This window comes from Cibotium barometz, chromosome 58 (genome assembly GCF_041138505.1).
Source record: "Cibotium barometz isolate CiBa-2024 chromosome 58, ASM4113850v1, whole genome shotgun sequence".
In the NCBI taxonomy this organism is placed as follows: Eukaryota; Viridiplantae; Streptophyta; class Polypodiopsida; order Cyatheales; family Cibotiaceae; genus Cibotium; species Cibotium barometz.
The window spans coordinates 8,408,585-8,552,763 of NC_141103.1; the positions used below are offsets into that span (position 1 = coordinate 8,408,585).

Sequence of the window (144,179 nt, forward strand, 5' to 3'; positions counted from 1 at the left end):
AATTGACTTGTATTATGATGATTATCAAAATGTACCCCAAATATGGCATATGTGACATATATACAGGATCTTCACGAATGGATATGTTAGGGGTAGAATTTCCTCTCTCAAAGCTTCCAAGTATCCTATTAGAGATGGGCTTACTGCAAAAAGAATAACTGAGATAATATATGTAAAGTAAAGAATAAAGAATTTGAAGAGAAAATAGGAGCATCCGAGTGGACTTTCCTATCTGAGAAGATGCTATATGTTTGGGATTGCAATCACCATCTTGTAGCCTAGATGGAGGAAATAAATAGAGGTAAGTTCTTGGAATGCTCATACTCTATTGAGATTGACTAATTGATTAAGTTATAATAAATAGAGGTAAGTTCTTGGAATGCTCATACTCTATTGAGATTGACTAATTGATTAAGTTATAATAAATCAAGATTATATCCAATTATATTTAAATAGAAAGCAGAGTACCACCCTTCTGTGGATACGGTTCTTTCCAGGCATAGAGGAAGAGAATGAGGGAGAGGTTCTCGTACTTATAGCTAGATTCAATCGATATACCATTGTTTGTTCATGATCTATATTGTTGCTATTATTATTTATTATTTTATTTTTCCTCCATAACTCAAGTAATGCCACTTTTATAGGATGATCGAGGTGGGTTACATTTTGAAAAGATGCAGGGGAGAAGAGAGCTTGAAAAAGCACACACACACTCACACAAACCCTAGAAGAGAACACAAGGTGAGAGGCTGAAAATTCTTCTTCTTCTTCAAACAACAAAAGAGGTCTACAAAGAAGATAAAGTGACTAACACACATAATAAAGTATATACAAGCGGTCTATAATGTGAACATGCTAAGGGAGTGGATAGATGTGGACTAGTCGGTGTAGTCCAGGTTTAGAATCTCTGGCACGAAGATATGTCGATGCTGCCAAGCTACCAAACCCGCCAGTGATATAAATGAACGGTCATGCAGGCGCCTCGTGAGTGTCAGCTCATGTTGAGCTTGACATCTCGACACTCCCCCTCAAGCTCAACTCTAGCTCTCCAAGCATATCTTGAAATCAGCGGAGCTTCTAAGCTCCCAAGGCCTTCATGAAGATGTCAGCAACTTGATCATGTGTGCTGACATAGGCCAAGTCGATATCGCCTGTACCAAGACTCTCTCCCTAATGAAGTGGTAATGTACCTCAATGTGTTTTGTCTGCGTATGAAAAGTTGGGTTCCTAGCCAATTGTATACTGCTAAGATTGTCACAATATATGATAACCTTTCTCTCCACATGCAACCCCAAATTAACAAAGTAGCTTGCATAACCAAGCTACCTCACACGCTGCCACTGCAGCTCCTCTGTACTCGACAAGGCAACTATGGGCTGCTTCTTACTGCTCACTCCCCAATGAAAACATAAATCCACTAGTAGATCTCCTATCTGAGATGCTACCTGCCCAATCTATATCTGTGTACCCATATAGCTCCAATGGTACACCTGCTACATAAAACAATGCATAATCAACAATGGCCCTTAAATACCGAAGCATGCGTCGCACACTGTCAAGATGTGGTTTGCATGGAACCTACATAGACTAGCTCTCTAAGCCAAAGTGTAGCTCAAATATGGCCTGCTAATTGCGACATAGATCAAACTCCCCAAAATCTTCCTGTACATAGTGGGATCCTCCAATGCATAACCTGCATCCACACTAAGCTTGCGATTTTGATCTAATGGCACACTGAGATTGACTTACAATCAGCCATCCCGTGCTTGGACAACATGTCCAATACATACTGTCTCTATGATAGCCAAATACCCTCAGGTGTGCGAATGACCTCAATTCCCAAAAAGTAGCGTAGATCTCCCAAATCCTTCATCTCAAACTTCCTTTGAGAAGACTTTTCACATGTTCAATCTCATCCAATTTGTTACCCCCAACAATAAGATCATCTACATATATGGTGATGATCACAATACCCTTATCACTCTTGCGTACATACAAGGAGTGATCTGCATCTACCATATGAAAACCAATAGTGACAAGATACTCAACTTTTACATCCATCTGATGTAAAAACCAGCCTTTAGTTGCAACCACCACAATCATAACTCTCACAGTTGCTATCTTAACTGGGGCAAATGTCTCCTCATAATCAATCCCATGTATCTATGCATATCCTTTGGCTACCAATCTAGCCTTGTACCTGCTTATGCTACCATCACTGTTATGTTTCACCTTATACAACCACTTACAACCAATAGCTTTCTTGCCTTCAGAAAATGGCACCGAATCCCAAGTCTCATTTCCATACAATGCATCCATCTCCTCATCCATAGCTTTCTCCCAACACACATTTCCAATAGCCTCATCAAAATATGTGGGTTCTACAACCTGCACAACTTTTCCCATATACGCATAGTGATGTGCTAGATAACCATCATAAGTCAACCTCTGCAACAAGCACATGGTTTTTGACTCTTCCAGATCTTTGTAACTTTGCAGTCATGGCTTCCATAGCCTTCTTCACACCAGGTGTCCTCATTGCTGGAATCCTAAGCTCCTCTCATCAAGGCTCATCTTCGAGCCACTAGAATCTCCATCAACAAGAGAATGCACTGCAGAAATATCAGGCATACCAAGGGGCTCAACCACTTTATCTTTGCTTTTATGTGATGTACCAACTACATTCCCAGGACTGGTATTATGACGCAGCTTGCCACTCCATGGTCTATTAATAGAACCACTGGATGAGGACTCTCCTGGTCCAGTTAATGACTGTGATTGCTGACTTGCATTCTGTGCAACTACATTTTCACTAACATCAGCCCCAACAACATCTTTTTCAGCAACATACCAGCTACTCATCTCATCAAATACAACATCCCTACTTACCCTGTGTAGCAGGATTATAGCATCTATATCCCTTTTGCTCAAGGGAATACCCAATAAACACACATTTTTCTACCTTTGGATCCAACTTGGTACGCAACTCATCTGGCACATGCACATATGCAATACATCTAAAAACTTTCAAGTGAGACAAATCAAGTTTCCAGCCAAATAAACACACATTTTTCTGCCTTTGGATCCAACTTGGTACGCAACTCATCTGGCACATGCACATATGCAATACATCTAAAAACTTTCAAGTGAGACAAATCAGGTTTCCTGCCAATAAACTTCTCCTCTGGTGTTACATCATGTACAGCTGTAGTAGGAGTCATGTTCATGATATAAATTGTTGTAGACACAGCGTCAGCCCAATAACTATGTGGCATATTCTTCTCTGCCATCAATGCTCTTGCTATCTCTATAATGTGCCTATTTTTTCACTCATCTCAGCAACTCCATTTTGCTGTGGAGTGTATCTACCTGTAAATTGTCTCTAAATGCCATTCTTTTACAAAGAATTCAAAGAACTCATTGGAGAAGTATTCTTCCCCTCCATCTGACCTTAGCCACTTCACATGCTTTCCTATCTGTTTTTCAGCCACCATCACTTGAAAATGAGTGAACACTTCACTCTTCTCCTTCATGAAATACACCCACACTTTTCTCGTGTGGTCATCAATGAATGTTATGTAGTACCTGTAGCCACCCATAGACATAGTCTTTGCAGGAGCCCATACATCTGAATGCACAATATCTAGTACATTCCTGCTCACATTTCTGTCATGTGGAAATACATGTTTTGTTTGCTTTCCAAATTGACATGCTTCACAAACTTTCTGCATATCTTCAACTTTAAACTTAGGCAATCCTGGTCACAATTTCTTTAGTCTGCATAGACTTCATCCTTTGCACATTTACATGCCCAATTCTCTTATGCCAAATGTCTGTGCCTACAACAACTCCTGAACCATTTGCAAACATTGCAGCACTCACTTCAAGCATATTTACATTCAATGTAAACATTCTGCCCACTCTGTTGCCTTTTGCAACCAACCTACACTTATCTTTAAAGTCTTCTACATAACATCCTCATTAGATGGACCTACAAACCCTGCTCAATCATCTGGCCAACAGTAATTAGATTCTTTGTCATATTCGGAATATGAAGTACATCTGCAAGGTACACCTTACCATCTTGCATAGACAATAGCACTTCTCCAACATGGGCAATCGGATGAGCAGTGTCATCCCCTGTTTCAACAAAACCTGGTCTTTCAAGACTCTTCATTTCCTTGAACCACTCACCATGACTTGTCATGTGGTTCGAAGCACCTGAATCAACATACCATACATCATCTTTACATGCTGCTACATCATTTGCAGACGCAACATTAACCACATGTTGCATAACAATTAACCTCTCATTATCCTCATTATTTCTGCTAGAGGATGCATAGTTGTTTTGCTGTACTTTTTCATTTTGCATGTCACTCTGCTTCATATAGCAATCTGCCTGCTCATGTTCAGGCTTACCACAGTAAAAACACCCTCATGTATCATTATGCTGCCTTTGCCAATTTCCACGACCTCTTTAACTCCCCCTGCCTCTAAACTGGCCTCTTCCACTTGTGTGTTGTTGTGAATCTTGGGATTGTTGCTATTGCTGACCATAATTTTGATTACATGTTCGGCCACCACCTTGGCCATGTCCACGACCTTTACCTCGTCCTCTACCTGCACTTGTGTAGAAGGCTTGCTGCTCTGAACTATTTTTGGTTTTTTTGTGAAGACTGTTGATCTTCACCCAAGCTCTTCTCTTCAGCATTGACAACAAATCTATGAAGTTGGGAATGTTCTCCCGAGTTTGAATAGACGTCTTGAATGCCTTGTATTGTGGCCCGAGTCCACGTAGACACACTTTCACCTTATCATCATCATCAACAGAAACACCAATTAATGCAAGGAATTCCACAATGCCCTTGATCTTCAAGGCATAATCATTCACATATATATTCTTTTTCTCCATAGTATGAAGCTCATTCTTGAACTAAATCTTTCGTATCTTGGTGTTAGTATCATACAGCTACACCAAGGTGTCCCATGCCTCCTTAGGTGACTTGGCATCCTGTATATGCCTAATCACAATGTCTTGTATACTGATAGAAAGCCAATACATGACTTTCCTTGCTCCTTGATTCCAATCCTTGAATTCTTTTACATCTGCAGCAATAGTTGGATTAATCTTGGGTATCTCTAGCGCCTCCTCATGTTCACCTTCAATGTAGTCCCAGTAACCTTTTCCCATCAGGAAATTGTCAATCTAAACCTCTAAGCATGGAAGTTCTTGTCAAGCTTCTCTGCAACAATCTGGTTTATTCCATCATTTGACATCTTGTCTAGAACACAAATTTACCAAAAATAGCATTCTTGTTTGACCTGTACAAACTGCTATATTCTTTGCAGCAGTACTATACTACACCCAAACAGTGACCTCAATTTGCATACATACACCCAATGGCAACTTTACGACCTCTTGCAGTACACAGTGTGTTTGCACAACCAATTGCCCTTCCTACAGTTCTAAAAATAGAGTTCTGCAGAGAATCAAAACTTACCTGCAATGCCCGTGAACGCTTGCAAACTAAAAAACGAAGGTCGTGGCGTCCCCGAAATGCGTTTTCAGCTCAAAATATATTTTTTCAAACAACGGACACTATAGTTGCCTTGTAGCTCTTCTCCCGCGAAGAAATCTCCTCAATCATAGTTCGTTTGCCAGTGCCTCCCGAAGAGCTCCCAACAAGGGTGTAGAAGCCAATGCAAAGGGGAAGAGTAGATGAAGCTCTTACCCTCGTGCCGCTTCCTGTGCTTCTCTTGCTTATCGCTCAGCCCTTAGCATGAATGAGGCTCTGATACCATGCAAAGATGTAGGGGAGAAGAGAGCTTAAGCTCTTGCAAGCACACACACACTCACACAAACCCTAGAAGAGAACACACAAGGTGAGAGGCTGAAAAATATTCTTCTTCTTCACACAACAAAAGAAGTCTACAAAGAAGATAAAGTGACTAACACACAAAATAGAATATATACAAGCGGTCCATAATGTGAACATGCTAAGAGAAGTGGGTAGATGTGGACTAGTTGGTGTAGTCCAAGTATAGAATCTCTAGCAAAGATATGTCGATGCCAGCACCAAACCCATCAGTGATATAAATCTTGGACGGTCATGCAGGCACCTCGTGAGTGTCAGCTCATGTTGAGCTTGACATCTCAACACATTTTCCCATTGATAAGATCTATCTTACTCGAGCACTAGGGATAGCAAATAAGAAAACCATACTTACACATGCTTAGAGTTCAAATAATCAATGGGTGTAGAGGTTTTTATAGAAGCAAAAAAAAAAAAAAAAAAAAAAAGAGGGCAACCTTCTTGGTATAATTGTCCTCTTCCAATCATGGCACAAATTGTATTCCTAGTAATAGTATGGTAATTTATAATGTATAAAGCTATATAGAAATTTCCTTCTTTGTATAATTGTCCTCTTTAGATCATGGCACAAATTATATTCTAGGTAATAGTATGGTAATTTCTATAGTATGAAGCTATATAAAAATGTAAGATAAACATACTTAATATGTATTACTGCTCAATATGTAGAATGAGTACCTTTTTGTAAAAAGAGAGCTAGAAATATTAAAGGATTCTATTAGCGAAGAATTTGAAGATATGTGGAAGAAAGTATACTAAAAAACTTATCCCACCTTAAAGATGTATACAAGGAATTTGGCTATGGTAGCAAACCCATAAATAGAAAAAGATTGGTCTAGGTAAAGTCTTTCATTTTATGTGATATATGTACATTAATTTTTACTTTCAAACTCGTACATGTGATATATATACATTATTTTAGGTAAAGTCTCTCATTTTATGTGATATATGTACACTAATTTTTACTTTCAAACTCATATTAATGTGATATTTGAATGGTGATATAGTCTAGTAGCTCAAATTAATTGGGATGAGAAGCCAAATTGCATGAATGAGGAGCGACTCTAAAACCTAGCTGCCTGCACATTGCCTAAAGAACACAAAGTTAGTACTTTGTTAGTAATAATGTCTGACAAAAAGAAGAGACTATAATTGTTGCAACTTCTGGAATGTAAGATGTTATGTATGCTATATATTATTTAACTACATTTGCGGTCTATTAGGTTTGATCCAATGCTCTATGATTTTGTTTTTGCTTACAATTAGAATTGTGGCGTGTCTGGCTAAAAACTAAGGTTTTGTGGCATCAAATTATGGGAAGTACATCATGAAGAAATAGAGGATGTTCAACAAGCTGAGGCATAAATAGGTTATGCTAGCTACACGAATAGATAAATATGAATGTATGATACATATTGGTAATTTCTTGTTGTTGAAAACAAAGTTAATGCTTTATTGGAAATAACATTGTGCTTAACCCCACTACATACTTCCAGATGCATACACTTGCACTCTGTATCTACCTTGGATGCCATATTCAACTAGAGCTCTAGTGTGCCAGATATTCAATTAGAGCCTAATTGTTTGGAAGGTCATAGCCTAACTGTCTACATACCATATCCATATTGCCAGGGATAATGAGATCATGCATTAATAATAGAATACTATCATCTCTCCTCCACCAATTTTTGTGGCTTGGAAGGGAATAGAGTGGTGGAGGTTAGCGTGCAATGATGTGAACACTACTGGGATGGGTGACATCCTGGGAAGTGGCCCCCAATTTTAAACATGGTATCAAAGCCAAGGAGGGCATGTTGGGATGTTTTAGTGGAGCTATTCGACTTGCCAATTCCTCTCGGCAGAGTTGAATGAAGGCCACCCTTGAAAAGCCATGGCATTTTTATGAAATCTTTACCAAAACAAGGCTTTTTATTCCTTAAGCTTGGCCAAAACAAGTATTTTGTATGTTACTCTAGGTCATAACAAGAATTTTGCACTTTAACCTTTGCCAAAACACGCTTTTTTACTTTATTGTTTGCTAGTGTGTGATATACTTTGACTAAAGAGCACTTTTGTGGGCTAGAAATGTAGCAACATTGGGTTGCTTTGTCTTTAGTGACCCAACATAGGACCCACCAATCCGGAGGAAACCTAGAATTATACTAAGCCAATTTCCTATATTAACATTTGCAAGTGTTAATTGCCCCTAAAGTCATGAATAGCCTTGTAAATCATCAATGTGGTTAGTAAGCATAGATTATACCCTTAGTAATTTATTTCAAGAACTACCATCACCAATCATTCTAATGAGAAATCCAATGGAGTAACGTCTACGTGTTGTAAATGTATCTTGTTCTCACATGAGTAATCGAGATAAGTAGTTGCTCTTTTTATTTCCTAAAGTCAATGCATATTGATTAAAGCTCCAAAATCTTGAATTCGTGTAAAGTCAAAATGGAATTAGTATAGCTCCAAAGTCTTGAATTGATGAACGATGAGAGAAAAATGTTTAAAAATTGTGTGCATTGATTTGAGTGTATTTTCATAAGTGCAAATAGCAAGGATGCTTGGAGAGTTCTTAGCAAGTACAAACCAGCTACTTTTATAACTAATCTCACAGCTTGGAAAGCCTATTTTTATCAACCATATGAAAACCCTCACTAGACCACCCCACTAGATATGTCACACATCCCATAACCACCCACCCATAACCAATGACACCAAAGCCTTTTATACATAATGGTAAGGTAAAGGACCATTAGGACTTGTGGGTAGAGAGCTTTGATGGTGGATGGAGTGTTTTAGCCCCTATCCTGGTTGACATCTTTAATGTTTCTATATTTATGAAGGCTTTCCATCCTTATGATCCACCAATACCAAAGGAGTGAGAACTACAATACAGTATTATTGACCATACATTGACCGGGGTATTGATCAATTTTGGAGTCTTAGATAGGGAGTCACGGTTGGAGGTAGAGGGCCTAAGGGTAGGTAGTTTTTTTAAAGGACTAACTCAACCAAACCATATCTTCACCATTAAATCCATCATTGGGGAGGTCAAATCCTGCAAACAAAGTTTACTACTATTTTGGTGGATTTGTGTAAGTGCTTTGACTCAATTCCAAAGGTGTAACTCTTCATCTACCTCAACCAAACCATATCTTCACCATTAAACCCATCATTGAGGAGCCAAATCATGCAAACAAAGTTTACAACTATTTTGGTGGATTTGTGTATGTGCTTTGATCAATTCCTAAGGTGTAACTCTTCATCTACCTCCAAGAGCTCCATTTTCTACCATGATGATTTAAGTAGTCATGGGCATTGTATGAGTAAATGAATGGCCAATCCTACATACCAAGGGACTTATCCAAAGAGATCAACATCATAATTAGGGTGAAGCATGGGTGTGCTCTCTCTCAGACTCTTTTTGGGCTCATTGATGAGATTTTAGATTATATTGATAGGATGGGAGTCACATGCTCATGGCTAATGCATTCTCTTTTTGGGCTTTACATTGATGAGATTTTAGATTATATTGATAGGATGAGAGTCACGTGCTTGTGGGCTAATGCATTCTCTTTCGGGCTAATGCATTCTCTTTCATACAGATAACAAAGTCCTCATTTTCGACTCGATAGAAGGGTTGAAAAGACATCTCCACACACTTCAAACCTTTTTGTATGTGAACTTTAGTAAAATCAAGTGATGAACTTTAACATTTCACATGAGGTCGCTAGTGGCAACCAAAATGAGAGTGGCTTCACCTTGGCTACCAAAAGAGATAGGAGGACAGAGGGAATCCCTAGGGAAGAATAATGAAGCAGAGTTTATAGCACAATGGCATCAAAGGGATCATGAATCCATGTAATAGATCACATCGAAAATGGCAATATCCTTAGCATTGAAGACAACCCCCCATTTCACCCAAGAAGTCATCATTTGATCACATCAAATGGTAACATCCTTAGCATTGAATTGTTATCGAGTTTTCTTAGTATTAATCATCATTTTCTTCTCCATGCATTTCATTAGTTTCAGAGCATCAAGACAACCTAGCTGTCAAGACTCCTTATGATTATAATATAAGCTTAATCTTGAGGTATTCTCCAATTTTGTTTCATAATTAATCACCTTGATTATTCATAAAGATGGCTGATAATCTATAGCTTGTAGAGGCTACTAATAATATAGGTGATTGATTCAATGTGCTGCTTTTGTCACTATACTCTATGAATATGTACTGCATATGAACTGATGGTTTGTGCATCATATGTATCGACTTTTTGTACATTAATCAAGTACAATGTGTCACATATGAATGTACAAAAGTTAGCATGATCAAATGACTAGGATACTTGATCTTTTTGTAGGTTGTCGAATATGTCTTTTGTTCAATCAACTTTGTTTGGCATGCGTGGATTCACACGAAAGAATTGAGTTGAGTCTCCAAAGAAAAGGAGAAAAAGTTCAAAGCATGCATCTACAGTGGTTCAAGAATTGATAGTGGAAGTAGAGAATAGAGAAATATGTCGGTGTTAGTGATGAAGAAGTTGCTCATTGTCGCTAAGAGAGCACGAGCATATTGGAACGAATCTTGGACTTCAATTTTTGTTTGGGCTTATTTAAATAGAGATGTAGCCAAAATCTTTTGCATATTTTGTAGACAACATAAAATGTGCAAAAGTGTATTTGGGAAATCTGGCTCCATCAATATCCACCATATTGCACTTATAGATCATGCAAAGAACAAAGCCCATCAAGAAACGTCCCACTTTTTTGGAAAGAAGAAGGTGGTAATCACTGATACTTTGGCTAAGAATGCAAATAAAACTGATATTGCTATTTTAAATATATTTGCAGCCGCATACCATGTGGCCAAAGCAGATCTTGCCTCTATTAAGTTTGCATCGGTCTTGGAGTTGCTACCATTTTGTGAGTGTCTTTCTCTACCTAAAAGCTTGTATCATAATGATAAAGCGTGTTTGATATATTAGTGAGTCACTATTGTGAAGGGGCATATCTACAAGATAAAGAAGTCTCCCTTTTTTAGTGTTCTTATGGATGAGTTGACTGACATTCCAGTTACACAACAATGTGTATGTTTTTTACTTGGATGATTTTGAGCCTGTCATTATTTTCTAGGCCTATTAGAAATTGAGAGTGGAACAACAACATCACTCTATGTTGTAACGAAGCAATTTTTATCTAGATTGGGACTTGACATTACAAAGATGGTTTGCTTTGGTGCTTCTACCATGACAGGTTGTCATCGAGGATTATCATCACTTTTGAAAGATGATAATCCTTTCATGACAAATATTCATTGTATTGCACATAGGACTACTCTTTGTGTTTATAATACAGTACAGCAATCACGTATTGCACAACATATAGATGAAGTCATGAATTCTATAACGGTAGGTGATTGCACAACATATATATATTGTGCAATCACCTATTGCACAATATATAGATGAAGTCATGAATTCTATAGCTTCCTTGTTTTCAAAGAGCGTGAAAAGGACTAATATCTTGCATGAGCTAGAAAATGAGTTGGGTTGTGCATCATTGAGTATAAGCCGAATGCATAAAGTTTGTTGGTTAAGTGATCCACCATAAGGTATGTGAAACTTTGGAGCCTCTATTAGTTATTACCAAAAAGGAGAATGCTACTCTCTATGAAAAGATATCAAGTTTTGAGTTTATTTATAATATACATTTTATGTTTGATGCCTTAGAGAGACTCTCAGTTTTGAGTAAGTGTTTCAAAGCGCTTTTGTAGTCATCTCATCAATCTCACAGGATTCATTGAGTTGGAGATTCGAGCAATTAAACTCTACAAGGTCCCAAGGTTGACATCAATGCATCAACACATGATACCTTAGGATATCAAATAATCCCAGGCGATGGACCTCTTAAAGGTCAGCTAAGCATCTTTACAAGGTAACATGTACAAAAGCATACATATTTCTCAAGACTTTGCTAGTGTTAATTTAGATAGATGATTAGATTTTCAAAGACGTTTTACAAGGTCTATTATTCAAAATTTGATGGAATGATTTTTTGATAATGGGAGTATCTTGAGTAGCTTCAAGGCTTTAGCACCTTATAGCTTTCCATCTAGTGTAGAATAAAAAGATTTTGGTAACATTGAGATTGAAACACTAATAACATTAACGTTTTAGCATGTGGTGAAGAGTTTGCCACAATTATACATAAACATCCAGGAATGAAAGAAAATCAGTATTGCAAATTACAAGCTCCATATGAGATGAAGGGACGAAGTTTACAAGATACTTGGAGTGCCATCGAAAGAAACAACACAATGAGAGATAAATATCCCATGCTTTTAACTCTAGTTGGGATTGCATTGCTACAATGTTGTAGCACTGCGAGCTGCAAAAGGGGATTTAGTACTCAGAATCTTATAAAGAATAAATTGAGAAATTGCTTGTCTACAAAGAATGTTGATTTATTGATGAGAGTATCCATCAAGGGACCGAGACTGGATGTGTTTGGCTTTTCTAAGACAATAGCATCATGGACTAAAGGAGCTAAAACTAGTCGACACATTTATGGAGAGTGCAAGAAGGTAAATGATATAACTCTTCATTTTTTTCAATAGTTGTGCATGTTTGTCCTTTGCTTTGAATAGATGTTTATTAAGAGAATGATGCATAACTGGTACATGGTAATAACTGATTTTAGTCCTTATGTTATAAGGTTCTCTCTCTCTCTCTCTCATATTTTTATTAGTCTCTTATATGGTTTATCTTGTAAATTTATAAAGAGTATAAAAAGGAGACTTTGAGGGAGAACATTGCAAATGGCAGATCTTATATCGAGTGAGCCTTCCACGCCCTCGTCCTTGACATTGATAATTTGTTTTTTTTTAGATTAAAGTTTATATTTACCTTTGGAAAACCGATTGTAATATTTGAGTGTCTTTTTGAACCGGTAGGATATTCAAAATCCTGGTTAAGATTATGTCATGTATATTTTTTCACTGGTTAGTAAAAATGTTTTTCTCTAGCACTCATCATCAAACTAGAAGGAATTTTCATTTAAATAAATAAATAAATAAATCTTTTGAATGATGATCTAGACACTCGTTATCTTTAGGCATGAACACAAGTATCAAATTAAATAGGAACTTACATATGTTACAATACTCCATGAATAGAAATAGAGTAAATATCACCAAATTAAATGGGAACTTACATATGTTGCCATACTCCATAGCTCAGAACATGACCTCCCAAAATCCTTGGAGAAAAGGTTCCAAAGAAATGTACTTAGAAATGAAGAGAAAAGCTTAGGGTAAGGTGAAACAGGGCATCAAACACCTCCCCACTTGGAGTTGACCGCCGCTAAACATGGGTCACACACAATTGTAGCATTCCCTAACACAATTCTGTGTCAAACCCACCACACACAATAGTATGTGTAATGAAGCAAAGCAAAGAGACTCAATCTAACAAATTTAGGTTGTCATTAGCTTGATTAGCCATGGTTGTCTATAATCACCCATGTAATCTGGATCTTACAAATTGTTAAAAACCCAAAAAGATAACTAATACTTCCTCTCAAGGTACACAGGAGACAGCTTCATTCATAAAAGTATCATACCAAATTGTTGATCGTACACTCCACACATTAGGCTGGACATCCACTAAAAAAGACTTGAAAAGATTGTGGCCTTATAACATCACCCTCCTTTATATAGACTCCATGGAATAAAAATCCTTATTTTGGTTTTTGCCTATATGGTCTCTAATATTGTGGTTTTTGTGTGTAAGGCTCTCTAATAGTTTGATAAGAGTATGGCTTCTCTTTCCTATAGCCTCAATCAATGACTATGTCTAAGCATACAAGCTATTTTATTTTTCTTTAGTATGTTCCTAGTGCATATGTAGATCTCTCTAATGCACGTGCTCTTATTTTGTGGCTCTTGTTTTGTAAGTATTATCTTTTCTGCAAGTAATATCTTTTTTAGGCCCAACACCTTTCCAAGCACTTGAGATAAGGTCTTAAACCCTAATCTTTTTTACATTCTTTTAAGCAATTCCACCCTCAAGTGCTAGGAAGCTCTACTTTGATTTCATGCATTTTGCTCTATGTATGAGAGTTGAACAATGCATTGCTCTATGTAAACATGTATGCATAAAGATCTGTGCATTGCTTTGTATTGCTCTACACACAAAGCTTTATTTATGAGTTCTATATGCATATATAGAGCACTAGATGCATACATAGAGCTACAAGGCTCTATGTATGCATGCATAGCTCTATGCATTTCTCTAAGCATTTATTTATGCACTGCTCTACAGATACATAGAGCATTAGATGCATACGTAGAGCTACAAGGCTCTATCTATGCATGCATAGCTCTATGTAGAGCTCTACACATTTCTCTATGCATTTATTTATGGATTGCTTATGCATACATAGAGCACTAGATGCATACATAACTCATCATACATGTGTTAATGATATGGATGCTATTCAATATTTGATGGTAGCACCCTGCAAAAGGAGTGCTCATTACATGATATCATGGTCCTTTACTTATAATACAAGTGAACATGCATGGAATGTTTTTGCTTCAATTGATAATACTAATAGACAGACTTAGATGCAATTACTTCTCATATTCTAGATTGGCTTACAGCATGACTTAGGAAATGCCCTCATGCTTGATGGCACAGTTCAAGTACATGGAGATGATGCTTTGATTAGATGCTTAATTACCTTGCTTGGGATGGATGATGAGATATCTCAACCATGCTACTACAATTTACAGCACAAATGCCCATATTGATTCATTTCTCAATTCATGACATTCAACTCTGCATCTGCAAATCCGGGTAAAATCATGCAATTTACTGTAAAATGTCAAAAAGGTTAGCGCACACATACTTGAGAAACACCTATGAAAAGCAATGGTAAGAATGACATGCGACCCTGAGCCCTACCAAGAGTTTGCAAGGTCTTCAACAAATCTTGTCTTTGATGGCACAAGGCCCCCTTGCAAGGATACAAAATAACTCAAAGAATGAGGGTCTGGATAAAACAATCCTTGAAAAAAGTTGGGCCAATTTTCTTGTCCCAGTGGAGTGATTTGGTGGGTAGGTTAGTAGCCAGTTAGCCACAAAAGAAAGAAAAAGTAAGGTCACAAACTATCATCCACCTGGCAAGGAGATGTTGATATCTGGATTCCTCATCATATCCGGCATAGCCCCCGAAACTGGCCAAGGAAATGATGTTACCATGCTGCTATAATTATGTAGTTGATGTGCATTGACACTGGTTGTGGAGGGGCTCTCAGCCTTTGCAACTACAGTCTCATGCATTGGTGGCCGTACAACCGGTATTGCAGCATTCGGATTCACACCTTGACATAAACTGGCAACACCATCCCCATTCATAGCCTTCAACTGGTTCTTCACACTGGAAAGAAAACTGCCTACCACCACCTGTAACAAAAGAGCAGTTTCACATGAGCCTCTCACAGAGCAATGCAACCCATCCCCCTCAAAAGGGAAGAACAAGATCTTCACCTGCACTGGGCTTGCTGCCATTAGCAATCCCGCGACTCCTCCTCCAAGAACCCGCCCATCTGGGCCTGCTAAGGATACACTAAGACCACCTGTTCTGCTACTTATACCAGCATTCTCGGTTGGTAGAAACGAACCGGACAAAGAGAGAATTTCAAAGCGTCCCTGCAACAGAAGGAAACCAATATCCCACTTACACCTTGCTGGAGTGTCCACAGATACATGATTAAACCTTTATCACCCCATACACAATGACAGGTGATTCATTCTAGGTGACAAAAGCACATAGCATCAAGTTGACACCTCAATTTTTCAAATGGGATGGGGATAGAAATCAACCTCATATGTTACCATCCCTCCAGAAGTTGCAGGTTGCCGAAGTGTAACATTTGAAATGGCACCATTGGCGGACAGAATGCATACAGCTCGAGGGCCTTTCTGCGAAAAAGACATTACCTTCATGGCAACATCCTGTAAAACAAAGAAACAATAGAGCCAACACTCTTTACATGGACAAAAAATCGTTGTGGTCATTTTCATTCTACATGTCTTGGAATACATGCATACTTCTTCTTTTTTGGGATCTTTTGTGCTTGTGCGTGTGTGCTTTCATGCCGCAGTCAACAGCCAGCAGGTATGATCGCTCTCTTCAACAAATTGATGTGGGAATTAGATGCCTGATGAAAGAGCAACTTCAATAACCATCCCATAATCAAGCTTAAACAGCACAATCTACACCCACCTACCACCCAAACCCCCTTTCCATACTCGATAAAGACTGTAACAGCTCATGCCAAGATGCACCAGACTTCCAACTTCCAAGGCCAAGATTGAAGACAAACTAATAAGATTGACACCAAAATAAAGTTTGATGTTCAACTGTCATTAATGATCCAGGGACTAATCACCAAACTAATAAAAAGAAAAACTAGCACTAATTAGGTAACCTAACAGGTCCTTTTTCTTCGGGGAGACAAAAACTTCTTCTTTTTTGGTTCACCAATGCAAATTTCCTTCAAGGTGTATAACATACAATACTAGAAGGAGATAGAAAGAACATACATACATTACTAAAAGGACATAGAAAGAACATTGGAAAAAAAAGTAAGGCTCAAAAAGGCATCCTATTTGCTCTCAACAAATGAAGGGGTACCATACCACCTTTATTTTCTATAAAAACCTAGCATCTAATGCCCACAAAAAATCTAGATGCTACAACATTGCTTTTTTTTCAAGTCATTACTATCATAGTAAACAAAAGTTGATGGACTTGGAGGTACTAAAAATCATTGGAGTCCCAATGAAAATCAAAAAATACGTGAAAATCATCGTCTCGTCAAAGATATCGACCTTCCAAATCAACATTTTTATAAACCTAGTAGTTATCTCTACAAAAGTATGGCCTACATAGAAAGATTGAATAGTATAAACACTAAAAAGCCACATAGAAACCCAAACTACCTTCCAATTCAATCACCTCCAAGTCAAGAGAGATTTAAGATGACAATGGATCTTCACACTAGAAGTTTATCCAACAAGGCTTGCACAACTTTGCATCTCCCTAAAAATGAACCAAGACATATACTACGCATAAATGTAAGTCTCTAATGGTACTTTCATACCATACTACTTCCCATAGATTCAATGCCCATGTTCCACCCAATTAGGTCCTAAAAATGCTACTAGAACCTCCATATGTTAGTCCATTAAGGATCTAGAAAAACTATTACCACGTTTAACATGAAGAGATGAATTAGTTGATGCAAATAGAACTGAGATTGAGGGTGAGGGTGTTGATAACAAGAAAAAACACTCGGAATGGAGGTCACTATTCTGTCATCAAAGAGCAACATAGGGAAAGAGTTTGGGTTATGAACTCATCACAAGACCAAATCCTCCAAGTTTTAGGGCAAATGAGAGCCCTTGGATCATACAAGATTGGTTTTAGTCCCTCTATTATTTTTCTTTCTGCAAAGCTTGTTTTTGCCCTTGTTTGGCTACCAAGAATGTAGGTTATAGAGTTTTTGCAAAATTTTCTTACTACAAATCAAATCTAACCAAACAATAATTTTCAAAACATAAGAAACAGGATACAAAAGCTAGCATGTGAAAACCATCATACAGAACTTAGAAAAACTTTTTAAAGATAGCCACTCAATCCCTATCACATGGAACCAAGATACAACCCTACGAGAGGATCCAATTTATGTGACACTAATGTCATTAAGGAGACTAAAAACCTTGTAAGTACATTGCAAACATGTCCGAAAATAAAATAAAATTAGATTCATAATTCAAAAATTAAGATTAACTATCAAAGTTATGAATGTTGAAAAATTGAGTCTTAACACTCACCAAGTGAGAAATACTGATCTCATGTTTCTCCTACCCAAGACACTCACGTAGCTTAGTGTCCTAAGAAGAGTTGTGGGCCTTCAAAAAGCATGGCTCTTGTTGTGATACATTAAGAGCTCATTTTTAGCTTTTTGAAGAGATCAAGGTCACCTCTTATCCACTTGTTAATGTAGTCTTGTCATCCCTCTTCAAGCTCTTCATTATTATATTGCTCCTCATTTCACCGTGGAGAATAAAACATAGGAGAGCTATGAAGGGTGGTAGTCCATCTCGACTGGAGAGAGAGAGAGAGAGAGAGAGAGAGAGAGAGAGAGAGAATGTCACAATGCTCTAAAGAGACAATATTGCACGACTCAAATGATGTGATTGTGTTACTTCAAATCAAGTACATGCTTTTGTAGGTTTAGAACCTATCTTTTGACTCACATATAAGCAAGTCACATGGCATACACTTATCCGGTTATAAGGAGTGTTCACACCTAAGCAGGTGTTCACACACACATATACATGAATAAGGCTACACACACAAAGAGTGGATACACACATATACATGAATAAGGCTACACACACAAAGAGTGGATACACACATATACTTAGCCCTATTTGGGGATAGTTCAAACACGAACACAAGTGGGTACATAGGTGGATACATACACATGGATACATATGTGAAGGATACACGCACATGAGGCTCCGAATACCCAACAAATTCCCCTTCAAAGCGAACGTGTTGAGACCCGAACGCAAAAGAAAGATAGTACCTTCTAACCCCATCACATGATGTGTTAAGAGTCGACTTATCATAGCCGACTCATCTTGCACCCCTCCCATGTCATGATAATTCTCCAATCACATAATGCAACTGAGGCAGCAAGGCAAGCACTTTAGTCACCCCCTGGCCCCTAACTAGGATAATGGAAACTCGAAGCCTTTTATAAAACAAGGCACACAAAATGAACATTTATTACATATCTTTTTCGGGGGACATCTATCATGTGCACACATGGACATGGTGCTTTTCTGTCACATGCGGAAGCTTTGGGAGTCTTCTTTCAGCCCTAAACATCATCCTGGAACATGCTTGATGCAAAATGCATACAAAAGATAGAAAGAAGAGAGAGATAGGTGAGTATTTAGTATATTCATAATGTACAAAAAGGTGTACAAGCTCCAGGCTGCCATCAAAAGATAGAAAACCTAATCTAATTCCTATTCTATGGCCCAGCCTATGGAAGGGCTGAATGAACAAAACGATGAGCAACACATGCCTCAAATAGGCTTTGGAATTTCTAGTGGACTGGCCAATTGCTGTCGACCGGTCCTGGACAAAACCCACTGAATCTGCTGCAGCCAACTGGTCAGAGACTCTTTTTATGCGCTCTCCCTTGTCCTCCACAAGGCTTTCCCTACCCATACCAACAACATATGCTCCACAATCTGGTTCTAATCATGTCTTTTATATGTTGCTCCTCAAGGGTCAGCCTTGGAATCAACCTCCACATGACATCCCCCTCTGCTAAACTTGATGACGGGATTCCAAATTCTATTCTTAGATGACTATCATCATTCCATTGTCTATTCACGGAGTCCCAAACTTGTCATCCTTTCCTTCTTGGAAACCTTTTTACTGGAAACCAAACCCGATCTCAAAATCCACTCTTAACTTTGATGAAGATTTGTGCATCTGTTCCATCATGTCCCCTTTTCCTTCGTGCCATGTCCTTGAACAATTTCTCTCGTCTTCTTTTCCTTGAGTCTAGCACTCTCAATTCACCCCTTGGAGGATCATCTTCCCTTGGAAGCGTTGCCTGAAAGCCTTTCCTGGTGTGCCCCAAGTGGCACACCAACTGTCTTGTATTCCTTTCCTTGGACTATGCACCTTCATCTAGGATTGAATCAGTGTTTAGCCTTGCTGAGCTTAATGCTCTAATACCAATGTCATATGCGAAAGTTTTGGGAGTCTTCTTTCAACCCTAGACACCATCATGGATCATGCTTGACCCTCAAGGGTCAACCGGGGATCAGCATACACATGTCTTGCACATGACATCTTCCAAGGCTGAAGGTTTGGATTTGGCAACTTGATTAGGCATCAAATGATACTGGACCGCAGTCAGCAACTCTTTTGGGGATCCTGTATCATGTCGGCAATAGCCAAGAGACCCACGTGTGAACCCATGTGCAAAACAATACACTAAGGATGATATATATCCAATCGGGACAATCCTCGATAGGCCAATAGCTTCTGGAATGGCCAACCAACTGCATGTGAGGCTATATATAGATGAGCAAGCATTTGTATTTATCATCTCACTTCTACCTTGGGATTTGATCATAGACTAGGACTTTTGAGTCAAGACAATCTTTTGTGTGTGCCCATGGCCACCAGCTTTGTATATACATAACAATATACTGTAGATTTAGGTGGAAACTCTACGTTTTTCTCTCTTCTCTGCATTGACTTCTACACGACTGCATCTATGTGTTCCAAAAAAAGGTCTTTAGGACTAAAAGGAGACACAAAGCTTCTGCGCATGTAACATTGGTATCAGAGCTTCAAGCTGATGTTGAGATATTGTTGTTGCCCATGTCTCACCCACCCTTATTGCATCGCGCATGGATGAAACCATCGGCCGTGTCTTGATCTTTTGGTGGTGTGGATAGGCAACATTGTATCAACATTAGGTTCAACAATGCTAAGCATTGATGGTGTCCCAGATGAAGGTGCACAATCCAAGTAGAGTAACAGAAGACATGGAAGAAGTTGGTTGGTTGGTGGTGTTCCACATGACACAAGGGGAATGGCAACCCTATGAGCCGGATGACACTTGGACATATACTAGGAAAGGTGTCACGTGCACGCCCGTGCCATGGCTAATCCTTAGCATGAGCCGTAGAATCCCTGATTAGGACAACATTTAGAGCATCATTAGCAATAGAATCATCAATGTCGTCAACAGTGGCATCAATATCATCAACAATAGCATCAACATCAACATCACATTAGTATCATCATCAGCAACACATAGTATCAACATCATCATCACCATCACCATGAAAGTCAAGGATGACTTGTCGGCAGCCAACCAGGCTGTCTTACAACCATCAGCTGCCAGCACAAACGGCCAGGTCCTTAGCAATGGCCAGCATAGTGTCGACAACATGGAAGTAAAGCGCAGCAGTAAAGAAAGGTATTTATGTATTATTGTTCAAGCAAACAGGCTGACAACCCTAGACTAGACCGACCAGCACCTCCATACACATATATAAGCACAAAGTCATTATTCGATCATTCATTCAGCATCCACATCATATCATCAGTCATAGAAGTCCTGTAAGGGTTGCTCACCCCTTTGGGGCTGACCAAGGGCCAACCATGTACAGACATAAAGTCACCTTTTTGTACCATATAAATTACAAGAAAACTTGACCCCAACTATCTCTCTTCTCTGTCTTAATCATGTTAAATTAGCATCTTGTTCTTAATCAAGCTTAGGACTGTGGATCAGTGCAGCAAGGCTTCCGTGCATGCAACATTGGTATCAAAGCAAGCTCAACCACGAAGCATAGTCCCAAGGAAGGTGCACAAATCCATCAGCAGAATGCAACAAAGTAGCAAATTTAGTGGTCTGCAAGGCGAAGCTACAAGAAAGCATTCCCTCAAGGTATGTACTCAAAACAAGTACATCATTAAGTTCTTAGATCAATTCCAAAGGCCTAGCAACAAGCATGATCAGTTCCTGCATGTGACCTGCCACTGTGTTAAGGGAGAGAGATAGCAGACATGGAGATAACAATGGAACAAATGCTCAGTTCTTCAGCAAGCCTTGGAAGTGGAAATCAAAAGTGAAAGGTGTTCAGACAAAAATATCAAAGTCAAAGTAAAAGGTCAAAGTCAATAGTCCAAGGAGGAAGGATGACAAAGTGTCCACCCCGTCATCAAGTTTACGAGGACGGGATGTCACATGCCATTGCTAATCCTCTGCATGAACCGTAGCAGATCTACACCGGACTTTGGAGTGGAATCAAGGTATGGCAAGGTTTTCAATATAAGGGTTGCAAGGCATTTAAGGATGACAATGTGGGATTTCATGAAGAGAAAAAGGGATGAAGACAATCATCCATGGTCAAGGATTTGGAAGCCCATCATCAAGTTTAGCAAGAGGGGATTTCAAGACTGAAGGTTTGGATTTGACAACCTAAAATAGGCATCAAATGATGTTGGACAACAATCGGAAGCTCCTTTGGGGGTCTTGTATCTTGTCGGCAATAGCCAAGAGGCCCACATGTGAACCCATGTGCAAAACAATGCACTAAGGATGATATATATCCAATCTCAACAGGCCGACACCTTCTAGAATGGCCGACCAGCTGAGCAAGCGTTTGCATTGATCATCTCATTCCTACCTTGGGAGTTGGTCATAGACTAGGACTTTTTAGTCAAGACAACCTTTTGGGTGTGCCAATAAGGTTGGAAAATTTTTAAAAAATATGGATAAAATTTTAGAAGTCTCACGGAAGATACAGATTTTTTCAACATGCGATTCACAAAAAGGATCAATGCACATCCTTACAGATTGGTAGGTCTAACCCCACCTTCAAGTGAGTACAAGACAAGTGAATGAATATTTCACAACGGACATAGCAATCCTAATAACCTTCTTATCCTTGAAAGTTCAAGTCTCGATAACTTCTCTTTTACAAGGAAATTCTTAACTTTGGAGAGACTTATCCAACTAGATGACTAGCCACCATCATTGTATATACATACACATTTTTGGTATTTGTAATACTGAAGATTTAGGTGAAAACTTTGCGTTTTTCTCTATTCTCTCCATTGCTTCTACATGGCGGCATGTATGTGTTCCAAGAAAAAATGTTTAGGGCTAAAAGAAGGCATGGAGCTTCTGCGCATGTAACAACATCCCCCTCACCAAGCTAATGATGCTTTGCTCGTCATTTTAGGCCCAAGGCCAAGGTAGAGAACCCGTAAGCATCTCAATGTGTAATATGAGGCTTTGATTAGCTAATTTTGTCAAAAAGCCCTAATTTTTAGGATTAGCAGAGGCTTCGAATTGATGTTAATGGATCAATTTTGTTGAAATGCCCTAGTTAATCGAATGTTGGAGCATCTAATTACAGGATTGTCACCTTGATTTGAAAAATCCCCCAATTTTTAATGATATAGTGGCTTCAATGTCGATGCAAGAGCTCCACTTTTGCCAAAAAAAACCCAAATTTTTGCAAATTGTTAATGATATAGTGACTTCAATGTCAATGCAAGAGTGCAAGAAAAATTTGTGGATGCTCAAGTTCTAATTTTACAATATTTGCTCAGTTTCTCATCTCAGACGTGAATTTTGCAGGCACCGTTGAGTAGAGGACTGTTGCAGAAGACGGATGGCTGTCGAACACAGCTCTGGATGTTGGCAAAGATGGCAGCAACATACGGAGCAAAACTAGCCAAGCTTAGATGCGTGTACGTTTGATGGCAACTTATGAGCAATGCCTTGGTGATGGCGCCCGCATGGTCAGGCCCCTAAGGCATTGGAGAGGCAAAAAAAAAAAACACGACGACGCAAGTAGAGACACGAGGGAGGAGCTCTGCCACAGTGAGCCAGCTAGTCGACCACAATCTTTGCCCTAAGAACGCTCAACCCAAACGTCGACGCCTCTAGTGGGGGCAATCCCCAAGGGGGCGGAGATGCAGGAGCAAAGGACGGAAAACCACGTGGCAACTGGGATGTACGAGGAGGCTTGTGCACCCAGCGAAAGTGATGACGGCAAGCTCTAATACCAATTGAGAGCTAGGGAGGGTGGTACTGTTGGAAGGTTGGCGATTTCGAGCGTGTGATCTATGGCTAGAAGGTGCCTTGGATTATCCCATAAGTGAAAGCATGGGAAGTTGAAGAGCCATATATAGGCTAGAGTGGCACCTTGTCATAATCATCTCCTCCGGCCGGTGTTTTGGGAGGCAGCTCACCGAGAGATGGAAGCTCAGTGGAGGGATGCTGCAGTGCCCATTGGGGGTGTTCGTGGTGCTCGATGGTGATACGTCTCCTACGTGCGTTAGTCTTCCGTTGCGCATTCTGACATGGTATCAGAGCCCGGACATTTGTGGGTTTAGAACCTTATCTTTTGACTCTCAAATATAAGCACATGAGGGGTGTTCACACCTAGGCAAATGCTCACACGCACTGATCGGTGTTTTTCTTTCTCTTTTTATGGACCCTACAAGAGGGAAGGAGCAGCTATATGGGATCATATAGGGGAATATATGCACTTTGTTAGCAATAGATAATGGATATCATCATTGGCAAAATTGTTCATGTTTCCACATGGTCTTCTACAAGGCTATGACATATTTTCAATTTTTTATGCAGTACTTGAGACTTGTGGGGGAGAATCGATTGCCTATTTTGATGCGAATATGCCTAGTGATGGTGCGAATGAGTTCTTGAATGCAAAGAAGGATGCAATTTTTGCTTGTGAGGAGTTGCATTTGATGCTCATGATGACACACTAGGATGTGGATTCATAGAAGTACAAGAGAGTGGGTGTAAGAGGCGACACATTTTCTTCAATATAGTGGTGGCATGGCTTATTTCAAATGTTTAATGCTTTGGGTTGGCAACCTCTTCTATTGTTCTAGGAGCTTTGATGATGCAAGCAAGATAGCCTAGCAAACCTTTTGATCCGAGAGGTTCAACAAAGATGTTTGATGCTATCACTGTGAGTTGGATGCTTCTGTTTGTGCTTTGGCCTTATGATCTAGGAGGACTCGGTGGGGATATCTACGGATTCTCTTATCTTGCTATTCAAGCATGTGTTGAAGCTTGGTCTTTCATCCAAGTGGTGCAGGTTATCCGTTCTAGGAAGACTTTCAATTGAGAAGTGGATGTCACAATGTTTCGTCTTTGATCCAAGAGGGACATTGATGCCATTTGCTAATTGGCTTATGCAGTGACTACTAGATGGCATAAGGCCCTTGTGGTTGGCATCAAGCATGAATGCCTTACTTTCAAGGAGGATGGCTGATATGATCGGGGGTTTTCTTTCTCTTTTTTATGGACCCTACATGAGGGAAGGAGCAATTACATGGGATCATATAGGGGAATATATGCACTTTGTTAGCAATTCATCATTGGCAAAATAAACTTTGGCAATTTCATCCTATGCCTTGGAATAAAGTATTGTAGCTTAGTATATTTTGCCTAAGGTTTTAGTGGAATCAAAAGTGTCTTTTTATGGGAGGAATCATGTACATGGGAGATCACCATATTTATCCCATATGCCGACTTTTTAGTGACAAGGGAGAGCTTGTATAGGGCACTTTGGCCCTCTCTCTTAGCATCATCAAGAGAGAGCGTGGCTTGTGGGAGCACTTGAGCTTGTGGCCCTTAGGCGCCCAACACTTGGGCGCTTGCTTGGTGTGGACATCCGCCCGCTTTTCGGGGTGTCCACTACTGGCAACCATCGTTGGTGTGGCTGTCCCCTTGTGGTTGTGCGCCCGCCCGTCGGTTGTCTATCCTTGGATGCCACGTCCTGTTTTCAAGCAGTTTTAAGGATTTTCTCTCCCCGTCACCGCCTCTAAAAGAGAGGAGGGTTTTTTAATAAATAAAGAGGCTATTTTTAGCAAAAAGGAGGACGGTTGCAATAAGAGGACATGCTCCGTTCGTTTTTTGAAGAAAAGGTGGGCAAGAGAGCAACCCCAAAATTCCATATAAACCATCATGTGTCCCACCAAGGGGGGAATGAGAATTGAGCTTGACATAACCTAGGAGGAAGGATCGAGTTACCCCACCATATGATTGTACGGGTTTCCTTTTGACTCCTAACTCACCGTGCCATTGGTGGATAGATGGTGTATAAAGTGTGGCATCAATCATTTGATTAGTGGCTGCCCTCTCAAGCCAACCAAAATCCAACTCCTCAAATGATTACATCATTGACCGCCATTAGGTTTGGAATCGTTAGTGTAACGTGTCTGTCATCTTCTTCGGATGAAGAAAAGGAAGTTCCGTAAGGTCATGAGACAACACAAGCAATCGCAAGATCAGACACCCTATTTTCAACATCTTTGGCATTAGAATATCCTAACAGCAAAAAAAGGAAAAACAAGAAACATGGACCATAATTAAGGGAAGGTAAGATCATTGCTAAGCGAGCCTCAAACTGTTACGTCGATGTGTACGCCACCATAGCCAAGGAGGGCTCTAGAGGAATGTGGATAAGTGTCCACAATGTCAGGCTTATATAGTAGATGCAGTTGAATAATGATAGAGCTTCATCTTTTCTTTTAGTCTATCACTCCATTCCCAGTTTATAAGTGTGATGTGCTTCGGTGTCTTGTTTCTCTGGATGGGTGTGTGTGGGGCTAATGAGTGTGACCCAAAGGCCTCCCTTAGCTATGTCACGTGGAAAGGTAGCTCGATGGTGGTGGAGCATGTCTTGGGTCTGGAGCTGATAAGGGGATCGTGGCCGATGTCCGGGAGGCCGAGGGGTCGGGCATGCTAGAATGCAAAGGCTTGATCCGAGGTAACTCCTCTCAGGTGAGGTGGGTCCGGAGCAACCCGAGGTGGGTCCACAAGGTCCACTGTATGGGTCCGAAAGAAGCTAGTGATGGTTGGCTGGCAAGGAGGGGCTGGGGCCTAAGCTCTCTCAAGAAAGTGTCCATGGTCAAAGAAGTCAATGATGTTGAAGAGTGGACCAAATCCCTCACGAAACAGACAGTGAAACCTCCCACAGATCTCATAGTATATTGGGCAACAAGATATGTAATGCTCCTCTATCTCAACCTCTATGTGGCATAATCGACAAATTCTCTCCTCCCTCGGCTCTAAAGACACACTCAGCTCTACCTATCTCCACTCTGAGGCAGTGGGAGGAAACCTGTACCTAGCCAAACGCAATCCGCATGAGAGAGAGAGAGAGAGAGAGAGAGAGAGAGAGAGAGATATGAAACATCTACTAAAGACCCAATGGGCCTATGAGACCAAAGTGATACAATAATGTCCATGGCATATTCATCATAGAATGGAAAATAAAATAGAAACAAAAGCATAGCTATCTCAATGGGGCGATACAAAACTGTCCATGGAATACCAGGAACATAGAAACATGAGAGGAGCATCAGCCCCCTGTAGATCGTATACGACTCTCCAAAATATCAAGCATGGGGCCAATGAGTATGGTTGAGAGGTCTCCCTCAACTACGTCATGGGGAAAGGTAGCTCGATGGCGGTGGAGCATGTCCTGGATCTGGAGCCGATGAGGGGATCGTGGCTGGCATCCGGGGAGCCAGTGATGTCGGGCACACTACAATGCGGAGGCTCAGTCCGAGGTAACTCCTCTCGGGCGAGGTAGGTCCGGAGCAACCCGAGGTGGGTCCACAAGATCCACTGTATGTGTGTCCTCCACCTCTTGGGTCTGGAAGAAACTAGTGATGGTTGGCTGGCGAGGGAGGGGTCGCGGTGGCTAGGCCGAAGATCTCTCAAGAAAGTGTCCATGTGTCTGCGAAGATCAAGCAAGAAGAGCCTTAGGCAACGCTAGTCTGGGAAGTCAATGATCCTGGAGAGTGGACCAAATCCCTCATGAAACAAACAATGAAACCTCCCGCGGATCTCATAGTATACTCGGCAACGGCATATGTAATGCTCCATTATCTCAACCTCTGTATGGCATAATCGGCAAATCCTCTCCTCTCTGGGTCTCCGTATGAGCTCCTCAGCTCTGAAGACGCGCTCAGCTCTACTTGCCTCCACTCTGAGGCGGTGGGATGAAACCCGTATCTGGCCACTCGCAATCCGCATGGCATGGGACATGTGGACACTCAAGTAGCCAAGCTGCTGGATGAATCCATCCTCAGTGGGTGTGAGGAAGTGATCTCTGTAGAAGTGCATCTCTGTTGGGAGCTCCGAAGATGTGATCCATGTGCAATGGGCGTAGAGGCTGAGAAGATCTAACCATATAACTCGGTTGGTATCCTCATGAGAGAGCCGGAGAAAAGGGGAGTCCAAATTGTACTAAAGGGGTGGTAGGCAATCCATGCGAAGCCGACATACTAAGAACCAAGTGGAAACTAAGACATACCATACTCTAAAGTGGCCCTCAAGTGCTACCTGTATCAAGGACTCCAAGGCAAGCCTCGGGTACCTGTGGGGATCCATGTGACTTATGCGATGGAGGTATGTGACTGTCTGGAAGAGTGCATCCACTACCATCGGGGCTGCAGCAAACTGCCTAGATAATCTAGTGTGGAACTGATGGTTTGCTAAAAATCATACGGGAGAACATCATGACTTGGGGCCTCTTAACTCGCCGCCAATCCTCATCAGATAAATCCGACCCCCGAAAGGTTGCTCCATACATGAAGGCTAGTGTGACGAGGGTGTCAAAAAGCCAACCCTTCATCTTGGACTTCGGAAATGTGCCTAGAAGCATTGTCACTCAAGCAAGATCAAGGTTGCATATCCCAGTGTCACTCTGGCATGTGCTACGGGAAGCATGGTGAAGCGTGGGCCACGGAAAGTGACACCAAGGTAGACATAGGATGAGAATCTCCACAAGATCCCCTCAGTATGTGAAGCTCAATCTAGATGTGAAGGGGTGGAAAGTATTGAAGACCATTACCTTCGTCTTACCAAGGTTAAACGAGAGGTCCTGTTGAGTGCAAAAATACAGTAAGGCATCCAATTGTCTCTTAAGCCCCTTGGCTGAATCGGAGAGGAGCACGATATCATCTGCATAAAGTAGTATGGGGGTCAATATGCCTGCCATTGTGGGACCAGCCCTGCCTAATTCGTCAATGAATAGTGCTGGAAATCTCTTGCGATGTACATCCTTGGGCTCTCACTCCTCTGATGACGAACTCATAGAGAGCGATGATGCTCCAAACCATGTCATATGGGACTCCTAGCTCCTGTAGACAATGTAGGAGGGCTCGAGATACAGTATCAAAAGCTTTGCAAAAATCCACAAAGCAACAATAAATCCTCTGATGGCAAAAAGGGTGAAGATGTGGTCAAGGGTAGTGTAGCTCCTTTGAAAGCCTGCCTGTCCTAAGGCTCTACATCCCTATCTCTCTGCAAATGAACTGAGCTCCACCTCTAGCACCGATCCATAGAGTTTGGCCAATGTGTGGCCAATCATGATCGTCTTGTAATTATTAGAATCGAGTGGATCTCCAGCTTTGAGGATGGGGGTGATGGTGTTGGTGGACCAAGAGGGTGGAAATCCTTCACAAGGGGCTCTATTGAACATGTAGACTAGTAGGGGCACTAGGCTATCATCGACAAGTGAGATGTACTCGGTAGTGAGTCCCTCGTGATCCTGAGCTCACCCAATACGTAGTCTACGAATGGCCTTGAGGACCATGCCCTTTGTGAAGAAGGTGGAGGTGATGGGGGGGGGGGGGATCTTGTGGTGGGGGTAGAGATGGTTGATGGGGGATATGATAAGAGGGAGTGTGCATAGGACTGCCATGTGTCCAAACAGGTGATAGGTGTGGGGGGGCGATGTTCTCAAAGTTTCCTCCAAGCCTCTTTGGAGTTCGGCCCTAAGAAAAGTCGGTATAACTCATCCTCTTTCCGAGCGTAGAACTCCCATTTCTTGTGTTGGGTGATCCGTTGAGAAATCCATTACGCTTGGCACTTCGTGATTTGCCCAATCCATACCTCGTGCTTAAGACGAGAGAGTATGGCTCGACATTCGTCATCATACCAACAATTCTAGGGCATGGAACCACGAGGTGGCTTGGCAGTAGACCGCCACATGCAAATGAAAGAAGTGGTGGCAAATGTGTTGAGTATGGTGGTGAGCTGTGATGTAAGGGTGAGTAGGGCGACATTAGGTTCCACATCCTAGAGTTGGTAGTAGATGTGGTTGGAGTAAACAATGTCAAGCTTGTGATCAAAATGGACCTGGGTGTAATGTGAGATGGAGGGTGGTGGCAAGAGGGACGGGTGGCATGCAAGTAAGATAAAGAGAGGTAGACATGGTCAGCTTTTCAAAGGGGAGTGGCAAGAAGGAGAAGTCTGGAAGAAGGTGTGCCAAAGCTAGAGATCCCATAAGGTAGTTCACGGTGCGAGTACCTCCTAAGTGAGGGAATGAGGCGAGGGAGTAGGAGGAGGGCCATCGTGACATCCCGTTATAGATAACGAGACTGTGGACGGGAAGCCAAGTCCTCCACACTCCACCAAGAGCTTCCCACCATCACCGCCAATGCCCTCCGACCACTCCAACCGCCGGTGTGCTCCGACCACTCCGACCGCCGGTGTCCTCCGACAGCTCCGACCGCCGTCACCGCCGATGCACCTCCGACCGCCGTCACCGCCGGTGCCCTCCAACATCTCCGACATGCATAGCCAACTCCGATGGCACTCATGGAGGCAACACCCCTCTCCCCTTCCCGAGGGATGACGAGATCCTCTTGAGCACCATCTTCCTTTCCCGAGACAGAAGATCTTCCCTCTACACTTGGGACTTCGAGGAGGAGGACACCCAAGGAGGAGATAAGGGGAGCACTCTCACAAACACGATCTCGAACACACACACTCTCTTGTAGGACATACATTGTAGCACATTCTCTGTTGGAGCAGAGTCTCTCTTGTATCATTCCTTTCAATATCTTGATATACAGTGTTACGCTCTTGTGGTGTTTGGTCTCTCTTTGTGTGAGCGAGGTGAGTGAGTGGTCAGTGGTGGGTGTGGTGTGAGTGAGAGGCTTGTACGGATACTGCGGTGCTAGGTGGTGGTCGAAGAGCACGGTAGACAATGCAGAGCATGGGTCTTGCATGTCTAGCCAATGAGATCAACTCATCCTTGGCGGGTACACTTCCTTGAGAGGATCCACACTCCCTTTTCCCCAACCCTAGTGTTTGTGTTGGTAGTCCTCGAGTTTCCTAGCAAGGACCGACGCAGTCGTCCACAAAGCAGGTGTCCAAGCAGGTGATAGGTGTGGGAGGGCGATGTTCTCAGAGTTTCCTCCAAGCCTCTTTGCAGTTCGGCCCTACGAAAAGTCGGTATAACTCAACCTCTTTCCGAGCGTAGAACTCCCATTTCTTGTGTTGGGTGATCCATTGAGAAATCCATTACGCTTGGCACTTCGTGATTTGCCCAATCCATACCTCATGCTTAAGACGAGAGCGTATGGCTCAACATTCGTCATCATACCAACAGTTCTAGGGCATGGAACCACAAGGTGGCTTGGCAGTAGACCGTCACGTGCAAATGAAAGAAGTGGTGGCAAATGTGTGGAGTATGGTGGTGAGCTGTGATGCAAGGGTGAGTAGGGCGACATTAGGTTCCACATCCTAGAATTGGTAGTAGATGTGGTTGGAGTAAACAATGTCAAGCTTGGGATCAAAATGGACCTGGGTGTAATGTGAGATGGAGGGTGGTGGCAAGAGGGGCGGGCCGCGGGTGGCATGCAAGTAAGATAAAGAGAGGTAGACATGGTCAGCTTTTCAAAGGGGGGTGGCAGGATGGAGAAGTCTGGGAGAAGGTGTGCCAAAGCTAGAGATCCCATAAGGTAGTTCACGGTGCGAGTACCTCCTAAGTGAGGGAATGAGGCGAGGGAGTAGGAGGGCCATCGGGACATCCCGTTATAGATAACGAGACTGTGGACGGGAGGCCAAGTCCTCCACACTCCACCAAGAGCTTTCCACCATCACCGCCAATGCCCTCTGACCACTCCAACCGTCGGTGTGCTCTAACCACTTCGACCGCCGGTGTCCTCTGACGGCTCCGACTGTTGTCACTACTGGTGCCCTTCAACATCTCCAGCCGCCGTCACCGCCGATGCCCTCCGACCGTCGTCACCGCCAGTGCACCTCAGACCGCCGTCACCGCCGGTGCCCTCCAACATCTCCGACATGCATAGCCAACTCCGATGGCACTCATGGAGGCAACACCCCTCTCCCCTTCCCGAGGGATGACGAGATCCTCTTGAGCACCATCTTCCTTTCCCGACAGAAGATCTTCCCTCTACACTTGGGACTTCGAGGAGGAGGACACCCAAGGAGGAGATAAGGGGAGCACTCTCATAGACACGATCTCGAACACATACACTCTCTTGTAGGACATACATTGTAGCACATTCTCTGTTGGAGCAAAGTCTCTTGTATCATTCCTTTCAATATCTTGATATACAGTGTTACGCTCTTGTGGTGTTTGGTCTCTCTCTTTGTGTGAGCGAGGTGAGTGAGTGGTCAGTGGTGGGTGTGGTGTGAGTGAGAGGCTTGTACGGATATTGTGGTGCTAGGTGGTGGTCGAAGAGCACGGTAGACAATGTAGAGCATGGGTCTTGCATGTCTAGCCAATGAGATCAACTCATCCTTGGCGGGTACACTTCCCTGAGAGGATCCACACTCCCTTTTCCCCAACCCTAGTGTTTGTGTTGGTAGTCCTCGAGTTTCCTAGCAAGGACCGACGCAATCATCCACAGAGACTCCTAGCTCTAAGAAATATCTCCCAAGCACCATGACCTCCTCATGGTCCTGTGATGATCTCTCCAATCCCGTGTCAGTGATGTCCAGCTCCTATACCCTGATAGGGTCATCTAGATCGAGTAGTGGGACCTATTGACTCCATGTCCTGGCGTTGAAGTCCTTAAGCAAGACTTCTCCCAACTCTGAGATATAATGGTAAATACGGTGACTGGCCATGCTAAGCATCGTAAGGGGAGTGGCATGGTGCAAAATAACACACAGCAATGTGGATGACTCTGTCACTGCTAAGTTGTAGCCGCACCCAAAGATACCATGCATCCTCATCCTTCCTGTTGATATTGAGAATCTGTCCGAGATGGGATCTAAAAAAGACAAGTACCCCTCCAAAGCCACGTACTCCTCCTGATGTGCGGGTCTCGACTCGGAAATCTGACTCCCACTCATATCGAACTATGTATAGTAAGCCCCTCTCAGGGCTCTGATGAGTCTCTGTATAGAAAATGACATCCCTGCTTGTGAGAATCTCGCTCAAACCTCCTAGATTCGACCACAAGGTGCCGTTGCAGTTCCATATTGCTAACCTCACGTGTTTGGTTTCATAGACCCCGCGTCCCTATTTGGGACCGCACTCAATGATAATAACCCTACTGTCATGGCCCTGTGAAAATGGAGCAGGACAAGTGTGGGCATGGTGGTTGCAGGGTCAGAATATTTTATGATTCACATGGGGGGTGCCCGGACAGTGTCTAAAGATGTGTGGACAACCCTAGGTGTGAAGGGGGAACATTAAAACATTAACTTTTAATGTTTATAAAAGTTGCCCCTAGGCCTTAGTGGCCCTAGGGAACTTATTCAAGTTGGGCCCTAGGGATTATTATTATTTTTGGGGGAGGAGCCACTTTTGGAGAGTTTCTCTCTCTTCTCTCTCTCTCTCTCTTCCCTTTTGGGAGTCGTGGAGCAAAAGCATGTGCTCATGCGTGGAAAAGCACAGAAGGAGGAAGGCGCCTGCAGAAGACTGTTTTTTTTGTGGCTGTTTTCTGGGAGCTGTGTGCTGGAGCAGGCCGTACAGGTCCGTACGACAGCAAGTACTGCTGTGGACAGAGGCGGCGCTGAGCTGTGGACAGATACAGGCTGCAACAGGCGGCTGCAGCTGCTGAACACAGGCTGAACAGGTTGTACGACTGCAAGTACAGTCCTGTACCTTCTGCAGGTACACTGTACGGCCAGTTTTGGGGTAAGTACAAGAGCTGGACAGTACTGTAGCAGTCGGCGCAGGCAACCAGCAGCAAATCAGCAGGCGGCTACTTCTGAATTCTCTGTAGAAACAGCCCGTACCGTCAAGTACAGGCAAGTACAGGCAAGTACAGGCAAGTACAGGCAGGTACAATCAAGTACAGTGCTGATTTTCAGATTTGTGCTTTACAAGGACAGCATAGGAGTGAGCATCAGAAGGAAGATACAGGCAAGTGCAAGCACTTGTGTGAAGCAGGATTGTGGGTTCAAGTGCCTGCAGGCACAGATTAGTGCTGTTGCTTCTTCCAGAATTGTTTCACGAGCTGAACTTGGTAAGCCTTGACTCTGTTCATCCATCTCTCTTTCTATTGCTTGATGTCTGCTACAGGTATGTGTTATCTGGCTCCTTGTGAGAGGAGGAGTTTGGCAGATTGACAAGAGATTAAGACAGGGATTGAACAGCACATGTATGTTGAGCTGAGAAGATGTATCATGCTTATGAGTTATGCCAGATGTATGCCCATGGCTGGCCTGCTTTGTGAACTTGGCTGATCAGAGGGAGGCACAGTGTGTTGCTTGAGGACACGGATCTGTGTGCATAGATCCTCTGTGCTGAGAAGGATTTGTGGGCAGTCAGATTGGACTACAGGTGTAAACTCTTGGCTGGTTTTTATGTTGTACTCAGCCATACATATTATTTTAATGGAATAAAGAAATACCGCAAGGGGCGCCAAGCTTTGGGGCCAACAGGTGTCGTTGTGTATTCAGATTTGGGCACTCTAGCTCCAATCTGTGTTTGGTTTTTCATCTAGACTACAAGTGGACGGGTGATTGTTCCCACCGCACTCTGGTTTTCTATCAGAGGCCGGTTTCAAGGTTCCGTTGCCGGGACCAATCATCAACTTTCTGAAGGGGGTGAGCTCGTGGTTGCTTTGGAGAAAGCCATCGCTGAAAATTCAGCAATCATGTCTGATACAGAGGAAGAGTACTTCTATCAAGAAGAAGAAGAGCAAGAGACTTCTCCTGAAAGAGATGTATCTGAGGATATTTTTGCAGGAGAACAGGCTGCAGATGTTGAGCCTTATGAGGATGTAACACAGCCAGAAGATGTGCATGGTAAAGAGGATGATGATGCTCGGTTCAAAGATCGCTTGGCTGGTGTTATGGATACTTTTATGCAGCTCACACAGAGTGAGAGATTTGCTGAATTTATGAGATCTCGCATAGAACCCCGCACAGAGCCCCAGAAAAAGAAGAAGAAGGTTCGTTCGAAGAATCTTTCTCATGGTCATAGTGGTACCACTCCACAGGATCCATCTCCTGCACAGTTTCCGAACATGCAGCATGCTTTTGGTGCAAACCCACAGAGTTCCTTCTATGGACAGCCACCTATTCCTCAGCAGAACGTGCATCCAGGGTACTTTGGTGGTGGCTCGGTGTTCCAATCCATGACTGGGGGTTATCCTCAGGGAGGCATGGGTATGTATGGGCCTTTTGGAGCCAATTTTCAGCCTGGCATGCAAGGGAATATGTATGGTGGTATGCAGTCCGGTATGCAAGGAAATGTGTTTGGAAGCATGCAACCTGGGATGCAAGGCAATATGTTTGGTGGCATGCAGCCAGGTATGCAGCATGGAATGTATGGAAACATGGCTGGGATGTATGGTATGCCTGGTGTTGGAATGGGAAATGTTGACCCAATGATGGGTATGAATGTTGGGGGCAGCAATCTCACGAAACCACTTCCATATGATAATCTTACGCCTATGGGAAAGGCGAAGGATTACAAGGAAGGGGGAGCTGCAGTGAAGTTTGACACTTTCAGTGGGGCCAAGGATAAATTGAAGGCACTTACCTTTTTACAGCAGTTTGATGCTGCTTTTTCTGGTGGGAATTACACAGAGTCCTCGAAGGTGAGGAAAGCTGCCACTTTTCTAAAGGGTAATGCTTTGCAGTGGTGGTCTACTCTTCTTTTGCAGGGCATAGCACCCACCACATGGGTTCAATTCAAACAGGTTTTCTCTTCCGTATGGCTCACATCTACATTTGAGGTGGATGTTATGACAGAATGGCACAAGCTGGATGCTTCAAAGTGTGATAGTTTGGAGGATTATAACAAGAAGTTTTGGGAAGCTCTACTCCCAGTGACTTCTTATCGTGCTGTGCCGTTATCTGAGCAGGTAGAGAAGTATTGTTGTGGGCTGCCCAAGGAGGTACGAGATTACTGTATAAAGACAAGAGTAACGAACATGTCACAGATGATTGAAAATGCTATGACAGCTAATGCGTTACTCACGGGTGGTTCATCTGGATTTAAAGGCAGTAAGAAATTGGGCAAGAAAGCTGAAAAATTTGGGCATGCTTCTCGTGATGCTAAAGGGTCTTCAGAGCCAAAGTATAAGAAGTTGCCAATGCCCAAAAGGACTTCTGAGGAAAGACAGGCTTTGAGAGATGCTCAAAAGTGTTTTTACTGTACTGAAGAGGGGCATATGTCATTCAATTGTCCCAAGAGAACGTCCAAGAAGGACCCTGACAATAAAGGAGAGCCCAAGCCAAAGAAACAAAAGCCTTCTGCAGGCTTAGTTCCTGATCTTGTGGGTGAGCAGCTAAGTGGTGAAGCTACAGAGTTGTGCAGGGCATGGGGCAAAGTGAGAGATCAGAATGCTTTGATCTTCTTTGACACAGGTGCTAGAGCCAACTTCATTTCACCAGATTTGGCTGGCCGATTGGGGATTCGCGCAGAGGAAATGGGGCCGTTACATGAGGCAAATATGGCTTGTCCAGGGTATGCAGAACCCGTTACTCCTATTATTGGGAAGCTTCGGCTTCATTTGCAGGGTTATGTGGACAGCGAGGAGTTCTTCATCATGCCTTTGGATGGCTGTGATGTTTTGTTGGGGATGCCATGGTGCCACAGGGTACATGCGGTCGTGGATACTTACAATAGGAAAATTACTCTGACTCATAGAGGGAAAGAGCATGTATTGGATGTAAAACTCAAAGGGGAATCTGTTCCTATTGTATCCGCTTCGGCGATTTCATCAGTAATGAAAAAGCATCTTTCCGCGTACTTGATTTATGTAAAGGATGCACAGGATGATGAGTCTAAGTCTAATTTGTCAATGTTAGATAAGGACAGGGCTGATTTCTTAAGTGAGTTTCAAGACTGTTTTTCCGAGTCATTGCCAGGAGAATTACCTCCTGAGAGGCCAGAAGATCATGCTATAGATCTGATTCCTGGTAGTACTCCACCGAATAGACCGCCGTATCGTGTTAGTGCAGCCCAACAGGAAGAGATTATGAGTCAGGTGCAGGAGCTATTGAATAAGGGGTTGATACAGCCTAGCTCATCACCCTTTTGCTCACCTGTGCTCTTAGTGCAGAAGAAGGATGGTTCTTGGCGCATGTGTATTGATTACAGGGCGCTGAATAAGAATACCATCAAGAATCGATTCCCCATACCGAGGATCGATGACATATTGGACCGCTTACAGGGCTCCACAGTTTTTAGTCGTATTGACTTGAAAAGCGGGTATCATCAGATACGCATTAGACCCGAGGATGTGCATAAGACAGCATTCCGAACCACATTTGGGTTGTATGAGTTCTTGGTTATGCCCTTTGGTTTGACAAATGCGCCTGCCACATTTAACAGAATGATGGACAGGATTTTCAGGCCTCATAGAGAGTTTGTGGGCACATTCTTTGATGATATGATTGTGCATTCACAAACTGAGGAAGAGCATAGAAGGCATTTGGCCATTGTGTTTGCAGAACTCAGAAACCATAGATTGGTGGTTAATGGCAAGAAGAGTGAGTTTTTCTTGCAGGAGATACATTTCTTGGGGCATATTGTGTCTGGTCATGGAGTCCGTATGGATCCAGCCAAGGTAGAAGCAATACTTAATTGGCCAGCTTTGAGGACCGTGCATGATGTACGCAGCTTTCTAGGATTGTGTTCCTATTACAGGCGTTACATACGGCACTTTGCTGAAATTGCTTCGCCTCTTCATGCTTTGACGAAGAAAGCAACTCCGTTTAGATGGGCTGATCGGGAAATTACAGCATTCAAAAAGCTCAAAGAAAAGCTTACTTCGGACCCAGTATTGGTGTTACCGGACCTCCGAAAGGCTTTTGTTGTCCAGTGTGATGCATGTGGAAGTAGCATTGGTGCAGTTCTCATGCAAGAGGGACATGTGATAGCCTATGAGAGTAGAGTTTTGCAAGATGCTGAGAAGCATTTACAGGTGTATGAGAAAGAGATGTTGGCTGTAATTCACGCTCTTTCTACATGGAAACACTATTTGCTTGGGGCTGATTTCACTGTGCAGACAGATCATCAGACTTTGCGATATTTCCTCACGCAGACTAAGCTTTCAGAGAAGCATATGCGTTGGGCAAACTTTTTGTCAATGTTTCACTTCCAGATTGTACATGTGGAAGGCAAAAAGAATGTAGTGGCAGATGCTTTGTCACGCAAGCCACAGGTCTCTGCAGTTTCACTTGCTTATCACCATGAGCTTGATGAAATGAAAGAGCAGTATGCCCATGACGAGGATTTTGAAAGGTTGTATGATCAGATGTCTGAGGGTCAGCGGCATGAGCATTACACTCTCAGAGATGGGTTTTTATTGATGCATGGCAGACTGTGTGTTACCAGGCCATTGCGACTCAAGGTTATGATTGAAAGTCATGCTCCACCGTATGCAGGTCATAGAGGTATTGACGCCACGGTCAAAGCAGTGGAGACTTTCTTTTATTGGCCAACCTTGAGAAGAGATGTTGATGCCTTTGTGAGGCAATGCATCGTATGTCAGAAGGTAAAGTTTGACCGTCAGAAGACACCAGGGTTATTACAGCCTTTACCTATTCCGGATAGACCTTGGGAGAGCATTGCCATGGATTTTGTATTTGATCTTCCACGGACACAAACGGGAAATGATGGCATCTGGACTATCATATGCAGGTTCAGTAAGCAGGCTCATTTCATTCCCGTGAGGAAGACAATTAAAGTGGATCATATGGTGAAGTTGTTCATGGCGAACATCTTCAAGTATCATGGCTTGCCTACGTCTATCATTAGTGACCGTGATCCACGGATGACGAGTTTGTTTTGGAGAGGGTTGTTCGACAACATGGGTACAACTCTCAAGTTTTCATCGTCATTTCATCCACAGACAGATGGTCAGTCCGAAGAGGCTAACTCGACAGTGTTGGATCTTCTCAAATGTTATGTGTCAGAGCACAAGCAACAATGGGAAAAGTATCTTCCTTTGGTGGAGTTTGCATATAACAACACTGTACATAGCTCGACAGGCAAGGCGCCTTTTGAGATTGTAGAAGGAGGGAAGAAGGTACCACCCATTTTGCATACAAAGGATAAGATCTTTGAGGCTGATCAGTATGTGGAGAGCTTGGATGAAGCTTATCGGAGAGTTAAGTTGGCCCTCCAGAAAACTCAGCAGAAGCAAAAGAAAGCCGCAGACCGTCACAGACGTGATTTACAGTTTGCATTGGGTGATTGGGTTCTTTTGCGTTTTGAAAAGGCTAGACTCAAGAAGATGAAGGGTAAAGAGCGCTTATTCCCTAAGTTGAGCATGCGATATTATGGGCCTTTTCAGGTTTTGGAAAAGATTGGTGAGGTAACCTATCGTTTGAAGTTACCAGATCACTGGAGGATTCACAATGCTTTTCATGTGAGTCTTCTTAGACCTTTCCGTGGGGATGTGCCTGATGATGTATCAGATGAGGCTCAGCCGGAAGTTGAGAAACTTGATGAGGTTCTGATTCCAGAGCAGATACTGGCACATAAAGAAAGGAAGGTACGAGGTAAAGTTTCCCGTCGCTATCTTGTGAAGTTCAAGAACTATTCACCGATGGATGCGAAGTGGATGGAGGAAGGTGACTTAACAGATTCACCTCAGGTTTTGCAGCTTTATCTCGATGCCTTTGAGTTAGAGCCGACTCTTATTGTGGCTCATTCAGGTTCAGCAGAGCATGGGTCTGGAGCATTACCTGATGCTCAAGAGGGGGGTAGCACCTCCACTCCCTTGATACAGACAGGCTCAGATGACATCTAGAGGTCGCTTGGTGCAGATTTTATCTCATCCGAAGGTACTGGGGCTGACAGTACATCTGTTTATGGGACTTCTATGATATATGTGTACTAGTCACATCGAGATTTTTCTGGATATGTATGGTTCACAGTGGTATACAACTTGGACTATTACTATGCCATTGGTTTGCAGTGAATGTTGATACATGTGTATGGCTCAGAGAGATTGGGACGCTGATCTTGCCATATTGTATATTTCACTTTGGATATTTTGATGCATCACCAGAATGCAATCGAGGACGCTTGCCATCTTTCAAGAGGGGGGTATGTCATGGCCCTGTGAAAATGGAGCAAGACAAGTGTGGGCATGGTGGTTGCAGGGTCAGAATATTTTATGATTCACATGGGGGGTGCCCGGACAGTGTCTAAAGATGTGTGGACAACCCTAGGTGTGAAGGGGGAACATTAAAACATTAACTTTTAATGTTTATAAAAGTTGCCCCTAGGCCTTAGTGGCCCTAGGGAACTTATTCAAGTTGGGCCCTAGGGATTATTATTATTTTTGGGGGAGGAGCCACTTTTGGAGAGTTTCTCTCTCTTCTCTCTCTCTCTCTCTTCCCTTTTGGGAGTCGTGGAGCAAAAGCATGTGCTCATGCGTGGAAAAGCACAGAAGGAGGAAGGCGCCTGCAGAAGACTGTTTTTTTTGTGGCTGTTTTCTGGGAGCTGTGTGCTGGAGCAGGCCGTACAGGTCCGTACGACAGCAAGTACTGCTGTGGACAGAGGCGGCGCTGAGCTGTGGACAGATACAAGCTGCAACAGGCGGCTGCAGCTGCTGAACACAGGCTGAACAGGTTGTACGACTGCAAGTACAGTCCTGTACCTTCTGCAGGTACACTGTACGGCCAGTTTTGGGGTAAGTACAAGAGCTGGACAGTACTGTAGCAGTCGGCGCAGGCAACCAGCAGCAAATCAGCAGGCGGCTACTTCTGAATTCTCTGTAGAAACAGCCCGTACCGTCAAGTACAGGCAAGTACAAGCAAGTACAGGCAAGTACAGGCAGGTACAATCAAGTACAGTGCTGATTTTCAGATTTGTGCTTTACAAGGACAGCATAGGAGTGAGCATCAGAAGGAAGATACAGGCAAGTGCAAGCACTTGTGTGAAGCAGGATTGTGGGTTCAAGTGCCTGCAGGCACAGATTAGTGCTGTTGCTTCTTCCAGAATTGTTTCACGAGCTGAACTTGGTAAGCCTTGACTCTGTTCATCCATCTCTCTTTCTATTGCTTGATGTCTGCTACAGGTATGTGTTATCTGGCTCCTTGTGAGAGGAGGAGTTTGGCAGATTGACAAGAGATTAAGACAGGGATTGAACAGCACATGTATGTTGAGCTGAGAAGATGTATCATGCTTATGAGTTATGCCAGATGTATGCCCATGGCTGGCCTGCTTTGTGAACTTGGCTGATCAGAGGGAGGCACAGTGTGTTGCTTGAGGACACAGATCTGTGTGCATAGATCCTCTGTGCTGAGAAGGATTTGTGGGCAGTCAGATTGGACTACAGGTGTAAACTCTTGGCTGGTTTTTATGTTGTACTCAGCCATACATATTATTTTAATGGAATAAAGAAATACCGCAAGGGGCGCCAAGCTTTGGGGCCAACAGGTGTCGTTGTGTATTCAGATTTGGGCACTCTAGCTCCAATCTGTGTTTGGTTTTTCATCTAGACTACAAGTGGACGGGTGATTGTTCCCACCGCACTCTGGTTTTCTATCAGAGGCCGGTTTCACCTACCATCTCTGTAGATAGCCCACTTGCCTGCTCTACGGGCCTCATGAACTATCACCATCGCCTCCCACCAGTGTGCCACCTGTGCTGGGGTGAGATCATCTCCCATGTACACATGTGTGCCCTTGAGGGCAGCTCATCTGTCTAAGAAGGCCTGTCTACTAGTGGCATCAAGGAATCTGATGATGAGGGGCCCCTCTCGTGTCATATCTTTGCCTACCCTCCATGTATCTGCAAAGGGGGAGGCAATCATATCCACTCCTATCATCTGGCAAAGCATCATGGCATCCACCTTAGGGGAAGCCCCTGCACTCGCACATGGAGGACCCTATCCTTCTTGCGTTTCTCCTCCTTTGTGCTTCTTCACCACCTCCACCCAATCTTTCTTGGTGGTCTATCACTTGCAGCCTTCAGCTGCTCCAAGTCCATCCTTAGACCCTCCTGAATATTCAGCTCCCCCTCCTCCATTGCATGGTCCTTGACCATAGCCTTAAGGGCTTCCATTTCTGCCCGGAGTTCCCCTGGGCCCTATTGCTGGGGCAGCCTCTGGCATTTCCAGTTCTTGCATCTGGGTCTCTTTCAACAATCTCCTCCTAGTGGTTCATCTTTGCTGCCAATTCTTCAATCTTGTTATTCTTGCCCTGTATCTCCTTGCAGAGGCCTTCCTTGTTCGCCCAGCGCCTTCTTGATGTTGTCCTCCACTGTCTTGATGTATGCCTCCAGCTCCTGTAGGTTCCTTGTGGATATTTACCCCTAGTTGCTGCCTTGTGGGTGGGTGGGTGGGTGGGGAAAAGGCAGAAGGACAGGGTGCGCAGAGCAGCACAGCACAGCACAACAGGCGCAGCAACAGTGCACAGCAGGCGCAGCACAACAGCGCACCAGAGCAGTGCAGCCAGTGGGAAAAGGGAGGCGGACGGAGTGCACACCAGAGCAGCGCAGCAAAGCAGCGCACAGCAGACACAGCAACCAGAGCGGGGGATGGCGCGAATAAAGGGGGGGCCACCAGAGCGCAGCGCGAACACAGAGGGGCGCGGAGGTGCTCACGTGAGAGAGAGAGAGAGAGAGAGAGAGAGAGAGAGAGAGAGGGAGGGAGGGAGGGAGGGAGGTCAGATTTAACTCATGTGAGATCATTAAAGTGGATAAGATCAAATACAACTTTCATGCACATGAGAATTAAGTTTTCACAATGTAAAAGTTTCCCAATTTTCACTTGGAGAAGATGCAAGCAATACTACAGCAGTGCAAGAACAATCCATTGAAAGTTCAGTCCTAGATGAAAGATGAAATAAAACGCTGGCAAGTTTAGAAGACGTGTGGAATTCAGTATAGTGACCATGTGCTTTTGAAGATACCAAAGTCTAGGTATGCTTCACTCAAGGGAAATACTAACACTAAACTGGCATATGGATATTACTGACCCTACAAGGTGATAAGAAGGGGTGTGCTCATATCAAAAGAGGCATCCACTGGTTGAGATAGGCATCCACTGGTTGAATAGATTACTATGAAATTGTGAAAAAAAGGATGGTGCTAATGAATAGGCCCCATCACCCTAAATACAATCTTGTACAACCCCTCTATCTGCTAGCTTTGCTCTAGATCCTACAAATATTAACATTGGCACGTCTGTAGAAACTAGCTAGTTTTTCTAATAAATCATATTGTTTTTTATAAGTTAAGTCATGCCTAATAACAGTCCAATCACACCCCCTCTCCAAAGTTTAAGAAAATAACAAAAAACACCACAAAAAGATCTACCAACAAAGCAATTAGGTTATTCAAGGGTGGCCTATGACTCTACATTCCCATCCACTGATACATGTTGATAAGTCAAGGCACACCTTCAAACATTACTTGTAAGAGAATAGATATTAAGCACCACTTGTCAACAAAATCGGCACAACATTGAAACAAATGTAAGACAAACCCCTACCTCGCCTGCAGCAATTGTAATCACATGGGGAGTAAAACCAACCCCTGCTGTGCCTGCCAGTAACCCCCCTGGTAAGAACCCGTCTGTATAAAGGTATTAAGAAAGACACTGTTCAAGTTGAATATGGAGGATACAGCAAAACAAGCACAAAACTGAACCACACAGTCAGCATGTTCAAACTATGCAATGCAAAGCTTCAACAAACAACAAGGCAACATTTGGATCCTACAGAGGCCACCTTCAAAATGAGTTTCAAGAAAACTAATTAAAACCTGAGGTGATTAATATGCCTTTATGCAGAAGGCTGAGGCAGGCCTTCCACTCTGCCTCGGCCTTTGATGCAAGTAAACAAATCTTACTCTTTGCAATGTCCTACGTCCTGGATGATGGCATGGACATTGTCAAGAAATTTGGTGCCCTCACAAATGCTCTAATGTTTTGAGAGCACTTGGTTTGATTAAATCTAGCAAAAAAGCACCTACACTGCATTTCTACTTGTTGCAGCACAAACACATGCAGTTGATTCAGTTGAGCATCCAATTAAAAGAATATACACTTGTGTTGTTAACCAGAACTCCACTAGATTGATACTAAGTGTACCTAGATCTAGTTTTTCTGCTTTATGTAGCCAACTTTCCTAGAGCTCAAAATGAACACAAAACTTTCCATTTCAAAACATATAGGCAAGTAGAGCAAGGTTTCTTACCTAAAGCTGCAAGTTGCTGCTTTTTTCCCAAGCCAGGGGGTCGACCTCGGCCCCTCTTTTGTGATGAGGAGGCAGGGCCAGATGTAGCTGTAGTAGAGTGTGAAACCAGGGCTAAGGCTATGCTTCCATCAGGGCCATATTTCCGCGGCCTTCCTCGTTTTTTCTTTAGTGGTTCCATAACACCTACGTTGATACCCATGTGCATGCTCACAGGGATGGGTTGGGTAGCTTGAATGCCAGAGCCCGTTTCATATGGAAGCTGGCCTGTATTATGGGCGGCCATGGGGGATGTGATTCGTATGGGTGCTGGGGCATGGAGACCCAAGGGAGGTACAGGAATGGCTGGGGAGCTTCCTCCTAGCTGAGCAGCAAGGCCCTTCTGCAGTATTACACTAAATGAGCTTGGGGGGGACATGATCCCAGCCATGGGTTCTCTACCTTCCATGCATATAACAACTGCCGAGACCGGTCTTGCAGCTTTTTCTGCTGTCTGCTTGCTCCAGTGCGAGCTCTGAGGGCCCGTGAATACCTTATTTTCTAAGAGAATTAACCACACAAGCAATTTCTAGACTGGCCGGCACCATGGCGCCTCCTGTTTAGATCATCGTGATCCACCCATTTCTGTGAAAAGCAGCGCTGAGAAATCTGCTCTGCGGCTGTTGCTTCATACTGAAGGCCGCTCAGATGTGAGCGATGTGGTTGGGTCTTACTGCAGCGCGTGCAGAAGAGAATTGAAGAAGAAGCTACTTCGCACTTCAGCTTTACAAGGCCAAAACCTAGCAGCCAATTATTGTCGTAGTGTGTCACTTCGGGCGACCCTCATGGGGGGCAGGAGATCGAAACTGGTCCACACTTAGCGAACCCACTAAACTGGCGGCTCCGCCCTAAATTTGAAATCTCATCGCCGCCAAATTCAGCGCCATTCCCGCCTGCCTACGTGGCATCTTGGGTCATTTCCCAAGAGAGCCTTTTTTTTTTTAACACTAACAGTTTTTTAACACTAGTCAGTGAACATTTTTAACACTAGTCAGTTTTTTAACACTAGTCAGTGAGCATTTTTTTTACACTAGTTAGTGACCCGCGAGTTGCCGCTCCCCCTTATGAGCACACGGGACTACTCTGAAGCCGCCATGTGGCCGAGCAGTTCGCACGGCTCGGCCACATGACATCTCCATAATTGTGTGCATAATAGTGTGGATTAAGAAGATTTGAAAACCTTCATAGTGTGGTTTTTACATGCTAATATTGTGAAGCCTTGCATGCTTACATGGCAATCCGTGATAAATGATGCAATGCTAGATAAACTTGATACACTGTACCTTTTATTGACTTCAAGCTCATTCTTGGATGGGCACCCAAAGATTGTACGTCCAAGCAAAAGGCACTATTTGGATTTGCTCCTGCCATTAAGCACTCCTAGATGTTTAAACGGCCTTATTTAGTTTTTATTAAATAGTTATAATCTTGCTATAGGAAAATGTCAGGTTTATTTTATTTAGTGGACTTTTCAAAGCACTCAATGCATGTGCCTTGGCATGATGATTCAAAGCACAAGTTGTGACCTTTTTGGATGGCTATAGCAGTTGCTCCTTCTGATGAGAGATGAATGAGGAAAAGAAATATTTTGGTTGACTTAACATGCATGAAGTCAAATTATAATAGCAAAACCTTAATCTCAAAAAAAGTGTGGCTTTTCAATTATAGATTATCACACTCCACTTAAGTTGTAACACCCTAAATTGAACCTATCTTTGCAAGTTCTAGATTTTTCCCTTGATAAACTTGTGGAATTTTTATGGTTTCTATCAATGACCCTATTTTGATCTTTACAACAAGACTAAGCAAAGTTACCTAGAGTTTGGTGATCTTATGCCTTTGACTCAAAGTTTCATGGTTATTGTTGGATAATTTTTAGTTTCTTATAGCAAATATCAATGTGTTATCATCATTATTTTTTGGTGGTTGCTTCACATTGCTATTATTTATTATTGTTGAGCTAAAATTAGTATTTTTTATTGTTGGATTAAATTTAATCCTTATTGTAATTTGTTTCTTCTCATCCGTTATACAACCATCAAATGTTTTTCACTAGCTTAGAAGGCATGATTTTTTCATTTAATTACCTATTTAGAAATCAATTCCTTACATTATTTTGGTTTAAAAAGGACAACCTTGAGTTTTTGTATAATTGTCATAATAAATCTCACACACATTGTGAAACCGGGTTTTGTGTTCGATTAAGGTTTACAAAGAAATTTTAATGTGATATGAAAAATAAGTGGATGGTAATTATACCATTACTGTTGTATGCCACTCATGTGAACATTCTATACGAAAGTGATTTTTAAAGCTATTTTTAAATCTTTTATGCAATGACAATATGCATAAATATCACCTTAAATGCATAAGGTGAGACATACTATAAAATTTTGATTGTACTTTTTATTCTTCCAATAAATTTATGAGTTCTTATATAGGTGTAATCATAGCTTAATCCACATATAAATGCAATTAAGATCACCTTCAAATCTATGTTTGTTTTTTGAAGCAACAAAGTACTCAAAAAATAAAAGCACGCATGTATGGCATGTTCAACTTGAATTGGAAAAAGCATCCTTTACATGTCAATGGCCATACCTTTTGTTATCTCAATCACCCATTAAAGTAGGTACAATATGATGACCTCTAGGTAAAGTGTTGATGTGTGTGAAAGCGATCTCCCACACTGTAGTGATTGTTTACCAAATCAGTGTGATTTGACTTCAACAATATTGTCTTTTCTTTCCTTAAAAGGCTAGATATTGCTTTCTTCAAGTGCTCCCAATTTATAATTCTTTCAACATGTTCATGCTGATAAAGAAAATACATTTCCCATCATGTGCATTTGTACCAAAGAAGCAACACGGAGGGATGTAAAGGTATGGTTACATATTAGTAATGACGTGCATTTATACCAAAGAAGCAACACGAAGGGATGTAAAGGTATGGTTGTATATTAGTAATGAGGTGCATTTGTACCAAAGAAGCAACACAAAGGCATGGTTATATATTATGAATGAGGTGTATTTGTACTTTTAATGCAAAGCAATGTTGAGGTCGTATGCTCATTCTCAATAGCAACAAGTAATTACTTAAATGTTATATTTGTGAATCCTTTTATGATAAGGAAATCTAGCATTCACTATTAAAATTATATTAGCAAAGTTAAGGTCTTATATTCTCTCTCTCTCTCTCTCTCTCTCTCTCTCTCTCTCTCTCTCTCTCTCTCTCTCTCTCTCTCTCTAGGGCTTTCTAAACATGCATTTCACACTAGTCATACATAGGGGGCATATTTGCATCTCAGAGGAGTCCTAATAAGTGGGTAGGCCTACTCCATCTTACTTGCCAGCAGGCACCCCTGAGCCACACCACACATAGACAAATCTATGAGATTCTTCAATGATATATATACCCTTACTATATCTCAGAGGAGTCCTAATAAGTGGGCAGGCCTACTCCATCCTTCTTGCCAAGCACCCCTGACCCACACCACACAGACAAATCTATGAGATTCTTCAATGACATATATAGCCTCACCATAGCCACATTTGCCACCATGAGGAGGCTTATAGAGTCACGTTGTTTTTGTCATCCACCTCAATAACTCGCCTCTATCGCCTAACACAACTATGGACACTCAAAGTCAAGCAACACAACAAGTTTGTTGCTCAACAGCTCAGCTCATGTTGTGTCGTCACCCATCTCAACTACCTAGCCACTTATGCCGCCCAACAAAGTTGGACTGACATGATTGTCAACCCAAGAACAGAGTTGTCATCAACATACGATCAACATACGATGTAGACAACCACTAGTAAAGACTATACTACAAGTAGACGTATAGCTTACGAGAGCCAGAAGGGAGTGAGACACCAATGGTCTGAAGGACACGATCATATAACCAAAGGAACATGCTTTGGCTACCTAGGATCGAGGTTTGTCGGCCACCCTTATGTGCAAGGACATATTAGCCTTAGTTCACATAAATGCACTTCATGATGTACCCAAGGGATGGCATGGCCATATAAATGCTAGCATCCCAGGCACTTCATAAAGTATCATCAGTTATTTCTCATTAGTTCACTTTTAAGTGAATGGGGGCACCCAACTTATTATTAGGACGCCCAAGGCCAGTAAGTGGCATGTATATAAGTGACCTTCACTGATGAGAAAGGGTCATTCTCTTAGGTCTACTTTTGTGTAAGCTAATACTCTCCTTGTGCTTCTACTATCTAGATGTATTTGCCTACTCTTGGTAGTACTTGTGCGTGTGAGTTTCTTTCATGCCATGCTTGCTAGTGAGAGGTGTTAGTGTGAGTACTCTCCAAAGCAGCGGTTGCCTTAGACTGTGGCTTGGATGAACTAGAGTAAAGAGGGACCAATCTCTGCTTGGTTAGCTTCATGGGGTGATAACGAAGTGAAGGTTTCTATAGCTACTGCAAGCTACCACATTGGGTGTTGCCCCCTCTCACAAAGGAGGTAGATGAGTTATCACATTCCTAATGATGAGAAAGGTACAAACATGGCTGTCTTTGTTTAGTTTTTGTTAGCGTTGGTGGGTGTATTCTATCGCTATCCCCATGGCGTCACTGTCGGGGAGCATAGTGATTTGCCTTTGTAGTTGTATTAACCACCATTAAGTAGGGCTTGTTTTTGTTACCTAGGGGGGAGTGAAAGATCTACTAGTGGGATTTACTAAAAGACCTGCTAATGGGAGAGGGATTTAGGAAAAAGGATCAAGGATTAAGGGATGTAGGAAGAAGGATTAGGAAGGATTTGTGTTGTGTGTTTTGGGGGGATTGATTCGAAGGTTTTTGTTGGAATGATTTATGATTTTTTCTTGTTTTTTTTTGTGTGTTTGGTTTTGATTAGGATTGTGTGTTTCTTTTGTTTGATTGCATAGTAGGCATTTCAATACATTAGTTGTAGGGATTTAGGATAGCATTGAGGCGTCCGTAATAAGCAATTGCATGGATTAGTAGATATCTGTAAACTTTAGGCATTAAGAGCAGTGCATCATTAACCTTGACCTTGAGTAGCTTTGGAATTAGATTAACCTTAGGTCACCTTTACCTAGGATAGATTAGGGACGGTGCTCAGGAGAAGTGGTGTTAGAGAGAGAGATAAGAACTAATTCATTTGACGAGTTGCCTGCTAATCTAGCATTGACAAGCTATTAATCCTAGTGCTGATGAGCTAGCTACTAATCCCAGTGTCAACATGCACTACTAATCTTGATGGATGAACCACTTGTGCTAATCCCAACGTGAACAAGATAATCCTTCTGATGAGCTGCTGTGTGACGAGCCTGCTGATTGTAGGCATGACCTGGCAACATGCATTGACACATGACATGCATAGTCTTTGAATAAATTTTGAATTCTACATGTTTAAAGTTTTTTGAAGGCTTAAAATTTGAATTAAAGGTTTTTAATTTTCTTATTTTGTGTTGAAGGTATTTTTGAATTGTTCAACTAAGTCACATACTTTCAAATATTGCATGTAGACAGATTTTGTGTGATGAGAAAAAAGTTTTTTGAGAACATCGCTTGTGATGGTGTATTTATACTTTTAGTAGGCGTTAATAAAATGTTGACGGTGTTTTTAGCGATATTTATAATTCATAGTTTTTTACATCAAAATACTCCCTTCTTGTAATTAGTACCTTAAGACTTGGACATCAAGATTCTTCCTCTTATTTTATACTGGTTTCAAATATATTTTTACTTGATTAATATTATATACATTGTAAGAAATAGCTTTAAAATATTGTATGCGTCCTCTTTTCAATTGATTAGGACCCAAAATATTATTCCTTATGCAATTCTTTTTGTATTTCAATCAATAAGTTATTATAAGCAAAGCAATAGACACTAAGTACTATACGATAAATTACGCAACACAAAAGATTGCACAATTAACTAAGTTATTTTTATAATGCCTTATATGAGAGAAGAAAGGCTAGTTCATGATTAGGAAACCAAACACATTTACATACACAAAGGTATAACCAATCCTTGAAAGTACTCTTGAAAATAGGGAAGGCTCATCCCGTGGGATGCGGTTAAGGTCTTTTAGATTGCTTGTGCTCTCTCTTTTTTGGTTTTTTACATTTATGATGTACAAGTGATATGTACACGTGGACTTCTTCTATCATTGTAGCTCTTGTGAACTAACATCTTGTTGCACTTGGTTGTAGAGGAGGAACAAGCTCAATATCCCTTTACTAAGATGGGATGTCGGGTGGAGTAGTTAATTTGCTATCTTATAATGTTACACGTGTCCTACTAGGCAAAGGAGTAGCTAATTTGCTATCTTGTAATGTTTGCACTAGCCATTTTGGCATACAATTGGATGCCGGTTGGTTGTCCTTTCCTCCTCCACTACATAATAATTTGATCTATGGGTTGAAATTTGAGCTAAGTTTTAGCGGTTATAGGCTAATTTATAGCACCTTCTTGAGAATTCATTTGCTCAACATTGTACAAAGGAAGGAGTGTTATCAAAGATGTCATGTAAGCATAAATTTTGCATAAAAGCATGGGTTGAACTGAGTTTTCAACAAAGATAACATCTCTACTCCCCAACATCCACCTTTTGTAACCAAATGGTAGAGTGTCTACATTCTTTTTTGAGCTATATCCCACAAAAATGCATTTTATTGCCTTGTCATCCAGCTTAGTTGCTTAGGCACAAGATCTTTAGAAAGATAACAAAATTCCTACAAATGAGCTAGAGAGGGCTCTTGTGGCCAAATGGTAGAGTGTCTATACCCTTTTCTAAGCTATATCACACAAAAATGCATTTTACTACCTTATCATCCAGATTTGCATTGTTGCTTAGGCACAAGCGCATAAACAAGACAACAGAAATCATGTAAATGAGTGAAAGAGAGCTTCCTACTATTCCAAGCTTTAGAAGGGTTAATTATCTACAAGGCCATGGTGGGGTATCTATTTAGCACATTAGTGGCATACATAACCAAAAACATGAGGCAAATCCTAGCCTTTAACCATGGAATGTGCCATCTTGATGAGAGATCTATTCTTCCTCTTAGCCACATCATTTTGCTGAGGTGTGTAAGGCACTTCAGCAAAATGATGTGGCATGTACAACCAAAAAATATGAAGCGAATCCTGGCCTTTAACCATGGAATGTGCAATCTTGATGAGAGACCTATTCTTCCTCTTAGCCACCACAACATTTTGCTGAGGTGTGTAAGGCACCGTGTATTAATGTTTTATGCCTCTTTTAGCCATATATGCATGAAACTCCTTTGATATATATACATGTAACGCTTTTGACTCCCCTCCATATGTATGAAGGTACCAACTCCTTTAACATATACTCCCCTCCATATGTATGAAGGTATCAACTCCTTTTGACATATGCTCCCCTCCTCCATATGTATGAAGGTGTCAACTTTACAAGTAGATACATTTTCTTCCATAGAAACAAAGTGTCTAAAGCATGTAAAAACCTTTAACTTTTCCTTCAATGGACGCACCCAGGTGTGCCTAGAGTAGTCATCAATAAAAGTCACAAAGTAGAGATACTGATGGTATTCTTATAGGACCACATACATCATTATGTATAAACTATAATTTCTAGACAACCCTTTTTGATCCATCTTTTGGGAATGATGCCCATTGTATCTTTGCCAAAATGCACCCCTCACATACATGTTTAATAGGGGCCTCAAAATTTGACACCATCTCTTGCCTTTTAAGACGTAAAAATTTATCGAAATTCAAGTGACTGAAGCGAGCATGCCATAGCCTGTGTGGTAGTAACTGAACAAGAATTATGTGCCAATCTCTCATACCTATCCAACTTAAAGCCCATGGATTAGAGTACCATAGTGATCTCTTCATAACTCAAGTCATGATCGTCACACTTGTCATCATAATAAATCTAACCACTAGGCCTGCCCTAGCAATGAAAGAGATTAACATTAGTCATGATCTTCACACTTGTCATCATAATAAATCTGACCACTAGGACTGCCCTAGCAATGAAGGAGTATGACAACAAGTTCTTTCTAATGTCCAACACAAGTTCTTTCTAATGTCCAACACAAGTAAGACTTCTGAGAGAGTGATTGTCCCACCATTTGTAGCAGTGAGCACAACCTTACCAACTCCTTAACTCCTTTTCACTAGATTTGAGGAGTTATTTGCACATGTGACTGTGACTTCTTAAGGTGTAGACCCCCACAAATCATGTAGAGAAGTAATGTACTTACTAGCACCACTATCAAAATATCAGACATGCTAATGTATCACTAACATGTTATACATCATAGATAGAAGGGTTATAACTATAGTGCAAATTAAATGCCCAATCATCCTCTGTACATAGTTTATTAACTGCGTCATCAACCACAACCATATACCATACTCTTTTTCTACATTCATTGATATAATGTCATGGCTTTCCATAATAGTTGTATTTACCTTTCTTCTTTGGCTTATCACCCCCCTTCTCGATATCCTTCCCAGAAGACTGGGCCGATTCTGCCTTTGGCTTATAGCTACCCGAAGAGAAGGCTTTGCCTTAACCTTTTTGACTGATCAAGCAACAAATGCCTGATCTTCCACACACATAATAATTTAGTTTTGACAAGATTTCTCTTCTTGTAAGAGCATTGTGACCAACTTATTAAATTTAAGGGCATTGGGATTACCCTTCATCATAAGCCAAAGTGTGGATGCAAAAAAACCCTGCTATATGAATCTGTTAAAATTATGAGAATAGTAGACACACCAATGAACTGTTTGGATAGGCCTCATCTCGATACATGTAATCTACTCTTTAATGTCTTTCAAAAGCCCAACCAATACATGAAACATCATATATAGGACCATAGTGAGGGCTAAGAGAACATTCTCTTATACCAATTGTTTGAGTGGAGACAAAGGTAGCAACACACTCACACATGTAGCAAGCAAGCAGAGATAGAGAGAAGCACAATAATTAAAGTACAATTGAAGTGACATGATAATGTTAGTTACATAGTCACTTATAAGAGTGTGTACACACACAATTTTAAAAAAAAACTCATGAGGAAAAAAGTGTCTCGACCCATTATTAGCCTATGTCCACACATCACTGTTCAGACTTTCCAGATAGGCTATATGGACACCTACTAAGTTGGGTGCGGCCGGGCAAAGCCCTTTGTATATATATAACTTTTGATAATGTGAGTAGAGAGAACAACCATTTCTCTTCTGGAAATCTTTCCTCTTAAGCTCTTACCCCTTACTTGTTGCTTATATTATGCATGCTTCTATGAGTGCTTGTGGTGTGTTAAGTGTGTATGCTTGATAGCTTGAGTGAGAGTGATTGAGCTAGAGTGGAGAGTGGTTCAAGCTTTCTAGTTTCACCATTGACATTGGAAGGATCGCCATGGAGGAGACTGAGAGTATAGGAGATCGGTTCAAACTTTATAGCTTCACCATTGGAAGGATTGCCATGGAGGAGATTGAGAGTACAGGAACATCGGTTCAAACTTTATAGCTTAACCATTGCCATTAGAAGGGTTGCCATGGAAGATTGAGAGTGGAGAAAGAGTTCACACAAAAGCAATTAACACTCCTCGTGGCCTCTTTTTCCTCTCCTATTGGGAATTTCACGATCCAAGATACTTGGTTTTCCACTACCCTATAATTTCTTGCATGAGGGTAAGGTCCTTTGACATGAACAAATGGCATCGCTATTAGGGAAGGACTAATCTTGCATGAGCAAAGGAAGTAGAACCATCTTTAACTCAAAAATCTTCTATTTTTCTCACTTAATCATGCCCTTGGATGCAAATCCTTGGTTAATGTTAGGGGAATGTGTTCTAGAGTAGGGGAATTGAGAGGATTAGAGAGTTAATGTGTGTGATTTGTGTGTATGAGTGGGTTTATGTGATTAGATTATGTTTTCTTACTGACCATAACATTAGGAAAATGTGTTTTAGCAGTATTGAGTGGATTATAGAGTTAATACATGTGATTTTGTGTGTATACAAGTGGATTTATGTGATTTGAATAGGTTTTCTTACAAGTGGATTTATGTGATTTGAATAGGTTTTCTTACAAACCATTATGTTTTCTGTTGCTAATTTGATACATTCTCTATCTCAAGGGCGTGATGGAACGAAGAGTAAACTCTCCTAAGTGCGATTGATGTAGGTTCTCTCTTTATTTGGTTGCTTCCATCGTTATCATAAGCATTAGCCTTAGGTTAATTAGATAATTAGTGCACATTAACATTATTTATATTTTTTGCCAAGCGTAGCTTAATCTAGCCATTAATTAAGGTACATTAGCATTTTTTGGTATTTTTTGCCAAGCTTAGCTTAATCTAGCTATTAATCTTTACAATTGTTATTTTTAGAAGAATGGAGTATAAAATCATGGCATTAAGCTGTTGCTATGCATCACTACTATGCTAAAAAACCCAAAAAATCAAAAAAAAAACTTGAAAAAGTCAAAATTAAAAGAAACTATATCTTTTTTCTTTCTAGAATTTTTGAATCGTTGAACAAATTTTGGATTATGCACCGGATTATTGACAATCCGAAGTTTAAATCATTGACTAGAGTTGAAAGCGGGTATTAAGGCATTTCCACACACTTATTGAGCTAAAAAAGGGGATTACCAATGGTATGAATCAAAATATTCTCTTGTAAGGGGGTATAAAGTGGTGTAAAGACCCCAGTTGTACTTGAAAAGTACACTGAGAATGACGCCAACCATTGCCTTAAATGCACTTTCAAATCATCGATCCCTATTCGATTTTGATCCTTGATCCTAGCTCACTAGTCTCAATCTCCACAATCCCAATACCATATTGTCCAATTATGGATCATCAATCCAAAATACAAATCAATGTATAATTTAGATCATAGATCCAACTCTCAGATCATTCTTGTTTTGGATCATTGTAAGTTTGGGATTGTCTATGATCTAGATTGTCAATCCAAAATCTAGAACATTGATCTAAAAATCTCAAATCCGGATTGTCATCTGAGTGGACTTCTACAAATCAGAAAAACAAATAAAAATTTTGATATTTACATTATTCATATGTACCTTGCACATTTTTAATTCATGTGTCTATTGGTTTTCAATCGTGCTTTTAAAAAATCTTTAAAAAATACAAAAACATCAAAAACCCATAAGAACTTCAAAAAATAAGGAAAAGCTTAAAAGGGATAAAGCCTTAACAAGTGATTCTAGCACTAGATCAGGTGCTTATGCATTTTCGATCAAGCCAAGTCATTGCTCAATCATATTCTAACTTGACCTTTGAATATGAGACTCACGCTCTGACACTAGGGAGTGGTATTGGACCACGAGTATAGTTGACCTCTCTAATTGCATCAAACACTAGGGAGTGGCACTGGACCACCAGTATAGTTGACCTCTCTGATTGCACCAAACACTAGCTCAGAAGTAGACCAAGATTCCTTTACATTAGACCCTACAATAAGGGAGGAACATCTAGCTTCTGTTGGTACGAGAATCGTTAGGCGAGAAACTGCACCTTTTGAAAGAACCATATCGGTAAACCTTAGTCAAACTAGTAGTACCAATACATTTAGGACGGGGAACTACAAGAGTTGAGAGCCAGGAATATAGATCCTCAAGTGTACTAGTAACTCCTCGAGTTGAGAGCCAGGAATATAGATCCTCAAAGTGTACTAGTAACTCCTCGAGGTACTGATATATGGATACCTAATGATGTATTCAATTCCTTAAGTGTACCAGTAACTCCTTGAGTACTAATATATGGATACCTTATGATGTTTTCAGGTCCTGTGTTCAGGTCATGAGTGACCAAGAGAAGCATCTTTTGGGGCACCATCCTATGGTTATGTGGGACCATCCTATACTCAAGTACCTCCTAGAGTCAAACCCAAACACATGGCTGGAAGGTATATGGATACTCAATGATGCATTCAAGCTTCATACCTCTTGATTGACCAAGAGAAGCATCTTTGGGGCACACCTATGGTTATGCGGACCATCCTATACTCATGTACCTCCTAGAGTTGAACCCAGGCACATGGCCATGATGGCTCTCGATCTAATACTAATAGCAAAACCAGCTAAAACAAGGGCCTAGACTCACATAGCCTATGAAATGAGAAGAGCTACAGAGTACCACCATTCCGGTGGTAGTAGTAGTCAGATCCACAAGGAGAATAAGAGAGGAAGTAGAGCTTAGCCATCCCAGGATAAGACCCTCTCCAATAGCCAAACTCATTTCCAAGTTTTATGGAATGGGAAATCCCTATAGTAGCCATTTGGATACTTTTAAGCAAGTATGTATAGTACAAAGGGTGACCTATCCTAGAACAAAGATAGATGCTTTTGGCTTGACCTTCAAAAGTAATGCTTTGCTTTGGTTTTAAATACTAGAAGATTCATGAAGAGAAATTATGGAAGACTTGGAGCTAGCATCTACAACGGGGTTCTACCAAGATAGGTGTCATGCATGGGTCTGTAACACAATTATATTAATTCAAGCAGCTTAAATACAATATTGAGAGATTGCATCAATCATCTCAAGAACTTGAACAACAAGTGTCCTGCTGAGGAAAAACTGAGCCAAACTAGGCTAATCTCTTTGTTTTTGGAAGTATTAAGAAGCAAGCAAAAACATGATGCATTATATGCCAAGAGGCATTGAACGCTAGTGGAATGCTGCTTGGATGACAGACTTTGGCATGATAACTTTAAGGGCATCCCCTTTGTAGATAGCCTAAGGTCAAACACATTGGCTAAAACTCAGCCTAGCAAGCCATGATTCAAAGAAGGCTGAAGAACCCAAGAGTGAAGAAGACATAGCAAATGCTATGACCAAAGGACTCAAAGGGGTATTCAAGGTAGCTCCAAGAGAGGTAGCTCAAAGGGGTATTCAAGGTAGCTCCAAGAGAGGTAGCTCAAAGGGGTATTCAAGGTAGCTCCAAGAGAGACTAACCATCCTCATTTGGCTCCTAAACAAGAAATGATGTGGCATGCTACTTATAGAAGGAACCACATGGCTCATGAATATCAAGTTCTAAGAGCAAACCAGTGGTGTGGATATTGTAGAAAAGATATGGAAATCATGAATTGTGAAACTTCTACCATGACCAAAGAATGATGAGAATGGTGGGAGAGCCAACATTACTAACACCTCCTCAACCATTAGCCTTGCCAACACCACCTCCTAGTGGTACTCAACCAATCCCACTAGGAACAACTCCTATAAGAAGAAGACTAGTTGAGGCTGAACCTATCCTAGAAGAACCTCTTAATAACCACTGGATTTCTACGCTGAATACCTTGACTCAATGGTTGGAAGCCCACTAAGGAGTGAGCACCACATGGTCTAGCCATGACATTTGATGCTAGAGACACACTAACAATATTAAGGCAAATAGCATGAGGAGCTTACCAAGTAAGGGATATCAATGTGCCAAGGTAAGCTCCCTTAGCATGCTTCAGATGTCAAGGCCTCACAGTGTGGTTGACTACTGCCAATTGACAGCTATCCTAGAAGACTCCTAACTCACCGCCATTGGTGGATAGATGGTGTATAAAGTGTGGCATCAATCATTTGATTAGTGGCTACCCTCTCAAGCCAACCAAAATCCAACTCCTCAAATGATTACATCATTGACTGCCATTAGGTTTGGAATCGTTAGTGTAACGTGTCTGTCATCTTCTTCGGATGAAGAAAAGGAAGTTTCGTAAGGTCGTGAGACAACACAAGCAATTTGGCATTAGAATATCCTAACAGGAAAAAAAGGAAAAACAAGAAACATGGACCATAATTAAGGGAAGGTAAGATCATTGCTAAGCGAGCCTCAAACTGTTACGTCGATGTGTACGCCACCATAGCCAAGGAGGGCTCTAGAGGAATGTGGATAAGTGTCCACAATGTCAGGCTTATATAGTGGCATGCCTACCCACACTAGCGCGATCGCCCACGATCCTCTATTTCGCACGCCTCACCCCTGAACCCCGAACACACTCACCACACGCACTTCGCGTGTGGACTCCATGTTCAATCGAGCTCTACTGTCGGGTGGCTCATGCATGCCATTACATGCTACACAATATTACCCCCCCTTCTAAAGAGTTTTTGTTTGTGAAAAAAGAACTGGGGAAAGTTGTTGGTAAGCAGATATAGTTGTTCTCATTTGAGATCTTTTCTAGTTTATCCTTTCACTTAACAAGTGTCTATCGATACACAGTAAACCTCATGTTGCGATCTCTCAACCAGAACTTCAAGGCAAACTACGTGCCCTGGTTTTTACATGCCACTAGCACAAAAGTTAGATGTACTTAAGATCTCTTCCTGAACTCAAGTTTGTAGACTACGCTACCAACCATTTGTAGACTACGCTACTAAATATTTGTAGACTATGCTACCACACTACGCTACCAACTTGTCGACTCTTCTTCTTGCATAGCCATAGGAGATGTAGAATAGAGTCCATAAAATAACATAAATGGAGCAAATCTAGTCATGAACAACAAAAAACAAATTTCAAAGTTGAGAGGTATGCCTCTCCACTAGATTATTCATCTATGCATAAGAAAATCTAGAAGATCTAGACTAGAGTCTATAAATCAATGTAAATGGAACAAATCTATCTAGTCACGAACAATAAAAAACAAATTCCAAAGTTGAGAGGTACTCCTCTCCCTAGATTATTCATCTATGCACAAGCATATGCTCTAGAACCTTGTTTGGTTTTCAGTTTAACCACCACCATCAATCTACACATAGTTGACCTCACTCTTACTTAGATTGATATTTAACCTTTGAAGATTTTCCTTCAAAGATGACTATCAAACTTTCTATCTCTACATCCACTATATCTGTGGGTAGGCTATATAATTTGTATAGATGCTTGAAAACTCAAATGTTTCCATATCCTATTAGTTGGTCAAATGTTGACCTTTTTACTTTTCCCTTCAAGGAGAGGTTTTGTTCGCGAAAACGTTCAAAAAGTTGTAAACAAGTGTTTGTGTGTAGACCATATGGTCACCTACGCTTGTAACTTTCCTAAGTACTACGACAAGGAAAGCAAGACACATAATACATATTTTTCTTAAGTACTACAATCAAGGAAACATACAACACTCGTATTTCATTTGGAACATCAAACCATAGTTGCCACTTGAAACTATGGAAGATGTCAATAAAACACAAATTGCTACAAGGCATCAAATAACATCATGCCTTTAGTATACGCGTGAAGTCCTCAAGAACATCATAATGAATGTGCTCTGACATTGAAGGACTTCCTTTGTATGGTCTACGACATCAAAGGTATTTTTCTCTCATGGTTAGAAACCATATGGGCTTTAATCCAACAAATTTGTGCAACTGTTAACGTGTCTTTAGCAAATTGTTCTATAATGTGGTAAAGTTCAATCAACCTTACAGAGGAAAGCTACACTTTCCTCTCTTCAAAAGTTATTGCGTTCTTTCAATAACAGTTTACACATCTTGCAATGAAGATGATTTTCACAGACAACATCGATGCGATGTATAATGTCTATGCACTACTAGAAAATCAAGAGATGTGCACTAATGAGAGTACCACTCCCAGTCCACGAGTAGATACATGCCTATCCACATGTCTACTCCTGCAACCACTTTGGTTGCTTTGGAAATACATATCTATGTCTCTACGGCAAACCATGTCTCTATGGACATGTTTATGAGCTATCTATAGTCACATCCAAAAGCTAATAGCACCATCCAGACAAAAAATACACACTCTTGGAAACTTGGCCACTTAAAATGACAAGGTCAGGGCTTTATCTAGAATATCAAGAACCTAAGGTATGTGACTTTCCATAAAATTTGAGCTCATTGGAAGTCAACACATAAAATCAGTTAATAGATACTATCTCTCTTTCGGAGCTTGATCATGTGTGAGAAGAAGTGAGAGAGAGGACTACGCCGGATCTCTTACCAATGTTACATCGCTACATACATCACCACATAGCCAAGGAGGGCTCCAAGCTCGTGATCACCAACCAACCATAGAAGAATGTGGATAAGTGTCCACACTGCCAGGCTTATACAGTGGCATGGGTGCCCACACTAGCCCGACCACCCACAGTGCTCCAACTCGGGTGCCTCACCCTTGAACCCCGGACACACTCGCCACACACACTCTCTAACGTGTAGGCTCTATGTCTAATTGAGTTTTACTGTCGTTTATGGGCAACACGCATGCCATTTATAGGCTACGTGACACAAATTGAACCAATCAGACCAAGGACTGTCGAGTCTTAAAAGGGGGTGAATTAAAAAAAAAAGAGAAGGACCTAAGGGACCTTTTAAAGAGAAGGATCCAAGGGACCTTCTAGGTTATTTTATGTTCTAGATTCCTCCTTTCAAATGACCTTAGAAGAAGAACAAGGAGTAGAAATCCTAGCTAGGTTAATCCTAACTGATAGATCTGAGAAACTTAGGGAGAAAGCCCAAAAAACATCACAAGCCCATAGAGATGAGAGGTACAGACAAACCAAGCATCCAAGGGATGATTTGGTATACATTAAAATTAAGGATGTTTCAAAAGCTCCAATTCAAATCACCATGGACAAGAAACAAGAGACAAAAGGCAATGACAGATCAATCCAGATGGATAGGATGGATGAACTATTAGAAGTGGCCAAGAAGGTACGGAAAGGATGATCCATGTCCAGACCTAAATATGACAAAACCCTTCCAAACAAATTGCAAGAATATCCAAACCCAAGAGAGGAGATCTCAAGGATAAATGAAGCATAGAAAGCAGTGCAGTAGATCCAACTAGAAATAGAGGGACCTGGGGGACCAATCTTGTTATTTCCACAAAATTCCTAAATCGAGACTTCTAGAGCCAGTCTTAGAAGTATCTCATGAAGATAGTGTCTCGAATCTAAGAATCAAAAAGGGATCAACTGCTACAAGACCACTCAAGACACCACTGGAAACTTAAGAGGCTCTATTATTGAAAGAGCTTAGTTCCGAGGAAGAAATCCATAGCACTACAAGCCTTTAGAGCTCAAAGAAGTGGAAAAATTCACAGCATTACATGACCACATCCTAAGGGAACCGATGATTTATGATGCGAGGTAACTTACACTCAGGGAATTAATGCTAAGAGAAAATACAGAAGGAAATGTGTCTGAATGGGCATGGATGTAATGACAACAATCGAAGAGAAACTCATTACAGACCATGCTTACATACATCGGCTTAGATGAGTTTGTGACCATAGCCAATGTGCCTTTTCAATAAGGCTAGAGTTTAAAGAAGAAACAAGAGCCTTGAGCAATTCTTTTAGCTCCTGTGACTGTCATGATGGTTGAATACTTAACAATGATACTAGAAGCTTGGAATGAAGTCCATTAATGGATGAGAAATCAACTTAAACCATTAGGGGACTTAGATGAATGAGACTGCCTAACTAGGAGAATGAGGAAAACCCATGAAAATTCTATAAAGACGTTGATAGGATTTTTTTGTGGCCAAGAGGATATGATCAATGGAGATGCTCATCCCAACCCCAAGAGAAGAAAATAATACATTGGATATGGTTAAAGACCTTAGGAAATGCAAGATTCTTGCATGGATAGCTACACGCTTGTAACTAGATGTAATAACATGTTGTTAGGACTGTTACATGGTGAATAGCTGACAGGATTGGGTAGAGCAGGTGAGGGCATGCATGGGATAGAGTGTAGATATGCAAGGAGAAGGAGAGAATGGAGGGTTTTTTTTATGAGAGCATTGTGGGAGCTTGTGTGTGTGTTGAAGAAGATATTGCTAAGAGAGCTAGTGTTGGGTTGCGAAATTGCTCTGAAGCTAATTATCTAAGGTTTTGTCCTATGTGAAAGGCGACGTGGGGTGTGAGAGAGAAGAATAAGATCTGTCTAGAGTAGGGGATTGCAAGAGTGGGAGAGCGTTTTGTGTGGCAGATTGTGTCCCCCAGAACCTCTCATAGTGCAATACTGTTGGAATCTCGACAAGATTCGAGGATTGCTCAAGCACCTCCCTATTGTATTAGCCACTATAAGCCTGCAAGTTGTTGTTGCAGACAATATAGTTGTTGATGATCTTGTTGGAGTAGAGAACATATATCTGGTTTCTTTTGTGGTTTTTTGTGTGAGAGATCTCTAGCTCTGTTGTTATTTTCATTCGTCTTCTCCACTCCCAATCTCAGGGTGTGTTACATGTCACACAGTCTTCTTTGAGTACACAGAGAATCAAGTTGTGTGAATTAAAGAGTTCTTATGTGTTTTTTTCTGGTTCAATTCTATGTTGCCTAGATGGAGTTCTTTTGAAGACAAGGTTGTAAGTGAAGGACTGTTTATGGTTGAGTTTGTATTGGGCTAGTTAGCCTAAGGGTTAAGTCTGAGTTAGCCAAACATTAGAAAGGTCAGCAGGTTGTGTTGGGACCTTATTCTGACCTATTTGAGTTGGTAGGAAGTGATTCTGAGGCACAAATGACGATTTTGTATCTGTTTGAGGACAGCTGTCAGAAAGTTTGGTTGTCTTATAAATTTTTTGTGTCAGTAGTCTAACACAAGTGGTCAGCTGATTGTTTGTGAGGTTTGGTTGTTCTGGTTTTGTTTAAGTGTTTTGAGGCTCCTGTGGTGTTAGATGACTTAAAGGAAGGAGAGAGAATCTATGTCATCTAGTTTAAGATGGTTAGTTGAGTGGAAACAGTTCATTCGGAAGTAGTTGTGAGCTTGCAGTAGTCAGCAGAGAGCCTGTAAGATGATATCTTGCAAGGCTTGAAAGTGTCTGAGGGTTGTTGGGTGTAGGCGGACATTTTGGGAAGTTTCAAAATTTACTAAAGACTTCGGAGGTAGAAGGTTTTGTGGCAAAATTCTGAGGCAGAATCCTACAAGAGAAGGGTGAAGGAAAGATTGGAAGAGGGTTGGCATGACATCTAGGAAGGTCGAGGGATCGTGTTTATCTGGTCCGCTGGAGGATGTGGCAGATACTAGAGAATCAACTTTGGATTGGGGAAAGCCATCCGAATTTGGAGGCAGGTGAAAGTGAGAATCTGATTTGTCTGGGGCAGCCATGAGAGTATTCTGTCAGCCAAAGGTAAGCTAAGGGCAGCTACATAGTTCTGAGAGGTTTTAGAACAAGGATTTGAAGCTAGCCGACGATGGAGAACACTTTAGGATTCTTGAGAGTAGATTTTTGATAGGAAACAAAGAGAGGTCTTCGGAGAGGCAGATTTTGAGCAATTCTGCGTCACAAGCTGGAGATGAATTTAGTCAGCTAGGGAGTCGGATGGAGATGAATTTAGTCATCTAGGAGTCAGCTGTGGTCAGGAGAGGCTTTTGGTAGATAGATCAAAGACATTGGAGGTCAGTGCTGACCCTAGAGGACATTTTGAATAGACTGCCAGACTAAATAGGGAGGTTGGAAGGGTATTGAAATATCCAATTGAGGTAGCTGAGGACCAGGGGATTTTAGTTGGGTGTACTGGTGCCTTCTAGTGTTGTTTTTACTGGGCTGTGGTGCTTGTAATACTCTCCTCCCATCTTCTCTCAGTGCATGAAGTATGCAAGACTGGCTTTCGGGTGGAATTTGAGGAGCATTCAGTTGCTCTTCGTCGGGACCGTGAGACTAGCCACGTTGTTTGGGAAGGCGGTGTGGAGAATGGTATCTACAAGCTCTTTGCACTCTCCTCGTTGATAGGTTATCAGGTCGGAGATCTGTGGAAGTTTCGTTTTGGCCACTTAAATGTGGATTCACTGTGGCGAGCTTTCCGAGACCAGATGGTGGTTGGCTTGCCAGATGTTGGCAGTAGGCAAGGACGTTGCAGTTCTTGCATACATGGTAAGCAGCACAGGGAATCCTTTCCGAAGCAGGCTTCGAAGCGGGCTTCGAAACCGTTGGAGTTGATTCACACTGACTTGTGTGGACCTCAATAGACACCATCATTGGGAGGATCTCTCTATTTTATGCTGCTTGTTGATGACTGTACCAGATTCACGTGGGTCTACTTTCTTTCACAGAAGGACCAAGCTTTTGCACGGTTCAAAGATTGGCACGTGATGGTGGAGAGAGAGTGTGGATTGCAGGTAAAGACTCTCAGGACCGACAAAGGGGGTGAATTCTCCTCGACTGTATTTCTCAGATTTTGTGCAGATCACGGCATCAAGAGGAAGCTGGCCAATACAGGATCGCCTTCCGAGAATGGAAGCTTAGATGTCTGGGAGTGGTGAAGAGGTTGCAGGTGACTATTCTTGGACAGGAGGCTAAGCTGGATGTTCATGTCATGCCAACAAGGACAAAAGCTTATCCATTGATTTTGGGGAGACCATGGTTGATAGCAATGAGAGCAGGACAAGATTGGTGGAGAGGGCAAGTTAGGTATGACATGGTATGGATCAGCCTGCCAGGAAGCAAGTTGGGTATGACATGGCCAAGGGGAGAGAATTGATCCTAGAGAGTACTTCAGAGGATGAGGATGAAGAAACCAGTTCCATAGAGGACTCTGAAACAGAAGAGGATAGCTCAGAGGATGATAAGGGGGAAGTTCAATTGTTGGAATCAGATACTGATCTCATATGCATGTCTTTACAGTTGTGTATAGAGAAGGGGGAGAAGGTGGAAACTGAGGTTGAAGAGCAATTAGATAAGAAGGAAGTTTTACAGAAATGCTTGCCAAGGATCTAGCTGTGTGGAGAAGAAAGATTACCTGACAATGTTGCAGTAGTTTCCATATCTGTTTATTTATTCTTATACTCAAGTTAGGGGGGTGTCAGCTATTTAGCATGAGATACAATTTAAGCTTGAAGCTAAACCAGTTGTGCAAAGACTGAGAAGACTGGGAGTTGTGCAGTAGTAGGTATTGAGAGAAGAGGTGAATAAACTATTGAAAGCGGGGTTCATTTCCCCAGTTGACAATTTTGAGTGGGCTTCTCTAGTTGTGATTACTCCCAAGAAGAATGGAAAGTGGAGAGTTTGTGTAGATTTTAAGCATTTAATGCTGTGACCATGTGACCAAGAGAGACAACTATCCACTGCCTTTTCAAGATGAAATCCTAGAGAGTGTAGCTGAGCATGAGAGGTATAGTGTCTGTGATGGATATTCAGGTTATTTCCAAATTTCAATTCTGAGTGGGCTTCTCCAGTTGTGATTACTCCCAAGAAGAATGGAAAGTGGAGAGTTTGTGTAATGTGACCAAGAGAGACAACTATCCACTGCCTTTTCAAGATGAAATCCTAGAGAGTGTAGCTGAGCATGAGAGGTATAGTGTCTGTGATGGATATTCAGGTTATTTCCAAATTTCAATTGCCCCAGAGGATCAGAAGAAAACTACTTTTATGACCCCATGGGAGTGTTTTGCATATAGGGTGATGCCCTTTGGGCTTACCAATGCACCTGCTACTTTCCAAAGATTTATGAACATGGTGTTTGAACCATATTTGGGGTCCTTCATCAAAGTATTCATTGATGATTTTTGTGTCTATAGTGAGATTGGTCCATTGTGAGAGAAGCTAAGGATGGCATTGAAGAGGCTGGATGAATTGGGTGGTTGGATGAATTAGGTGGACAGTTGAACACCCTGACAAGTGTCATTTGGCTCAGGTCAAGGTCACCCTGCTTGGAAATACGGTTTCTGAGAATGGAATTGAGGAAGATCCTGCAAAGGTAGAAGCTTTGCTCTTATTGGAGTCACCTTAGAATGTGAAGCAACTGATGACATTCACATATAAGGTAAGTTACCTGGCTAGATTTATCTATCTTTTGGCCCAGGCTCTATATCCATTGCAAGAAGCATCCCAAAGAGATCCTTTTGTGTGGCAAGACAAGGAAGAGGAAGCTTTTCTGCAGGTTAAGAAAATTCTAAGCACTTTGCCAGTTATTATACCCCTGACTGGAGTAAGGAGTTCTTTGTAAATCCTAGTGTGGGAAGATGCCATAGGTGCAGTACTATTATACAGCAAGGAAGAGAGCATTCGTATATGAGGCCAGTATATTTTTCTAGCAGAACAAAGATAGCTGGGGAAAGGACTTATTCTGAAGCAGAGTTAGTGATGGTGGCTGTGGTGTTTGCCTTAAGAAAATTCAGGTCTTACTTACTTCCAAAATCTTTCACTATATTGACCCATTACTCTTTACTTCCCCATTTGATTCAATCTGATCTTCCATCCAAGAGACTGTCTAAATAGTTGGTTGAGTTGCAAGAGTTTCAATTCACTTGTATAGTGGAAGATAGTACAAGGGCCACATTGGCATATATTTTAACATATAGACAGAATCCTTTGGTATTAAGAGAGGAGACAATGATGAAGAAGAAAGTACCTAGGTGGAAAGACCTTGAAGCAGACTTGTTCAATGCTTTTTACTATGTTTTTTGATGGAGCCTTTAAAATAAGTTCAGGGGTGGCCAGTGGGGAGTTGTTTTGTTGAATCTAGAAGGTGCAATAGTCTGTCAAGAAGGGATTAAACTGCAAGTGCAAACCAGCAATGAAGTTGAGTATGCTACTTTAGAGTATGGGCTTCAACAGTGTCTTAAGAGAGGGATTAGCAAACTTATCATCAAGTGAGACAGCTTACTGTCATTGGACAACTTCAAAATTTCTGGAAGGCCAAGAATCCCAAGTTGAAGGAGTGGTGCTTTCAAATCAGAAGGATGCTGTAGAAATTTCAAGATGTTCAAATTTAACATGTGAAGAGGAAAAAAAACCAGGCTGCAGATACATTAGCAAAAGGGGGGTTAGGCAAGGATTTAGATGCATATGCCATGACTGTAACCCATCCTAGTTATGTTGGAAGGGAGATTTTACAAGAGGTTGAAGAATTTTTGCACTTTTCAACCCCTTACTATCCATAGTGTAATGGGTTGGTTGAGAGATTCAATGGGGAGTTGTGTACCATGTTAACTAAATGTTTAGAAGAGCATCCCAAGCAATGGGACTTACATGTATCTTCAGCTCTATGGGCCTACAAAACAACTGTGAGGACAGCTACAGAGTTTTCACCCTTCCATTTGGATTTTGGGAAGGAAGCCCTGATGCCCATTGAAGTGGAAATTCCCAGTTTGCAATTTATGTTAAAACATCAGGAGAGGGACATAGATGAGTATGAAGAGAGGCTGCTGGATCTCCAGGAGCTGCAGCTGGCTAGGGAAGAAGCTTTAGATCACTACATCCAATTGAGCAATAAGAGAGCTGAGCTTTTCAATGAGACAGTAAAGGATAAAGGCATCAAGGAGGGAAATTTGGTGCTTAGGTACAATAGCAAATTGGACAATACTTTCCATACTAAATTCCAAATCAAGTGGGAAGGTCCCTTCAAAGTTGAGAATGGTTCTTATCAGCTTACAAATTTAGATGATCAACTCTATTCAAAGAGAGTTAATGGCTACATGTTAAAGCCGTATTGGTGCATAATCATCACAGTTTAAAAGGATTCAGAGATAGTGGATGCAGAATTGCCTGCTAAAATGAAGCTGTTGCAGAATTGCCTGCTAAAATGAAGCTGTTGCAGAAGAACAAAAAGAAGTTTTTTGAGACCTAGATGTATTTTTTGCAAAGGATTGTTTCAAGGAATCCATAGCATCTGGTTGAGCATAAATGCTCTAACCATGGGGGGTTTGGCAAAAGATTATAGGATTTTTTTGTGACCAAGAGGACATGATCAATGGAGGTGCTCATCCCAACCCCAAGAGCAAAAAATAATACATTGGATATGGTCAAAGACCTTAGGAAATGTAGGATTCTTGCATGGATAGCTGCGCACTTGTAACTAGATGTAATAAGCTATTGTGAGGACTATTGCATGGTGAATAGCTGACAGGATTGGGTAGAGTGGGTGAGGGCATGCATGGGATAGAGTGTAGTTACGCAAGCAAGAGAGAATTGAGGTTTTTTTTTTGTGAGAGCATCGTGGGAGCTTGTGTGTGTGTTGAAGAAGAGATTGCTAAGAAAGCTGGTGTTGTGTTGTGAATTGCTCTGAAGCTGATTATCTAAGGTTTTGTCCTGTGTGAAAGGCGACATGGGGTTTGTGAGAGAAGACTAAGATCTGTACAGAGCAGGGGATTGCAAGAGTGGGAGAGGGTTTTGTGTGGGACATTGTGTCCCAGAACCTCTCATAGTGCAATATTGTTGGAACTTGGACTTGTATTAGCCAGTATAACCTTGCAAGTTGTTGTTGCAGACAATATAGTTGTTGATGATCTTGTTGAAGTAGAGAACATATATATGGTTTCTTGTGGTTGTTTGTGTGAGAGATATCTAGCTCTATTGTTGTTTTCATTCGTCTGCTCCACTCCCAGTCTCAAAGTGTGTTACGTGTCACACAGTCTTCTTTGAGTACATAGAGAATCAAGTTGTGTGAATTAAAGAGTTCTTCTGTGTTTTTTTTTTTGGGGGGTTCAATTATGTGTTGCCTAGATGGAGTTCTTTTGAAGACAAGGCTGTAAGTGAAGGACTGTTTATGGTTGAGTTTGTGTTGGGCTAGTTAGCCTGAGTAAGGGTTGAGTTTGAGTCAGCCAGACATCAGAAAGGTTAGTAGGTTGTGTTGGGACCTTATTTTGATCTATATGAGTTGATAGGAAGTGATTCTGAGGCACAGCTCACGATTTCCTTTCCATCCAATTCAAGAAGAGAACCAATTCTGGCTCCGGCGATGATCTCTTCAATCCGCATCACTTCTTCACAAGATGTACACCACAAGGAGAGGTGCATCATGCTAGTGTGCCAAAAGTTCTAGCTGCCCACCAAGCACTTCAACCAGCAACACTTGGGCTAGCTTCCTCAATGCTTCGCAAATCATACCAAAGCGGCACTTTGGTGGCCTTGGAAACCATGACAGTTGGAGGGGCCACTTGTTTTCACTACATGTGCAAAATTGAATGGGGAGTCCCATTGGCAACCCCAGCTGCTCACTAGACAATCTAGAGCCTGTGTGCGGTCACCTTTGGACAAGTGCTGCACTGCTAGCTCTGAAACGACACTAGAAATGTAAATGGCACACCTGTTTATAGTGAAGCAAAGTCTCCTTGTATGCATTGGGAAACCTAGATCCAACCATACTCGTTTGACTTGATGGGGCTTAAAAAAGCCTAACTCAAGATGTCGCTTGAGTATGTTTGGAAGGCTTTATCCTTTGTTTATAACAAAGTAAAATCATTTCCAACTAAGAACTAGCTCCATTAATGTGTCAGAGCATTTTGATTTTCCTACGTCATTCATTAACTTGAATTGAAGGCTAAGCTCATAACAAATATGGAGTTTGAGGGAGATATATTGCTCTCGTCCTTTCAACTTATGGATAAAACAAATGAATGCATTTTGTGGTATGTTTAGGCTACATGATAAAATGTCATCAATCTTTGTGATTTTTTTCTCAGAATTAATGAAAACAATTATTATGGTTGGTAAGATGAATTTAATGGTTCAATCCATTCAAAACTTGGAGAATATTCTTCAATTGAGACTCAGGTTTACACTTAAAACATCCTTAGCAAGAGTCAAAAATAGTAGAAGATATACCAATTATATCCCTCGTTGCTAGATTGGTTGCGGATGAGTATGGGCAGGCCTATTCTACCATAAGCGGCCCTAAGAGAAGAGTGCATGGATCTGAGAGTGAATGATAAACAGTATCTTACTACTCATATTAGAGATGAGATGTTGCTGCAAAGGACCGAATTGTTGAAGTTTGTTCACGGTAGAACCGTCTTCCTACTCAAGAGTAGAGCCGTTGATGATGATGAAAAGCCATGACCACTTAACTCTACAAAAAATAATAGATCTTACCATAGTACCATTCCGAATAGCAAAGCCCTACTCTAAAGCTATCACCCACCTTTCACATTCTGCCTAGTAGGATAAAGTTCGGACTCCCCACCATCCTATCACTGCTCAATAATATTACGGCATAGTTACTTCACTGTTCCTTTCATTAGATTCATCTCAATGGCTTTGGTCTCCCAAAGGTTCACACCTTCATATATATTGACCTTAGAAACCTTCGTATGCGAATAAATAATACAAAAAAGTACCCTTCCTTTCACTCAAGGTTGGCCCTTTCTCCTTCACGATCTCTCTCCCACAATCAATTCTCTTTTTCTGGCATTGGAATACTCTCTCTCTCTCTCTCTCTCTCAATCAATCAAAAAAGGGAGCCAGTAGGAAACCCTTCCATTGTCTCCTAGCAAAGTATTTCTAACTGCCTCTGAAAGACCAATAAGAAACCCTCCATTTGTCTTGTTGCAAAATATTTTTAACTGCTGCCTCCTGAAGACCCTCCTGTAGGCTAGCTAGTCACATCTGGTAAATTTCCATATTCAACAGCATAGAATGTTTGCAGACAAAATGGTGCAGTGGACTTGCATATTCAGAAAAATAGAACGTTTTTACATAAACATGTCAAGCCTTCATTTTTCTGACAGGGTTAAGAAGTAGTCCCACAGAAGGCATAAGGGTTTATATTCATACAAATAGATGGGAGAGATGTAGATCATTGTGATGGAGTTTTTCTCAAAAAACGCCTTTATTGCCATCCATAAATATCAATATAAATGGTCATGCACTCAGCTTTCACGAAAATGGACACAGTTGCAATTAGCATCTACAAAAATAAACACCTTTGGATAATGGGCTTTGAGCATTTCACCACAATTGTTGAGCACAAAAGAGCAGCCATACACATAATTTCAGTAACATTAAAGTGACAAGAACACTCGGCAACGTTCTTTTAAGACCATGCTTACCATCCTCTGTTCTACCCAGCCTTCTATGTTTCTTTACTTCCAATTCAAAAATACAGATCTTGTTAGCAAGGCTAGTTTCACAAGTTCCTTGATCCATGAATCTATAAGGAATTAAGACACCATAAAGAAAGGAAGCAAGCATACTTAATCAAGATTAGAAGCGGGTGAAGAAAACACATTTTTTTATTCGCCTACAAAGAAGTGGGTAAAGAACATAAATATTTTTTTCATGATGTAAAAGCATAAGGCCAGCCCTTCCTCATTGCAGCATATATCACAATTGCCTCTCACCTTTCAACCCTCATCCATCCCCAACAAACAAAAAACCCAACAGCATCCAGTTTTCAGTAAAATATTTTGCTTACTTATTGCCACTGGTGGGGCACATCATTAGACTGGTTTTGAACTTCAATTTGAACCAATCAAAAGCAACTAGAAGTGGATAGGTTTGGAAAAGGTGGCCAAGGCAGCTTCTTTGACTGCTTCACTGAGAGTTGGATGACCATGACAAGTCCTGGCAATGTCTTCACTAGAAGCTCCATACTCAAGGGCCAGGACAGCCTCATGAATCAATTCACCTGCATTAGGACCTATAATATGTACACCAAGAACCTTGTCTGTTTCCTTCTCAGCAATGATCTTCACCAAACCGTCTGCATCATCAATTGTCCTAGCCCTGCTGTTAGCCATGAAAGGAAACTTTCCAACAGCATATTTGATGCCCGTTGCTTTCACTTGTTCTTCTGTTTTTCCCACGGATGCAACCTCAGGGTGAGTATAAACCACCCCTGGAACTGTATCATAGTTGACATGTCCAGCCTTTCCAGCAAGTAGTTCAACACAAGCAATGCCATCCTCTTCTGCTTTGTGGGCAAGCATAGGACCTGGGATGACATCTCCTATCGCATAGATTCCAGGTACACTCGTCTGAAAGTGGTGATCCACCTCAACCCGGCCAAATTTGTCCACTTTCACACCTGCTTCTTCCAGACCCAATCCTTTTGTGTAGGGAATCCTTCCAGCAGCAAGAAGAACCACATCTGCCTCTAGTGTGTTTTGCTCTCCCCCTGAGGAGGGCTCAAGAACCAGCTTCACACCAGAACCAGATGCATCCACGCTCACTACCTTGGTCTTCAACTTGAACTTCATTTTCTGCTTCTCCAGTGTCCTTTGGAACGTGCTCCGAATTTCAGCATCCAAGGATGGGACGATGGTATCTGCAAATTCAACTACCGTAACCTCCGAACCCAACCTCCCCCACACAGAACCCATCTCCAACCCAATGTATCCTGCTCCAATCACAACAAGCTTTTTGGGCACTTCTGAAAGGCACAAAGCTCCAGTAGAGGACACTATCTTCTTCTCATCAATGTTTATGCCAGGTAAAGATTTCACTTCTGACCCTGTCGCAATAATGATATTCTTAGCTTTCAATGTCTTGGTACCTCCTTCCAAAAGATCTACTGAGACCTCACCTGGAGAGGAGATTTTTCCACTACCTCTCACATAAGTCACTTTGTTCTTCTTAAAAAGACCCTCAATCCCTTTTGTGAGGCCAGTTACAGCCTTATCCTTTTGTGCCATCATGACAGGAATATCGATTTCAACACTTCCAACCTTGACTCCATGATTGGGGAAAGCATGCTTGGCCTCGTGGAACATATGAGAAGAATGCAGAAGAGCCTTGTACCAGAAAATCCATGAGAATGTCAAGTATTATTTTCAAATCTGACTTCGAAAAAAAAAAAAACTCTGTTCACATGTGCATCAAATGATGCAGGAATGCCTAAACTTTTTGTGCAAGATAGTGAAGGCGTAATAGACCAGAGTACATCAACTGAAAACATAATGAGACCTTTCATGGTTCATTGCCAAAACAGTCACAGATCATTAAAAACTGTTGCATCACATGCTGCAGGCTATTAAAATCATGGAGGTTTAAAAGACATGATTGTAGTATGGAGACATGCTAAGCTAGAATGAGATTATCACTAATCACATGACTTAATTAAATGGAAAGCATAATGACAATATTAAATGGGAGAATGACTATGTCCTCTTGCATTAGATGGTTGCTTTTAAATAAGCTGGAGTACAAATGATTAAGAGCAAGGTTAAGTGCTAAGCATAACACTAAACCTCCCTAGATTTGAGCTCCCTTTGCCTAGATTTGTGTGCATCCACTAGCACCACTAGCTAGAATCCTATGAGTTCCTCTAGCTCATTTGTTGATCTCTTTGACCACACTACACCACATAGATGATGGCTATTAGACCTTTAAACATGTTGCCCTTAGCCCAAATGTCACTAATGTATATTTTGGTGTATCATTTCAAAACCCTTCCTCAAAGGGTGTTTAAGTGCTAAGCATAACACTAAACCTCCCTAGATTTGAGCTCCCTTTGCCTAGTGCATCCACTAGCACCACTAGCTAGAATCCCACGTGTTCCTCAAGCTCATTTGTTGATCTCTTTGACCACACTACACCAAATAGATGATATATACCTAGATGAATCCAGGAACATGCCCAAATTCACCTTTTAGGAACGTGCATGTTATATACTCATGGTAGTCAACCCACAAGACTATATAACTATCAACTCCATTATGCATAGTATGGACTAGATACTACGACATCCCCACTAACGTCATTAGTACCCAATAGTGGGCGTAGAACACACACGCACACTCCACACACACACACACACACACACACACACACAAGATCATATATTCACACAAAGCCCTTCGTACTGAGTTTCTGTCAAACCTCCGGAGATACACCACATAGATGATGGCTATTAGACCTTTAAACATGTTGCCCTTATCCCCAATGTCACTAATGTATATTTTGGTGTATCATTTCAACACCCTTCCTCAACAAAATGTCCATGGTTACGATGATGTCAATTCTAGCCCTAGTTACTGTTTACAATGCTGGTTATGATGTCAATTCTAGCCCTAGTTACTGTTTACAATGCTGGTTATGATGACCATTCTAGTGTCTATAGGTTTTACTCAAGGTGGCAAGGTGGTTTACAATGCTAGTTATGATGACAGATGCTAGACTCTAGTTATGATTACAACTTGCTTAGGATAGAAGAGTGACTAGTAGGTCGGGCATGTTGTAACTGGTCTAGAAAGCCCAATGGTCATCGATGATCGATGTAGTTGGCCTTGCCTGAGACCCCTTCTTCTTTATCTTCTGTTTCTTCTTCACTCATGCTGTCTTCACCTGCAAGAAGCTCCTTTTGTGCTTTGTTTCTAAAGAAACAATCCTCCTCTTCATGGTTTTCCATAGAAGTTGTAAGACTTCTTAAGAAGGTCTTTTTTTAAATTTAAACCTTTGAAGAGTACTTTTGAACCAAACTTCTTGAAGCCTCCTTTGTAAAGTGTCATGTGCAAGACATGCAGCGGCTGAACTCAAAGGCTAGTCCTGAAGGGCAACAGGATACAAATAGTTCAGAACCAGACTGTGGAGCATAGGTTGCTGCTTTGGCAAGGGGGTTAACTGATGGAGGACATGGTGTGCTGTCGGCCAGCGATTGATGACTTGGATGACCTGTCGGTTGTGAAAGAGTGCACAAAACGGAAGCAAAAGGGTACTAGAGTGTGCTGAATAGAGAGTGCAAGAGAGAGAGAGAGAGAGATATGAAGCAACTATGCTGAATATACTGAAGCAAAATAGTCCCAAGCAAGAGACACAAGTAGTCTCATAAGTGAGGAAGTAAAAGATGTACAAGACAAGATGATAAAAGTGAGAGGCCAGCCCCACCTATTTATAGGTGGGGAGTGCTGGCCGACTAGAGCTGAATAAGCCGGCCGACAGGGAAAATACCAAACGGGTTGGGAAAAATCCCAGAAAAATATGTAAAATAGGGGTGGCCAGCCCACAATCAAGGGCCATGCAAAAGGGACCAAAAGGACACCAGAAATGGGAAAAAACTGGGGATGAATGTGCTAACACCCCCTCTCAGCACCAGATGTTGAACAAACTCCGAGACGCCGAACTCTGTCGAAGACAAAAGAATGCAGTAACAACAAGTACCAGGAAAGCTCCACAAGCAATCTCCACAGCAACTCAGCTACAAGAGCAACAGAACAAGCTGCCAAGTACACTGCTCCTCTAGAAGAAAACAACCAACCATGTAGGCTGCGTCGTGCTGCTCCAAATATATTTGCCATCTCAAGGGTTCGCAAGGTCTTGTGAAGGGAGGGTGGGTGGGAAAAAAGAAGAAGAAGAGGCTGCAAATAGAATGCAAGGTGGCTGTCCAACGATGATGGCCGCCTTCTACCCGATCTCCAAGTCCCGTACAGCCCAAAATAGTCTCCAATCAGCACCTAAATCAGTAAAACCTTGACGTCCCACTGTCTCCAAGCTTCAAGCCACCTGGGGCTCTAATACCAAGTCAGAATGCACAGTGGAAATGAAGACAACTGCTGTAGAGAGCAACACACAGATGCAAGAGAGAGAGAGAAGCTAGTGTAACTCTGCTATATACACCAAGAAAATCCCGGAATGTACAATGAATAGTGTGGGGGGAGCAAGGGGCCATTTTATATGGCCCCAGGCTGCTGGTCGGCCAGTACTAACACAACTGACAACAACCCACGACCTGTTCCAGCCCAGTCGAGCAGCAAATGGGCAGTCGGCCAGGGCAGAACATCAAGTCGGGTCAGAGACCATCAGTCGGTCAGCAAATGGAGGTAGCCGATAGCCCTCCCACACCCAGAAAGAAATGGAAAAAATACATGGAAGTGAGAAAAAATGGGAACACAACAAAACTGGGCGGGCACACCCACAACAGAGGCCCTGACATAGTGTACAAACAGGAGATGATTGCTAATAGAGGACGGGTGAACAATATGGAGAAGAGCTTAACTGAACCAAACCCTTCTCAAGAATCTTATTTACCTGCTTCATGATTTCCTCTTTTTGGGATGCACTTACACAATAGGCTAGCCTATTAGATGGTGAGCTACCCGGCACAAGATCAATACAATGATCTTCCAATCATATAGATGGCAACTCATTTGGTAACTCATCAACAAAACAATCATTGTACTCTTGTAAGAATTTCAGCCTATCATTACTAAGAGTGTTTACATGCACATTATTTTCTTTAACATGATCCCGTACAAAAATCAAGTGTGCAAAAACACTCTTTTTCATTACTTTCTTAATTTGTACATGAGATACAAGGAAAATAGTATCACCCTCTTCACCAACATCAATCACATCCTCTCGGCCTTTATGCATGAAGGTGATCCTATTGGTCTTGTAAGCCTTGCACGGATCAATACGTGTATGCAAGGCTTTCCAAGCCATTCAAAGGCACTACAAGAAAGTCCTAATAATCTACATAGCCTTGAATGTGTATGCGCAACTTGCCAATAATAGGCATAACCTGCACTTCTCTACCAACAAAGGCAGCCCTTGCTTCAATTTGAGGACCCATGTCCTCCACTTCTGTAACTTGGTTTAACACAAAATACACTAAGATTTGAAGGATACTTGCTCAAATACAAGAAGTAAATTGCTGAATTGACAAGAGACACACAATGAGCCGGAACAGCAGACCCCTCCCTTGAGTAAATTGTATTACTATTGGAGAAATTCAATACATTGCTTCACGGGCATCCATTGCTAAATCCTCCATGCCAATGCATATGAAATTCAGCATTTAGAAAACAATGGTATGTCGATGTAGATCACCAAGGAGCTGCCTTGATGCCCGGCCCGACTTCAGTGCCCATATTCTCTACCATTGGCTCTATGTTCTACCAAGCAAGGTAGCAACATCTTCAAGAGCACATAGGACAAGAGATATACTACACAGGGCGGCTAAACAAGGAGTCTTGCCCTTCTACTGAATAAGTAATGACAACACATTGTCCAATTAGCTTACCGGTCTTCATAGAAGTTGTTGCAAGTGGAAGCCTTCGCGTTGGAAGCTTTAGAAGTGTTGATATCTTCGATTTGCCGCAATCCTTCACGACAAAAGTCTTCAAGAGGATGAAGGGAACCCTGGGAAAGCTTCCCCTATGGTTCAATTTGAGAAAGGAAGGCTGAAATTAGGGTTTTCAGAAAAAAAACCAAAAATTACAGCAAAAATGAGAGCTGTTTTGCTGAATTTCAATCATTGGGAGTGAGTAGGAGAGTGATTAGCACTTGGAAACACTCTTGGAAGCTTGGAAAACACCCTAGCAAGTTGAGTATGGCTATGAAGAGCTTGGAAATGGAGAGAAATGGTCAAAAAACAGAGTTTTCAACCTCCAAAAATCCTCATGAAGAGAAAACACGAATTTTCTCTTAATAAGTAAGTGAATTGGGGTCCAATCAGGTGAGGGGACATGGGGAGATGCCCATTTATGAGTAAAAAGGGAAGATCAGGTCCTGGACATTGAGTCTTGTCCGCCTCGGGACTTCAGTGAGTGTGAACTTGAAAGCGGCCATAATTTATAAGTGACTTTTGGGCGCCCAAACTTTAATGAAGTGGGAACGCACTCACTTATAAATATTGGCTAAGTCCTAAGGGCTATTTGAGCCTAGATTGGGTAATACTTACCACCTGTTCACATGCCACACAACCATGTCAGCAGACAGTTTCACACGCACGGTTCACGGGCGGGCGTCCCCTAGCTCGGAACTACACATAGGTCATGCAGACATGAAAACAGCATGCAATTTCATTTGCAGGCAAGCACATAAAGATGCTATGCAATGCAGCATTGGCATGAGCAATTTCCGTTCATGAAACCATATAAGACCAGGCGTTTCCAGGCAAGTATATGTGATACCAGACCCAGTGGAAAGCCAATCCTCCAGGTGTTTCCGGGCATGTACACAAAGGCACAAGTCCCAGCAGAAAGCCAAGTCCTCCAGATATTCCGGGCATGATAACGTAAAGTCCCAGCGGAATATTATATCCAACTATACAGCATGACACGTGTCAATCACATGCATAGACACATTCCATAAGCCATGGACACCAATCCAATATGTACATAGTGTGAAAGCAAGAGTGAACCATTCGGGTGGCCAAATGGTGACATTCCCCCCCGCTTCTAAACAGTTGTCCGCAACTGAAATGCATCCAAATATGTCTGAAGCACATGCGGGCAATCTTTGAAGAACTCTTCATCTACCCATTTAGCATCAATGGGAAGATAGTTCTTAAACTTGACAAGGTAACGCCTCACAACTTTGCCTACAGCAAGCTTGCGTTCCTTGTGATACACAATTTGCTCTGGCTGTAAGATCTCCTCAAGCTCATCCACTTCTGGTGGATCCTCAATGACCATTTCACTGGGCTTCGGCCCTACATACTTGCGAAGAAGACTCACATGAAAAGCATTGTGTATGTGCCAATGACTAGGTAATGCCAATCTGAAAGCCACTTCATTGATCTTCTCGATCACTCGAAAAGGCCCATAGTACCTGGTTGCAAGCTTAGGATATGCACCCTCTTTGCCAGGCCTCTTTGCAAGTCTTGCTTTCTCAAATTTCAGCAATACCCAATCATTCTCTTTAACATCCAATTGCCTTCTATGCTTGTCGGCAGTCTTTTTAAGCTTTTCTTGTGACCTTGCAATGGCTGTCCGCACCTGAGCAAAAGCAATATCCAAGTCTCTTACATACTCATCAGCTGCAAATATCTCATGGTATTATGCAATGCCTCTTGATTTGATGCAGTTGATGTCCACATGATCTTTGACATGCATTTCAGGTGATGCGTTTATGTACTACTGTGCTCTAGCATTCGCACTATGACATTGGGAATTCTCCTTTTCCCCGTCATATAGTGCTTAGTGCGGGGCAGCATTCGCAGCTTTATCACCCTGCTGCTACCCGTTCACACCGTTCACTTGAGGGAGGTTTGTTGGTCATGTCCACTCTCGGCTAGTTCAGGTATGAACCCAACTTACTCACGGGCACTTTTTCCCTGTGACTGGACACAGGTTTTTTCCTCGTGTGAAACACACTTATGTGTGTTGGGCACTTAGCCCTAGGCTTTTTAGTACTCACTTGTACTTTCATTTCTTATCATTATTGAGTACATCTTTTCCAGCACTCACGTTTCTCTGTGCTTGAGGTTGTGTGTGTGTGTATGCAGGCTAGCTGCCCTCCTATGTTGGGGTAAAGGCGTTATGCCCACCCTTATAGTGTGTACAAGCCCATAAGTTATAGTACATAGTACACTTAGTACTTTTAATGTACTAAGTGCACTATGTGTACTAAGTGCAATATACATGTGTGATAGGGGAGTCACACTCTCATGCTTTTCATGAGTTGACTTATCCCCACAACTCTCTCTCCCTGCTTCTCTGTGTATGTCTCCCATGAATGAACTCTAAACCCTAATTGCAGTTTCCCCCCATCAACTGGTATCAGAGCTTTGGTCTCCAGATTTTTCTCCAGGTTCTCCTCCCTCTTCTACTCTGCTGGTCGCCTGCTCTTGGGCCTTTTGATTCCTTGGTCGCAGGGGCTGGCCAGATAGTGCCTGTGTGTTAAGAGGCGTAGCCATCCAGTCATCGCAGCAAACAGGGAACCCAGGCATATAGCGTGGAACTGGTGAGCAGTGGAGCGAGTGAACGAAGGCAGCAGGTCAGTTCCCACAGACGGCGCCAGAAGAAGTAGCGATTCACCATAGCGCTTGGCGAAGGCTAGCGTGGCGTCAAGCTTGGAGGCGATCCAGTGACAAAGCGTCGACACAAGGCGTGTAGCGTGGCTGAGGACCAGAACCATAGCCACGCGTCATCGCTTGCAGCAAGTCGCCTAGCTGGCGCAGCAAATTAAACTCGTAGCGCTGGGCGTCGGCTGGTGCTAAGCGAAGGAGCCAGCGCTGACTGCTGGGCGTGTAGCGTCGGCTGGTCCAAAAGCGAGCGAAGGCAGCAGCCAAAGCAGGTTGATTTCCTGAAGAGAAGCGCATTTGATCTCTACGTCAGGCGGCATCTAGAAACCTCCATCACAGCTCTGCACGAGGGGCTGGCCAATCAGCATACGTGGCTGCTCCAGAAGCTGCCCAGCATCGAAGTCGCCGCCACCACCGCCTCCGTCTCATCCTGCAAACTCAGAAAAATCAGAAATTTCAGAGGTATTCTGCTTCAATTTTTTTTTTGGGATTTGCAATTGAGCAAATACAGTAATCAATTGAGCAGGTACAGGTGCCCAATTGCTCAATTTTTTGAGCAAAATTGGCAAAATTGGGTGACATTGGTCACAATCAGGAAAAATTTGCAGGAAATTGGTCAAATCAGGATCAATTTGCAGGAAATTGGATGTCGAAATTTGGGGCTTTTGATGTAATTGTGCAATTAAACACTCATACATGCTGTATGATGTGAAAAATCGCACATTTGGGCAAAATCGCAGCAAATTGCAGCAAATTGCAGTGCAAATCAAGGGGCTTTTGTGCCGATTTGGTTGATTTGCATGCAGGCAATCGCAATTGATGCTGTGGTTAATGTGCTGATGCCTTACAAGCACCCAATGTGCCTGTGAATCAAGGGGCTTTCATGTATTTGATGTATATGTGGCCAGGGGGAAGCATTGTGAACACTCTGGATGCCTTCATGTGCGTCAATGTACCATGTATGATCAGAAATTGATCTTAAATCAAAGGGCTTTTCAAGTTTGTATGCTTGTTGAGCTTGGCAAAGCAGCAGGCAAGACATTTATGCCTTGAATCCTCAAAAATCAGCTTGCAGTCAAGGGGCTTTTGCCCAATTTCTGTTCGGGACTGTTTTATGCAGTGTTCGAGACTGTAAAAGTCTGATTTTTACTCATTTGGACAGCCAGGAGAGCATTTATTGCTATTGTACCTGCTGGTACAGATTTGGCACAGCTTTGTGCATGTTTTGGCATGGCTGTACACTGTTTTGAGTGATCAAAAGGTTCAAATTCAGCTGCTGAAATTGCCGGTACAGGTTTGGTACATCATTGGTGAGCACTTGGTACTGCTGTACAGTACTTTGGAAGGGCAAAAGAGGACATTTAAGGTGCTGTCCAAAATCTGCAGCAACCAGATTTTGGTGTTTTCATCACAAAAAGTGGGAGAAAAGTTGCATTCTTGCTTCCGCAGTGGGAGTCAAAGCTTGGGAGAACATTTGTGAGCACTTTGTGTGCTTTAAGTGCAGTGTTTGCACATCTTTTGGTGCAGTGTTTGCACATTTGCAGGGAGTCAGGCATTAAAGGTTGCATTTTGCTATGGCAACCACAGGCGAGAGCTCTTCATTGCTTCACATCAAAAAGCTTGAAGGCTCTCATAATTATGATATTTGGCAAACCCAGTGCTACAATGTGTTGCTTCAGAAAAAGCAACATAAGCCTATCAAAGAAAGGGGTGTGATGCCCGCTTCTCTTACGGCTGAAGAGTGGGAAGATATGGATGAGCTGGCAAGATCTACTATCATGTTGTCTGTGTCAGACTCATTACTTTTCAGCATTCGTGAAGAGAAGACAGCTTGGGGAATGTGGCAGAGATTGCAGGACTTGTATGCCCAACAAAGTGCCTCAAGCAAAGTGTATTGGTTGAAGAAACTCATAGGTCTTCAGATGAAGGAAGGGGCTTCTATGACAGCCCATCTCAATGAGTTTAATGGTATTGTCAGCCAGGTTATAAATCAAAAGTTGGCAATGGACGATGAGTTCAAAGCCACTTTTTTGTTATGCACTTTGCCAGAGAGTTGGGACACATTCAGGACAGCCACTAGCAATTCGCATGCTATGCTGTCATATGCAGATGTTGAGGGTGCTCTTCTTCAAGAAGAGATGAACAGGAAAAACAACTCTGTTGGCAAGTCTAATGCAATGAATGCACGTGGGAGATCCCAGCAAAGGGGGAAAAGCCAAGAAAGGGGAAGGAGCAAGTCTCGCTCCAAAAAGGATTTGGAATGCCATTATTGTGGCAAGAAGGGACACATTAAAAAGCAATGCTACAAATGGAAAAATGATCAGAAAGAAAAGGGAAAAGGCAAAGACAAAGAGAAGGATGAAGCCAAAGATGTAAAGCCAAAGGGCAAAAGTGGAGTCAAGATCGAAGAAATCAATGTGTCACATGCAGGTGGCAGTGAGGATGAGGTCCTCTTTACGTCTTCACTTGATGCCCATTCACTTCTTACAGGTGGTCATGGTATGCACTCATGGATCATTGATTCAGGTGCCTCCTTTCATGTCACAGGTTGCAGAGACTTGTTTGTCAGGTACACTGCTGGCAATGAAGGAGTAGTTTATTTGGGTGATAACCATGCATGCAAAATTCTTGGCAGAGGTGATGTGAGGCTTGTATTTTCAGATGGCTCACAGCTTATGCTCCATGATGTCAGGCATGTGCCTGAGATCAAGAAGAATCTGCTTTCTACTGGACAGCTTGATGATGCTGATTATGTTACCACATTTGGTAGTGGAAAGTGGAAGATTAGTAAGGGCTCACTGGTTGTTGCCAGAGGCTCTAAGGTGGACACTCTTTATTTCATGCATGCAGGTGTTTGTCACCATGCTAATGTAAATGCAACCGAGCTGCCGGAAATTTCTATGTGGCATAGCCGGTTGGGACACATGAGTGTCAAGGGAATGGAGCAATTGTCTCGTTTGGGTTACTTGCCTTCTCTAAAGTTTTCAAGTTTTCAATTTTGTGAGCATTGTATATATGGTCGGCAACTACAGTGCCCCCACAAGAAAGCTCTTGGACAGAAAGATGCTCAGTTAGAGCTTGTGCATACAGATGTATGTGAGATGCCTCAGCTTTCTTTGGGAGGGGCAAAATATTTTGTGTCTTTCATTGATGATGCCACACGCAAGGTGTGGGTCTATCCTCTTCGTTTGAAGAGTGATACATTCTCAGTGTTTGAGAAGTTTGTTGCTCATGTGGAGAATCAAACTGGCAAAACACTGAAGGCTTTGCGTTCCGACAATGGTGGAGAGTATACGTCCAAACAGTTTCAGGACTTTTGTGATGCTAAAGGCATCAAGAGGGAGCTCTCTACTCCTTATGATCCTCCACAAAACGGGACAGCAGAGAGGATGAACAGGACCATACAGGAGAAGGTCCGTTCTATGTTGTCACATGCTGCATTACCTCATGGTTTTTGGGCTGAAGCTGTTATGACAGCCGTTCACCTTATAAATAGGTCACCTAACACGAGGCTTGGTGGGAAAGTGCCAGAAGAAGTATGGACAGGGAAGCCTCCGTCATACAAGCACTTGAGAGTGTTTGGTTGCGTTGCGTACGTGCACATACGCAGGGAAATGCGCACCAAACTTGATCCTAAGTCTCATAAATGCATATTCCTAGGATATGGTGACAAAGGTGAAATGGGGTATAGACTTTGGGATCCCATAAATAGAAAGATCATACGCAGCAATGATGTCATTTTTGATGAAACATGCATGTATAAGGAGCCTGCAAGGCAACAGGAGCCTGGCAGAGTCATCTTTGATGATGATGGACATCATGGACAACAACAAAGGGCTGTAAATCAGCCATTACAGCAGGAAAACCAGCCCTTAAATGGTGCTGAAAATGGTCCAAATGGACAGCCAGAGATGGCAGAAGATATCCCTATGGATATACCACAGTTGGAGGATATACCGGGCATGATTTTTCAGCCTTATGGCATGGAACAGGAGCCACCAATGGGTGATATGCAGGCTGGACAGCAACCTGCAAATGATGGTCATTGGGTACGGAGGTCCACTAGACCCTCCAGAGTCCCTGACAGGTTTGTTCCAGGGGTTGACTATTTGATGCTTACTGACTGTGGGGAGCCCTCATGTTATAAAGAGGCTTTACAGAGGGCAGACAAAGCTCTATGGGAGCGTGCCATGAAGTCAGAGATGGATTCTCTGCATAAAAATGGAACATGGAAGTTAATGCCTTTGCCTGCAGGCAAGAAGGTTTTGCCATGCAAGTGGGTATACAGGCTCAAAGTTGCATCAGATGCAAAGCCAAAATACAAAGCCAGGTTAGTGGCTAAGGGCTTTAAGCAGGAATATGGTGTGGACTTTGATGAGATCTTCTCTCCAGTGGTCAAAATGACCACACTTAGAGCTGTGTTGGCTTTGGTTGCGCATGATGATCTGGACTTGATTCAGATGGATGTGAAGACTGCTTTTCTTCACGGTGATCTCCATGAGGAGATATATATGCAGCAGCCAGAGGGTTATGCAGTGAGTGGAAAGGAGAAGCTTGTATGCAAGCTGAAAAAGAGTCTTTATGGGCTCAAACAGGCACCAAGAGAATGGTATCATAAATTTGATACATTCATGAAATCACAGAAATTCAGGAGAAGTGACATAGATCACTGCTTGTACACCAAGAAAGCTTTGGATGGCAGTCTCTTGATTCTCATTTTGTATGTTGATGATATGTTGATTGCCGGGAAATCTCGTAAAGAGATGGATGCATTGAAAAAGAGGCTGCATGAGACCTTTGATATGAAGGATCTGGGTGATGCAAATCACATCTTGGGTATGCGGATACTTCGGGACAGAAATCAGCATGTGTTGTATTTGTCTCAGAAGGAATATATTGGCAAAGTTTTGCAGAGGTTCAATATGGACGGGGGGAAGAAAGCTAGTACTCCTTTGCCTCCATATGTGAAACTCAGTGCTATGGACAGCCCACAGTTGGATAGAGACAGGGCTGATATGGCCAAGATTCCGTATGCTTCAGCTTGTGGCAGTCTCATGTATGCCATGGTTGCTACTAGGCCGGACATTGCATTTGCAGTGGGAGTGGTTTCTAGATACATGGCCAACCCTGGCAAGAAGCATTGGGAAGCAGTGAAAGGTGTCATGAGATACCTGAAGGGCACACAGGATTTGTGCATTTGCTTTGGCAAACAGGATGCATTAGTGCATGGTTACACGGATTCGGATTATGCCGGTCATCCAGATAACCGGAAGTCTACTACCGGTTATGTATTTACATTCACAGGAGGTGCTGTGTCATGGATATCCAGGATGCAGAAGTGCACAGCCTTATCTACTACAGAGGCCGAGTATATTGCAGCCACAGAGGCTTGCAAAGAGGCATTATGGCTATCTCGGTTAGTGGTTGATTTGGGCTATACAGGGGATATTCCATTGTTGCATTGTGACAGTCAGAGTGCCATTCAGTTGGCAAAGAACCCTGTCTTTCATGCAAAGACGAAGCATGTGGATGTGAAGTATCACTTCATCAGAGAGGTGATAGAGAACAAGCAAATTCAGCTTGTTAAGATTCATACGGATGACAACCCGGCTGATCTGTTGACGAAGAGTTTGCCTCCGGAGCGGTTTGCTCATTGCAGACACTTGATGGGCATTGGATGAGGCCAGTTTCAGCCTTGATATGGCCTTGTATATTATCATGTACATGCTGATTTTTTCTTTTCCTTTACTTAAGGGCACTTTGCCTTTAAGTGGGAGGTTGTTGGGGTAAAGGCGTTATGCCCACCCTTATAGTGTGTACAAGCCCATAAGTTATAGTACATAGTACACTTAGTACTTTTAATGTACTAAGTGCACTATGTGTACTAGTGCAATATACATGTGTGATAGGGGAGTCACACTCTCATGCTTTTCATGAGTTGACTTATCCCCACAACTCTCTCTCCCTGCTTCTCTGTGTATGTCTCCCATGAATGAACTCTAAACCCTAATTGCAGTTTCCCCCCATCATCCTACCCAACATTCTTCCACCTGTCTGGTGTCCGGGCATGGGTTTCATCATGTAAAATAGAGCTAGGAGAGCCAAATAGTTACAGGAAGAGTTCAAGGAGAGGTTTTATGCCCAATTCTTGCCTCCCAATGCATTGAATGAGATAACAATGAAGTGGAATTGGGTGAAGCAAAATGAGGGGGAAACAGTGAACGTATATGTGCAAAAGTTTTGGAAAGTGCTTTTAGAGGATTGCAACCCGTGTACAAAGCGGGACTACAAATGTATCCTGGTAGCCGCAATTGCCACCGAGCAATTGGAACTTAAGTTGAGTCAATCCAATAAGGCTAAACCCTCATTTCAAGGCAAAGAGAGGGCTGTCCAAAATCTGTAAAATAATGGATAGCCACCTAAAAAGAACCAAAACCAAGATAAAAATGGTCTAAAGGCTGTGTCCCTTCAAAGTGAGAGACTATGGTTTCACTCTAGAGCAGAAAAAGCAATATATGAGCGAGGGAAAATGCTTTACTTGTGGTAGCATTGTGCATATTGCAAATGCATGCCCAAATAAGAAAAAGCTGATAATGCGAATGCATCAAAGTCCAATGTGCATATGGTTCCAGATGTGTAGGGCAACACTCCACACGATAACAAAGACAGGGTTGTATATGTAAAGCTTGGAGACAGCTTAAGGATCAGCTTGCTTTGTTCATGTTTGATGATTGTGCAACTAAGAACTTCATATCTACACAGATGGCAGCTACTTTGGGTATTGAAGTTGTCACCATTTGGCCACCCGAATGGTTCACTCTTGCTTTCACACTATGTACATATTGGATTGGTGTCCATGGCTTATGGAATGTGCCTATGCATGTGATTGACACGTGTCATGCTGTATAGTTGGATATGATATTGTAATATGCGGAAGCTTCGGAGAAGGATCGGTACTTCAAAACTCAGAAATCAGCACTCTTTTCGCGACGGAAATTAACGCACAAACTGAAAGGAGATGTGCAGAAAATAGAGAGAGAAGGGGGAGATGGAGAGGACACAGTATTGGGTCCCAATTACCCTCTGTAGGGCCCCCACCACGGATGGTGTATTTGCTTTATTAGAATGATGTAAATCTGAAAACAAATACAGAAAACTTGACCTTTTCTTGGCTGGAAAATCCTGCCCTTGACCTTCAGAAGTCCACCCCTTTGCTTGGCAATCTCCTTGGCTTGACTGGCCCTTGATTGGCTTGAGCACTTGGTGAAAACTGAGATGAATTATGGGATTGTGGCTTCCTCTATTTATACTTCCCATCATGAGCAGTCGGCCAGCTGATAAACAGGCAGCCAGCATCATATTCCCACGACTGAGTAAATTCAGCGATAAATGCTGAAGTAAATCCCCAAAAATGCTCGAAAAATCCCATAATGTCTGCGCATCTCTTTCTGGCTGGCTGGACATCAGGCGCCTTCTTCTGAAGGGCTGGACACATCTTTTGTCCACAATCCCAGGGCTGGGCAGCCTGTATGGGCTGCCCCATACATGCCCTACAGCCATATAAAGGCTGTAATCTCCTGGAGATTGCCTGATCTGTGCCCTAGGGCTGTCCTACAGCCCCTCCATGGCTGGTGGGTTCAGCCTGGGCCTTCCTGGCCCTCATGGGGGTGGTTCTACACCATTCCCGTGCCCACACTCAGATCCGGGGTAGCCCTATGGGCTGGCCCCTTGTCCTAAACCTAATCTACTCATTGATCTGTCATCCGGTACCAAACCAGATACACAGAACCGCTGACATCATTCTAGAGGGAGACTCACAGCGCGGACTGGCACTGTTTCATGTGCAGGACAGTGCACACCTGACCTTGGACTCATGTGCAGAACAATGCACACCTGACCTCGGACGACTGAGATGGATCCCTGGCTGACTCGTCCCGGACTGGGCTCACATGGGACCAGTTCACCGTCCCAGGTCATGCACCTTCTGTACAGAAATGTCTACGTGGCATCCAAGTGCGGGATGCACGTGACATCCCCTTCTACTTAACTTGACGGAAGCTGCATAGCCTCCAAATAATCCGTCAATAATGCCGGATAGTCTTCGAAAAATTCTTTGTCGAGCCATACCGCTTCATGAGTTCCTCGGTCCTGAAACTTCGTGAGAAACTGTCGTAGTCTTCGGCCTGAGCCATGCTTGAAACGGTGCAGAAGGATCTGTTCTGGAACCATTACTTCTGCTTCATCAATAATGTCTGGTTCCGCTTCGTCTTTGACCTCTGAAGGGGGTGGACCTGCATATGGCTTTAACCAACTGACATGAAATACATCGTGCATAGTCCAACTCGGAGGTAGCTTTAACTACATAGACACCTCATTAATCTTTTTCCGGATGGGAAATGGTCCGAAGCTCCTGAAAGACAACTTTGGGCATCGCTTGCCCACCTGCTTCAATCTTTGCTTCATAATCCGAAGATACACCCAATCCCCTTCCGAAAACTTCATGTCCCTTCGGTCTTTATTGGCCTGTCGAGTGTAGGCCTCTTGTGCTTTAGCCAATCTGTCTTTAACGGACTCTAGGATCTCCTGGTAAGACTCCGTCACTCTGTTCGCCTCCGGTACTGAAGACGAAGTCCTGGTTAACAACGACTGGAAAGGCCTTCCAAACGCTGCCTCATATGGAGTCCTGCCAATAGCTGAAGAAAAAGAGTCATTCAAAACAGCTTGAACTAAAGGCAAAAACGATTCCCACTTACCTTGCTGATCGTGGACATAACACTTCAGCACATCATGGTTGTATATCTCTGTCTGGCCATCTGTCTGTGGGTGGAATGCACTGAAAAAATTCAACTTAGTACCAAAATTATCAAACAATGCCCTCCAAAAATGACTTGTAAACTTGGCATCTCGGTCTGACACTATGGTTCTAGGAATTCCGCCAATCGGGTACCAATGCCGAATGAATAGCTGGGCAACATCCTCGGCGGTCACATTGGCCCTGCAAGGAATAAGCATAACAAATTTGCTAAACCTATCAACAATAGTTAAACACTGCGTATTACACTTACTCGGACTGAGAGGCAGATTTGTGACAAAGTCCATCGAAATGTCCTCGAAAGGACCCTCAGGAATTGGCAAAGGCTGTAACAACCCTATCTTCTTTCCACGAGGAGCTTTCACCTTTTGACAAATGTCACAGCGTTGTACATATGTAAACACATCACGCCTCATCTTTGGCCAATAGTATTGCCGTTCTAATTTCTCCAGAGTTGAATTCATGCCCCTATGACCACCTGTAATGGCGTCATGGGCATCATGGAGAAGAGCTGCCCGGAATGATTTCATGACACATAGTCGGCCTTTGTAGAAAAGCCAACCATCGCGTATCAGAAAATGACATGGTCCTGTGGCATCCAATGCCTGTTCCCACTGAGTACCGAATTCCTCGGAATCCGCGTACGTGTGCTTCATGTCTTCTAGTCCTGTACCAACAAGGTCAAGTCTAGTGGTCTGAATCGCAGATACTTGTCCCTTCCTGCTCAAAGCATCGGCCACTGGATTGGCCTTTCCTGGAAGGTACTCAATCATACCACCAAACTGCTGGAATAACTGACTCCAGCGGTGTTGTCGATCACTCCACTGTGCACTTGGCATCGTCTGAATCCAGCGCAATGCCTGATGGTCAGTGCGAACCTCGAAGTCACGGCCATACAGGAAATGTTTCCAATGTTTCAAGGCCTGTATAACTGCTACGAGTTCACGATCATAGACTGAGTAGTTCTTTTCGGCGGGCAGTAACTTACGAGACATGTAAGCTACCGGATGACCATTCTGTTGCAATACACCTCCAATTGCGATGTTACTCGCATCGGTGATCACTTGAAATGGTTCGTCCCACGAGGCAAGGGCTAAACAAGGCGCTTCTGACAAAGCCACCTTGAGGTTCTGGAATGTCTCCAACGCTCGTGGAGTCATTCGAATCTTTTGCCTTCTTGTTTTCACTCCCTTTAGGAGATCGGTGAGATCTCCTGAGAGATCAGAAAACTTATCAATGTGGGTGGAATATGCCTGGCATATACCCACAAATGATCTAATGTCATAAGCTGTCTGAGGTACTTCCCAGTTAACAATCTCGGCCACTTTAGCCGGATCAAGTCGAATGCCTTCGGCACTAATTATATATCCCAAGTAATGTACCTGGAACAGATAAAATTCTGACTTCTTTTCATTGACATAGAGCTCGTTGCTTTCTAGCAACTTAAGGACTTTCTCCACATCAATGTCATGCTGCTCAACTGTAGCTGAAAATATGAGTATGTCGTCCAGAAATATGAACACACACTCTCCAATCAACTCCCGGAAAATATGCATCATCATGCGATTAAAGGTAGCAGGGGCGTTCGTCAATCCAAATGGCATGACCACAAATTCATAGTGGGCCCGTTCTGTACGGAAGGCTGTCTTGGGGATGTCTCCCTCAACAATCCGTACCTAGTGGTACCCACTCTTTAAATCCAGTTTTGAGAACACCTTTGCTCCATTCAGCCTCTCGAGAATATAGTCAATTCGAGGCATCGGGAATCTGCTCTTGATAGTCAGCTTGTTGAGTGCACGATAATCGACACACAACCGGGAAGACCCGTCTTTCTTCTTGACAAACAAGATCGGTGCTGCAAACGACGACACGCTGGGGCGGATGAAGCCAGCTTGCAACAATTCTTGGAGTTGGCGGTCCAACTCCGATTCCATTGCCTTAGAAAGGCGATACGGAAACTTGCTCGGGGGTTTCGAGCCTGGGAGGAGGTCAATCCTGTGATCCTCCGGTTTGGACGGGGGAAGCTGGGGAGGGAGACTGTCCTGAAGAAAAATCTTCTGAAACTTTTCATGGAGAACCGAGTACTTCTCGGAAGCACTGGCCACCGTCTGGGCTGTCTGGATGTAAATCATCGCACACTGTGCGCCTTTCCTGACTGCTCGCTTAGCCTGCAAGTGGCTTATGAGCGGAAAGTTTGGAATACCTGGCTCACACTTAATGGTCACCGGGGTGTTTGACACATTCCGATCGATCTGGAACGTGTGCTTGTCCCACTTGACATCAGGAAAAAACTTGTGAAACCACTGGATACCCAAAATTATGTCTGCTCCTACAAGAGGGGCAACCATAAAGTCACGCACATACTCTATGCCCTGAATCTCTAACTTAGCACCTAGAGCTTCATACTTCAGAGCATAAGTGACCTGTTCAGCTTCCTCTGACTGACGAACACAAGAACTACCAACATCAGTACTGGAAAGTTCCTGCCAACTGCTGCCATCTACTGGCAAGCTATCCACCACCTGGTCTCGGAAAGCCCGCACCTGCAGCGTATCCACACTTAAGTGGCCATTACCAGACTGCCACTCATCACAAACCTGAGGACCTGGGAGAGAGAGTGCTGAAAGCCTGTAAACTCCATTCTCCACTCCACCTTCCCAAACCACTTGGCCTGTTGCTTTGTCTAGGAGAGCAACAAAATGCTCATCAAACTCCACCCGTACGCCAGTCTTGCAAACCTGATGCACTGACAACAGATGAAAACCAAGTGTCGGAACATACAACACCTGGGAGGAATGCTTCCCCCCTCTGCCATCGGGAACTATCTCCATCCTGCCCTCACTGTGAACTGGGATAGTGGACGTATCCCCAATAAGAATATGACCAGGACACCTGCAGAGATCCTGTAAACCGGCACGGGAAGGAGTCATGTGCCTGGAAGCACCACTATCGAGAATCCACTCCCGAGTATCCGTTGCGGAGAGTCCTCCAATCTCCTCCCTGCCTGAAGAAAATGAAGCATCGGTGTCCATCACCTCCAGGTGCACAAAAGCCGGAGTCTTCATGATTGCTGTTGAGGAGTCTTCACCCTTCTCGGTCTTCCGCTTGGGACACTGCCTCCAGTAGTGGCCTTTCTCGCCACAATCATTACAGGTCCTCTCTGCCTTCAGTTTCTCGCGGTCAGCGTCGGACTTCTTCTCAGAAGACTTCTCCGATGAAGCCTTCCCTTTGCCCAAGTTACGGCCTTTCGACCGTTGGCCAGTTAAGGCCTCCGAACCTCCACCCTGAGGAGGGTTCGTGAATCGTTCCTCCTGGTCCAGGACCATGGGCACAAGCTCCTCCCACGTGATGGTGCTGAGCCTGCCACTGGTAATCAAAGAGGAGTAAAATGCTGAGTACAAAGAGGACAAATGTGACAGCAACGTGATGGCCATGTCCTCTGACGATATCTCCTTCCCAGCCTGAAGAACTTCCTGCTGAAGAGCCTGCAGCTTGTTAATATGCTCCCGCATCGTCGACGACTTTGCAAGGCTTATAACCCGCATCTGTACTTCCAAGGAAATCCTCTTCATGGGCGATACCCTGTTGTAAAGTGAGGCCAAATGCTGCCATATACCTCTGGCCAGCGTCATGTGCTTTACATGATTGATTACCTGTGGTGTGCAGTTGAGGAAAATAAACGAACGGACCCTAGCGCTGACACGATCCCACATCTGTGTCTGGGTCTCCCGGTCCTTTCGGGTTGACGGTAACTCCCCTTCCTCTACTTCCGACCGTGGAACACCAACAACGACGAAATCAGCTAGGTCGTAGGACTCCAGAACAGATTCCATCATCACCTTCCATATGCCGTAGTTGCTCCCGTCCAACTGACGGTCCACTGGGAACGTGGGGAGTGTCGGATGTCTCTCGGCCATCTCAAACAGATCTGCCATAGCGGGGATGTACTCTGAAAAGGTTGGGTGGGTGGGAACAAAGAAGAACTAAAACCTGCAAGTGGCTGTCCAGCAAATCAGCCCGCCTTCCTCTTGCTTCTCCTCTTCCCAAACAGTCCACCAATCAGCCACAAAACAGTCCCCCTCTTGCTCACACAAATCCCAAGACCTATCTAGAGCCTAGGCTCTGATACCATGTCAGAATACGCAGCGGAGATGATGACCAAATCAAGGAACACAAGAGCAAAAACGCAGGCAGAAAAACAGCACGAGAGAGAGAGAGAGAGATGTAGGCGTGTAACTCTGCTCTATATACACAAGAAGATCCCGAGAAATGATACAAATAGTGGTATGGGGCCGGGGGCCTATATATATGCCCCTGGGAGAGCAGTCGGCCAGCATAGGAAGTGCCCACGACTGCTGAAAAACGTCCACGACTGCATAAATGCAGTCGGCCAGCAAAAAAGTGCCCATGACTGAGAAACTGCAGTCGGCCAGCAGTCCAGTAGCCCACGACTCATGTGTATGCAGTCGGCCAGCACTGGAGTGCTCCTGGCATCCTCTGGCAACCCTCCCCACCACTAGGAAAATGGGAAAAAATAGGGGAAAAATACGGGGAGTGAGGAAAAATGATAAAACACCTGATAAGGGCGGGCACACCCACAACAAAGGCCCTGGTGTATAAATCCAGACAGGAGATGACTTCTAACAATCACCCCACATATATTTTCCCACATTCTTCCCCATATTATGGAGCCTTGGGTATTTTCCCAGTCGTGGAGGTTTTTATCACCAGTCGGCTGCCTACTCATGGGCATATATATAGCTAGCTTGCCTCCCTCATTTCTCACTGCTTACTTAGCATTGTTTGCTACAGCCCCTCACATAACGAGGTTTTCTCCCCTCTTGCTCGGGACATGTATTCCTTTTGGTGATGATATTGAGAGCACGTTCTCACCTGTGTTTCCTCTCCATCTCTCTCTCTCTCTCTCACTCTCTCTCTCCTGTGTTTCCACTTTCCCTTCTTCCGCTACACATTCTATCAATGTGAAGTTGCTGATAGTTCCTCTCCAATAACATGTGGATTCATCCTCTTAGACATAAGTGTTGGAAGAGAATGACTCAAACACAAGAGCTTGCAGCCAAGGAAGTGCAGAGGAGATAGAGAAGAGTGAGAGTGAGAGAGAGAGAGAGAGAACTCACACAATGCTCAAGAATATCTTGATTGTCTTGATGAGGCTCAAGGGAGACCTCGTATTTATAGTGATACAAGGGTATGGACGGGCGCCCAACTTATGGGGCGCCCGGCGGACCAAATACAAAGAATGCCGTTACAAGGCCCAAATGGGGGCCAAATGTACAAGTAAATATATGGCCGCGAAGCTCTCGAAAAGAGCTACGCGATGATCAAGGTCCGGAGGCGAAACTGGGACTTTATACCCAACAACCTCCCACTTAAAGGGCCAGTGAAGCTCCTCTAAGCTATGTAACTCCCACCCGCTGTAGACACATATCAAGCTGTGCTTTTGGCAAACTTTTGGTGAGAGCATCTGCAGGGTTCTCATGAGTGCCAATCTTGACCAAACTGACCAAACCATCATCTAGCACCTGTCTGATGAAGTGGTACCGTACATCAATGTGTTTGGTACGAGCATGAAACATGGCATTCTTAGCCAGGTATATGGCACTCTGGCTATCACAACCAAGGACCGGAGCCCTCTCTGGCAATCCAAACTCTGTGACAAGGCGTGCTAACCAAATGGCCTCCTTAGAAGCCTCTGTGACGGAGATGTACTCGGCCTCAGTAGTAGAAAGTGCTACTATCCTCTGGAGTCTAGAGCACCAAGAAACAGCACCACCTGCAAGAGTATAGATGTACCCACTAGTAGACTTGCGGGTATCAGAATCACCTGCCATGTCTGAATCACAATAACCCTGCACCTCAAGTGGACCTTTACCATACATAAGGCATTTCTTCTGTGTCCCCTTCAAGTACCTCAAAATAGACTTTATAGCATCCCAATGTGCTTTGCCTGGATTGGACATAAAACGACTGACTACTCCCACTGAATGAGCAATGTCTGGCCGTGTAGCAACCATAGCATACATAAGAGATCCACAAGCAGAAGCATAAGGGATCCCACGCATAGTACTGGCTGCATCATCATCTTTTGGGCAATCATCCTTGGATAGTTTAACATAGGGCTGCAGTGGAGCACCCAAAGGCTTAGAATCAGCCATGTTAAATCTATCAAGGACTTTCTGGATATACTTCTCCTGCGTGAGGAAAAGCAACTTCTGTGCTCTGTCCCGTCTAATCCGAAGACCCAAAATATGTTCAGCTGAACCCAAGTCCTTCATAGCAAAAGCTGACTTCAGCTGGTCCTTAAGAGCTTCCAAAATGCTCTTATTCTTCCCGGCAAGAAGCATGTCATCAACATACAGCACAAGTATCACTGGGCTGCCATCTGCATCAGTTTTAGTATACAAACAATGATCTGCATGGCTACGATTAAACTTCTGGTTAAGCATGAAAGCATCAAACTTTTTGTACCACTGCCTCGGGGCTTGTTTCAGCCCATAGAGACTACGCTTCAGCTTACAAACCAGATTTTCTTTGCCAGGAATGACAAAGCCTTCAGGCTGCTTCATATACAGCTCTTCATCTAAATCACCATGTAAGAAAGCTGTCTTTACATCCATCTGATACAGTTCTAAATCCAAAACAACAGTGAGAGCAAACAAAACACGAAGGGTGGTCATTTTGACCACAGGAGAGAAGACCTCCTGAAAATCAATCCCTTCCTTCTGAGCATAGCCCTTAGCAACAAGGCAGGCTTTATACTTAGGCTGGCCGTCAACTGTCTTGACTTTGTACACCCACTTGTTAGGAATAGCCTTCCTTCCTTTGGGCAACTCAACCAAATCCCAAGTGTCATTTGCATGTAGAGACTTAATCTCCTCCTGCATAGCATGCTCCCACTTGTTTCGGAGTTCACAAGACTTAGCCTCTTTGAAAGTAAGAGGCTCACCCTCATCTGTAAGCAAAACATGTTGTAAAGAGGGATCAAAACGCTGAGGTTCCCTCCGAAAACGAGTAGACCTCCGTACCCAATGATCATTGGCTGGTTGGGGGTCAATATCGGGAGGAATCATAATTTCAGCATCAAAAGGCTGCGGGTTTTCACGAACAGCCTGATTTTCAGCATATAGGGGTTGCTGCCCTACACCTCCAGGAGCATGAAGCGGCTGTCCAACCTCTTCTGGCTCAAATATCACGGACTCATTATCTTCAGCCCTTTGTGAAGCATCCTGGGGCTCATTTTCAGCATCAATGGGTGGCTGCCCTTGCTGAAATTTGACCTTTTTCTGATCACCATGAGAGGCACAAACATTACGGAGCAGCTTTGCCTCATAAAATACAACATCCCGGCTGCGAACCACTTTGTTGGTTGATGGCAACCACACACGGTAGCCCATCTCACCTTCATCACCGTAGCCAACGAAGGTGCCCTTCTCGGACTTAGCATCAAGCTTGTTCCGGTCTTCCTTGCGGATATGTACATATGCATCACAACCAAAGATGCGTAAGTGGGCATATGAGGACGGTTTGCCAGACCAAACCTCCTCAGGGATTCCACCTTTCAAAGCTGTGTGTGGAGATCGATTGCAAACATGAACTGCAGTTTTCAAGGCTTCTCCCCAAAAATCCTGAGAGAGATTAGCTGTGGACAGCATGCATCGAACTCTTTCACACAGTGTACGATTATACCTTTCAGCCACACCATTTGAAGAGGGGCTATAGGGGGGTGTAAGTTCCCTCTTAATGCCATTATCATCACAAAATTTCTGAAATTTAGTACTAACAAACTCACCCCCATTGTCAGTGCGTAAGCATTTAATCTTCACTCCAGTTTGAGTATGAACAAATGCATAAAACTTTTGAAATGCAGCAAAAGCATCATCCTTAGATTTCAACAAAGTGATCCATACTTTTCGTGAGTGATCATCCACAAAAGACACAAAGTACTTTGAACCACCTTTAGATTTAATGGGCATGCTGCATATGTCAGAGTAGACCAAGTCCAACTTTTCAGCCTTGCGAGAGGCACGAGAGGAGTAAGAACTCCTATTCTGTTTCCCATACAAGCAATCATTACAAAAATCAAGCTTGCTTCCTTTTGCATCAAACTTGTTCAAGGAGGACAAAATGGAGAGACCCTTATGGCTCATGTGGCCAAGTCTCTTATGCCAAAGCTCCATGTGGGAGCGTACCTCTGCAAAAGCAATAAACTTACCAGACAAAGCCTGACCATGAAGGCTATATAATGTTCCTTTCTTGCATCCTTTTGTAATCAGCCTTGTGCCTTTGGTCAATTTCCATGTGCCATTTCCAAATATGGCCGTGTATCCCAAGGCATCAAGCTGGCCCACAAACAGGAGACTGGTTTTCAAACCAGGCACATACCTCACATTTGGCAGCACAAACTCACTACCATCCTGCAAAGTCAAATTCACGGTGCCCATACCTTCAATATTGCAAGCATGATCATTCCCCAAGAACACCTTTCCTCGGGAGCCTGCAGTGAAAGTTGCAAAACACTCCTTGATAGGAGTTACATGAAAAGAGGCACCCGTGTCAATAATCCAAGTCTGTGAAAGCACATCAAATTCATACATCAAGGCATGAATAACATCTGGTTCTGTGACATGCAAGTTATGAACATCAAGAGCATTAGCAGAAAAAACACATAGCACATCATCTGAGTCAGACAGTTCCTCTATGACAACACCAGAGGCCACATTGGCCTTGCTCTTGTCCTTTTCGAACTCTTCTGCTTTGCTGGAATTACTCTCTTTTTCCTTCTTTTTGTCATTTGAATGACTGGATTTCTTCTTCCGGTCTTGCTCCATCTTGTAAAACTTGCAATCTGGCTTCTTGTGGCCTTTACGACCACACTGGTAGCATGTAACATCAGACTGCTGGCCCTTGCTCTTGCTTCTACCCTTTGAATTGGTAGTAGTATTTCCCCGCTTGTCCTCCCTCGTGAGACATTTGCAGAACCGCTAGTCTCTGAGGTCTTCCTCCGGATATCTTCATTGAGAATAGCACCCCTGACTCCATCAAAAGTTAGGTTGGGATTTGTCCCAAGTGACACCACAAGTGTTTCCCAAGAGTCAGGCAAAGTAGTGAGCAAAAAGATAGCTTTCAACTTATCATCAAAAGCAGGCAATCCAGAATCCTGCATTTGATTAAGCACCCCTGTGAAAGTAGTAATATGCTCTACTGCATTCTTAGAATCATCAAGTTGCATATTCATGAGTTTCCTGATGAGATGTACCTGGTTCACTGGCGTGGTGATCTCATAGGTGCTTCTCAGCTTCTCCCAGACGGCATAGGCTGTTGTCAGCCCTTTGAGGTCTACAAGAACCTCATCAGCAAAACAGCCATCTGGAGATAGGCAACGGCCTTTCTGTTCAGGATTCCCCATTCATCATCTGTCATAGCAGCGGGTTTGAACTGCTCAAGTGCAGTATCACATTCCCGCAGATAGAGGATATTCTGAATCCTCACCTTCCAAAGATCAAACCCAGTGCCTGCAAACTTCTTAATCTCTAGTAGACCCTTAAGATCACTTGTAGACGCCATGACTTATCAAACTGACACTTCAGAAAGTAAGCAATAGCAAGATGTTATGTACCAGATATGGGTTGAATGTAGGATGCTCGTAGATTGATGAAACAACTTCAAGTGAAGGAGACGGCGGAAGAGTATCACCGGATGTCGATGTAAACCCGAGGGGCAGTATGTTGCTGTCTTTTGGGGTTTGCTCGTAGATCCTGTCTGCTGGAGGCAACGTCGGCTGCTGCTAGTGGCCGTGGGGCTGCTGGCTGCAGCCCGGACTGCTTGCTGGTGGCCTTGGGGCTGCTGGCTGCAGCGTTGGCTGCTGCTGGTGGTCGTGGGGCTGCTGGCTGCAGCCCTAGCTGCTGCTGGTGGTCGTGGGGCTGCTGGCAGCAGCGCTGGCTACTGCTGATGGCAGCCGTACAGCAAGGAGAGAACAAGGCAGCAAACGCTGCTGATTGCAGCAGCGCAGCAGCAGAAACGCAGCAAAGGGGCAGCAAGGGAGAGGAAAACGCAGCAGAAGGGCAGCAGGGGTGGAGCAGAAAACGCAGGAGAAGGGAAGAGCAAGAAAAAACCACAAAAAGAGGCTCCTGCGTTAAAAAGAAAAGAGCAGCACTCTAAAAAAAAAAAACGCACCAGATTGATGATAGAAGGGAGGTGTTTGACGCGAAAAACGCAGACGATCCCGTAGTCAATTGGTGGAAGACACCTCTAACTCCATACCTTCTGCATACAGCTTCCCTCCATAGCTCTGATACCAGTTGTTGGAAGAGAATGACTCAAACACAAGAGCTTGCAGCCAAGGAAGTGCAGAGGAGATAGAGAAGAGTGAGAGTGAGAGAGAGAGAGAGAACTCACACAATGCTCAAGAATATCTTCATTGTCTTGATGAGGCTCAAGGGAGACCTCGTATTTATAGTGATACAAGGGTATGGGCGGGCGTCCAACTTATGGGGCGCCCGGCGGACCAAATACAAAGAATGCCGTTACAAGGCCCAAATGGGGGCCAAATGTACAAGTAAATATATGGCCGCGAAGCTCTCGAAAAGAGCTACGTGATGATCAAGGTCCGGAGGCGAAACTGGGACTTTATACCCAACAACTACACATTCTATCAATGTGAAGTTGCTGATAGTTCCTCTCCAATAACATGTGGATTCATCCTCTTAGACATAAGCATAAGTTCTTGTTCGGGCACCTGTGGGGATACCAAGGCATGTTGGATGGTTGCCTATTCTGCATAGGCATCCTCGATACGAGCCAAGTATGCACGCGCTGCATCCCTCGGTTGCATGTGCAACTTTTAAGCAATCATTGCCATTGCATGATCCATATAAGATTCAGCTTTCTTGGCCTTCAAACAATCATGTACCAATGGATCCTCATGGCGGTAGAGCTTCAATTCTTCTTGTTGTGCATAAAGAAGAGCCTGCATACGAGTAAGTTCAGCCCTTAAGGCTATGGACTCTTCTTTCTGCATTTTCTCTTTGCCACAAGACAGCTGTCCCACATGTTCGTGTTCCCTAATGTGCACCACATGAGTTTGCTCATCCTGTAAAGCATGCATTTCATTGTCCCTGCCTCTTGTGTAAGCATCTCCAACATTCTCTGAATCGTTGTCCATAGTGTTCTAAGTGTAGAGATAGCTAGTGTTCGCGGTGATCGTCTTTCATGATAGAAGTGAAAGAGAACCGTATGCTCTGATACCAATGTAACTTGGTTGAACACAATGCTAATCAATACACTTAAATACATCAAGATTTGATGGACAACATGCTCAATACAAGGAGTAATTTGCTGAATTGACAAGAGATGCACAATGAGCCGGAACGGCCGGCCCCTCTCTCAAATAAAGTATATTGATCTTGGGAGAGTCAAGTACATAGTGTTATGGGCATTTCTGACCAGATTTCCATACCAATGCATATGAATACAGTGTTACAAACCATGTGTTATCAATGTAGACTTGCAGCTTACAGCTTACACTACCCTCTCAAGTGCGCATGTTCCCTACCATCTGCTCTCTATTGTTCCATGGTAGCAACAATTTGCAAGAGAACACGTAGGACAAGAGAACACCACACAGGGTATGTAATCATGGAGTCCGGTTTCTCCCTCTTGCTACTTGCTTCCATATTTAAGCATTCAAGCTTACCAATTGCAAGTAGAGTTGATGACAGCGGAAGTCTTCGCAATAAAAACGTGTGGAGTGTTGAAAACTTCGATTTATCGCGATCCTTCGCGACAAAAGTCTTCAAGAGGATGAAGGGACTGGGAAAGCTTCCCCTATGGTTCAACTTGAGAAAGGAGGCCTGAAATTAGAGTTATCGGCAAAAAGACAAAAAATTATAGCAAAAATAAGAGCTGTTTTGCTGAATTTCAGTCATTGGGAGGGAGAGTGAACACCACTTGAAAACACTCTTGGTGTCACCAATTGGCCGACCATTTGGTCCATCTCCAGTTTTTACGTCTCGTTCACTTGAGGCCAGGCCAGTGTCTTGTGTGAAGAGGCCAGTATTTTGCTGACGTGGACGAGAGCCAGACTGGTGCCACCCGTGTGTTAGCAGGATGGTGTCGTATGGACGGAAGCCATACCAGTGCCACCCGTGTATGACCTGGACTGTGTTCGACCCATGGGACTGTCACGCCATGGAAGAGCCAGTATTCGTGCCGTGTTTTGCCTATGGGACTGTCACACCATAGGGAGACTCGTGCTTGGAACTGTGTCTTACCTATGGGACTGTCACTCCATAGGAAGACCAGGTTTTTATGTTTTTATGTCGTGCCAGTTTTGTGCCGATAGATATTTTGTACTTGTTCCATGAACGGGAGATATGTCCATGTTACTATTTGCACATGCACACATGATTTGCATGCTTGAAACTGTTTTCGCATGACATGTATTTGTGTGTTTGCCTGCTTGACGTGTTACTTACTGAGCGGGGACGCCTGCCAGTGAGTCGTGAAGTCTGCTCTGTATTCTGACGAGTTTTGGTGCATGTGAACAGGTGGTAAGTATGTTGCACATGTTCCACTTTTAAGTGAGTGTGGGGGTGGGCATGGTCACCTACCCCCACTAGTCCCCCCCACATGCATGCGTGGGAATCACCAAAGTTAACTTCACCTTAATTTTTATAACAAGGGACTCTCTTCTTCAAGCGTAAAAAAAACATCATCGCGTCATCTTACGTGAAGGAACCGGCGATCACCTCTTCGCTGCTGCCTCCTCCATGCAAGCTGTGCATGCTGCTGTATGGCTGCTTCTCCCTCCTCTACCAGGCGACTGATATACTGCTGCTCTCACAGGCGGCTGCTCCTACAGGCTGCACTGCCTTTTTCCACTGCTCTCAGACGAGGGCCACCTCCACAAGGTACTGTTGTGGCTGCTCTCACAGGCGGCTGCTCCAACAGGCTGCGCTGCCTTTCTCCACTGCTCTCAGACGTGGGCCACCTTCACAAGGTACTGCTGCGGCTGCTCTCAGACGTGGGCCACCTTCACAAGGCACTGTTGTGGCTGCTCTCACAGGCGGCTACTGACAGGCTGCCCTTTCCTCTACCCTCAGGCGACTGCATCCCCTTCTTTCTACGCAGCCCACCAAAGCAACTGGCTGTGTGTCCATCACTCACAGGCTGCGTGTGCATCACCAACAAAGTGGCCTCTTGCTTCTAGGACATTGTCCACCACCAGTAAGTTGTGCTCCTTCTCTCACAGCAGGCGGTGGTGGTCTTTTGTGGTGATTCTTGTCTTGGTGGTTCACCACAAGGCAATTGTTTCGGCAACAAGGGTGGCTTCATCATACCACGAGTTTTGGTTTTTCTATCAACCATCTACAAGTAAGTGAATTTCAGATTTCAATAAAGTATTTTATGTTTAAATCTGATAAGGGATTCATCCTGCTCGGCCAACACCCGTTCGGTGCCGGGTTGTCCAAGCTATATTGGCGAACCTCGGTCCAAAGGTGCTGAGATCGGGAGAGCCAGGCGTTAGTACGAGAGCGCCTGTTTGTGCGTGGTCTCGGAACACCAGTGAGGCGCTCTCCGCGGAGTCCAGTGAAAGCACAGGACCGTAGCGATTGGACTACACTAGTGGTCGTTCTGCTTCGAGCTTCTACATCGAAATTCGAGCCTACTTGTTTGGTACTGTTTTCATATGTACATGGACATTATCTGGTTCTTGGAACCCATGGAGCATTGTATTCATTAAATACTCCCAATAAATATATCATATATTAAGGGGGGGGTCGGCCCGTTCCGGCCCCAGTGCTGGTGTCCATTTTTCCATTTCATTTCATTTAAATTTCAAGTTGTTTTAAGTTGTCCATTTCAAATTTGTGGTTTTAAAGTTGTGCTATTAAGCGTGTGGGTGTCCAACGGAGTCTTTCCCACTTGACGGGATCGGTTTCACTTGGAAGCTTGGAAAACACACTAGCAAGCTTGGATATGGAGTTGGGAAGGAGAAAGTGCATAAAATACAACCAAAGAGGCCTCATGAAGGGGGCGCCTACTTCTAGAGAGACAGGGAAGAGAGATGGTGAGTTGTCCACTCTAGGTGTCAAGTAGAGAGGACAAGTGCCTTGTGGTGCAAGCTAGAACTGACACATGGCTGGTTGCTCCCTTTGTACAAAGGGGATAAGGTATGGGTGGTGGGCATTGGGTTTTGTTCACCTCAGGACATCAGTGTGTGCGAACACAAGGCTGGTCATAACTTATAAGTGAGTTTTGGTCGCCCAAAACTTAATGAAGTGTGTACACACTCAGTTATAAATTAGTGCTAATTCCTAAAGCTAGGTTTATGACCAATACTTACCACCTGTCACATGCCACATAACCATGTCAGCAGACAGTTACACACATGGTTCACGGGCGGGCGTCCCCTTACCCGGAACTACACATTGGTCAGGCAAGCATGAAAACAACATGCTACAGACCCAATGGAACACCAATCCTCCAGGCATTTCCGGGCATGTACACACAGGCACAAGTCCCAACGAAAAGCCAAGTCCCCAGTATCTATTATCACATGAGTGGCATCAATTCCCGGCATATGCAACTGCCATGGACGCCAGTCCAATGTACATCCATAATGAGAAAGCAGGGGAGGACCAATTGGGTGGCCAACTGAGAATCTAAGTGCGAAACGACTTCGGGAAGGAAACTATTGGCAATACCTCTCAGAATGGGAATTCCAATGAGAATAGCAAATCCTGTGCTCACTCGCCGGCTGCTCTAAGTGACAATTGTCGCACCAAGAAAGTTATCGTCCTACTACTGCAAATGGCAAGCCATCCTAGATTGCAAATCTGGAACAGGCACATGGACCCATGCCCATCTCTTGAAAACAAGCATTCATGGCTGCAAATTGTTGAGAGAGAGCAACTGCCTGCTCATCCATATGAGCCTGAATGTTGGCGAACATAGCCGCTATTTGCTCTGTGTCTGTGATGAACAACTAGGAACCCAAAAAGTGCTTCCCCCAAACCCAACCTTGGGCACTCCTAAGAAAGGGCTCTATCCCTCAATCAACGTGCGCAGGTGCCAGAAAAGAAAACTATGCAGGTTTCCTAGACTCTGATACCAACTGTGGACTACTTATGCTAATGTGCAAGAGCTATCAGAGAGAAGAAAAACTGCAGATCGTCTCCAGCTCTCCCTGCCTTGGGTAAAGGATCCTTTGCAGTGGAACTTGCATGAACGCATGAGATGGGGAACTACAAGCCCAAACACCCTTTATATAGAGGTACAGGGGCGTCCCTGCTCTACTGGTGAAATTCTATCGGCCCAGCCCCTTTACCCTAAAGCATTGAGGCCTAGTGAGCTACTCTCACTTGTATTCCATTGTTCTTTGGGGACTTTAAATGGTTTCAGAAAAAATGAGATTTCCAACCAGTCTTTTGTGGTATATATGGTCCTATAAGGTGAATGTCTGCACTATGTGAAAATGTGTAGCTGAAACGATTTTTCTCGGAGCTAGAAATAATACCCCATAATTAAATTCCAAAAATCTGCTTTATCTCCATTCCGCCAGTAGGAGGCCTTCCGGAACAGCCACGACCGGTGACCCTCGTTGGTAAAATGGGTCTCTCTGTGGCACTTCTGGCTCTCGCCATCTTGATCATATTCTATTTCACAGGCCATTCCAGCAGCAGCGGTGATGCCAAGTTTCAAGCAGGGAAAACTAGCGCTACCGATGTGATGATGCTTTGGTTCAAATCTCCTCTGTAGCTGTCACCATAGTCATGGATTCTGCAGCATCATCCCCTTCTCAACATGAGGGGCCTCACCTAGCCTCTAGGCTCTGCCTGTGCAAATGTCTGTTTACACACTATAATACCTCACAGAGGATGAACACCTTGCACAAAACTACTATTGGAAGTACTTTTGTGCTTTGAAAGTGAACAGCATTGAAGTGTGTAATAAATTCTGCATGTAAAATGCTAAATTCGTGAATATTGGTTCCATCTCCAACAGAAAACATGAAATGCCGATCGCAAATCCGAATCGACCGAAAATATATTAGTCACGAACGAGTTTCCCTGTTATACAGATCTGAGAAAGGAAAAGGATACACAGAGAAGGCACAGAGAGAGACAAGGAGGAGAGCTGGCACCTTGGATGGGATGCATCCGACATTAAGGCAGGTTCCGCCAAGGGCTCCTCGTTTCTCGACACAGGCGGTCTTAAACCCTAACTGTGCTGCTTTGATGGCGGCGACATAGCCACCGGGGCCTCCTCCGATGACCACCACATCGCTCTGCTCCTCCTGCGCAGAAGCAGAGCCAGCGTAGGTTCGGATGGCGTTAACGCAGCGGCTCCATGAAGAAAGTTGAGGGGGAGGCGAAGAAGGGGACACCGTTGGCCTCAGCGCATAGCGGATAAGCAGGAAGGGTTTTGAGCGAGAGGCCATCGCCATAGCCGTGCACAATTACAACTCGTTCTTCCTCTGCTAGGGGATAAAAAAAGGAGAACAAAACTTAGTTGTTAACAAAATTAATTTGGACTTAACATTATTACTTATTCAAGGATTAGCCATCTACTTATTTGTTGTAGGGCTAATTATTAGTACACTTTTTAAACCTTCCAATAAGATTAGTAATGTGCCTCACACCATAAACTTCAGCAACCTTCCACGTGGCACTTTTTATAGCCTTCTTTCCACGTGGCGCTTTGACTATATCTCTCTCTTTCCATTTGGCCTTACAAAAATGTTTTTTTGGGTGAAATATATTGTAAATTATAATTATCCATCTCTTGAGGCTTGTGAGCATGGGAATCTTTCTGCCACCCACCACAAGTGGGGCAAATTGGCTAGTGCAAGGGCCCTTATATTCACCTGAGTTCAAGTCCCACCGTTGGTTGTATATGCCCTCGTGTTGCATTCTTCTCTCTCTCTCTCTCTCTCTCTCTCTCTCTCTCTCTCTCTCACACACACACACACACACACACACTCACTCAACAAATTATCGCTATCATGGTAGACCTTTTGTTGGGTTCATTTTTTTGTTTTCATCAAATGAGAGTAAAATCTCTCTCTCTCTCTCTCTCTCTCTCTCTCTCTCTCTCTCTCTCTCTCGCTCGCTCGCAAACGTGTGTATGTTCTAACATGTCTGCATGCAAGCCTCTAAATAGAACGTTCTCTCTCTTCTTATGTGAGTTCTAAAATTAATAGGTGTGTATCTATTGTTCATTAGGATCTTAAAGAATAATGGTTGCAACCTTAGCTCATGGAAAATAAGAAAAGTATATGATCGATGGTTTTCCACTTGAATGCTTGATGATTTTGAAAAGTAGGAGATCCGTTTTGAACATTGAACCTAACAATCAACATCAACAAGGAACCAACTCATACGCTTGAAGATGTATCCACAAAAGGCACTATCTACTTGCCTTACATGTCAAGTTTAGAAACATATGCTTCAAGCATTTGGCAATGTTACACTTAGACCTTGAGGCTAAAGCAAAAAGTTGAACAAGATCTAAAACTCTATGCACATTTTGCAAGGTGGCCTCCAAAAATGGCATGGAGTAATTTACAAAATCATTAAATGAGTAAATGCTACCCAAAGACTCGTAATCTAGTCTTCCCTATTAGCTTGCTCGAAGGCTATGATCAATGGATGTGATAAATGGCCATAAAAAATAAGAGGGCAAGAAAAGATCCCACCACCAATCCATTACCGAGGAAATGAAAAGATATAGCTTGCACATAATAAAGATCAACTTTACAATACATAACCAGATCCAAATAACCAAAAGGCAATGTAAAAGAGACCAATGAGTTGGTTCATTGGTCTTGTGTCTTAATCCAATTAAAACATGCTATTTTCTTCATGTGCCATTTGGTAAACTACTTGCCCACAAACACATTATCCACAAATAGTGGCCTTTAATAACACCTCAGTCATGGGGAGATACCAGAAATTGGAGAAGGGGAGTCATTTGCAAGGCCACCAACTTTGCTAACAAGTCAAATGAAACAAAGTGTATAGTAATCCCAATGAAAAAAATAGAGCATGCCACCTAGTGAGGCACTAAATTTACAAGAGTTTTCTTAATGAAAGGATCCATTGTTAATCCCATCTTGGATTAACAAGTATGCTCCTCCAATTGAGGACATTATTAAGTGTCATGTAAAGGCACTATAAAAGTTGTACATTATGAGATATTGGCCACCCAAGCCTTAGTTAAGTAAGTTTTGCACCCAAGTGTGAATAAGGGCTAAATGTATATAAGGTATTTTCTCATAATGAATAGACACAATCCCCCTTTGTGTTAATGAGAGCTCTTCTTTGTGTCTTGAGAGAGATTGAGAGAGAGCATTCTAGCACTTGTGCCTCTTCTATGCTTGCGATGGTGTGAGCGACTCCACGGTGACAACGTGGAGGTGGAGCTTGGAGGTTTGGAGCTTAATAAGTGAGCTTGGAGGCCTTAAGGGACTCAAGTTCGAAGCATTGGTAAGTGCCCTATGTGACAGTTGTGTTCTATTGTTTTCCCCTTAGGTGAATGCATTGAGTTCCCTCTTGGAGGTGAGGTAGCCCATAACATTTTTGGCGTCGCTGCCGGGGAAACACCTTTGTTTCTTTCTTCCTCTTGGAGTTTCAGCTCCCAATTTATAAGATTCATGATTGCCTCTGCATTCTGGTAGTGCATTGTGTAGGAAATGAATGGATAAGAATTGTGTGGAAGTAAAAAATCATGAGAAATTGGTTGTGTTTGTTGTGTATTTGTGTGGTGGAGTGGTCTTGGAAGAGAGCTTCACTGTTTTTTCTAGTTAATTTTGATGTTTGTATCACCCTAGAAGGGAAGGCGCATCAGTGGTTCCAAACCCTCAAACCTGAGGATAAGGTTAACTTCACACAACTCAAGAATGTGTTTGTGCCCAACTTTGCCAGAAGTGGCGACAAATGGAGCCATGTGGCATAGCTTCACAATATCGAATAAAAGGAAATAGAGTCGATGAGAGAATATGTGTCTCGACTAAAGCACTTAAATTCAAGGTACAAACTACGAGAAAGGCTAACTGATTGATTAGTTATTGCCTTGCTTCTAGAGAGGAGCTAGAGACCACAGGATGCATGATTATTTGGTACCGGCTACTCTAGATGCATGTTGTAAATTGGCAATTGAATATGAAGATAATTATGCTAGAATTGCCACAATTGGAAGATGTCAGAATATCTTCGGCAACAACGACTTCACGTGTTTCAAGTCACCAAGAGATTGGAACTCGGAGCAAGCAAGTCGGAAACATGACTGTGGACGAGCTCTCGGTAATGCAATACTAGAGAAATTGAAGGTAAAGGAGGGAAGAGAAACATTTGGGCATGGGCATACCCATCTTTACCCCCGTAGGGAATTAGTGTGGTGCTCTATGTGTAGACTGAATCACACTATCACCGAATGTCCACAGTTAAGAGCAAGGCCACTACTCTATTGTGCACACTGTGTAAAATTAGGGAATCATGACACTTCCATGTGCAAATATACAAGGTTCCAAACAGTTGCACAGCTGCTGGCACCTAGAGCTCCATTGGCCTTACCAGCACCACCTGTGCAAATCACTGCAACTGCAGGATACCACCACCTGTGTTATATGCACATTATGTGTGCATATACTAGGAGGCTAACCCACATTAGGCTTGTGAGCATGGGAGCATGGGAACAAGCTCTAGTGAAGCATGGGTTAGGACTAACCTTAAGGGTTAAGGTTAGGGTCAGGCATCCAAGGGTCACACGTGGGAAATGGAGAGGGAAATGGAGAGTCAAGAGTCACTTGAGGGCCCTCCTATATAATAGGGGCATGGGGTACACTCAAGGGAGGCTAAGGCTATGTTATCTTGAGGCTAGGTTATGATATGATGTTCTCTTGTATAGAGGATTATATCTACTCACCTACCATTTCACACTATAGCTACATGCTACTATGTTATCTTGAGGCTAGGTTATGATATGATGTTCTCTTGTATAGAGGATTATATCTACCCACCTACCATTTCACACTATAGCTACATGCTACTGGATTGGAGTTATACCTCTTGATGGTATGATGGGACATCAAGGTAAAGATATGATGTACTTCATTATAATTCATGTGTGCATTCCTTGGGCTCGAGGGTGGTCGGGTGGATGAGTTTATGCTTGATTTATGTATGTTTATGCATAACAATTATCTAGAGAGATCTTAGGGTTTTAACAGTGGTATCAAAGCAATCTATAGTTAATTGTTGTTTTTTCTTTCTTTCTTATTGTAATTTTTGGCATTTTTGAAGTAAATTTTAATATTTACTAAATAAAAATGTTATTTTGTTGATTTTTGTTGATGATTTGCACATGGATCGTTGATATGGCGGTTGGAACGCGTGTTTATTCTATTCAATGGACGAATTGACGTTGCGGGAGAATTCCGTGAGTTTAATGCTATTTTTCCTATTTTTATGGTTTAAAATAAGCATTAATGGAAATTTTTACCAAAATACCACATATTTTATCGTGGATATTTTTGGTAGAATGAATTCCTTGATTTTATATAATTTTTAGGATTTTTTTTCTAAATTTTTAGAAAATTTTTGAGCATTTTTATGGTTAAAAATACATTTTTGTGGGTTTTTTCGCGGGTATGCTATCAAATTTCTACTTATTTTCTGCTGAAATGCAGTAGGGGGCAACATGTTGATGCATGGAATGCTCTTCCGTGTATGTGGAACCCTCTTCCCCTCTCAATTCGGATTTTTTCTTCTTTTTTCCTCCCGCGTGTGAACGCCTCTTCTTAATAGGCACAAGTTGATTAATTTTTAATCATACTTAACTTTTAATTATGCTTAATCAAATGTTAATTAAATGGTTAATCCTCCTCTCCGACTACAGAGAAGGAGGGGGTGGAGAGAGAATGGAATGGAGAAGAAGGAGAGGAGAGAGAGGAGAGGACTCTCTCTCTCTCTCTCTCTCTCTCTCTCTCTCTCTCTCTCTCTCTCTCTCTCTCTCTCTCTCTCTCTCTCTCTCTCTCTCTCTCTCTCTCTCTCTCTCTCTCTCTCTCTCTCTCTCTGGTTTTTCGCGCACGCCGCGGGGGTGGGGGGAGGGGGGGTTTCGCTGCTGCTGCAGGCGGGCGAAAATCGCCACCCCCCCCCAAAATTGATTTTTATAAGGTTAAAAAAACCTTAGTTAAAAAAGGTTTTTTAAAAGCTTTAAAATATTTTAAAAAAAAAACTTAGTTTAAAAAAGGTTTTTTAAAAAGCTTTAAAATATTTTTTAAAAAAAAGAGTTTTTTATCCCAAAAAAAGAGCTTTTGAAAGCTTTTCAAAAAAGCTTGAAAAAAATAGAGAAAATTTGACATTTGAGAAGAAAAAAAAATCTCTGAAAAATTCTGAATTTATCCCTCTGGAAATTTTCTCTTGGAGTCTTTTGACTTTCCATCTCCTAGGAAACCTTTTGGCTTTTCGAACTCCAGGAAATCTTTTGACCTTTCGGATTCCAAAAACTTTTAACCTTTCACATTCTGATTTTTTTTGTCTTTTCATTTTCTCGAAACTGTTGGCTTTCCATATTCCGGGAAGACCGTTGGGATTCCAAAATTTTTTTGACCGTTCGTATTCGAAATATGTTCAGGGTAAATTAAAAATTTTAAAAAATTTCAAGAAATTTCAAGAAATTAGTGGAAAATTAGACAAAACTTATTTTAAATTTTTGGAAAATGTCGGGTTGGTGTTTGGCATGTGGTGTGTCCATTCGGGCGCCCGTGACCATTCAAATTCCTTTAAAAATATATTTTGACCTTAAAATTTAAAAAATCCATTAAAATTACAAATTTTCATTGGATTTGAGAATTCTTGGGCGGAATTGGAAATTTCGTGTATGATGGGATTCTTAGGAGAAATTAGGTATTTTCCAGAAATTATTTTTAGAAATCCTCAAAATTTATATTTTTAAAATATCAATGGTATTTTGGCAAATCTAATTGCTAAAAATTTTCTGGAAAAATATAGGTTTGGAATGCCATAAGATAGGTTTGGTGGAATTCAAAATTATCGTATTTTGAGGTCCTATAAAATTAGAAAAAATTAGAAAAAAATCATGATAATTCTTTTTTCTTGAGAATTTAATATTTTCGAGAGTTATTTAATGTTGAAGTACGTATTCTCGTGTTGACATTATATAAATGTGGGTTATTCGCATATTATTAATACGATTATACCTTGTATTAGTAATTATTTATGTTTGGATTAATTCTAAACGATGTTTTCATGATTTTTTTACCATTAGCCATTCTTTTTGGACATGTTCCTTAATTTTTCCAATGATGACTATAGTCTGTGTTCAAAGTGTGTCTCACCTTTGACACTTTTCCATGATAATTTATTTTGCACTTTTTTAAGTGTGGCCTATGCTTAATTTTCTAAGCCTAAGACAAATTATATCATGGGTTAGTTGATCGGTTTGTTTTGGTGGATTTTATTGGATGTTTTCCAAGTTTTATATGGACTCATCAGGTTCTGCCTAGATCATTTGTGTCTACGGGTTTTTAATGAGTGCTACACACATGTGTTTCACTTGCTTACTTTTAAGTTTTGCTTGAACAACACCACATTCATATACTCCGGATTGATGAGTTGGCTCTGAGTTGGCCACCAATTTTAATGCTTCTTTTGGCATGCATTGATTTTTATGATCAACTATGGTTTTCATGGATTTGAGGAGCTTCTATGCTTTTATCCATGGTTTTATAAGGATCTTTTGATCTTTTGGATAATTTCATGTGCTTTGAAGGTAGCATTTGCCTTCGTTTAATTTTGGACTATGTTCCTTGTACTCTTGTACATATTCCAATTTAGATACCTAGTTGCTTATGTATCTAGGTGAATCGTTATTTTTTCTACCCCAACTTTATTGAGTTTAGTGGGTAGTTATCATTAGAAAGGCGCCAATAATTCAAGTTCTTTTCTAATGATGTACTTGGAAAGAGTTATTCCTTGATGTAGTCTCAGGTATATTGAGACAAGTTTTGGTATGTGAAAGTCTAGGATAAGGCCATCTTATTCCTTCTATACATGATTTTTTTCATATTTCCTAGACGGCATATTAGGGAGTTTCAAATTGGTAAGGTATGTATGGGTGGTATTGTAGTGGTATGAGACGCTAGCGATCCCTCACATATATTATCTTATGGGATAATTTAGGCTCAAGATTGTTACTTTGCTTACATCACTTGGCATGTTGACCTCAACATTTAAAGACAATCTCATTTTTTGACTTCACTTGAAGTTATAGTGTAGGCATTCTCTAGATAAACTTCTTTTATCTATAGTCTACATGAATTGTGATGAGTGTAATCTCGTTGGCATATTCATTTGTTGAAATCTCTTTCTTTAGAGTTCAACGAGTTTGTCTTGTTGTGTTCGGATTAAGGAAATTTGGATTCTTTCTTTGTTGGCATTTTTTTCTCTAGTTCCATACTTTAGGTGATTTATACAGTCCACTTGATGGTTTACGGATAAACATATGTGACTCATCGAGACATTGATGTCTCTCTATATTGATATGGGTAACTCGGGATGCTAATAATTCCATGTGCAGATGTGGGTACGTCGGGCCGCCGATGGATACCTGGGTCCTGCTGTTATAATGCCATGTTTTTCTACTTTATTCCGAATGGTTTACAACGAGAAAACTACTTTGAGAATGAATTCCTCTGATCATCCGCAGTTTGATGGGCAAATAGAGCATGTGAATAAGATTGTAGAGGATATGCTTCGTGCATATGTCTCTAAAAAATCATCATATTGGGAAAAATATCTTTCGATGATGGAATTTGCCTATAACAATTTTAAACATACGGCTATTGGTTTTAGTCCGTTCATGCTTATGTACGGGTATTAACCCAGGGCACCTACTATTGATGTCGGTGTTAAGGACATTGAGCTTGATGCATCGAGGGATTTCTTGTGTGATATGCAAGAAATGCTGACAGAAGCTCGGGGGATTTTATCAAGAGTGCTCAGGATAGGGTACGGTTTTATATTGATAGAGGACGCTCACCTCAGTTTTTTGAACCAGGAGCGTTGGTTTATTTAAAAGTTCCTAAAGATTCTCAAACTTTGTCAACAGGAAAATGCTTGAATTTATCTCCTAGATATTGTGGTCCATTTTGAGTTATACATCAGATTGGCACGGTTGCGTATGAACTAAAACTGCCTCCACATGTTAGAGTTCATCCAGTCTTTCATATCAATAGATTGAAAGGGAAACTGGGAGGTGAGGATAACACAGTTACTCCTCAAGAACTCATTGAAGTCGAAGAATTATCGTATTTTCCACATGAACCTGATAAGGCACTTGAATTTAAGGAAAGGAAACTTTGTAGTTGACTAATCCCTGACGTTAAAATTAGGTGGAAAGATAGGGAAATAGAGGATTCGACTTGGGAGTCGGTTGAGATCAAGGTAAAGGTATGATGTACTTCATTATAATTCATGTGTGCATTCCTTGGGCTCGGGGGTGGTCGGGTGGATGAGTTTATGCCTGATTTATGCATGTTTATGCATAATAATTATCTAGAGACATCTTAGTCTATTACGAAGAAAACCCACGGACAAGCCGAGCGAGAGGCCAAGAAAGTCATGGCTAATATAAAAAGTGAGAATGAGGATAAACCAGACTTGCTTTCAGTACCAAACCACTTGAAAACCTACACTGTTGACAAATGGAAAGTGGTCTAATTGACGGCAAAAAGGGTTAAGGAAGATGGGCTATCTACATCATATGATGGCCCTGCTAAAGTCAAGGAAGTTGATATTGCGGGACCAAGGGATGAAGCCAAACTTGTTCATATTGCTAAGGACTTAACTTCGGCCAAAGAAAATGAGCTCGTTACTCTCCTTAAGGAATTTAAGGATTGTTTCACTTGGAACTACAAGGAGATGAAGGGTGTACCACCTGAGGTGGTGCAACATATGATCCCAATCATGGAAGGATCAAGACCGACTAGGTAGGAACCATACCAGATGAATCCTAAATATGCGACAATTTTAAAGAAGTAAATCGATAAACTTATTGCTGTGGATTTCATCTATGAGATAGAACATACGGATTGGTTGTCACCAATCGTAATAGTGCCAAAAAAGAAAGGAAAACTTAGGGTATGTGTCGATCTTAAAAAGGTCAACGCAGCTACTAGGAAAGACCATTATCCATTACCTTATACGGAACATGGTTTGGAGAGAGTGGCTATTGGGGTGAAGAAGCTTACAACTTCTTGGACGGATTTTCAGGCTACAATCAGGTGTCTATAGCACCAGAAGACCAGCATAAGACATCTTTCAATACAATGTGGTGGACGTTTGCATACAAAGTCATACCTTTCGGTCTCACCAATGCCGCAACAACATTCCAATGATTGACAGCAAGGTCAAGTTGATCTTGGAACTGCCACCACCCACTAATTACAAAGGTGTGCAAAGATTTATTGGCCACGTTGGGTATTACTGCCGCTTCATAATCTTCTATGCTAAAATCGCTAGGCCATTGTACAAGCTACTCATGGTCTTTGAATAGACTGAGGAATTCCAGGAGGCATATGATCAATTGAAGCAGGCATTGGCTAGCGCGCCAATTCTAAGACCACCCAATTGGGACCTCATATTTTATGTGCATATCGATGCATCAAACTTTGCTATTGGATTCGTACCAGCATAGCCCGATGAGTTCAAATTGGACTATCCAGTCTGCTTCACTAGTCCTCAATTAAATGATGTATATGTGAATTACACCACCATAGAGTGAGAAGGGTTGGCCATGGTTTATGCAGTCAAGAAGTATCGACATTACCTATTGGCCAACAAATTCGTATTCTTCGTGGACCGGCTTATTATATTTAGTGAACAAGCCATGCACCATAAGAAGAATCACACACTGGTTGCTATTCTTATTGGAATTTGACTTTACGGTTACGGTAAGAAAGGGGACACAGCATGTGTTGGCCGATCATATGTCAAGAATTCCAAATGGGGAACCGGCAAAACTGGTGTTGATGATGACCTCCTTGAAGCTTATTTGTTCAAATTGGATATGGTGCCTGAATGGAGCAAGGAGATATCAGATTATCTAGAATATGGTTTTTCGCAAAGAAACACCCTTGAATAAAGATAAAATGTGGAGCGACTTATCAAGCTTGTTGCACTTTATCAATTAATTACAGGAGAGCTATATAAGCTAGGTAAGAACAATGTCCTAAGAAGATGCATGAGAGAAGATGAGTTCATGATATTGGATGAAGCTCATTCAAGAATAGTCGGAGGGCATTTTTTCAAAGAGATTACGGCTTGCAAGGTAATTCAAGCAAGACTACGGTGGCCTATGTTGTTCAGGGATGCCATAGAGTTTGCCAAAAAGTGTGAGGAATGTCAGCGATTTGCTATCCCACAACAAAGGGACAGGATGCTGCTTACCCCTGTTATTGTAAGACAACCTTTCGAGAAATGGGAGATTGATTTTGTTGGACCTATTAGTCCAGTGGCACATTCATCATCACAAGCCCGATATGTAATCATGGCCATGGAATATTTCACTAAATAGGCAGAAGCCAGAGCCTCGAAGCGAGCTAATGCATGAACAATAGCAAAATTCTTATATGAGCAAATTATCTCGAGGTTCGGCTACCCATTAGAATTAGTTAGTGATCACGGTTCACATTTCATTAATGAGGTGATTGATCATTTACTTGCTGGATTCTTAGTAGTCCACCGAAAATCATCACCTTATTATCCACAGGCTAATGGTCAAGCAGAGAGTACAAACAAGATTTTATGTACTATCTTTATGAAAACTTTGGAAGCAAGTCGAACGGACTAGGGGCATAAGTTGACAGCAACCTTATGGGCATACCAAACATCATATAAGGTAGCAATGGGATATACTCCCTTTCGTCCAGCTTATGGTATCGAGGTAGTAATGCCTATGGAATACCTAGTTCCGAGCTTAAGGATTACAGTGCAAGAACGTCTAACGGAGAATGCATTAGCTGAAAGGCTAATCGATTTAGAGAAGCTTGATGAGACCATACTAATTCTATTGCATGGACTCATGGTCAAAAAACTACGAAGAAAACATTTGTTCAACAAAAACTTGAAATAAAAAGAACTGGAAATGGGGGACCTTATCCTCATGTATGGTGTAGGGAGCACCAAAAAAAAGAAACTCAAGTACAAAGGCCTAGGACCCTTCCGAGTGTTTGAGATCACACCTCAGGGGGGGTTGGTTAGAATTGAGAAAATCAAGGGCGTACAGATGGAGGGTTACACCAATGGGAGCAAACTTTAAAAATATTTTGGACCATTGACCCAAGAGATGCTCTTGCAAGAACATCTCTTAAAACAACAAAAGCAGCTCGCAAAAGAAAAAATCCAGCAAGCTCAAGAAGAGGCTAAGGCAAGGGAAGCCAAATCCAAATAGATACTCTAAAAAACAATGTTGCACATGAACATGACTTTACTAACTCTCCTAGGCGAAGAGGAACTAAACATTGAGCCAACATGACTTAGGGTGGGACTCTCTACGGCTAAATGTCATGCAACGAGCATTGCCTTGATACTTACGGGATCAAGTCATTACTTGATCTCATATAAGATATGGATAGCCTTAGATAGATACGAGATCAAGTCATTACTTGATCTCATATGAGATATGGGTAGCCTTATTTAAACCACACCTTGAAACCACCAATGCACAAGTACGCAGTGTGCACTTGACAACTACTAAAGCTAAGGGATTTTTAAGTGTTAATATTTCCATAAAAAATAATCCCTTGGTTAGGAAGGTGTTTGTCATGCCTGCAAGTTTCATGGAAGAGGAAATGATCCTAGATTTGCAACAGCAACTGTAATATCCAATGGGAGAAGAGGATAGCACTGCTGAACGAGGGCAACAATGTCATATCCGTACCCTTATGGAGCCCGATAAACACAGGGAAGCAGGCCATGATTGAGGAGATAGAAACACCAAGCACAATGACATCAACTCATGAAGCAAAAAATGTAGAAATTATGCAATCCCTATGCAAAAAGCATCCCAAGTCATAGGGTACACAACATTGGGTGCCTAAGGTTCAAGTTAGAAAACCAACTCCACAAGGAGAAGAAGGAGGTTAATAAGGAAACAACAAGAAGGGTTCAAAAGGGAGTCAAGGAACAGAAATGGTCTTCACAAGTAAGTTGGCGGTACTCCAGACAAATCAACACTCCACAAGGCATTCGTAAGCAATGGGTATGAAAGGATTTGCTAATGGCACAAGGTTACTGCCAAGGTAATACGACAGTATGGGTGCCCAAACCCCACCCAGTGGTGGCCACCTTGCAAACTCCTCTGAATATACAAAGGAAAGGGTAGTAAAGGCATGCGAAACCAACTCCCAACTAAAACCAATGCTCAAAATGCACAAACACTGGTGTGGAGGAAGAAGCCAAGCCATGGGTTGTACCATTGACCAGCAGGCTTTCACCCACCATGGCCCCCCCATCCGGAGATGTACCTGGAAAGTTGTTGATGATGAGGCTCTGGTGCAAATGTCCTCCAATGCATGATTATGGATATTTACTCATAGAGCAGCTGCTACATTAACTTAGCCAAAAGAATAGTAAGCCAGAAGCTTAACCAAAATGTATTGGCTATTGAAGATTGTTGGGAGTTTCTTATGATATTCTATCATTTTTAGGTAGGCCATTTGTGTGACTCCTTTGCGTTTTTTAAAATTATTTTTTATTCTTTTTCTCTCTTTTTTTGGTTACCACCTTGCGAGCAACAAGTTCTTGTGTCTACTCTCCTTTTTGAGGGAATAGGTTCTTATGTCTACCACATAGCTTCTACACTCAGGCTTCTCATCCAAAGGGGTGAGAAGAGTATTGTGAGTTTGTCCTTGATACACTCATAAGTTTTCGTTGTAGACGTGGGGATTGATTCTTGAATTTGTGGCTCAAGTGTTGTCGAGGTGGTAGGTACAACCTCTGGGTGGGTGGTTACCATTTGTTTGGTGACTGAACACACAAGCTCTTGTGTATGTGTTTTCTGCATAATAGGGGTTGAGTGGCTTGCTTGGTGTTACTTGGGCCTCCATTCTTATTGAAATTTAGGTGAAGTTGCTGGGGTTGGTGAAGCATTCTTCCCGTTGTTTGATTTTTCTAACCATATGATGGGATTACCATCATAATATCCTTGTTGTTGAAGCACGATCATAGGAGCCCATCTTTGATGAACATTAGGACTTAATGGTTTATGCTGTTGAGGCTTCTTTCTTTGAGTAGGCTTGGGGCACTTCTTGATGCGCTTGGGAATCCAAGCTTTGGTATTACCTTGGTAATACCCTTGTGCTTGTAGTAATCTTTTTGGTACCCACACTTGTTGAGTTGTTGGAGTTCGTGGAGGGACTCGCATATGCTTTTGTGGAAGATGTTGTGGAGTACTTTTATTCTTCCTTGGCCTTGGTGTTTTGTGTTGACGAAGAGGCTTTGATGAGCGAGACACCCAAATTGGATTGGCACCTTCGTAGTAGCCTTAAGCCACAAGGAGCTACTTTTCCACCCACATTCTGATACCATTAAGATATCTTAATCTTGGTTGTCTTGGTGGAGTCTTCTTTTTGGTTGAAGTGGAAGGTTTGAGGCCCTCCTTCACATTGGTTGGTGCTGAGGTTGCAAGTTTGACACTCCTAGACATTGTTAATGATGAGGCTTGAGTCTTGTGTGGAGCAGCTTTCGATGTTGAGGTTTTTGAGCATGCAATCATCTCCTTTGGTGAGGTTGGTTGATGATGAGGCGTTAGCTTCGGGGCTTTTCCCTTGAGCTCCTTTTTAGAGATAGATGGTTGCTCTTGGGGAACTTCTTCAGGAATAGTCGTTGATTGCGAGGTTTTGGCATTGGACTTTGTTAGTGAGGATGGAGTTGATGGAGTAGATGCTTTATAGGAGTCGGTCATTGATGCAGATGGTAGGTCTTTGTGTAGAGGGGCTTCTGAGAAAGAGGCTTGTAGCTTTTTGTGTTCAATATCATAGAAATCCAATAGGGTTGGATCCTCTTCTGTGCAGTATGGCATTGTCAACTTTGTGTCATTGACCATTATGATGACCCTATCGCTAGCAAAGCATAGTGGTGCTTGGGCAACAATAGTCCATTTATGCCCCAAGATCAAATAGGCTTCCAACACATACTCAACCACAAAAAACTTACAAGTAAGGGGGTTAGTTTCAATATACATTGTATGTTCAAAGTACCCCAAACATGGCATGTTCAAGTCTTGTGTGAATGGAATTCTTTTAGGATGAGCCGTGAGTGTTGGCTGACCTAACAAATCCCATAACTCGAGAGCCATAAGATTGTGCTCTCGTTGTGGATAAAACTGTGCTTGGATTATGGTAATTTTATTGGAAAGTTCCAATACAACTATAACTCTTGGGATATTCTGAGTAAGATATGTTGGAAGTTCCAGCTCCTCCAAGGTCTCTCCCTCCCGTAATAGCAATTGCATAATGCCTGCAGAGGAGCGTTCTAGGTGACTATTTGCATGGATTTATCAATTGAATACAACAAGTCACGTACCCAAGTTCCACCAAGGATTACATCATACTCAAGGGAATCTGGGGTAACATGGAATCTAAATTCCACATTTCCACCGATTGTTTGAGTAGCATAGTTAAAGCATCCTGGAACTGCAATGTTTTGTCCATTGGCACCTCTTGCAAAACCATTGTCTTTAGGGATGATTTTAGGTTGTCCAATGACACCCAATTGTCTATTGTCATGATGTTATGACTAGCTTAAGGACTAATCAATGCATGTTTGTGCTTAACATCATTGCCCATAGGGAAATCTAACCATACCATGAGAGAATCTTTAAGTGGAACCATGGATATTTTAGATTTTGTTTCACATTCAAATCTTGTTTCGGTTTTATATTCCCATTCACTTTTATCTTCTTTTTGGCTCTTAGATTTTTCAAGAGTGCCCAATTTGTATAATGGTACACTCGGTCCTTTGGACAACTTTAACTCAGGTCTGTTTGGAAACTTGCGAATCCTTGTAGTCCTGTTCTATGTAGCTCTTGATGTCTCAGTACAACTCATGTTTAGCCTTTAAAGGTGCAAGTACTGACACTATGCTAGCTTCACCCAACGAGAGAAGATCACTCCTTCAAATGAGTATTTGAGAGATTACTTAAATTTTGTAAGGGATTCATCGAAATCTTCACCTGCTTTTTCAATCGCATTATTCGTGCAATCTTCCTCTAATGACTCTTCTTGGCTTAATGAGTTCATTTTTGTAGGGAGTGCATCTTCCTCTTGAAAGGGGAAGTGATACTCTGGTTTTTGTATTTTGGTTGCTTTTTTAGGTTTGATATTATGAGGTTTTTTTCATGGGAAGCCACTAATCAAGACAATGGGCAATGAATCAAGCCACTAATCAAGACAACAGGCAATGAATATGCATAGATTAGAGAGAAAACAGTGGAAAAAGCTAAGGGATGGCTCCTCAATGGTGCAAATAATGTTATTGCTTACCCAAACCCCCCTTGAAACACATCCAACAAGAAGATTACCTGGTGAACTGCAACTATCGTGAGGATCCTTCCATTGGCTAAGCTCGTAACCCTTGAGGTCTCCAAGCTCTACAACTCCTTGAGAAGCAATTCCATCACGCCTCCCGCGAGCATTGTCACACTGCCACGTTGCACTACGTGTACTTGTTCCTCTTCTCACCTCACTTCACTCACACACACTCATTAGCATAGATTAGAGAGATATTAGCAAGAGGATTAGCAAGAGAAAGAATCTATTGCACAATGGGAGAGTTCTTTGTGATATGAGAGATATTCACTTATATACATGGCCATGAGTGTTCACACTCACTTAAACTGTGGGCCGGTTGGGCACTTTATGCTCATAAGAGGCCTAATGCTATTACAATGACTACTCTCATAATATATCTATGAATTACATCACTTGGGACTTCATCCTAACTTACTACCACATGCTCTTGAAGCGAGAACCACTATAAGTATTCCATTGGACCATTACGGGCACCCGTCCAAGTTGTAGATTTGGACACCATTGCTTCATATCTTGAATGTATGACCTTTTGGTATATCTACCTTGACTCTTTGATGTAAGATAATGGAAGTATCTCTTGTTAATCCTAGGAATGGGTTAACAAGTCTTGTGACATCATGTACCTTAATCTTGAGCTCTACATGTGCCTTCTTTATTTGACAAAGCTAAGAACTTCACAATGCAGACCAATTCTTTGAAAATGAAAAGAAATTACAAATTTAATATATCCTCTCATGATACCTTAAGGTTTAGCTAGATCTTCCAATGAGGAACAACATTGAATGAAAATGAGTAGGTTACCTCTCAATTTTTTGCTAGATCTTTCAATGGGGGTAACAATATCGAACAAAAATGAGTAGCATTAGTTAGCCTTAATGAAGCTAGCTACTACAATATCATGTTATGGGCTATTTCAAGGTTTAGCTAGATCTTTCAATGGTGATAACAATATTGGACAAAAATGAGTAGCATTAGTTAGCCTTGATGAAGCTAGCTACTATAATATCATGTCATGGGCTATTTCAAACAGCATAATAGGTGATATTGTGGGACGCGAGTTATGTAACCCCCCTAATGTACTTAAGGATGAAAGTGATGAGCAATGTGTGGTATTCAATTTGTTAATAATCCATCCAAGCTATCACCTTAGAAACTCCAAAGGAAATGCTCTTACATGAATAGATAACCTTGAAACAATTGAAATACCTATTGCTTGAATAAAATCTTCCTAGAATAAAGGTTGGATATTAAGTGCTCAAAGAAATCAAAACATACAAGCTCAAATGTATCCTTGGGGTGAAAAAAATCTCATGAGGTGAATTATGGGATTTATTAGGTTAACCCACATTACAAGCTCATCTTAAGTGGATTCCTTTCACTAAAACATCAACATGCCATGTTTGGGGTACTTTGAACAAAAATCTATATGTAAAAAACTAACCCCCTAAATTGTAAGTTTTTTGTGTTTCAGTATGTGTTGAAAGAACATTTAATTTTGGGGTTATTATTGTTAAAGCTAAACCATCCTTTGCCATATAATTTCTTTGAATTTACAACAAAGAGGATCCTAGAATGAATGATCTTATGAAGCTTACCATAAGAGACTACTAGAGCTTCCACACCAAGAGTCCCTCTTCCACACTAAGAGCCCCTCTTATCGTGAAGACCTAGCTTCTCTAATCAAAGCCTTCTCTGTTGGAATTAGGGTTGCAGGAATGCACACACAACTTCAAGAAGATGAGGAAGCTTGAGCACAACACAGTAGTGTATTATGAGTGCCAAAAATGAAAGATTACAAGCCCTAGAAGATAATGGGCGTATATACAATGCACGGGGGAAAAAACCTCCTAGTGAGGGAAAAAGTGCCCCGGCGGTCCTAAGTGTGTTCACACACATCACTACTATAATATGGTAACAAATCCCCCCTGGAGTGATGCGGTGAACAAGAGCTAGCACTCATGTATAGGGAAGTGTCTAGCTATGTGGACGAATCCACAAAAGGGAGTAAGCCCAAAGCTTTGCGAAAAGCTTCGAACTTCTCACGAGGCAGAGCCTTTGTGAAAAGGTCTGCAAGGTTATCCTGTGTTGGCACATAAGCCAAACTGATCTCTCCTGTAGAGAGTCTCTCCCTGACATAATGGTAGTGCACCTCAATGTGCTTCGTACGAGCATGGAACACTGGGTTCCGCGCAACTGCCAATGCGCTCTGACTGTCAGTGAAGATGGTGGTGGCAGATGGCTGCCCAACACCCAAATCAGCCATAAGGCGTCTGAGCCACACACACTCAACCGTAGCTGTGAAAGCTGCCCTGTACTCAGCTTCACAACTAGAAGTGGCCACAGTAGGCTGCTTCTTGCTCAACCATGATATGCATGAGCTTCCAAGCATGAAGCAAAAACCACTCGTGGACACGCGTGTGTCATAACAACCAGCCCAGTCAGAATCTGAAAAAGCATGTAAATCTGGCGGCAATGATCCCCCCTTGGGATAAAACAACCCAAGATGCCGAGTACCACTCAAATAGCGAAAGATACGCTTCACTGCCTGCCAATGCTTAATGCCTGGGCTATGCATAAATCTGCTCACCTGTGAGACTGCAAACTGAATGTCTGGCCTCGTAATGCATACATAAATGAGGCAACCAACAGCTGTCTGATAGAGTGTGACATCAAAGTGATCTCCAGCATCATGAAGACTCAACTTCAAACCTGTCTCCATTGGAGTAGCAATAGGCTTGCAGTCTTCAAGGCCAAATCTCCGCAACAATGTTTCAATATACTTTGTCTGACACAAAGCAATACCTCCATCACGCTGCTTAAATTGTATCCCCAAATAATGATGCAAATGCCCCAAATCTGACATCTCAAAAGAGGCATTCAAATCAGCCTTAAAATCAGCAATATGACTCTCATTTGGTCCTGTGAGCAGCATGTCATCGACATAGAGAGCAATGATTAGATGTACACCATCCACACGTTTAACATACAAAGTGCTTTCTGTTGGACTATTCTGAAACCCATGTGCAGTCAAATATGCATGTATTTTTTCATACCAAGCTCGTGGAGCTTGCTTTAAACCATATAAAGCCTTTTTTAACCTGCACACTTTGTTTTCCTGCCCTCTTTGAACAAAACCACGAGGCTGCGATACATACACCTCCTCATGCAAATCTCCATTTAAGAACGCAGTCTTTATGTCCAGCTGATGTACATTCCAACCATTATGAGCTGCTAATGCACAGATGCTACGAACAGTGGTCATACGACATGTGGGAGCAAAAGTCTCATCAAAATCAATGCCCTTCTCTTGAGCATAACCTTTTGCAACAAGCCTAGCCTTATGGCGATCCACTGTGCCATCAGGCTTACGCTTCAATTTGTATACCCACTTAGTGCCAATGGCCTTCTTGCCAGGGGGCAAGTCACATAAAGACCATGTACTATTCTTCATAATAGCATCGTATTCTGCTTGCATAGCAGCCATCCAATTTTCTGAACTTTGTGCCTCATCAAATGAAACAGGCTCACTTTCATCGCACATACTAGAAACAGCCAATGCATAACAATCTGACGCATAAGAGGCACCATGAGAGCCAGAACGAGTGCGACTAGACAGAGGGGCATCCAACTTGCTGTCACGCAAAGTCTGCACCAGCCATCTAGGCATGTTCCTAGAGCCCTCAATCTCTTGTCTCTCATCCTCAAGTGCATCATGCACATCTGCATCAGATATAGGCTGATCTGTGCCATCATTTAAAACCTGCATAGGCTGAAAAACTGCCTCATGAGGTATTGCACTTGACTGTGCACCACTGAAAAGAGGCAACAATGTATCATAGACATCACGTGAGCTGATATCTGTCTCCTTAGTACATGAAACCAAGGGCTGAACTGCATCTTCCACAAATACAACATCACGGCTAACCAAAATGCGCTTTGTCTGTGGATGATACAAACGATAGCCTTTGGTCTCAGCACTATATCCAACAAAAATACATTTGACAGCTTTGTCATCCAATTTTCTGCGATGTTGCACAGGCACTAATGCATATGCCAGGCAACCAAAAACACGTAAATGGCCAACAGATGGCTTGCGGCTATGCCAAGCCTCATATGGAGTGACAACCTGTAATGCTTTGGTGGGACACCTGTTTAGTACATAAGTGGCACACATGACAGCCTCAAGCCAAAAACCATGTGGTAGACTTTGACTCTTAACCATACATCTTGCCATTTCCATGAGAGACCTGTTTTTTCTCTCAGCCACACCATTTTGCTGTGGTGTATACGGCACTGTACATTGGTGTTTTATCCCACGCTCAGCCAGAAATGCATTAAATTCTGAAGACATATACTCCCCCCCTCGATCTGAACGGAGGGTGCCCATCTTACTTTCTGACACATTTTCAGCCATAACCAAAAACTGTTTGAAGCACAAAAACACTTCGGACTTTGCCTTCAAAGGATATACCCATGCATGCCTGGTAAAATCATCAATGAAAGTCACGAAGTAAAGGTAGTTTCCAAATGATGGAGTTTGCATGGGACCACAAACATCACTGTGAACAAGCTGCAATCTGCGTTCAGCTCTCACTGATCCATCTTTGGGAAAGGAAGCACGCTGCATTTTACCCAATATGCAGCCCTCACAAACATGCTTGACAGGTGCCTCAAGCTTAGGCAAAGAAGACACCATTTCAGATTTCTGCAGGCGCAGCAAACTTGCAAAATTCAGATGACCAAAACGTGCATGCCACAGTTTTGCATTTGAAATAGCCTGCGTATCCATAATAGCACATGCTGAATCCTCTACACATTTGCCATCCATATTGAGCTTATACAGCCCTCGACATAGTGAACCAGATGCTACAATGATGTCACCACAAGAGAGATCATGAACAGTACATCTGTCATCCACAAATTTTACAACCAAACCTGTTTTGGCAAATGCAGAGACTGACAGCAGATTCTTTTTGATCCCTGGCACATACAATGCATCAAAAAGTGTAAAGGTGTTGCAATTTGCAACATTCAGCACAATCTGTCCAACTCCTTTAACGGGATAAGAGGAGTTATTGGCACAAGTGACAGTATTCCCTGTGGGAGCAGACTCAAGGAAAGTGAATAAACTGCGCTGCGAGGTGATATGCTTAGTGGCACCACTGTCAAAGTACTATACATCTGAATCTACTGCAGACATACATGTGTCATGCAAAGATGGGTCATAACTGCACTGCGCATTGAATGCCCATTCTGTATCTTGAACAACATTAGCAGATTCATTGTTAGAAGGAGAGGCATCTGCAACAGCCATACCAGCCTCTTTCTTCTTAGCCTCTTTCGCAGCCAGCTTAGGACACGCTTTGATGACATGATCATTTCCCTTACAGTACTTGCAAAATGTCTTCTGTTTGTCACCCTTCTTCTCATCTTTGTCTTCCTTCTTTGGTTGCGTAGCATTTGCAGATTTCTGCTTACTAGAAGAAAAGCCAGCTTTACCTTTCCCGCTTCTCTGACTAGCAACGAAAGCTTGATCTGCGACACGCATAATATTCCTGTTTTGCCTTGACTGGTCTTCTTGCAGCAAAACAGAAACTAACTCCTCAAATGATAAGGCATTGGGATTGCCTTTCATCATCAAGCGAAGAGTGGAAGCAAAACCCTGATAAGAATCTGGTAGACCATTCAAAACAGTCTGCACAAGTGAACTGTCTGACAGGATTTCATCTGCAGAAATGAGCTGCTCTTTGAAATCCTTGATCTTTGTCAAAAAGCTATCCATAGAATCACCTTCGTTCATATGCTCACTCTCCAACTGTTTTCGGAGGTAAGCAACACGAGCCTCATTTCTTGCTTGATACAATGTGGCAAGTACATCCCAAGCATCCTTAGAAGTCCTGCAGGAGCGAATATGTGGGATAATGGTACGTTTGACAGACAGCGCAATCAAGGCATGAGCCTGCGCATCTCTACCATCCCAACGAATCTGCTCTGCTGAAAGTGGTGGTTCTCGAACAGCTGCTACAGCACTTGTGCCTGCACCATCATCAACAGTACCTGTTTCTGATGTATTTGCAGCATTCCCAGCCACTATAGGACGTGCATCAATACCCTGCACAATGTTCCATAACCCCTTTGCTACCAATACATGTCGCATCATATATGCCCACAATGGATAGTTGGTGCCATCCAACTTATCCTCAGCAGCCAACATGCGGAATACATCATTGTTGTCAGCCATGGCCAATGACTGTACTACTAGATGTAAATGCTGTCTGTAAGAGGTAAACCTGTATAAAATCGACCTGTGCTATGTAGCACAGCCCAAAACAGACGAATGGGCACCTGTCCTGCAGATTTTAATCTTGACAGAAAATCTGCACAGTAGGACGATTTTGCCTGCGCAGTACTTGGAATGCAAAAACGGAGGGCGAAATGACTTCAGATCAAATTTCTGAAACGAACAAGCCCTACGGGCTTACCCACGGCATATACTAACCTGCAGACGCTCGTGAAACCTCGTCGCAATCGGAGGAGATGAAGCGGCAGGTGCCGGTGATGCTGCCCGGGAGGAGGAAGCCTGCTCTGATACCAATTGTTGGAATTAGGGTTGCAGGAATGCACACACAACTTCAAGAAGATGAGGAAGCTTGAGCACAACACAGTAGTGTATTATGAGTGCCAAAAATGAAAGATTACAAGCCCTAGAAGATAATGGGCGTATATACAATGCACGGGGGAAAAAACCTCCTAGTGAGGGAAAAAGTGCCCCGGCGGTCCTAAGTGTGTTCACACACATCACTACTATAATATGGTAACATTCTCTAATAAAAATATGCTTCAATCTCTAATCCCATAACCTCATAGTTAATAGCCATTCCTAAAGATATCCCTCAAACCTTGTCGATACCAATAATAAGGATCAAAAACTTACTCTAAGAAAGGTGACTCCAAAACATCGACCTATCCAAATGACCCTTTGTCCAAGAGTATAGTCTCTCCATTGATATGATCAAAACCTATCCTCTATTGCATGTCCCATGATGAATCTTCCACTCAGAGATCCTCTCTTTGACTAAGCTCACTAAAGGAGAAAATGGCTTCCCCAAAATTTGTCATTCAATAACCCCTCTTGAAAACACCCCTTGTTAGTGTGGGAAAACACCGTAACCATAACCATAAACACCTAGGAATAATCTGCTACCACTAAAAGATGCCCATAACCTAGGAGGTTATGCATATGATGAAATGTAATACGACGCATAGGAGTAGGCAATTATAATGCAGTGCGTAAGAGTAGGCTGCTGTGTTAGGCAACACCACTAGCCCACCAATGCTTTTGCTCTTACCCCTACATGTGTGTCTTTACAATGAGAGTCTCTTATAATGTATTCCATTTAGCTCTTTAGCACCTTGTTTATGCATTTTAAATGACCAATCTGAGCCCTATGTTCTGCTATGTTTAATCACGTTTTGACTCTATACATGTGCATTCCCACCTCAATGTGTTGATGTCTTTTTGCCCACCAACATTTTTGGCACGCTTCCCAGGACCAAACCACACATAGTACATATTAGGGAACTTTATCATTATGGTGTAGCATCAATCAAAGGAACTACCAACCTCACCCTTGATAATGGTTTCAACCTCAAAAATAAAGCTCTACCATGACACTGCAACCATGTTGAGGACACATAGTAGCTCGATTATGCCATCAGGATGTTCCTTAACAAAAATATGTAATGGGTCAATGAGCACACCCCAGTGACCTGCTCCAACTCCCGAGACAGCCACTACTTCCATAGTCTAGCTAATTGGCAAAAGTGTTCAAATAAGTCAAGGCTAAAGGAAGCAGCCCCTTGACACCCGGCACCTGCAAGCTTAGAGATGATATGGGATCATACCTACCTTAGTCAAGATGAGGGAGTAGATGAATGCCCTTTTGTGCCAACTCCTCATGAGAATGAATCATGTCAATAAAAAAAATATGTGCCAGCATGGAGTAAGAATGTGAGGATTCAGATGAGGAGGACTACTACTTTGAAGAAGAAGAAGATGACGATGAAGTTGATTCTGCAATGTAAAGTCAAGAAGATAAGAAGAGAAAAGCATCCATTAACCACACACCTCAACACACAAGGATGGCATGAACATCAAAGAGCAGGCCAAGGCTTCAAATGTTCAGAATTTGCCCATAGTTGCAAGTGTTGTTTTAAACCAACATAGCCAAGAATTAAACAAGAGTAAGAGAATAAGAATGTGACAAAGTTGAGGTGCCCAAGAATAAGAATTATACCAAGAGGAAGAGAATAAGAATGTGATAGGAGTTAAGGTGCCATACGAGGAGCAAAAAGTGTAGGAGAACCAAGCCAAGTCGTCAAATGCACCTAACTCTAGGTCAGACAGATCTCAGATGAGAGGTTTTTGTGTGAATGAAAATATGCAGGGCCAAAGAACAACATAGGTAGAGAATTATATTCACCCGCGAAACTAGACTGAGATAGTCCAATAATGCCTCAGAAAAGGAAGATCGGATGTTGATGTCTTATGGAATAAGAGCTGAGACACCTATGAGGATCTGCTAAGTAAAACCCAAACTAGTTAGATGATGCTCAAGTGGAATGAACTCAAAACGGCCATAAAATTGGAACCGAGACCCATCATAAAAGAAATGTCCCCCCAACTCACGAATCCGACCCATTAGAATCAACAGACTAGAGGATCTGACCCATTAGTAAAGAGTCATCCCAAACCACCATTGAACTAACTGGATTCAAATGCTAATCCAACCCACCACTAACCTAATCAAATCCAACTTGCAGATCTAACCCGTCATTGACCCAACCAAAGGATTTTGATACATTGTAAAGTGTGCAATGGAAACCTAGTCCAAATTAGACCCAAACTGATACCTATGTTCAAGATCCTACATATTATGTAGTCACTGATGATGACCACATTCCTCTTAAGGATAAAGTGAATGAGGGATTGTGTGATGATTCTCATGATCAAATAGATGTTTTACAATGGTTCCTAGATCTGAATGGAAGAGCCAAACTTAATGGATAATATTAATGAAAGCAAGTGCACACAACAAGTGCAGATGCAGTTGGCATGGAATAGAGAGGCACCAAGGATATATGCTTTTGTGTGAAAGCTGTTAGCTACACACATGTAATGACTTCCGATTCGACCATTGCATTAAAGGATGCTAAAGCTAATGTTGAAGATAACACATTATGTCTACTGGAAATTTCAAACTGATTTGCCTTCTCATCAACATTTTTGGCGTAAGGCTGTGGATCACTTCTTTAAAAAATACCTAGCTGTGGCCTTTCTACCTCCAACCTACAGGCACCCATGTCATAGATCTGGATTTGGATATAAAATATATGCCCATATAGATGCAACACTATAATCTTTGGATAAGTGGCCTTTCTACCTCCAACCTACAGGCACCCATGTGATAGATGTGGCGTTGGATATAAAATATATGCCTATACAGATGCAACACTATAATCTTTGATAGGGCCACTACAATCGTTTGTGGATAAGTTTGATCCCGATGGAGCTTCAAGAAGACCCACCTAGATCTGCTCAGGATGTTACAAAAACAGAGAGCACTTCTTAGTTGATAAAGTTTCCCATGGAAATGCGAATATAATAGACCTCTTAGACCTAAGAGAAACGACGTGCCACGGACCAGCATTGCAAAATCATAGATAGGAGAATCCTCTAGAATCTACACAAACATAAAAAATATAGAGGAAGCATTGTAGAGACTAATGTCATCTGCAATACTCATTGGTGCATAGTAGTTAAACCATATAATCGAATTGTTCATGGGACTGATACTCATTGGTGCATAGCAATTGAACCATATAATCGGACTGTTCATGGGACCAACAAATAGGAGGCACCTACAACTTGCATGAACTTGATGTAGATTGGCTAACCAAGACAATATCCTCTCTCCTACGAATAGCACCTCTGAATGGCTATTTGGATTTGACCACTAATCTGATATATATATATATATATATCCTCTCTCCTACGAATAGCACCTCTGAATGGTTATTTGGATCTGACCACTGATCTGAATGGCTATTTAGATCTGACCACTGATCTGATAATTATATATATATGTATATATACATATATATACATATATAGATATATACATACATACATACATATATATATATATATATATATACATACATATATATACAAATACACACACACATATACATACAGATATATACATATATACATACATATATATACATATATACATACAGATAATTAGATAGCACCTCTAAATGGCTATTTAGATTTAACCACTGATCTGTTTGCTCCGGCATTAGGCCCCGTTTATATTTAGAGGCCTATTTTGATGGCCTAAACTCATGCTCCTCACTGAAATATGCTCTTAAAATCTACCTCGATTATACAAGTTACATAACTAATCCTACCCCCCCAGTGTGACATTCCCATGTGTTCACTTAATCATCTTAAATATACATATACATATACATATACATATACATATACATACATACATACATACATACATACATACATATATACGTACATATATATATATGTGTGTATATATATACACAGACACACACATATATATACACACACACACATATATATACGTATATATATGTGTGTGTGTGTGTATACACACACACACACACACACATATATACATCTACATATATATATATATGTATATGTATATGTATATATATATATATATATACACACACATATGTAGAGGTGGAAAGACTTGTATGTATATATGTAAAGAAGAGAAGGGGTGGCCTTCTCCTCAAAGATGTATGTATATATATATATATATATACACACACATATGTGTGTGTGTGTATATACATACATACATCTTTGAGGAGAAGGCCACCCCTTCTCCTCAAAGATGTATGTATGTATATGTATATGTATATATATATATATACACACACACATATGTGTGTGTGTGTGTGTGTATACATACATACATCTTTGAGGAGAAGGCCACCCCTTCTCTTCTTTACATTCCAACCTTTCTTAATCCTAGAAAGATTAACCAAAGGATTAATTAAACTCTTTTTATTGTTTACTCTCTTAAATTTAGAAAATTATGTAGATTAGAGTTTTATAAATCTAATTTGGGTTAATTTAAGTTAAATAAAGAATGATAAAAATGAGAAATGGTCAGCCATACAAAGGAGGTTATGGCAAAATTTTCCAGAATTTTGTGGAAAAGAAAGTTTATTTTTATGTTATTCCAAAAGAGTAATTCCCACCATTTTTTGCATCTAAAAGAAATATTCTAATTACTCCATGTACATATTCACCTATGAATATGAATGGATATCATTGATATTAATTAGTTAAATTAAATTTTATGCATAGAAAGATACATAAAGGAATTATTTTTATTTCGAAAGTGTTATTCTCATTAAAATTGATTTTTATGCATAGAAAGATGCATAAAGGAATTATATTTATTTCAAAAGTGTTATTCTCATTAAAATTGATTTTTATGCATAGAAAGATGCATAAAAGATTTATTTTTATTTCAAAAGAAATTATTTTTATTTCAAAAGTGTTATTCTCATTAAAATTGATTTTTATGCATAAAAAGATGCATAAAGGAATTATTTTTATTTCAAAAGTGTTATTCTCATTAAATTTGTTTTTTATGCATGGAAAGATGCATAAAGGAATTATTTTTATTTCAAAAGTGTTATTCTCATTAAATTTGATTTTTATGCATGGAAAGATGCATAAGGAATTATTTTTATTTCAAAAGTGTTATTCTCATTAAATTTGATTTTTATGCATAGAAAGATGCATAAAAGAATTTTTTTTATTTCAAAAGTGTTATTCTCATTAAATTTGATTTTTATGCATAGAAAGATGCAGAAAGGATTTATTTTTATTTCAAAAGTGTTATTCTCATTAAAGTTGATTTTTATGCATAAATAGATGCATAAAGAATTTTTATATTAAAATTAGAACTCTTTTAAATTCTATGAATAGATGTGATGATATGTGATGTGAATCAGATAGATGTGAATGAATGGATGAATGGGATGTGATGTGAATAGATGTGATGTGAATCAAATAGATGTGAATGAATGGATGGATGGATGTGATGTGAATAGAGGTGATGAGATGTGAGGTGAATAGATGTGATGAGATTTGATGTGAATCAGATAAATGTGTATGAATGAATGGATGGATGTGATGTGAATAGATGTGATGAGATGTGATGTGAATCAGATAGATGTGAATGAATGGATGAGATGTGATGTCATGTGAATCAGGATGTAAATGAATGATATGGGATATGAGTGGATGATATGTGATGAAAATGGATGTGAATGTGTATGTAAAGAATGGATGTGAATATGTATGTGAATAATGGATAAGAATGTGTATGTGAAGAATGGATGTAACTGTGTATGTGAAGAATGGATGTGAATGTGTATGTGAAGAATGAATGTGATATTTTCCTTGATCTGACTATGGGACTTACGGGTTCGATCAAATCAGTTCAGTTAGTTAAGGCTTTTGAGTACTTTAGAGTAAAAATATTCTAGAGGATTCGCCCGTGTTCTTCGGGCAAGGGAAATCTTTCCGGGTTCGGTTTCGAAAGAACCAAGGGATTAGTCTCTTGTCTGGATATACGTGGCCAAGGCCCCGAGTGAGGGACCTTGCCCCACACAAGAAGTGCTACTTCTACTGCTAGCACCCTAGAATTCGTTGCGCGGTGGGGACATGGATCTTTCAGCTGCTGCTGGTATCAGAGCAATTCGGCTAAAGTGGATCAATCGAGAAGCCAAAAATGTCAAAAATTTATGAAGTAGCAGTAAAAGGGATTTGGCTAAAGTGGATCAATGGAGAAGCCAAAAATGTCAAAATTTTATAAGGTAGCAGTAAAAGGTTATAATTGTGTGACGAAATTCATACAAATTGATATTCAGATTGAAATTCATAAATTAGTAATTGAGTCTTCAGATGGAAATACCGCAATTGCATGGAATCCCTGATTTGCCTGAGGCCTAGACATGATGGTATTTACCTTATAATTCCAAGGACCGTGACCACCCGTATATATCGAGGGTATAACTGCAGCTCTTTACTGATAGTATATACGAGTAAATCTAAGACCTTGAAATTATAAGCAAAATGCTATCCTGATGATGAATTCAAATGTGGTTGATATGATTTTAAAATTCTGGTTGAGAACTGATGAGTTGATTTGGATTCTAATTGAAAAGCAATGATTCCTCAATTTTGGTTGAAAAGTGAGATGCTGAGAACTGATGAGTTAAGAGTTGATGAGTTGATTTGGATTCTGATTGAAAAATGATGATTCCTCAATTTTGGTTGAAAAGTGAGACGCTGAGCAAAACCACAATGAGGATGAATGGGATGAGTCCCTATGATGATGTTCATAACTGGAATGACGATAATGACTTCAACAAATCACTACAAGATTAGTGGATTATGCTAGCAGATTGCTACTGTTAACACTTGACCGAGTGGATCAAGTTAAGGGATGTCAAATTAAAAATCTGTATAATTGAAATTCCCATGGAGGACTGTTCAGATGGAAATTCCCATGGAGGACTGTTCAGATGGAAATTTCAATCTAATGGACCATTATTGTGTTAAAGATGAATGATATAATCTAAAAGAATTGTTATCTGATGATGAGTTCTATATAAGGGATCTTTATCCTAGGATTCTATTGGGTTCACCAGACTATAAGGAACCCCATAATCACTTGGATCTTAAGGGAAAGAGTTGTCCTCTAGTTTGTGAGATGAGGACATCTCGCGTTTTTTTAATGGGGTAGGATGCAAGATTCCTCCCTCTTCAACTTTTGAGGTGTGCAGGTGTAAGAACCTCCCCTTCTAATCTTATAATTATTCCCTTCTCGAAAATAAAAGAAAGATCCTGTTTTACCTTGTTTTGGCATGGAGAGAGGAAATGTCTAGAGGGAGGTAATTCAAATTTTGGATATAAAAATCTTCCTAGTGTCTAAAATGATTTCCCCTGAAACGAAAATTCAAAAAGAACTTTCCAATGTGCAATTGGAATTAATTAAAAATAGGTAAAAAGGACCTTAGCAGCCTAAGGGTCCAGATTTTCAAAAAAATTTAAGATTTCTTACTTACATGAATTTCTGGGAGCTTTCCTTTGGCTTGATGGTTTGAGGGATCTACTCTTGTTTGCAACAAGAGTGGCCACCAATTCTTTAGAAGTAGGAATGGTCAAAAAACTAATGAATTATTAACAAATTCACAGTTTTTGGCTCTAGGGAGGAGCAAAGTAATAGTGTATAAAACACTATTAAGCTTTAACAAAGGGGGAAGCTTCTATTTATAGGAAAAAGTGAGCCTCTAACCAAGCAAACCAATTCTAGAATTTTCTAGATCAGTTTGGTCAATTTTTGACCATTTTTAGGTCAGTTTAGGTCACTTTTGGATCTAGTTGAAGCAGGAGAGAGGAGAGATGAAAATATCTCATTATTTGTGAGTTTAAAACTCAACCACACATGTGAAATAGGTGCCTCCTTCATGAGGGGAAATTCCCCACACTGAGGTGTCAAAAATGCATCATTTCTCTAAATATCTCTTCTTTTTTTAACTAATATCCTTGTCCTTAGTCAATTCTTCATCTTATGTTACTCATTTTTGGGGGGATTTTCTTTATTTCTTCTATTTATCTCCTTTCTATATTTGGATTAATCTAAATGGTCCCTCAAAACCTTAATCTAAAATTTTTAAAAATCTGGACCCCCAGGATAAGGCCTTTTGAACATATTATAATTGATTTCTAATGCACCTTCTGAAAATCTTTTTGAACTTCTGTTTCGGGGGAATTTATTTTAATAAGAAGAGATATTTTTCCATCCAAAAATATCCAAAATCTGAGTAATCTCTCTCTAGAACATTTTCAAGATCTTTCTTTTCTGAAGAGGGATTTGATTACAGGGGAAGATACTGGACATCCTGAGAGACTGGGGAGGAATCTTACAAATGTTGTCAAAGCGGAGAGAGGAGTAGGTCCATGAAAAATTCAGATGTTAATTGCCATGTTAATTGCCAAAAATATCATTGAGGACATTGTAATGAAGGTTGGCAGAAAGAAGGAGGAACTTTTTGGAGACAAAGAATTATTAAACTTCCTTGATGAGCTATGCCCCTTAGTGCAAACAAAAAGGTTTGGAAAAGTTCTTATCTTCTATATATTTATGGAGCCATATATCAAGAAACTGTTAATTGATTAAATGGTTGTATTTGCAGTTTTGAAAGGATGGTTAGCAAAGCAAGGAAGTCTGCATTATGGGGAGGATCGGGACTTGATGCTATTTTAGAGTTGAAGAAGAACTGTATGTATGATTTTTTTCATTGTAGTCACTTTCCTGGACAAGGATTTAAGGAGGACCGATGCTTCATTTTCAAAATGTCTACAAAAGGACCTGCATGTGGTGTTGACTTGGTGAGGCGGATGGATCGAGATGGAAGTGGTGATTTAAACACTACATGGGTTATGTTTGACCACAACACAAAGAGTAGTTAGGTGGTCAACACTTCATTAGGAATTTTTTGCGCCCAAAGAGGGCCTCTTGGATTAACTTTTGATTAGGAATGGACCAATAGGAAGAGGGCTAGGTGCACATTTTTGACTTCTTTGACCCTAGGGGGCCTAGGCTTTGGTTTGCTAATGGGGCCTAATTACTACTCTTGTCCCCCTACCTCTTGGGCCCAAACTTAGACCTAGAATCGCGCAGATTAAAAACCCTAATAATTGAAAATTTTTATTTTTTTCCCGAAAGTGTGTTTTCCCTCTCAAACTTCCCCCCAACGTACTCTAGGTTTGGAAAGCTCATTTTGGACCTCTTTCTTCCTCTTCTAATGAGAGGTAAATAGATGTGATGAGATGTGGTGTGAATCAAATAGATGAGAATAAATGGATGGATAGATGTGATGCGAATCAAATAGATGAGAATAAATGGATGGATAGATGTGATGAGAATGAGAGGTAAATAGATGTGATGAGATGGGGTGTGAATCAGATAGATGGAAATGGATGGATGGATGGATGCGTCAGAAAAGGAGTGACGAGAATGTGAGGTGAATAGATGTGATGAGAAGTAATGTGAATCAGATAGATGGGAATGAATGGAAGGATGGAAGTGGATGTATGAGAAAGAATGGATGTGGATGGATGTATGTGAAAAGATGGATGTGGATGTATGTGAAAGGATAGACGTGGATGTGTATGTGATAAGTATGGATGTGGATGTATGTGGAAGAATATATGTGGATGTGAATGTGATGGATATGGACGAGGATAGAGGCGATGGGATGGAAGTAAATTGGATAGATACGAATGATAAAGCATGTGAATCGGGATGTGAATGAATGATAAGGGATGTGAATAGATGGGATGTGATGTGAATCGGGATGTGAATGAATGATATAGGATGTGAATGAATGTGATAGCATGTGAATCAGGATGTGAATGAATGTGATAGCATGTGAATCGGGATGTGAATGAATGATAAAGGATGCAAATAGATATGATGTGATGAGAATCGGGATGTGAATGAATGATAAGGGACGTGAATGAATGTGTTAGCTTGTGAATCGGGATGTGAATGAATGAGATGTGATGTGAAATGAATGTGATAAGATGCGATATAAACTGGATAGATGTTAATGTACGAGAAGTGATGAATGAGATGTGATGTGAAATGAATATGATAAGATGCGATATAAACTGGATAGATGTTAATTTATGAGAAGTGATGAGATATAAACTGGATAGATGTTAATGTATGAGAAGTGATGAGATATAAGGGTAGATACAAGTGGATGAGATATCTGATGAGGATAAATGAGGAAATAAGTGTTGAGATAGAAAAAGATGTGATTATATGAGAATGGGAATACTTATAAAAAAATGTGGATTGATGTAGATGGATGTATGGATAATGTGGATTGATGTGGATGGATGTATGGATAGTGTGGATTGATGTGTGGATAATGTGGATTGATGTGGATAGATGTATGGATGATGTAGATTGATGTGAATGGATGTGTGGATAATGTGGATTGATATAGATGGATGTATGAAAAATGTGGATTGATGTAGATGGATGTATGGATGATGTGGATGATGTGGATAGATGTGTGGATTGTGTGGATTGATGTGTGGATAATGTGGATTGATGTAGATGGATGTATGGATGGTGTGGATTGATGTGGATTAATGTGGGTTGATGTGGATGAATATATGGATGATGTGGATTGATGTGGTTGATGTGGATGGATGATGTGGATTGATGCGTGGATAATGCGATTGGATGTGAATTGATGTGGGAATGATGTGATGTGATAGGGATCGATGAAGAAAATAAAATTGTGGGAAGATGAGAAAAGATGGGGGCTAATGTGAAAGGATGTGGAGTAATGAGAAAAGATGGAAATATTGTTGGAACTGTATTGAAATCTGTTTTTAAATGACTGTTTTATGTCAAGAATGCTGGGAAAGCATTTTGACTATCGTGTGAATGAGGTCGTGGAGACCTATATGTTAAGTTGCAACTGCTGACACGGAGAGATCGGAGGACGTCTCGCGTAGCAAGGTCGGCCGAGGTCTTGACCAGCCTCGGTTTGATTTGAATGGTGAGCTTCCGATACAGTGCATGAGGGACCAAGGAAGCAGCCTATGAGTGAAGTGCTAGGTGACCTGCGAAGGATCCTAGAGGGTGTTGACCATACGGTACTCGGGCTCTAACGATATTGGAACAAGGAGTAAGAGTTGTTTTCTGAATTCGGGCATGGATCTGGTTGATTGACCTTGCTGCTCCTCAACAGATGAGTCCATGGCTGTTGGTTGATCTTGCTGATTTTCAACGGAGATTCCATCTAGATATTTTTATGTGATTATATTGTCGGGTACTATGAGCTAGGAACTATTGAAAAGGCCCCTGAGTGAACAGGTGGTGAGCATTCTGGTTGCCAATGATGCCATAAGTACACCGATGAAGGAAGGAATTGGAAATTAGGATTTAACTGGATAATTAGAGGTTTATGATCACTAACACTATGGTTTCATTAAATGATTGTTTTAAAGATTGTTGAAAGGCAAGTTCATATTGGGTGTGTAAGTGGTGTGACTAGTTTTATGTTTGCATGAATATCCGGCTAGGGGACCTGGGAACTCTTTTCCCTGGTACCCGGGACAAAACCTAACCAAATTCCTAATTGGATCCCATCACTACAGTGGTTGGGCTGTTGGCTAACCCATGGGACTAGATGGGGTTAGGCTAGACCGATGGATCCATAAATCGAGACTCAATTTCTGTATAGTACGATAGATGAGGTAAATCCTGGATAAAAATTGGTCTATGGAAAAGAATCAACGGCTGTGCCTCTCAATGAGGAAAAAAGCATTGGTCTCTATGATCTAAGTACAATCTTTTCCCTGATCTCATTATGGGACTTACGGGTTCGGTCAGATCAGTTTAGTTAGTTCAGGCTTTTGACTACGTTAGAGAAAATTTATCTGGAGGAGTCGCCCGTGCTTTCTGAGCAAGGGAAGTTTTTTCGAGTTCTCGATCGATGGATTAGTCTCGTCTGGATATCCGTGGGTGAGGCCCTGAGTGTGGGACCCTACCCCGCGCAAGAAGTGCTACTTCCGTTGCTAGCAACCCCAAATTCGTTGCGCAGTGGGGTCAGGGATCTTATAGCTGGTATCAGAGCAAATTGGCTAATGAGGATCAACCAAGAAGCCAAGAATGTCAAAAATTTATGAAGAAGCAGTAAAGGGTTGTAATTGTGTGATAAAATTCATACAAATTGATATTCAAACTGAAATTCAAAAATTGGTAATTGGGTCTTCAGATGGAAGTACCATAATTGTATGGAATCCCTGACTTGCTTGAGGCCTAGACATGATGGTATTTACCTTATAGTTCTAAGGACCGTGACTACCCGTATATACTGAGGGTATAATTGCAGCTCTTTATTGGCAGTATATACGAGTAAATCTAAGACTTGAGATTATAAGTATTAATACTATCCAAACGATGAATTTGAATGTGGTTGATATGATTTTAAATTCTGATTGAGAAATGATGAGTTGATTTGGATTCTGATTGAAAAATGAAGATTTCTGAATTTTGGCTGAATTGTAATATAAGCAAAATCATAATGAGGATAAATGGGACGAGTCCCTGTGATAATGTTCGTATTGGAAGACGTTAATGACTTCAGCAAATCACTATGAGATTAGTGGATTGTGCTGGCAGATTGCTGCTATTAACACTTAACCCAGCGGATCAAGTTAAGGGGGTGTCAAATTAAAAATCTGTAAAATTCAAAATTTCCATGGCGAACAGATAGAAATTTCGGTCTATGGACCATTATTGTGATAAGGAATTGAATGTTATGATCTGAGTGAATTGTTATCTAATGATGAGTTTTATATAAGGGATCTTTACCCCGGGATTCTGTTGGGTTCTCCAGACTATAAGGAACCCACAATTAGTTGGATCTTAAGGAAAAGAATTCTCCTCTAGTTTTGCGAGATGAGGACATCTCGCGTTTTTTAAGTGGGGTAGAATGTAAGATTCCTCCCCAGTCTCTCACGATGTCCAGTATCTTCCCCTGTAATCAAATCCCTCTTCAAAAAAGAAAGATCTTGTTTCTACTTTTGGCCTAGAGAGAGAAAATATTCTAGAGAGAGGTTATTCAGATTTTGGATATTTTTGGATGAAAAATATCTCTTCTTATTAAAATAAATTCCCCCGAAACAGAAGTTCAAAAAGATTTTCAGAAGATGCATTAGAAATCAATTATAATATGTTCAAAAGGCCTTATCCTGGAGGTCCAGATTTTTGAAAAATTTTAGATTAAGGTTCCGAGGGACCAATTAGATTAATCCAAATATAGAAAGGAGATAAATAAAAGAAATAAAAAAAATCCTCCCAAAAATGAGTAAATACTCACATAAGATGAAGAGTTGACTAAGGACAAGGATATTAGTTAAAAAAGAAGAGATATTTAGAGAAATGATGCATTTTTGACGCCTCAGTATTTCCCTTCATGAAGGAGGCGCCTATTTCACATGTGTGGTTGAGTTTTAAACTCACAAATAATGAGATATTTTCATCTCTCCTCTCTCCTGCTTCAACTAGATCCAAAAAGTGACCTAAATTGACCTAAAAATGGTCAAAAATTGACCAAACTGATCTGGAAAATTCTAGAATCAGTTTGCTTGGTTAGAGGCTCACTTTTTCCTATAAATAGAAGCCTCCCCCTTTGTTAAAGCTTAATAGTGTTTTATGCACTGTTACTCTGCTCCTCCCCAGAGCCAAAAACTGTGAATTTGTTAATAATTCATTAGTTTTTTGACCATTCCCTCTTCTAAAGAATTGGTGGCCACTCTTGTTGCAAACAAGAGTAGATCCCTCAAACCATCAAGCCAAAGGAAAGCTCCCAGAAATTCATGTAAGTAAGAAATCTTACTTTTTCTTTATTCTTTTAATGGTTTTCTGATTTTTTGTTATCTTTAACATGATAAACAGATGCTATGCCTTGTTGAAAAGGCTTTCCCCCTCTCTTCTTCTTAAATTCAGCCCTGGAATTCAACTTTAGAACAAGCTTCTTTACTTTTTGAATGTCTTTTCTTGATGTGCCAACTTGAACCTTGTGTAGATGTGTTCCAACATGAATCATTAGCCTTGTATGTGTATTATCCCAGGGAAATATATAATATGCCAGTCCCTATGCAGATGACAAGTTTTTGACAAAAATTGCACACCAATGTGCCAACTCTAGCAATGGCTAATATGCCAAGATCACATTTTTTTTAATGAGACCTTTGAAGAAAGCATTATTTCTGGTCCCACTGTTCTTGAAATGAGGACATAATTGATTCTGACACTCAAATATACCTACACAATATGCCACTCTTACAATTGCATCAATGTTGTGATGAGACGAAATTGGCCTTGTCCATACGTGTCCATCATACCTATGCTCCATGCCTTCCATATTGGCAAAGCATCCCAAAAGTTGGTGGAAGCTACTAGGAGAAGAGAAGAACACTCATATCGGACTTTACCATTGCCATGGCTCAGGCATGTATTTCGCATTCTGCATGTTGTTAAAACTTGGATTGATCTGTATTTTACATTCTACAATATGTTGCTAAAACGATAATCCTTGAAAATATATCTATGCTTTGCACATAAGCCATGGTAAAAAGCTCTCTCGTTCTCCAAATTGCTTAGTGTTCGGCATCATCACAAAAGTGTTTTGTAACAAATATATACTACACACACGGAAAGTTCAGATTCATTTCCCAACTTAACAAAATCCAACTTGAGAGTCTACTCACAAAAAAGCTTCAAACCATCAATTCTATCATGCATAGCATCTATCACTTTGTCATGTCTTAGCTAAAAACAAATAAGATTATATAAATCCATGAGATGAGCTGACTAGTGAGTTGTGAGTGGAAGTAGACCACCTCACGCCACTAGAGTGGAGTTTGATGAAGAGACATGATGCTCCTTTCCTGCCTGGCGATGACTGGTCGACCATCTCGAGAAGGACGCTTCATCCTTGGCCGCCCTCATGAATTTGTTTCCCTGCAGCTTCAGACACTGGCGCTAACCTTAGTGTTCCTCAGGTTTGATCTCCTCTCCGGCTCCTCAGGTTTGCCCTTGCGCCACCCCAGCGCAAGCTGTTGATTCGTGATGATATTTTTTGGAAGCCTCACTTGCCCCCTATATTTTCAAAATAAAATGAATAAAACCTATTGCCATGATAGGTGGAATCAGATGGGTTTGGAGAGAAAAACTCCCTCCCTTGCCGGAGTACCAATAGATGCGTCCGCAGAATAAGACCATACAGAGTAGGATATTACGTGGGGTGGCCTTAAAAAGTCCACAAACTAATCAACGCCTCATAGGATGTCTATTACACAAACAATAAAGAATCTGTGACCCCTCTCTATAGATGCAAGAGCTTATACACATTTTGTGACAAGTTTGTTCGAGCCTTCACTGTCCTTGCACCCGGCGCAAGCCCTTGATTGGTGCTCATGGTCATGCTACTGATTTTTCACTTACGCCCAACACAAGCCATTGACTGGGGTCCATGTGGGCCATGGCTCGTATTAGAGAGTATGAAGTTCAATCTTTATGTTGCCCAAAACTGCCCAACCTGCTTCTTTGCCGCCGTGGTCTTCCAATCGTAAAGCATCTCTCGTGCATGTGATTACCATCTTGTTAATTGAATATAACAAGGCTTCCATTTGAAACACAAACTTATTACCCAAGAAATAATGTATAAACTTGTTGACAGACTAAAAACCAGTCTAAGAGCTTCTCTTAGGCTAATGTGCTATAATTTTTTTCTACTTTGGTGGATAGCATTATGCTTGCATAGTAAACTAGTCGAAAACATCCTTCATCTAATTCCTGCATAAGAACACTTTTGATGCATCAACAAACACATGCAATATTATGTCCTACTCTAGGGGTTGCATAATTGTTGGTGCCTCTTTCAGCATTAGTTTGGAGTGCTTTCTCATGGTCTTCTAACCACACAAACATTGCATCCTTCTTAGAGTGTATAATGGGAAAGCTACATGAGAAATTTATTGTGCGATTTTATTTGACTAATATATTTTCCAAGCTCCTTCACATTGCTTGGTGGACTTAGCTTTTTGATAACCATGACTTTCCTTAGATCTATTACTAATCCTTCTTAAGGCAGAACATGTCCTCATAGTAATCCATTGGTTAGTCCAAAGGCACATTTAGCTGGTTCAGCTTTAACTTGTCTATTTGCACCTCTCCAAGCATAACAACTATACATGCTTCAAGTCAATTTTACACTTCATCGGATTAATGGATTCTTTTTCCCCCTTTATTTTTATTTTTTTGCATAATCTACTCATCCTCACTTTGGAAAATTTACAAAAGTAGAAGATTATGGTAGAAAAGAGTGTCCTCATAGCAGTCCATTAGTTAGTACAAAGGCACGTTTAGCTGGATTCAACTTTAACTTGTCTATTTGCACCTCTCCAAGCATAACAACTATACATGCTTCAAGTCAATTTTACACTTCATCGGATTAATGGATTCTTTTTCCCCCTTTATTTTTATTTTTTTGCATAATCTACTCATCCTCACTTTGGAAAATTTGCAAAAGTAGAAGAATAAGGTAGAAAAGAGCCTCTAATATTGCAAGCCAAATGTGTAATTTTGCGCTTTATAGAAAAAAAGGCTCTAATATTGATTGCAAGCCAAAGGTACAATTTTACGCTTTCTATGAATACACTTAAGGAAACACAAACACAAAATATACAAGAGTTCATGTTGATTACTTTTTTTAGAGACATAATGTGATGTATAAGATAGAAGGGAACTTATGAAAGTAGGTAAAATAAGCAAAATTGGAAAGGATAATCCTATTTTAAAGTCTACAAAGAGAAGGATATGTTAGGTTAAACTAAAAACAAACCACTAGTATCTTCTATAAAACCTTCTTTGATAGGTTAACTATCGGCATTTTTTATGTAGGCCAAATCCTAGAAAAAGGTGTTAAAAATATTCCATTAAAGTAGTGTTGAGGATACTAGAATGATCGTATTTGGAAGCTAAGTGACAAGGCTTCAAGAAAAGGTTGATATAAAGAGGGAATGCCTTTATAGGATTTGTAAGCATACTACTTTTTAGATAAGGATTCTTAACACATTACAAAAATGGAACTTTAGAGTGAATACCTTGTTTAGCTAACCAATATACTGAGCATGATAGTGATGAGTACAATATATACTTTGTGTGTAGTTTTACACAAGAATCCACCTAAAAGGTACCCAAAACCTCAAGTGGTTTATACATTAAAAGGTAAAGTGGTTTATACACAAGAATCCGTCTAAAAGGTACCCACCAAACTCAAGTGGTTTATACACAAGAATCCATCTAAAAGGTATTGACCAATATACATTATGGCTTGTAAGTGTGGAGCATACTTAATAGTACTTGTCTACATGAGGGTTAGCAAGACTTAAAGAGGTATCAATGAAAAAATGTTTGACATATATCAACCATGAAAAAGAATTTGGGCTAAGGTTGTGAATTATAAGTGTACAACAACATTCTCTTAATTTTGTCTCCACATTTGTACCATGCTGTCATGATCTCCTTGTTGTTGTATGATTGGTTGGTAGTGATAAATATCCAACTCTTGATGCTTATAGAAGCTGTAACTTTTGCATGGGGCTATTACTAAACGATTCACTA

The 144,179-nt window shown here is 41.8% G+C and overlaps 3 protein-coding genes across 4 annotated transcripts; 1 reads left to right on the forward strand and 2 right to left on the reverse strand.

Moving 5' to 3' along the window:
* Positions 1–14,741: 14,741 nt before the first annotated feature.
* On the reverse strand, positions 14,742–44,817 carry LOC147605861 (AT-hook motif nuclear-localized protein 10-like). Of its 2 annotated transcripts, none has more exons than XM_086792429.1 (5): positions 43,954–44,817; positions 43,248–43,330; positions 15,776–15,907; positions 15,440–15,601; positions 14,742–15,355 (listed from the first exon to the last, which is right to left on the reverse strand). In XM_086792429.1, exons 1-5 carry the CDS (start codon positions 44,396–44,398, stop codon positions 15,062–15,064), a joined length of 1,116 nt encoding a protein of 371 aa, XP_086648555.1. In that variant the 5' UTR covers positions 44,399–44,817; the 3' UTR covers positions 14,742–15,061. The 2 variants fall into 2 exon arrangements, with proteins under 2 accessions (XP_086648555.1, XP_086648556.1); XM_086792430.1 differs by having other exon boundaries at positions 43,248–43,300; positions 43,954–44,816.
* Positions 44,818–66,893: 22,076 nt separating this feature from the next.
* LOC147605862 (uncharacterized) lies at positions 66,894–67,424 on the forward strand. Its single transcript, XM_086792557.1, has one exon. The coding sequence runs from the start codon at positions 66,894–66,896 to the stop codon at positions 67,422–67,424; it is 531 nt and encodes a 176-aa protein (XP_086648683.1).
* A 3,477-nt stretch (positions 67,425–70,901) lies between these two features.
* LOC147605863 (dihydrolipoyl dehydrogenase, mitochondrial-like) lies at positions 70,902–104,705 on the reverse strand. Its single transcript, XM_086792319.1, has 2 exons — positions 104,350–104,705; positions 70,902–72,419 (listed from the first exon to the last, which is right to left on the reverse strand). The coding sequence occupies exons 1-2, from the start codon at positions 104,650–104,652 to the stop codon at positions 71,169–71,171; spliced, it is 1,554 nt and encodes a 517-aa protein (XP_086648445.1). The 5' UTR covers positions 104,653–104,705; the 3' UTR covers positions 70,902–71,168.
* Between the last annotated feature and the right edge of the window lie 39,474 nt (positions 104,706–144,179).

Bases quoted from the DNA above. Each gene is read 5' to 3' on its own strand.
- LOC147605862 (XM_086792557.1), top strand. From the start codon at position 66,894: ATGTTAACTAAATGTTTAGAAGAGCATCCCAAGCAATGGGACTTACAT.
- LOC147605861 (XM_086792429.1), bottom strand. From the start codon at position 44,398: ATGGAAGGTAGAGAACCCATGGCTGGGATCATGTCCCCCCCAAGCTCA. The intron at 43,331-43,953 runs GTAAGAAACCTT...ACCTTTATACAG, and splicing joins GCAGCAACTTGCAGCTTTAG to ACGGGTTCTTACCAGGGGGG. The intron at 15,908-43,247 runs GTAGGGGTTTGT...TTTGTTTTACAG, and splicing joins TTACAATTGCTGCAGGCGAG to GATGTTGCCATGAAGGTAAT.
- LOC147605863 (XM_086792319.1), bottom strand. From the start codon at position 104,652: ATGGCGATGGCCTCTCGCTCAAAACCCTTCCTGCTTATCCGCTATGCG. The intron at 72,420-104,349 runs GTGCCAGCTCTC...TTCTGGTACAAG, and splicing joins TCGGATGCATCCCATCCAAG to GCTCTTCTGCATTCTTCTCA.